This window comes from Saccoglossus kowalevskii, chromosome 16, assembly GCF_978046115.1.
Source record: "Saccoglossus kowalevskii chromosome 16, keSacKowa6.1, whole genome shotgun sequence".
Taxonomy (NCBI): Eukaryota; Metazoa; Hemichordata; class Enteropneusta; family Harrimaniidae; genus Saccoglossus; species Saccoglossus kowalevskii.
In genome coordinates this window covers 19,315,644-19,442,164 of record NC_140656.1, presented here as the reverse complement: position 1 = coordinate 19,442,164, position 126,521 = coordinate 19,315,644, and the positions used below count along the sequence as shown (strand labels likewise).

At 35.5% G+C, this 126,521-nt stretch overlaps 6 protein-coding genes across 11 annotated transcripts; 3 read left to right on the top strand and 3 right to left on the bottom strand.

The window, feature by feature from the left end:
* Window positions 1–9,765: 9,765 nt before the first annotated feature.
* On the top strand, window positions 9,766–43,023 carry LOC100376065 (uncharacterized). Of its 3 annotated transcripts, XM_085491177.1 has the most exons (18): window positions 15,485–15,601; window positions 18,116–18,165; window positions 19,571–19,662; window positions 22,357–22,427; window positions 26,449–26,627; window positions 27,500–27,565; window positions 27,925–28,116; window positions 28,654–28,747; window positions 29,287–29,415; window positions 29,802–29,848; window positions 30,418–30,564; window positions 31,178–31,238; window positions 31,960–32,099; window positions 33,139–34,898; window positions 35,051–35,251; window positions 35,859–35,996; window positions 36,238–36,829; window positions 41,393–43,023. In XM_085491177.1, the coding sequence occupies exons 1-18, from the start codon at window positions 15,554–15,556 to the stop codon at window positions 41,415–41,417; spliced, it is 4,032 nt and encodes a 1,343-aa protein (XP_085347303.1). In that variant the 5' UTR covers window positions 15,485–15,553; the 3' UTR covers window positions 41,418–43,023. The 3 variants fall into 3 exon arrangements, with proteins under 3 accessions (XP_085347304.1, XP_085347303.1, XP_085347302.1); XM_085491178.1 differs by lacking the exons at window positions 15,485–15,601; window positions 41,393–43,023 and adding an exon at window positions 9,766–10,226 and having other exon boundaries at window positions 36,238–37,687; XM_085491176.1 differs by lacking the exon at window positions 41,393–43,023 and having other exon boundaries at window positions 36,238–37,687.
* A 4,330-nt stretch (window positions 43,024–47,353) lies between these two features.
* LOC100376217 (uncharacterized) lies at window positions 47,354–69,252 on the bottom strand. Its single transcript, XM_085491175.1, has 13 exons — window positions 69,075–69,252; window positions 60,308–60,414; window positions 59,823–59,935; window positions 58,158–58,341; window positions 57,582–57,686; window positions 57,141–57,217; window positions 56,227–56,340; window positions 55,409–55,505; window positions 55,138–55,306; window positions 54,512–54,606; window positions 51,939–52,106; window positions 49,136–49,264; window positions 47,354–47,732 (listed from the first exon to the last, which is right to left on the bottom strand). Exons 1-13 carry the CDS (start codon window positions 69,154–69,156, stop codon window positions 47,649–47,651), a joined length of 1,524 nt encoding a protein of 507 aa, XP_085347301.1. The 5' UTR covers window positions 69,157–69,252; the 3' UTR covers window positions 47,354–47,648.
* A 174-nt stretch (window positions 69,253–69,426) lies between these two features.
* LOC100376369 (meiotic nuclear division protein 1 homolog) lies at window positions 69,427–85,053 on the top strand. 4 transcript variants are annotated; one of them, XM_085491173.1, is made up of 8 exons: window positions 69,427–69,530; window positions 72,447–72,501; window positions 76,938–77,003; window positions 77,711–77,768; window positions 78,646–78,761; window positions 79,399–79,506; window positions 79,872–80,031; window positions 83,364–85,053. In XM_085491173.1, exons 3-8 carry the CDS (start codon window positions 76,980–76,982, stop codon window positions 83,468–83,470), a joined length of 573 nt encoding a protein of 190 aa, XP_085347299.1. In that variant the 5' UTR covers window positions 69,427–69,530; window positions 72,447–72,501; window positions 76,938–76,979; the 3' UTR covers window positions 83,471–85,053. The 4 variants fall into 4 exon arrangements, with proteins under 4 accessions (XP_085347299.1, XP_085347297.1, XP_085347298.1 ...); XM_085491171.1 differs by lacking the exon at window positions 72,447–72,501; XM_085491172.1 differs by lacking the exons at window positions 69,427–69,530; window positions 72,447–72,501 and adding an exon at window positions 74,609–74,654.
* A 65-nt stretch (window positions 85,054–85,118) lies between these two features.
* Window positions 85,119–94,838, bottom strand: LOC100376523 (serine racemase-like). The gene is made up of 6 exons (XM_002735965.4): window positions 94,578–94,838; window positions 91,671–91,901; window positions 90,500–90,619; window positions 86,836–86,910; window positions 85,990–86,199; window positions 85,119–85,392 (listed from the first exon to the last, which is right to left on the bottom strand). The coding sequence occupies exons 1-6, from the start codon at window positions 94,752–94,754 to the stop codon at window positions 85,195–85,197; spliced, it is 1,011 nt and encodes a 336-aa protein (XP_002736011.2). The 5' UTR covers window positions 94,755–94,838; the 3' UTR covers window positions 85,119–85,194.
* A 6,426-nt stretch (window positions 94,839–101,264) lies between these two features.
* On the top strand, window positions 101,265–110,452 carry LOC100370513 (serine racemase-like). The gene is made up of 7 exons (XM_002735929.4): window positions 101,265–101,413; window positions 101,892–102,199; window positions 105,536–105,766; window positions 106,002–106,121; window positions 106,701–106,775; window positions 107,652–107,861; window positions 109,127–110,452. The coding sequence occupies exons 2-7, from the start codon at window positions 101,909–101,911 to the stop codon at window positions 109,301–109,303; spliced, it is 1,104 nt and encodes a 367-aa protein (XP_002735975.1). The 5' UTR covers window positions 101,265–101,413; window positions 101,892–101,908; the 3' UTR covers window positions 109,304–110,452.
* Window positions 110,453–112,979: 2,527 nt separating this feature from the next.
* Window positions 112,980–120,078, bottom strand: LOC100376674 (rRNA methyltransferase 3A, mitochondrial-like). The gene is made up of 4 exons (XM_002735966.3): window positions 119,705–120,078; window positions 118,031–118,272; window positions 116,469–116,630; window positions 112,980–113,642 (listed from the first exon to the last, which is right to left on the bottom strand). The coding sequence occupies exons 1-4, from the start codon at window positions 120,073–120,075 to the stop codon at window positions 113,092–113,094; spliced, it is 1,326 nt and encodes a 441-aa protein (XP_002736012.2). The 5' UTR covers window positions 120,076–120,078; the 3' UTR covers window positions 112,980–113,091.
* Between the last annotated feature and the right edge of the window lie 6,443 nt (window positions 120,079–126,521).

Here is a 126,521-nt window from a genome sequence, read left to right as displayed (position 1 = left end):
CCCGTGCAACTGTCAGTAAAATACATTATTTTTTTTACAATTGAATTAAAATCTATTATAAATTAACTATTTTATGTCTTAGCATTTTATTGCTGTACATTGATAAAAATTTTATTTTGAAAGGTGCAATAAAATTATTATTAGTAGTATTCAATATCAATGCAGAGTATATGCATTGTTCACACTTGCTGACAAGTGAAGGGGTAGATTGCTTTTTAAATATACCTGATCTGTGGACTATCACTAAACCAGCGTATTGTTCATACGTTACAGTAGCTTATATTTAGCTTGGTGTTCATATCCATTCATGCCCTATTCACCTATTATTGAGTTGCTGTTTTAACCCTGTGATCTTGTGCCACATGTCTCATCTCAGGGAGAGACCAGCCCTTGATCAACTCTCAGCTAAACATGTATTTCAACAATGGGTTGAACCTAATAAAAATTGTATCACATCTAAATATAGATAGATACATAATCAAAACGTTGCCAAACATGAAAAATTTGGTACTATATTCCTGTGAGCTAGCACATAAACAAAAATTATAACCATAGAATGCTTGTTCTACTTCCTAATAATTCAGAATAAGGGAAATGCCAATGAAAATGGCAAATAAAACATGATGTGTTTGTGTTTGGTTGACATACATACATGTATGTATGCTCTTAAAATAAATAAATGATGAATTTTCAATTAAGTTTCTATAAAAGTGATTACCGGTAAGTGTTGATTCATGCACAAAAAAAATGTTTTTGTTCAAGCAGTTTTCATGAAAAATTCAAGACAAACACCAATTGTGAAACTGTGCCCTCTATCAGTGTATACAACATACATTTGTAGCAACAGATAACGTGACAGAAAGTTGTGTTTTTCGGCCAAAAGACTGACACAAAAACAATGTGCTGGGATGACTTCAGCAAGGTATCAATATCTACTCTAAGCAGGTCAGTCAATTAACCTAAGAGTTATAAATAATTATGTTGTCAAAAATCAATATTTACAAAAATGTTTATTAATATAACGTTACTTTCCTTGAATATATGTATATATAATATATGTATTTCACTAGATTATAATTATGAAGTCAAATAAAAGACATCTGAATATCGATTATCTTAATTTCTGATTGGTCCACATTTTGCTTTCATACTCGAAATCATAAGTAATTCATATAAACACTATTGTATTAGCTCTATTAAAAACACGTGTGCTTATGTACATCATAGCTGTTTGTATATAGGAAAACACACAAAACTTTTGGATTATATGTACTTTTATTGGAGCAGTATGCGATCAATTATCCAAACAAACCTAGCTTGGCCTCGGGTGATAAAAGAGGTATTATACAAATTCCCCTATTAAGTAAAAAATTGACATACCCCTGTATATGCCAGGTTTGAGAACCTTACATAGGGACAGAGGCTGGGGACAATACTAAATACAATGTACTAAACAATACTAAAATAACTATTATAATGTATCTAATGTCAGTAATCTTATCCAAGTAGCTTACTACACTGACATATGGGTCTATTGAAAATAATAATTTTGTATTTGTATTTTCACACATTAGACAAATATTTTTAAACATAATCTACTCCCCATTGTTATAAAATATACCACATTTCTCAACATTGTTAGTGACACTTGCGATTGAACAGTGTAGCAAATATATAACAGTTGTAATGTTTATCAAATATAAGACTTGCTATACGAGCACACTACTAGTCACTATGTTTGTTTTATTGTTAATGAATAACTCAATTTTATGAAGAAAAAACAAGTTTTAATAATTGATACAGTGTATTGTGTGTAGTTCAACTTCATTAATATACATGTAAATCACATTGAACTTTACTCAAGGAGGATATATTATTGATGTAATAAATATAGTATCATAGGTAATTAATTAAATTAAGCTTCAATCTATGATACTGATCAGCATCAACTATAAACTGATACTTTCATGCTCCAAGCATAAATAACTGTATTAAATTTAAAATGATAAAATGTTCCAACTTAAAGTGAGTTGTCAGATTGAGGCGATGGTTGATAGATGAGATCATGTTTTGACTTATCCGAAATACTGCGGTGACTCATTTTCTTTAAAATCTGAAATTGAAATATGTGACCCTCTAGCTACTTGACTTCTCCCAAGAGGAATTACCGCAATCAGTACTGGGTAATCACTACTCTGTATACAGTCTCGCCTGCCTTACAGTAAGCTGCTCCATCCACATGTAATTTTTTTTTATTACAAGTAGGATTCATCAGAAATGTCAATCATAGTATATCAGGTTATTATGCATAATCCCATGATATTTTCTGTATCAGTCTGATCAGTCTGCAATGATTGATGCTACTCGACAGTAATCACACTAATAATTCTCAATATAAACACATGATCTTGTCTGTAAGAACAATTTTTACCAAAATTTTCTAAAATGTAGCTATATACAAGTACATGTACATGCAGTTATCTCACAGTTATTTACAGTGTTTCCTTGGATCGCCGTTTCCCTTTTGTCTCAAATTTAGAAATAGCTATTATAATATATATAAATGTATATTATACAATTCTGAAGACTCTAGGCTTGTAATAAAATTTGTATTGGTCAGTTACTTCGGCCTATGGGGGGGGGGGGGGGGGGTCGGCAGATTCCATTTTGCCAGCTGTAAATCTCAGTTGACCCACCCCCTATCAAATAAAAAAAAAGTGGGTGACCCTCCCCCCACAACATTATATTTTAAAACAGGCTGACCCCCCCCCCCCCCCCAAAAAAAAAAAAAAGAAATATTAACAGTTTTGGCTCTGACATGATTACAAAATGTATTATATGTGCATTGAAAATATCATGGTTTGCCATAATTTTTAGCATTTGCATTTAGGAGGGGAGGGGAAGCATAAAGCCAAAAAATTACTACAGAAAAGGTTGCATGAAGGAGGGAAATCTATGCTGCTAAAGATAGTAAATAAAAGCAAAGCTGTGGAGTACTTACTCGATAAACGCCCTAGGCGGTTTGAACTCTTTGAAAACTAGGTTGGATTTAAAATATCTTTCATATCTTATAGATCAGGAAAGCTTTACACCCAAAGCACAGTATGTGCTTATGAAAACAAAGGAAACTTTGATTTTTGCTTAAATTTGTGTTGGATTTTGATATTTTACAGAGCAAAATATGCATATTTAAAAATTAACTAAAAAATACTATTTAAAAAAAAAAACTATTTATTTATTTTTTCATCATTTATTTTAATTTATATATCAGCATTTTCACAAATTTAATTTTTTAGCTCCGCTGTCGACTTTGTCGAGCGAAGCTTATCATATGAGTGATTGTCCGTCGTCGTCCGTCTCCGTCGTCCGTGTCAATGTTTTACTTTTTTGACTTCTTCTTGAAAACTACAAGCCTGAATGCTTTGATACTTGGTGTATATGTACCTTGGGTAGACCTCTCTTAGGTTTGTTCATTTCATGTTGATATCTTCAATTTTCTAATTTTGGTGAATATTTTTGTCATTTTTGGTAAAAAGTGATTTTTTCGACTTCTTGTTAAAAACCGCAAGTGCAATTGCTTTGATATTACATATATAGGTACTACATGTGGACTTCTCTCAGATTTGTTCATTTTGTAATGATATCTTTAATTCTCTAATTTTGGAGAATATTTTTGTCATTTTTGGTAAAAAGTGATATTTTCGACTTCTTGTTAAAAACCGCAAGTCCAATTGCTTTGATATTACATATATAGGTACTACATGTGGACCTCTCTCAGATTTGTTCATTTCGTGATGATATCTTCAATTCTCTAATTTTGGTGAATATTTTTGTCATTTTTGGTAAAAAGTGATATTTTCGACTTCTTGTTAAAAACCGCAAGTTCGATTGCTTTGATACTATTCATATTGTTCATTTTCTAATGATGTCTTCAGTTTTTTAATTCAAAAGGGCATTGCTAACAGCGGAGCTATCTCAGCCGATAGGCTGCTTGTTTGATTTGCTGAACAAAAACTGTCACTCCTCTTTTTACTAATTGCTGTGTTGTCTTTCTGTCTGCTGTTATAATTGGAAAAATCCAGTAAATATCTTATACAATGGTGACTTCAGACTTTAAATAAAATAATCTGATATCAGCAGCACATGGACTTGGAATGTGTTTAAAACTTAACTGTATAATTGGGGTTCTAGCCGCATTGCATAATCTTAAACCTCAAAATATTTAGCCTATAACATTTTTTGCATCAACAAATTTATAGGCAATATAGGTAAACGTTATTATTAAGAACACATTTGTACGATTAACGTTTTTATCGTTTGTTCTGAAATAAAATTTTTAAAAATATGTGCATGAGCGCATGTGTGAATTCTGGAAAACATGGTGACCCCCGATTCATGATATCAAAAACAGGGTGACCCCCCCCTATTAACACAATCAAAAACAGGGTGACCCCCCTATTAACACAATCAAAAACAGGGTACCCCCCTACTGATCCACCGACCCCCCCCTAAGCCGAAGTAACTGACCAATCTCTAACTCTTTGAACAACAAAAGTCAACTTTTGTAATCTTTTGCAAAGTGAAATTTCCAATTTTTTTTCTTGAAAATATTGAAGAATATTCGAAGTCAATAACAATTTTGTCCATTTGGTTAAAAAAAGCAAAGAAATTATTGAAAAATACATAAAAATATGAAATATGTTATTCAAAAGTTAAAAATTTTCTATATTATGCATTGAGTCAAAGCTGTCATTTACTCAGTTCATTTCACATGAAAATGTTGGTTGATGAAATGTTCATCCACCTGGAAGTTTAATTATTAATCCCAAAATGTTCACATTGAATAATTACCAATAAAAACCATTTCTGATTTTCAGATTAAGTCAGATGCCTGGGTCAGACGTTCAAATATATCTCAAAAAGTAATATTTCCACTCAAATTTGAAATAAATCAATTGTAAAAAATTGATACAATTTGTCATGTGAGAAAAGGTTATAATAATTAAATCATATATTTTGAATGAGTGAGTGAGTATGACAGATTATTTCAGTGTCAGGTGTTCTGATAATATTTCACAGTCTATTGAAATGAAGTGTGTGTAAAAAACTATTTACATTAATGCATAGGGACATTTTTTAGTTATTGATTCAGTCAGCCACACTAGATATGATGAATTGGTTTCCCACTGCTGTCACTTGCATCCAGAAGTCTACAGTGAAGACTATAATAGATTACAGCGGCATTATATTTGTCCATATTTGAACATCAAATGTCATAGTGATACTTTCTATTGGCCTTTAATCTACCATTATAATATTTTTTTAAATAACAAGTTATAGTTGCTTTAAGGAAAGCAATTGTAATCTAAGCAACCAAATGTATCAGTTATGCATTCAGAACATGCCCAGGTCAAATGTTTTTTGTAAATCATTAAGAATTGATAAAAATAATTTCCGAAGATTAATTTGTGTTTTTCATCATCATGTTTGGAGATTTGTCACTGGACAATTTAAGATTGATGAGGTTAATACTAAATTGAAATACTTAAGCATTCACCATTGCTTACTAGTATAGTACTGGAATATTGTTACACATGTAGTAGGTAATATGAAGGTACTGAACAAAATGAGCCTCAAGAGCACAAATGTATAAGAAAAATTGGCATTTTACATACATCTAAGATGGCTACCACTGATCTATAGATCATACACATATTAGTGTAATTAGCATACATCCAAGATGGCTGCCACTGATCTATAGATCATACATGTATTAGTATAATTTGCATACATCCAAGATGGCTGCCACTGATCTATAGATCATACATGTATTAGTATAATTTGCATATATCCAAGATGGCTACCACTGATCTATAGATCATACATGTATTAGTATAATTTGCATATAACCAAGATGGCTACCACTGATCTATAGATCATACATGTAATAGTATAATTTGCAAACATCCAAGATGGCTGCCACTGATCTCTAGATCATTTAGTTGCATATATCCAAGATGGCCACCATTGATCTATAAATAATATTATTATAATTTGCATACATCTAAGATGGCCATCACTAAGTTTAACTTTTGGGTTACTGATATAGTTGTATATGGTGAACACTCAAAACAAAATTTTTAACAGTGATGCATACAGCTGAAAGTAATATGTTTCTAGGCAATAAGTGATAATATGTTTGTCCAGACAAGAAGTGATTTACATTGTCTGAGGGGCAACTGCTGATTTTGTGTTTGGGCTTGATCTCCCAAATTATAGAAAACATTCTGTGCAACTTACATGTGTGAAGATATTGAATGTTTTCTATGTATGAACATATGTAGTGCTGTGTTATCTGTGACATTTGAACAACACTTTAACGTCTTTCAATAAAAACTTGATATGAATTTTATTACTCCATAAATGCATCCTCCACATTTTGCCCAGCTGATGTTTTAGACATTTTATAAGTGTATGGAATGGTGTCAACGAACTCTTCAAAGAGTATGCTGCAATCTTAATTGTCAAGATAATAAATGGCTTTTTATAACACCGTTTTATTAAAGTTAAATTTTAATAAATGCCAAAAGCAATATATGTAATTATTGATAATTGTCATTTTCATCAAATACTCTCAGCATTTCATTAAGTAATTTTGTCAGTATGGTATGAAAGCTGATTAATGTGAAATGCCATTACTATATATACAATACTGTAAAAGGATTATTTATTCACTTTGTTTTAATTTTGCTTATTTCGCTGACTGGAAAATGCACTAAATTAAAACCCAGTGAATATGTAAAATTTAGCATAGAACACATTATCTAAATGATAAAACGGTGAATTTAAAACCCGCTGAATATGCCTGAAATGGTAAATCAGCGAAATTTAAACCCAGTGAAAATTAGTCATTTTACAGTATGTAAATACACCCTTGAATGACTAGCTACTCCTTCACACACAACACAAAACTCAGGACCAATATATTTCTAATCTAGCTACTTAGCAATATACAGTTTGAAAGGTTAGACTCATGATTGTGATCATGATTATTCTTTGCTCAAATTACCAAAGTCTACACATTAGTTAGCAGTTAATGCAAGATAAATTAGATCAATATTATGAAATACTATAATAACTCTGTTGTATTACCGTAACTGAATGTTTGATTGTAAAAAACGAAAGTAAAAATGTCAATGAAAAGTAACTTGATACAGTAGTTCGTGTATAGTCACTATCATGTGTGTATTATATGTATATGTTTTGGAAGTTAATTATTTATTTAATTAATTCAATATAACCCTCTAAAGGATGTTGTATAATTTATGGATTAGTAATTTTGAATATATTGGTGTTTGCAGACTAGAAAGCGAGACTTTGATTGATGAATTGTGAATACTGTATTTGCTCTGATGGAAGCGCATATAATAAAAAAAAATGATTGAGTACTTAATTATTTTGATCATGGACACACTTCTGTCATTTACATACATATAAAGTGCTAAATAGAGCAAATACGGTATTGTTTTTATCGCAGATCTGAAGAATAAAATGCATTTCATCATCAAATTCTTGCTCAGTTGGCAATGAGTCAGAAATTTTAATTTGATTTTTTCTCTTTATTTAATAATAATATGTTTTTTTCCTAATGTCATTTTTAAAGAGTTAAAGGTTAAAAATAGAATATCTATATTTCACGAAATTAATAAACCACTCAAAAGTTTCCAAATAATGACCTTTATCACTGACTTTATTAAATATAACTTTTCATTCTCAATAAAGATAAAAAATGCTTTATTTCAACCAGTCAGAAAATGTGACATTTCTAATTTGACTATACATGTATCAGATAAAAAGTTAATGAAAATACAATAAAAAGTTTTAACAACAATAAAATATATGAAGAAATAACTGACAACAGACATTCATATTGCCTTTTCCTTCATTTACACACCAACAGAACAGAACATGAAAGAAGTAATTTTGTATAGTCTGAGTATTTGGAGGTTGACTCCACTATGACCAGTATAGTTATGGAACCAGTAAACTGACACCAGTGTTTATTGTATGTGTACATTTTAATTGTGTACTCAGTGTACATGTATGCCCTTCAGACTTTAGTAGACATGCATTGACCTCATATTCCAGCATGCAGGGCTCAATGGAAACTTTTATAACGCAAGATCAGTTTTTTTCTATGTCAGCCTCTGTCGCGGTTTCATAATTATTATTTTCACAATTTTTTTGATCACTGATACCCCCCTCCCTTCAAATTATTCCTGATACCAAAATATTAATAATATCGTTTTTTATTTTGAAATTTGAGAAATGTCAGAAAAGGTAGATTAACATCAAAACTGGATATTGGAATAACAACTGTCCAAGCTGTGTGTGGACAATAGACTGTGCCAACAATCCTTGATGGATAGAGGTTTTAGCAGGTATATTGGTATGACCTTCAGGTCAACCATTGTTAACAACCTGCTCTATGGTGTCTCCATCAGGGACATTCTCAAAACTTCACACAGTTAAATTTGTTATTTCAGTCTGGAAATTTAACACATTATCTGTCTATCCATGGAAGCTTTTAGCGGGTCATGTGTACATCAATCAATTTTAATATTTCCATTTATTTAAGTCAGGTTGAATGTTCTGTTTAATTTTTCAATATAATACTCCTATATTATTAGTAATTTCTGCAACTGTTTGATGAGATGGGTTTCATTGGACAAACTGAGGTAAATTTATAAGGGGTATACTTGGCAAAAAAATCAGGATATGTTTTGAATTATTATAATTAGTTTAAAATTATACTCTGCACTGTCAGTTAGAGGGGACAAGTGGAAATCCTGATAAACACTGAATATATATTACTTTTTGATTTTTGTGCTTTGGGTTGTTTCTACTGTGGGTGAAATTGTTTTCACTCTCAGGCTAATACTAAATTGTTTAATCACTAAAAAAAAACGAGGAGAAAATGATGATTCCATGATGTTTGGTGATGATTTGTAATTAAGGTTAGTCAGTGGAAGCAAAATGTCTAATGTGTTCTAGAAACCATGACTGATTTTTACTTTTTAACACATCAGGGCGATGTGTATTAGTTAGAAGAACCTTGTTGAAAAATATCACAAAAACGGCCAGAAAATGATATATTTCCCTGGTCGCTACCTTAACCAAAAAGAAATTCATCATTGCTAACTGGCGAAGGAAGACCAGGATACAGTGAACTGTTTCTGACTGGTATTCACAATTTCAAAAACAAAGTGATAACGTTAAACATTGCTTAAGTTGGACAAAATTTCTACAATTAAATGTCAAACTTTGTTTACTTCTCAATTATATATATGTACACATACTTAGAAATTTAAAAAAAAAGTTGATAAGGTAATTTGTTTTAAATCTATTTTATATGTCAACTTTGTGTTTAGCTCCTTAAATTGTGAATGTTTTATAGCTTTATTTTGCTATGTTAAGGGGTTGGTGTTCCACTCTGTTGAGAAGACTCCTTAAGTGAATGAATATAAATCTTCTGCTCTGTGATAATCAACAGATCTTGTACAAAGCTCTCACACAAATCTGTTCCATGGAAGGACATAGAGACAGACGTTCTATTCTGTAGTTCATTTCATGGTCGTCTCACTAGTCTGCACCAACCATTTTGTTATGTTTGTACCAACTAAGGAATGTATCAGCTGCTTGATTTGATAATTGCTCTCCAGTTTTGCTGGCATTTCCTTATTAACAAGGTTCTCCTGCAGTATCACGGGCTGCGGTTTGTGTACATAGTTTGGGAGACACTCTACTACGATGACAGTAGTGTAGTCTGAGAAGGGTGCTTGGCAGAACAGACTCTGTTTTCAGAAGACTGACTATTAACAGCGACCGCATTGTTTGGATGGTGCTAAAGATACCGGGTACATCTTACATGCAGAGTTTTACACTAGAATGCAGTGCTGATGTAACGTGGCGTGACTATCAATTTCAGCACACATCTAGTGTTATCTACTGTAGGCCAATTCAATTCAATTCAGAGGAATTCTATGCATATACTTGTATGTGATTTAATAGTTGACCTGGATCAGCTGTGTAGAGCTCATGTGTACTAGCATGCATTGTTTTGACACTCTCTCATGATGGCACTGACTGGTGGGGGCTGTGATTTCAGTGTTGCTGTGGAATGCAGTGATCATTGCTATAACGTGACGTATCTTGATACCGCCCAGGTGAGTGTGGCTGATTTGAACTCTTTGTTTGATCACTAAAATTGAGGTGTTGTACATAGTACTTGAGAAATATAGTACATCATATATAGATACTTTATCTGCCGTGTGTTAGTATTGACATTTCAATCATTTTAAGCAATCTATGGTTAATACCAATAAATGGGTGGGGAATCAAACATAACTGTCATATTAGCAAGCTCAATGCCATTACTGTCTCTACATAATTCACCCCAAAACAGATGTGGACTTAAATATTGTCATTTTTATCCATTTCAGAACGAAAGGCAACCATTTATCAATTTTTTCTTTAATTGTTATATCTTGTTCTGCTGATTATTGTGTTAGTTGGTCTTCTCAAAGGTCAAGTGTTGAACCCTTGTGTCTGTGCTGGCATTCCAGCGGTTCCAAGTATCACACACTGTTCTAAATTATTTGTTAGGTCATTGGCCGATGGTATAAGGTTTAGTTTATCTGATCAATTGTTCTGATTTCCAGAAAGATGTTAATGTCGGCATATATACATATATTCAATCATCGCTTAGTCATCACACAGTATAATGATTGTGAGTCCCATGTGACATATGTATAAAATGCATCAAAATTTGAATGTGTTTGATTACTACATGTATGATGCTTAAAACATTATATGAATTGATACATATATGTTGATTCATTCAATTCTAAAAACATAGATTACAAATGAAATTTTCAGATTATATTTTTGATTGGTTTTGGGATCAAAACAATTTAGTAAAATTGTGCTATTTTAAATAAGGGCAGCTGCACACCATATTTGGAAATTTAACCTTTTAATAAAGGTGAAGTGTTGATAACCTTTATTTCTCCCTACCCCTATACATGTATATGCCATATATTATGTTTATAGATTAATAATATGAGGTATTGTTTACATATCATATATGTATGAAATACAAATATTAAATTTGATTATGTTGACATAAAGTAATGTATTGACTAGGAATGTGTTGCAAAGATAAACTATCACCTTGGCGTAACCATGTTGAGTCACACGTCAGAATGTGATGACAGTGACAGGTTTGTACATAATTTATAAGATTCTAGATGTTCTTAGCCTTTCTGTTATTTTTGATTACCTATGTATAGTAGAAGTACAGTGGATGTTATGTTCGCTGTGGGTCCCATGCAACATGTAAAACATGTGTAAGATATATTGTTACATAAAATTTGAACGGAGCAATGTAAGATGATCCGCTACCAGCAGTTATTACAGCTGGGTAAAGTCTTGCATCTTACATCCATATAAAATGTTCTTTATAGTTTCTGGTGTCAGTGACTTCATAGTTCCCATACATGTACATGTGTTGTGTCGAACTATGCGTGGACCTACAAACCCCATACATCATTTATCTCAGCAATGTATGAGGTTAATACAAAAATACTGTAAAATATGCACAGTACCGTGATCATATCGACTGTCAAGTGATGATAGCGCTTCTTGAATGTGACTTAAATATACAACACACAATTTCTAACTAATGAAGACATTGAACATGCTCGTAATACCTTCAAACACGCCTGTGCAGCGTTTTTACGGAGATGGAAATTTTATTCCTTTCGGTGTCAGGTGTATTATAATATATATTACAAACATAGGGAAACTGTTTATACCTTGTTTATACCCCAATGTTAGTGATACATTTATTTTACTTCCGTAACAACCAAACCAGACCACTAAGTCTGTCTTGTGCCTTTAGCATCTAAAGCCAGGAAATATAGCACATATAATTGACCCAAGTTTTGATTTGCTATATAAGAGATGTTAAATTTGCATAATTTTAGGTGTTGCAGGAATTAAGAAGTAAAACATAAACAATTGTCACCTGCATTTAACAGTTTTGAGCACATGACCGAGAGTTTAATACTTGTGGCTGTTAGGCATTCTATAATACATACCCTTAGAGATTTGGGCGTTAAACCAAAAATAAGTGAGAGTATCACAGATCGAGTAACACCTTGCATATATAGATCATACATTTTAAGGTATGTCACAATAATAAACTTCCCACAGTATCATTGGATTTGATTATGTGCAAGCTGCATACATAGAACAGCATACATACATGTAGAACCAACTTCTCATCCCACATGGCACTACTGCATGTGTGGAGGTCATTAGTAGCATAAGTCTGAGTAAAGTAAATAATGATGCAAATGTAGATTCAGTCAGAATATGTACATTGTTACTGTATTGAGGGCACTTGGATTTGGTCATTGTTATGTATGGGTGTGTACAGCAGGTACAACATAATAAATATTTACATATCAAGACACTATTCATGTCCACTGCACGTACAGTATAAGAAGGCCAAATATCGCATTTAACTTCAGTTCAGTGCACTGCATTGGCATTAGTGAGTGTCGGGTTACCAGAGGTGTTGCTGTGACATTGACAGTGTGTGTGTATTCCTTGGTGATTACTGTTATTAGTTGTTCCATTTCATTACACTTAATTGTTACTTAGCATACGCCCAGCATAACGATTCACTGTGAATGGCTGGAATTCACCTTATATTATTGTGTTGACAGGATAGCCTGGCTATTGTCATTATTCTTGTAAAATAACCTATCTTTGTGTATGTCGAATTGACCTTGTTGCTTAATTCCCTCTACCCTTGATCTTTCAAGTGTTAGCCGTGTTTTACTATTGCAATATATACTTGCAATTACATTTTATTTATTATAAGCTAGGACATACCTGTAAGTGTATGCGCTACTAATAGAGCATATTTGGTATACACGGCATGGGCAGTCTACAGTTGCAGAGTAACACTAGACGCATACCAAGCAATACAAATTTAAATGATAATATAAGTTAGTTCTATGAATACTTGTGTATTGGCTCCTCAGATGAAAAGGTGTCACTTTCATACTAATTTGAATACAATAAAACATGCATTAGAGACGTCCCAATTTGGGTTGTTGGTATATCAAAATTAATCACCACTTTAAATGCACAGAACTAGGTGCCATTGTATGGTTTCTTAAAATAAAACCACTACTGTTTATTAACTTTTTCATCAACCTATTACAAAAACAAAAACACTGACTGTATGAGCAAAATCAATCCAATGTTTCTAGACTAAGTATGGAGTGGGCTGAATGACTCGCCAAAATGATTGGAAAATACCTAGCTACACATTCTGATGGAAAGTGAATTATTTCCCTCAACTCGAAAAAAAATTGAATTAATTAATTATCATAATGCAATTATATCAATCACATTTCTAATTTTGTACAATGAATGTAAAATACTGTCTGTGTACTGAGCAGATATACACTCATCACACAAACATCTGTCCAAAGTAGAGATACTCAAAGGATTACCTGTCAGTTACTATGAAGTAAAGTCTGTGCCACTTCATGTTCTGAATACAAGATCAAGTTGTATATCCAGACAAAAGGCTAGCATATTTCCATTCATTTATTGCTGTTTAATAATTGATAAGACTTGTATTTCTGAGGGTGTAATAAATTATTATTATGATTTATAAATATAGTTTGTATAAAGATCTAACAACAGCATGACTTTTGACGTCTATTTTGAATATTGTGTGTGATCATGCTTACTATAGAAATTTACATTCTGGTAAATCTAATCTTGCATGAGTCATCCGTATGGTCGGTTTATAACATAGTATGCATATACAGTATAACTAATTCCTTATAACATTGCATTATTTCGTGTGTATACTCTAACTATGTTTTCATAGTTTGAGGGTAGTACTGTATGTACATGTACATGAGGAATCGGGGGGGGGGGGTGATTGCTGTTCATTCAGTTAATCTGACATGTGGACTTATGCACTGGTCCTGAAAAAATAAATTCATTTCATGATCTAAGGCTCGTTGCTGAAGGATCTTTTGCTTTTCCGCCATATGTGTTCTAAAGTACGCTTACATGATACAGAGGCACCATGCACAGTCTTTTAGTACCACACAACGACTTTGATAATCTTAGGTCAAAGTTCCATTTAACCGCATGTTTTTTTCTGGGTGCTTCACAGTTAAACATGATGGCATTTGGCATGCACAGTGATGGTAGCTTTCCTCAACATGAATAATGCAGAAGCAAAGAAGAATGTTGATAATTTAGTCAAAATTATGAAATTATGTTAGCATAACTTTTCTTGCCAATAGTAATGAAAACCTGAGTTTGACAAACTAGTAGATTTGAAATCAGCAGTCTGGCAATAAAATCTAGTGGTTAAAGACTTCAGACTCCCCTATTTTTTAACTCCTGCTTTTTGGCAGGATGGGGTCCAAAAAAAGTCTTGTTTCTAGTCATAATAGAATCAGTTAATGTACATGTATGTGTGAGTCACAGATTTTTTGTTAAAGATTTAGTTTGAATTTTCGAAGACATGAACAGTCGTCTGAAAATTAGTAATGTGAACATTATTTTTGCAGTAATACATGTACTTGTAGTGGCATTATATCTGAAATTGTGGTTATGTAAAAGCATGCTTCATATTGCAACAATTACCGGTATTCTAGAATAATATGTGTACTGTTACTTGTGTTCCAGAAACACAATGATGCACAAAAGATAGATGTACATGTACAAATGTTAGAATCTAAATTACCGGGTAGTAGCATGTGAAATAACACAAACTACTAATATATTTTTAGAATCTAACAGTAACGAAACGAGAGAGGCTTCATGGCGGTGATGATGTTTTAAAATGTAGGCACTGATCTGTGTAATAACATTTATTTTAGTACAAATGATGACCTTATTGTGACAAAATGAACACATTGCTCATGTTTACGTCCAGGGGACTCAGAGATAAAAACTAGAACCCATCTGTTTGAAGCATGTTTGTCCAGACATGTTATCAGCAAGGCTCACCCAACCTCTGATCTTGTGCATTACCCAAACTGTTTAACTATAAAGAATCCCTATTATCTATATTACTATTTGATGAGGGCATCGTAAAGTCATGCTCAATCACATTACAGAAGGTTGTCCGTGTATATAATATTATATGGTGATTTGAATACTTGCCTTGAAAGCAATACTCCACTGTATTTGCCAGAGGAAGGACACTTTTATGTGACTGGGTGATATGCTGTAAAAAATGAAAACACTGAATCCCAGCATCAGCTGCGTCAATGTCCTTGGTGTCATTGCTATGCGTTTTGTGTATTGGGTTGATGCCAGGGACATTAGGGAGTCTTTAATATTCACAGCACAGTTATGTTATGATTTTTGTGGCTTCCTATATGCGAGTTCATTTGTGTTGCGGTGTGTAGTGTTGTGTGGTCTAGTCAGTGTGTTCTCTAGGATGGATACATGTTATAGCAAAGGTGCTTACCAAGGTGCCTTAAAACAGGTAGGTATGCTGGTGTGCATGTCAGATCTAAGTGTTGACGTTGTTTTGTTTTTTTGAGAAAACAGTGATATTGTTGTGTGGTCACCTGTTTTAGTGGTTCCCCACAGGGCAGCTAGACTTTTCACATGACCATGGTGAATATTCATAGCAATGTGTAGTGGGTAATATCACTAAATAATATTTTACACTAAATGTGGTGATATGCATAATAAACATCATCAGTCTGTGTGCTTCGACAATACATGTGTACACAGAGAAAATCATGTGATTTCATCGATGCGATATCAGAATTTCAGGCAAGATGACATTGATTACCAATACTTGCATGCTTAAATGTCAATAACTTATAATTATGGTGACTGAAATTTTATTTTGAAAAAATATCACTATTAGAAAGGTAATATTTCAGCCATTTTCCAGACCAGACTATTCGCAACTGTAATGTGCTTTCACTGACACGCTTAGACGCCGTGCATAATTAGCATTAATTAGTATATGATTAATAAACATAGTTCCATAAAATTATAATAATATTAACATATGACATCACTCGTATAAAGTGATAACCTCATTGCAGCCAATATGATATTCCATCTGTTTTGCCTAAAATTATGTATTAAAATAAAATTCTGCAGCAAAATTTGGTAGGCAAAATGTTTTGCTAAATTTAAATGAATCATAGTGATATTTTTAAAAATAGCTTAGTTTATTGATTTTGTTATCTTTATTACCTGATTGCATGAGTAAATTACTGCCTGTCTGTATGCCTGAGGCGGGTAACTTTCAAGTCGGGTTAGTAAAAATTAAAACTTGCATTCCCGGTGGTCTGCTTCAATTAAAATTTTAAATGTGATATTTCACTAAATCTTATTATTGAATAAAGTTTAACCCTTCATGCACAATCAACAAAATAGTTCCATTTGTAGTCTGCTCTTTTCTACAGACTATGTTGACAAAAATTTCAACTTTTTTGATCAAAAACTAGAAGCAATGTCTTTTTGGTCAAAAATTAAGATTGAATTCAGTGAAAATTACAGGGAATGTGAAAAAATTTACCCAATTTTGAGCTGGAACAAAATTAATGACTACATTTGTAATACAAAGATCATGGGACAGAGAACACAACAAGTTGAAATAGAACATTTTATTTATAAATTCGACTTCTCAGATTATGGTAGTGATGACCAAGGAGACAGTGAAATATTTAAAAATAATCTTCAATGCAGGACAGTTTACTTTCTGGCATGGCTAGTGAAATTTGAAAGTTACCTGCCCTCGTGTGTCTGGTAAACAATTTTGATAAATTTCAAACACTGATTACTTACTTTTCAATTGAGTTATTGTATGTTTGACATTTACATGTAACTACGTCAATGTATATTGCTACTGAAAAACTTGTATGTAATTATTGACAATAGTAATAATGAGTTTGTCAGGGCCAATCCCCATGTGTTTCTGGTAGGATATTTCCTGTAATACCGTCAATGTATTAATTATATAATTATGTTATGTGAGTAGCTATGCCAAGACTACCTTGAACACAGGATGTTGTTTGTTGTTAGACATGTCACCTCATTCACCTTAATGAAGTAGACGTCATCGTATCCAGCATGGTATCCTGTACACGTCTGCTGTTATGTTTTTGCGTTTGAGGCTATAAAGTTATATATGTCAGATTGGTGACCTAGCTACTAGTGACTACTGGTATTATTTTGTTGTTTTGAAAAGCTTATGGGAAATAAACTTGAAAATGATCTTAAAAACTACCATTATAACCTTATTTTCTCAGTTTATTGATATATACTTGAATCACTCTAAAACAAATCGTCAGACTAGAGTCAGTTAATCTGGTCTGAGAAGGAAATATTTATAAAGAAAAGATGGCTTAACTTGCCATAATGCCATGAACATGTTGTATTCCTAAGCATACATATAAAATGGTTTATGTTAAAATTCAACAGAGATAACAATGACATTAAATGTCAGGAATAGGGCATTTTACAGGTTTTTTGTGTCACATGGCATTACGTAAAAATTATCCGCCACTTTGTTCATAGTTGGTTACTTACGACTAAATAAGTATGTATTTGATGTACCATCAAGTGTTAAATACTTGAAATATGTACTACAGTGAACTCCTGGAAATGTGTCGTTTCGTTTACAAATTTGGGTAAACATGAGTCACATTGATAGTGCACGTCATGCAAAAACTTTGAACAAGCTAGCAGTGTCTTTACGTAATTGAACAATGTATTATACATTCACACTTGAAACCTGAAAACCATCTACATGTATTGAGGTTTTTGCTAAGAATTATATAAATAAACTGCACAACAATGTTAACAATACCAACAACTATGATAATGACATACTTTTGATCCCCCTTCCCCCGCTTCAAACAACAACATAAGATTGATTGGCCATAATGAAAGACAAAAACAAATTACTGGCACCTACAACTATGCATTGATGACATCTACTAACAGAAAAACATCATTATGATTTCTTTGACAGGAAACAGATGACGATGCTCATGATGAGAGAAAGTTGAAGCATCAAAAAAGGTAATTAGATATTTTGCAATATATCCCTTCAATTAATTAAACAGAGGGTGGTGTTGAGTGACGTATATATATATCTACAGGGAGCTCTTTTATGGAAGACTATAGTGAAAAGCTGATGCTTTATCACTATCAAAGTTGAGGTAGTTACATCATTGCATTAACAGTAAAGACCTTCTAAAATGGGAATTATTTCTAAATGTTGCTTCCTATTAAAGTTGCATTGAAATGTTTCACCTTTCACAATTGAGATCATGATAGACCACATGTGTTCTCATCTCTGAGGAGTTCTTTACAATTGGGAAAGTCACCTCTTGATATTACAGTGAATTATAGCTGTTCAGTTGAGCATTTTAAAATCTGGGTATTTATTGATATACTTTGATGGCAGCCTCTGACATTAATAATTTGCATAATCCCAACAGGCAGATTAGTCTGTGCATGTAATGAAAGTGAAATGAATAAAACGAAAGATACAATTGTTACGATTGTTACAATCATTAAATACAAAACATTATTTGTTTGCTGCTTGAATACATTAGTTATGCAACAATTTTAGTTGATATCAAATTTGATATATTTTCATGACCTGAAACACTGCATCTGTTTCTTGCGAGTTTAAAAGGTGTGCATCTAACCATTTGTTTGATTTTGCCGAAATATAGAAATGTAAGAAATAAATAAATATAGCCCCTTGAGCGCCAAATTTTGTCCCTGCTTAAATTTGGGTAAATTTGTTCATATTTTCTGTAATTTTTCACTGAATTTAATCTTAATTTTGGACCAAATAAACAAAATGTGAGATTCTTTCCTGTCTTTATGCAAAAAATTTGGAATTTTTGCCCATATTTTATATGGCATAGAGCAGACTATAAATGGACAACTATTTTGTGAATGGTGCCTGAAGTTAACTTTGGTTGTTAAAAGGTTAATATAATTGTTGAAGTCATCTTTGGAGTTCCAAGTTGTGAACGGCATTGCTGCTATGATATCATTTCCATTTTAAGGCACCTAATTGAATACTTAGTATTCCTGGCATATCATGTGCTTCCCCTACAAGGCGTTCTACTATCATCACCTGCTCTGCTTATCACTGTAGCTCTGTAGGCATATGTCAGGAACTTACTGTGTCAATTATTGCCCTGGAAGCTGTATCTTTACTGATTGCGATGTTGTAAATGATCTTCCAAGTTTGGTTTCTTTCTAATATATGCTTCCACCAATTGAAGATGTACAATACATTGCATTGGATTTTAATTATATGCTATATGCATTCACTGTGTATGTGATGTATTGTAGTTCTACTATAGTCTTAATAATATTACCACAGACTTTATGCTCAAAGAATAGGAAATCTTAGTGCCTATTTCACAAGTATGGGTATTGTCAGTCTCACGTCTCATTCCAGTTTCAGTGAAAGTTACTTTGCTGTAAAAGGCGCTGCATTAATCCTTCCAAATGGAGGAGAGAATGTTGTCCGACCGATCACCAAGCACCCAGGTAATTATGCTGTCTTTGTTTTATTAATGTGTATATTCAAAAATGTTGTCACGAAATGAACAAACCTGCTGCCTGTGATGAGGTTTATAAACAAATTGGACAGTACTGACCTCTGGATCTATTTATTAATTATTCAAATATTGGCATATGTTTCGAACAACATGCCTTTGATATAAACATTCTTAGTGTTGTGTGCCGTATTGTAATTTCTAAGTGTGCAATATAATTGATACCATGCCAATAGTACACCATAACATGACCTTCAAGTTAACTGATTTATAATGATGTAAACTCTCATACCCAGGGATTGCTAGAATACCAGTTTAGTAGTGGCTCATTTCAATTTACTATGGAGCCCAGGGTCACATTTTATAACCTTATAATTGTAGTATCAAAATTATGGCCAGCCCACCAGGTTCCACAGCCGATTTCAGCCTGGACGCATAAAATGCAGTCATTCTTTCTCCCTGTGGACTGACATTTTCCTTAATTTGTTTGCGAAGATGGACCATAGACCTTGTCTTTTAAGGTCTATGGATGGACCAAAAGTGCCATAATTTTAGTGTACCAGTATTTTGTTGAATTAAACAAGTTCCACAGCCGATTTCAGCCTGGACGCATAAAATGCAGTCATTCTTTCTCCCTGTGGACTGACGTTTTCCTTAATTTGTTTGTTAAGATGGACCAAAAGTGCCATAGTTTTTGTGCACCAGTATTTTGTTGAATTATACAAGTTCCACAGCCGATTTCAACCAGGACGCATAAATGCAGACATTCTTGCTCTCTGTGGACTGAAATTTTTCTTAATTTGTTTGTTAAGATGGACCAAAAGTGCCATAGTTTTTGTGTACTAGTATCTCGTTTAATTGCATCTTGTTCACAGGTACACTCACTGAATAAAACACCTCACCAGCTTGTCATAACTGGTATATTACATCTTTATTTGTATTTCTATCACCACATATGTTAACACTGATCTTCCCAATTTATATGATGTTTTGATGTGACTTAGATCAGGATGAATAGTTGAATTCAGGGTTGAGTGTAGCCATGATGTGCATACATATTCCCCCCACGGTGGTTTACATCACATCAACAATGCATATAGTAGTGTTGAATCAAATCTTATCAGCATGGATGCACACCTACAATGCATTCAGTTTCTGATTACAACGGATGTCAGAGTTATTCATTGTCCAGTCTTCGAGTGGCTCAATCTCATGCCACTCATTTTGTTATCAATATCCTTTCAGATTCAAGGTCATTCAGGTCACTATCATGGAATTTGATTTATAATTTACAAAAAATTGTAATTCATTACAGTAAAGAATGTTGTTGAATGATTGATTGAGTTTAGGTTATACTTGTGACCTACAAGCAATATAATGTATATATACATGTATATAATATTTATATTTTAATGTCTTTCACAATGCAGTTTATTGTCCTGCAAACATACATGGTGTATACTCAAATATTCATGAATGTTGTCTGTGAAAAATCACAAAAGCATAGTACTGTATTTGTTCTATTAGTGGTGCATGCACTTATGTAAATAATAGAGGTGTTTCTATGATCAAAAGAATATTATAATAATTCAGTATGCAATAAATGCAATTTTTGGCCTATATGCATTTTTAGCTCCGCTGCCGACTTTGTCGAGCGGACCTTATCATATGAGTGATTGTCCGTCGTCGTCTGTGTCAATGTTTTACTTTTTCAACTTCTTCTTGAAAACTACAAGCCTGAATGCTTTGATACTTCCTGTATATGTACCTTGGGTAGACCTCTCTCAGATTTGTTCATTTCATGATGATATCTTCAATTCTCTAATTTTGTTGAATATTTTTGTAATTTTTGGTAAAAAGTGATATTTTCGACTTCTTGTTGAAAACCGCAAGTCCAATTGCTTTAATATATTATACATATAGGTACTACATATGGACCTCTCTCAGATTTGTTCATTTTCTAATGATATCTTCTGTTCTTTAATTGCCATGTGCATTGCTAACAGCGGAGCTATCTCAGCCGACAGGCTGCTTGTTTATTTATAGAATGATGTGCGTCAAATAGAGCAAATACAGTAATTTTCATTTCATTTGGTGGGGTGTACTACAATGATTTGGGTGTAAAATTTTTGTACATTTTTATGTGGTTACTAAAATTTCTTTTTTAGGAATCTTAGAAAAATAAATATGAAAAAAATTATGCCGGTTTATTTTGTGAAGGGTTGAAAAGGTTAATTTTTAAAGGTATAAAATAGGAAGACATATTTCATTTTTACAATGATGTCAAGTGATCAAATGGTGAAAATATTTACTAACAGAAACAGTTTATAAAGTATTTTAGTATCTTGTCAAAACACTACTGTAAACACATTAATTATTTGTTGATTATTAATTTAAATATTTTCGCTGGTGAGTAAAAGTTACCAAATTAATTTCATATGTACTTGTAAAATAACAATGGAACTCATAGTTTTTTTGCTAAGTTTGGGACCTTGAAATCCCAGTGAATTTGCTCAAAATAGTGAAATTAAAATGCCATTGAAAATAATAGGTTTAACACATATTTTTTGTGATAACACAACAGCAAATGTACTAGGTATAAGAATAGTCCACCCTCATTTCTGAATTTTGTGGCTAAGTTGTTGGAACACTTTATATACAATGAGATATATAATTTTTTTTTCAGTTGTTGGTGATATACAGAATCATTTACAGGCAATGTTTATGTTGCTACGTCCACAAGATACTATTAAACTGGTGAGTAGTGTTGTCAACTATAATATATTAAAGGGACTATCTTCAAATATTAAAAAGTGAAATCAACAAATGGTGTTAACTCAGGTGGATAGAACTGGAAATATTATTAGCGAACATTATATGTTAGATTTTAAGCCAAATTTCATTTTTGCACTAGTTAATGAGCCTATGTGCAATGCATTGTGGGAGTGATAATTCCGTTGAGTACATTAGAAAATATTATCATGCTGAACTAAATTAATCGTCAAGGTTTTGGAAAATTTGGTCGAATATTAGGATCATGCCAACGACAATTTATCACTTTTTGGAACCATGTTATTGAACAAATATTGAAACAAATATTTTAAGATAAAAAGTAAAGTAATGGCATAAATCCATGGCAATAAGGAATGTATTACTGTAGAATACTTTATTTTCACTTGTAATTTATTTTCGCTATTTTCGCTGAAGGGATGATTCCGTGAAAATAAAATCCAGCAAATATACTTTTTTTCCTATATTTCACATTAAACTCATCAAAAATCAGTGAAAATAAATTCCAAGCAAAACAACCAAAAAGCCCTTTCAGCGAAAATTAATTCCAGCGAAAATAAAGTATTCCACAGTATTAAAAATGATATAATGGGCAATCACTATTGGTGTGAACCTCATTTAACATATTTCAGATTAGACTATCTGCATGTTAAGAATTCAATTTTAGATTGAGTAGTTACAGTCTTGTATCTGGAGCTGACAGTATCCAGATATGGTTTTAAGTTCACCTTGAACTGGCACTGACCTTAAAGCATCCAGGGTTGGAATGCTGACTTGTAACTTGAGACTTCAATTGAGACTGTTGATACATTGAATTATAACACCCATTCCTATAATGCCTTGCTGTTTTAGACATTCTATATGTGTGGTTGGATTTATTTGAATCTCATTGACATGTGGTAATTAACTTTGTTATGAGTCTGTGTTTTATTGTGGTGTGTTGGCTTTAAGTGTTATATAATGGAGATGATTTCTAAATCTGCATCCCCTCAAGCAATGTATTGCATAGGTGTTCTATAGTCAGTGGCAAGAGCACATGCCATGTGACTGAAAGTAAACAAGACTTTTTAAAGTGGTATTGTTCAGCAAAATAAATTGAAGAATTTTTGAGTATCAGTAACTGAATCAAATCTAAAGTTTAGCGAGTTATACTGATCAAAATCTGAAATATTTCACTGTTATTATTTGTCTTCACTACAGTAAATTCTGTCATGCATTGCTGTTTCTGTTGGTGCATGCTAAAAGCAACTATTGAACCTAGGAAGTATGTAATGCTAAATGATCTGATAAATGATAAATTCAAAAGGGAGGAATCAAATGGTTATATAGGAAACAACTTAAGAAACTGGTGTACATTAGCTTCACATTGAATATAGATTTGTTATATGACTTGTCATAAAACTTGATGATAGCCCCAAATCCTGGAAACACGGTCAGAAATAAATAATTGATAATTTTTAGCCAGACATGTGATACAGATATCTTGCAAATACTACACCTGTTGAATTTATTATGCTATGTTTATTACTTGACATGCCAAAAACTCTGAACCAAATGTTACCAACAATACTATTTTATTTAATATGTCTCAAATAGTTACAAATTTGTGATAATAATATTGTTGATTGGTTCAATTTGGAGTGCATTTGATACAGGTATCATGTTAATTTATTTCCCAATTGACCCCAAATTGATTTTTGTTTCTACTTTATACCTTATCAGCACTATTTTGATAACGTGCATATTACAACATGTGTGCGACAAGACATGATAAAACCTCACGTCACGTCCTGTTTGATATGGGACTCATAGCAAAGCTAGTGAAATACATTGTTTGTTTACACAACATTGAAACAAACATTACGTGATGACCACATCTCTTTAATGTTTAGACATCCAACCAAATGTTGGCCCTATACACCCAGGGAATGTCATCGCGGTAAAATAAATATACTCGTATAAGCTTGATAAGCCGAGAATATTACCAGTCATAACAATGTATTAAAGTTGTAGTACAATTAAACTCTCCATAGATGACAATGTATTTTACTTATAGAGTGGCTTTTTTAGTTTTAAATCAAAGTAACTTGAACTGTATTCTTACAATTCATTCTTACAAAACAAGAGTGACTCAACCACACTGATGTTGGTAATATTGACGCAGTGGAGTACATGTGTTATATTTGTTGTACTTATTCTGCCATTTTTACCAAAAGTCCATCGGCTTTTCTGGTATCATAATAAGTAAACAGTTTGGAATACAAGTATGACGTTCTTTGTAAAAATGTTTGTTTTAAAAATAATGAAAATTAAGTTCCTGGGTGTCAATGTTTTCAATGTGAAACCTAATTCAGTGCAAGTAATTATTGACAAGGCAGTCATAGTGGCATTACTAAACAGTGTGACTTGTCAATATGTTGTTCTGGTACCTTGAATACTTAGTATGAATAAATTCAATGTACACTTATACTGTTGTGAAGTTAAAACATGTATTGTGTCATGCCTGACATGTTGTTGCTGAGGGAAGACAAGTGGTATACTTAATTGTAATACAGTGTTGTCAACATTATGTCATCAAGTCATAACACTGAATGTTGGGTGGGGGAGTACAAATTCCTATCTTTCATCCAGTCGTAATAGCCCTGACGAAATAATGAACAGATTTATGACCAGGTATTACAAAGGTCACATTATAAATATTAAGATGATATCATACTGGAGACTTAAGGTTCATAGCAAAGTGTATGAGGTGGGTGACTTGGGGGGGGGGGGGGCATGGTTACTGTATTTGCTTTCATGGATGTATGATCAAAATAAGTTGTGTTTTAATGGTCCATTATACACTAAATGTCATTTTTAGTTCAAGTGTGTTTCTATTAAATATGTGCTTTGAGAGAAGGTGTACCTGGTCTGCAACTTGAATTATAAAAAATGTGGAAACAATATTTAAAAATTTAGTGCTTCCAGAAAAACATCTTTTAATAAGAAATGAATAAAAATAATATACTGTAGAATACTTTATTTTAGCTGGAATTCATTTTCGCTGAAAAGACTTTTTGAGTGTTTTGTATGGAATTTATTTTCACTGATTTTTGATAAGTTGAATGTAAAATATAAAAAAAAAAAACAGTATATTCGCTGGATTTTATTTTCACTGAATCATTCCATCAGCAAAAATAGCAAAAATTAATTCCAAGTGAAAATACCGGTAATGTATTTTACAGTATTACGAGTTTTCATTTTTCAAATGCATGGGGTATTATTTTAAGATACTGTTAGTGAAAGTTTATTAACATTCAACTGAACAGAAGTACCTAGAAGTTAAATTGAAACACTGGGGTATAATATTGGGTATCTGAGTGAATCTCAGAAATGCAAAGGGTAGTGGTCATCACACATCTTGTTGGATATTAGAGACCCATAACGACAACGTATAAAATATATTGTTTGTTTACACGAAATTCAACCACGCATGACGACCACTGCCCCTTACTTTCCTGTGATTTGTTAGTATCAAAAACCTGATAGACTGCCTAAATATGTAGAGACTGATTATAATTAGTGCAGATACAAACCCTGAATAACAACTAAATATAGGAACTTTTGAGCTAACATAATGTGTGGTACACGTATAAAAGTAATGAGTTCAAACGTGACAGTATACGATATATAGATGTAGACATACCATGAAATATACATGTATGGTCTATTGTTAATGAAAACATAATGCAAAGGTCTATCAGTCAGACAATAAAGTGAATAAAAGGAGCAGTAACAATCGGATGTCCTGCATGACAGAAGGTCATCTACAGGTCAATAACATGTGAAGGGATGACAATTGTGGAGACAACAAGAGCAGCTGATATTGTAAATGGTATGTCAAGGCTTTGACACACTGAAAGCCACACAAATGTCACTCTGTATATTACCAGCAGTATAAAACTATATGGTTGATGATGTGTTTACAACTCTTTAATATTCATTGTAGGCTGTGAAGTTAGAAAGTATGCATCAACACCGCATACGATACATGGTTGTGGTATCCTGTATGGGACGACAAGACACTCAGGAAAGTCTGATTCTTGGCATTGATTATAAAGACTCTGCTACCATTGGATTAGTCCTACCATTATGGAGGGATACGGAGATTATGTTAGATGGAGATGGGTGAGTAGATCATAAATACTGCCACCACAGTTCAAACTTGGAATAATTTGTAGTGTTAGAACTAACTGTTACCACAAATGTATGTACTTCCTATTAACTTTGTTACCCATCTGAGAATTAAAAACTGATTGCTTTCTTAAAGTTGTACTGTGAGGTCATTCATATTTATTATTAATGTCTTAAGACTATTATGTGACATATTTGATGTTGTAAATATGTGCAAATATTTATTGATTCATTCAAATTCATTGTACTGTGCCTGGCATGGAATAGAATTGAATCATTGTGAATTCACACATGCATGTCAGAGTTAAAAACAAAACTGTTAGCAAATGAAATTCAAACAAACGATTGACAAAATTCGTACATTATGAAAGTCATTGAAAATTTAGTAATATTTCACCCATGACTCGCCTGGTTATCAGAACATCAATTAATTCACATACTGTGGAATACTTTATTTTCGCTTGGAATTAATTTTCGCTGAAGGAATGATTCAGTGAAAATAAAATCTAGTGAATATACCTTTTTTTCTATACTTTACATTCAACTCATCAAAAATCAGTGAAAATAAATTCCATACAAAAGACCCAAAACATCTATTCAGCGAAAATTAATTCCAGCTAAAATAATGTGTTTTACAGTAATTGTAATTGTAAAGACACCCCCTTCAGAAAAGCTATATGAGTTGCAAGTTTCACACGCACACTTACCTGTATCATTGCTATTGTTTATAGTAACATTATGTTTTGATGTTTGCAAACAAATTTGTCACTGTTGCTGTGTTTTTTCGTGTCAAACATATGAAGCGTGAGAAAGTTTATCTATCATATTAGGTCATTGTTATAAAGTTATCACTATTTCTTTTCCAGTGGTTTTTCCGTGACAAGAAATGACACTACTAATATATTTAAACCAGTTTCAGTACAAGCTATGTGGTAAGCTAGACTTTAATTGAATTATCACTGTGTTCTTATTGTACTTGGGACTAAAAAATGTTGACATCGTGCAACACGTATTTATTTGAATAAAAATATGTATACATTTTGAAAAAAATTGTTCAATTTTACTGAAAAAATGTCTTGAAAACAAGGCTTAGAGGGAATACTGTGGAGTTGTGGTGTACAATTGAATTGATTGAAATACCGGTATATATCAGGATGAAGCATGTGGAGTCTTGCATATTAAGAGAAACTTTTACAATTCTCATTTATTCAAATTAGATGCCTCTCTCCAGATCAACTAACCAATCAGTATTCTGCATTCAACCATATTCTGATGTCATATTCCTTATTAGGTCTGCATTGCAGTGTCTTCATAAAAACTGTGATATTGCTAGAGCTAATAATTATTTCTTTGGTGGATTGGATTTGACATGGGCAGGTTATTATGAAGCCATGATCACTTCTGAGCAGTCCTGTATTAATGAGTGGTATATCATGAAAGATTTGGAAGTGCATCGGCCTGATTCACCATCATATGAAGAAAAGTAAGCAACATTGTTATGAGTGAGATTTTAATAACAAAGATCAATAAAATGTCATAAATGTGGGTGGGTTCGAAGTTGGTGGGTTCGAAGTGGATGGGTTCGAAGTGGATGGATTTGAAGTGAAGTTTTCATGAGAAATGTTCTATCACCTATGTTTTAACATGGACGTTCCATCAATTGTGAAAATTTTTTCTAATCAAGTGGGTCTTGTTTTACTTTTTCTATAGTGTCCTATGTATTAACTACATAATCCATTTATTTAAAAAAATTTGTTTGTTATATCCCCCTTTGTATAGTGATAATTAATCCATTCACATAGTATCAGCAATTTTAAAGACTTTTATGAAACTGTATTGATCAACATTAATAGAACCATTCTATAATTTAATTTCTTATATCAACCATTTCTTATTAGCAGCTGTCTGCACAGCTGAAATCAACTTTCTCTCTGAAAATATTAGGCAAACACCAGTGAATGATTGGCAGGTTATTATAGCTATTAAATGTCGTTAATGAATTTATGTTTGTCGTATTTAGAAGAACGGAAAAAGAAGCAACAGAGAAGCTTATTAAGAAAAAGTTGCGTAATATAATGATGGAGGTCGATATTGATAATATTACCAGTAAACAGGTATTTAATTTTACTATAGCATATACTGACTAAAGAAGTCATTTCTCCACTTATTATTGTGTGGTCGACATAGCGTGTTTCAATATGTATAAACAATAAATTACATTTTGCACAAGAATGAGGTTATATTTTGTTTAATATTTAGTCTTGTAAGAATTTGACAAAAAAGATTCAAATCAGAAATTTAAAACAAAATCATTTTGGGAAGCTTTGTAAAATAGAGTGTGTTGAATCTCATAATACTACCTTACTTCGGGCAACGAGTACAGGTTCAGTCAGTCAACTGGCACCATTTATGTTTGACTGAAAAGTGACTTCCCACTTTTTACGATTACTAAATATCAATATCTATTTCAGTTTGTTATTGCAGCATGAAACAAATTTCAACTGAATTTTCAAAAGATACTGATTTTAATTTAGTATCAGTTTTTGTTATTCATAGCCAAGGGCTCATTGAGATTGGGATATCAGTTATGTTAGAACAGATGTGATAGGCTAAATAGTATTTATTCAGCATATTTGTATCATCATTATTGTAGGTGCGTTCACTATTACAAGAAGACCTTAACATGGATTTAAAAGAATACAGGTTTTTTATTGATGAAGAAATGATTATTATATTAAGACAGATGGATGCAGCCTCCTGTATATTTGACCATGTGTATTTGGTATGTAGGCATTTATTGTGTACTGGTAATAATGTCTATTCTGAAAAAAAATTTAAAATTTGAGAAAGCTGCAGGAAGTGATAAATAAAATATATAGTAAATGGTAGTAGATAATCAAGGTTCTTGGTAATTATTCGATCTAACCAATGGTTTTAGAGATACTAAAAAATTGAACTTGTGTAACACAAACATGTGAAATGGCAAAATAGTAGAACATTACAAGCATGTCACATGCTTATCATCGTGAGTAACGTAAATGTCCTGGATTCTAACATTGATTTTATGAGTATGATTCATCCTCGGAAGGATATTGAGGTTCATCTCATCACCATAATTCTTATCATTCATATTCAAGACTTGTGATATTTTGTTTGTTGTTTATTCAGGGATCAGAATGGAATGCTTCTAATTTAGAAGAGTTAACAGAAAATGGGTAAGTCAAGAATTGAGATAAATCTCACATATCTTTTGAAAAAGACCTTTGATTGTAATGTCATGTAATACATGTCATGCACTCTTAATCAAGCTTCTCTGTATAAAACTAATTATAAGTGTACCGTATTTGCTCCATTTGTTCAAAAACAAACAATGAAATCAAGGAAAAATAAATAAAAATGTGCAAAAAATAATACCGTAGTATTGAAACACAACCTGACAGTGGTTATTTACATGTCATCTTATTAATATTATTCATTCTGAATGAACATTATTGTCTGTGTATTCATAGGTGAAATGCAAAATTTACCAGTGTATCTGTCTCATTTTAAATTAAATTTAATGTGAATACAACATGCTGAACCATAAGATTTGTTACAACTTGACGTTTAATTATGTACGTCTTTTAATAAAATATAGGGAGCATTCAACCTTGAGATAGCAACTGGTGACTATTCAAAATACAGTAGATTAATAAAGTTTATTGATTAAATAAAAAATATTCAACAGCTGTATTTAAAGAAATCAGAGAATGTCTTATTATATTGTTATGTGATATGTCTATAGCATTGGTTTTATATTGAATTTGACGAAAGAAATTGACAACTTTTATCCCGGTCATTTTGAGTACAAGAATATTAGAGTGTATGATGTTGAAGAGACTCAGTTGATTCGTTACTGGGACGAGACCTATAAATTTATGTCCAAAGCAAAGTAAGTAAATCCATCAATACATATGTGCTGCTTGAAAAAACATGTTGTACAGTGTCAATGAATATCTGTGTCAGAAAATACCTATATTTACAAATTTTCTTATCGGAAGTAATTAGTAAATGATCATCTGAAATTTATGAGATAATTTCTTAACAATAATTTGTCTTTATTGTGGCACTTATTCTCTGTGCATTAAAAAGTGAGTGAAATAGGAATGAGTTACTGAACTTGTTTCCATGGAAATTGTATTTGTATACATGTACATGTCTATATGTTAACAGCGTTAATACTGATGCTACTGACTGGCAAACAAGTGATTGTTTTACTTCAGTGTGGATGTCTTGGATTCAAGTACAAATGAGAAGTCAGAGAATGTTCTGGCACTACTTCTGGCACTTTTCTGGCACTGCTTCTGCTTCTGGCACTACTTTTTTCCAGTGTCAATATACAAACATTTGCACTGGTGTTATATGTCACCTGTTGTATTGATATGTAAAAAATACAACTGTTGGTTTACTCAAAATGGCGAAATAAAACTGTAAGTTCACTGTGAAAACTCTCTGGTATCTTTGATGTGTGTGTACATAAATATCTCTTGTGTTTCTCGTTTCAGAGAACTTGGCTCGAAGGTGTTGGTTCACTGTAAAATGGGTGTGAGTAGATCGGCAGCAACAGTGAGTATATTTAATGTGGTTTAACCTCAGCAGAGGGATAGTGCAATGATAGGTGTATGGGAAATAAATCAGTCTCTCAATCAGTGACTTTTTACAATGCCCTTATCATAGGTTAGACACACATATCTAATAGAAGCACCCACAATTTGTATTTAGGGTTCATACCACTATTTGAATCTCCATAGATGACAATGTTAACATATGACGAGATTGCTATATGAAAATGATGAACAAAGTTGAAAACATGGCTCAAAAATAGCAAATCAACATGCCAGTAATCATCCACATGAAAAAAACTAACATGTTGGCCAGCTCAAACTCTTACAAATCTCAGGTAAACAAGACACACCTACTGTATTTGGATTGCACCTAGAGAAACCACTGGAAAAACATAAAGATTGGAACATCCAAATACACACAGAATAAACCCACAGGTACACAGTCGCTAAGTAGTTAACAAAAGACCACATGTTGGTCTCACCTTTGACCCAGGTGATCACGTCCTCAAACAGGGAGCACCTGAGAAAAAAAATATTTAAAAAATGTCATTGGTTCTTGCAAGGCTTTCAAATTGCAAGCCATTGGTTGATTAGTGGCATGAGACCTTAATTGTATGCTGGATATTAAATTTTTTTCCTGGAAAGTGTTTTATACAGCTATCATATATATGTGTGGAAAATGGTGAAATATTATTATTATAACTGTAATTTATTATCATCAGGTGATGTCATATGCAATGAAGGAATATGGTTGGTCATTGGATGACACATTTAAATATGTTAAAGATCGACGTAGTGTTGTTAATCCTAATGCTTCGTTCATGAGACAGTTAGTGGAATATCAAGGTATTCTGGATGCCAGGTGACTACATTGATCATATTTACTAGCATGTATTCAGTACAGATGAATTAAATGATATGATAACTTGAAAAATTAATTTATGGTCTTTTACGTATTTTCCAATAGCAAATTAAAATAGATTCTTTTACGGATGTAAATTCTATTGTTTTCAACATCAAATTTGCAGATTATTATGTAAATATCACAAATTACGATACATCTTAAGAAAAATGTGCTTTTCTATAAAAAGCAGTATTTACATTAGTTCTAATTTCACTCATTTGAAGTAAAATAAAGTTGTATTAAACAAAAAAAAAATCAGAAATGAATAACAAAACCTGGCACATGTTATTAGTCCCCGTTCGGACGAGGTCCGAAAATGGGGACTTATAATTCGGTCTCCGTCCATGCGTCCGTCCGGAGTCATATCTCAGAATCCCTTGGGCCGATTCCGTTCATTCTTTGCATGTGCCTAGTACTTTACGTGGGACATATGCACATGCAGTGGTTTAGTGATTCAATTCAAAATGGCTGACTGGTAGCCATCTTGTTTTTTGAAAATGTTGTATTTTGGACATGCTTTGTCAGTTTTCATTCAAACTTGGTACATAGATTACACATGTTAGGATACATGTCCATGACGATTTATTTCACAATTGGATCAAAGATGGCCGACTGGCAGCCATCTTGTTTTTTGAAAATATCGTATTTTGAACATGCTTTGTCAGTTTTCATTCAAATTTAGTACATAGATCATACATGTTAGAATACATGTCCCGACCGTCCATGAGTTCCTGAGTCTATCCGTCCGTGCGTCAGTCTGTCCTGAGTCATATTTCAGAATCCTGTGAACCGATGTTTATGTTTTTCACAAAATAAAACTAATGAAACTAAGTTAAAAATTAGAAAAACGAGTATGTGAATATTGTGGTTTCAGGATTTGTTTTTATCATTGTCTCAATGGGCGACCAGTTTTCAGATGTGATTGCCGCAAGACAAAAATAGACATCTACCCTATCTTAACCTTTCATTTATTATGTTGTTTTTTATTTCTTTATAGTAAACAGAGGCATAACTATTTGTGGCGGAGTAAATCCACTTCAAATCTGGCAGATGAGAAATTTGACAATGATGAGAGCGATTTTTTTCCAAGTACATCTTATCCAGATGGTTGCCTAACAACTGACGACCTACTGACCATTAAAGGCAGACCAAGGTCATGGTCACCCGATGAGTACACATCTAACCAACTACTGAGAAGTATGGACTCTGGGGAGGAGGTAGAATCTTTGTCAGTGAATGATGGGAAATCAGAAGAGTGTCAGGAACAAGATGTGTCAAAAGAAATTTCTGAGCAAAACAAAGAAGCTGTCAAACTGAATCTTTTAAAGAAATTTGAAATGCCGTTAGAAGAAGATGTACAAGTTGAAGGAATACATTTGAATCATGTTGAATCAGAGGATCAACCCGATCATTCAACTGTTGCAGGTGTTATTGATAATGGATTGTCTTGTGTTAGAGAAAACTTATTGCCCTTGGATGATGGATTTATGGAGTTAAGTGTGCCAGTGCCTGTGTTGACGATGAGTAAAGAAGATGCTGATGTACCTACAAATGATGTAACAGATGAAGCTGAAGATGAGGGAATTGCGTTACCCTCGGTAACTGATGAACCATGCTGTGCTGACGGGAATTTAGCAGTTCTGCCTCTTGCTGAAGAAGAGAAGTCTGAAACGGAAGCTGTGAAAGAAGTTATCATAATTGAGTTGGATGAGCCTGACATGAGGCAGACTGTACCTGATGTGCCTGAAGTCAGCGGTGATAAAGTTGATGTAATGAAAGAGGAGCATGTGGACAGTGAGATTGTAGGTGGTAATGTTCACGTTGATGAGCATGTGAAGGAAAGGGCAGACAGTATAGAGACCTACGTTAAGGAATGTATACAACCAGGCACAGTGCAACGTCAAAAGCAAGAATTAGAAGAGAGGTTGAGAGCTGAACTTGAAGACCATGGGATTAGATCTGCGAAAAACTCAAATGAGAGTTCCCAGAGAAGTAGTCGCCGAAGTAGTCGAGCATCTCCACTCGGAAGTACGGAGGATTTGAGGCTGAATACTCTTGTCCAAGAGAGTGGAAATATAGACACTCACGGTGAGGATGCAGTTGCCATGGAAACTGTTTGCAATGATACTGAATTCATAGCTGATGTTTCTGAACAGTCTGTGCCTGAACCTGGAACTGTGAAAAGGACAAGGGATATGTTTTATCGGCATATGGAAATGGGGACAAAAGGAGTCTCTGAGTCGATTTCACGTGATAGAGCTCTATCATGTGAAAAAAATGTACATTCTGATGAGAGTGCTAAAAGTTCCAGAACCAGCTCTGTAGGGGATGCAGAGCTGCTAAAAATAGATTTAGGAAATTCTGATCGTGGAGTAGAAGAAAAGAAAGATGACAAACCAAAAACTGAAATAAAAGATTCTAATGAGGAAGATACACCAATGGTGGAAAAAGAGGATGGTCAACTTGTTGTTATTGCTGGTGAAGAGATAGCATACGAACCTGGCAAAGTTAAGAGACAAGCTCAGGACTTTGAGCTGAGGCGTAAGGAGACTGATGAGTTGTCAAGCACTCTAGAGGAGTTAATAAAATTAGTGTCAGATGAAAAGAAGGACACATCTGAAAAAGTCAAAATTCGGATTATAGAGGCTACCTCTCCAAGAGATGAACATATTGTCACAAGTAAAAAGAGTGACTGCAAATCTGTAGATGTAGAGGAGGAGAAGAAGCAAGGACAAGAGATTGCCGTGATCTGTACAAGTAAGTACATTTGTAAGTCCACCTTGACATTTCATGACATTGTTTAGATGTTTCCTATTAAATCCTTTTCTGTCAGTCTATTATTGGCTTTTAGTATGTGTGCATAATGCAAGCTTTAATTTAATGATGGGGATGTTGTTCTTTCTCATTAGATACTAGCAGTGATGAAGAGAAAAGCTGTGATAGCAGTACTTCGTCACCAACAGTAAAAAAGAAGAGTGAATCCAACAATGTCTCACCAGCGACTGTGAAAGTTTGTTACCGAAATGAAACTATTGAACTACCAGCTGGTAGTGTCCGGCAACAAAGGGAAGCGATCGAAGGAAAAACTAAAGATACAGCTAAAAATCAAGGTGTGTTTACAAACAAAGTGATATTTTTTGCACTTGGCTCAGTCACTCATTAGTACTTATAATCAGGTAGTGCCATTTCAAACTCAATCCTACACAGATTTATGCAGAAAATTGTTCCAGTGGCTGCACACAACCTTGCATACTTGTTTTGATGTCACAGTTATGCAATGAAATGGAAACAAACAATTTTGTCCTACCTGTGCCTTAAAGGTAATCTTTTGCAGATTATTGGAAACCATCAACGACCATAACTGAAAATGCACATTTCCATAACACTTCTGTGTAATTGGCATAAATTAGCATATAATTTGTAAGCTTAGGAATGTAAAATTACAGGTTCCCAGAGTTGGTCATGTGACAAAAAGGTCATCACTGGATATTTGTAGAGCAGTACATTCCATAATGTCACAAGTATAAACCAGCTCTATGAATACCAAGGAATACCAAATGACAAACTTAGACTAAATGCTGTATATGATTGGGAGACTTTGAAAACATCTATTAATTAGGCTGAAGTGTTGAGGACAATCTTAGCTGAAAAAGAATATTCAGTACAATCAACCAGACATCCAGTTTGTCATCAGTATTCATTTTGTTTTAAAACTAGATTTAGCCGACTTACAACATGAGTGTGTGAAAGAAGGCAGACTGACTGTAGAAGAACTAAGAAAGATACGTGGATTGGGACAAGTAATGTTGGGATGTGAAGATGAAGGGACTTTTGATGTAGTTGAACCAGAATCAGGTATAGTTAGCTTTTATTCTGTGCATGAACTCCATGCAAGTACATTATACACTTTCACTACAACCATCCACAACATCAGTGCAGATAAGATTGGCATATTCTTGATAATCTCACTCTGGATAACATTTACTCACTTGATGCATTGGCATCAGTACTTTTCACTTTAATCTCTGGTTTAATACAATCTGTAATTGAAATCAACCAGCTCTACAATATCTAAAATTGTGGTTTTATTTCTCAGTGAGGACACACAGCTGCAGTGATGAAAATGTCAATCTGCTTGGAACGCCATCATGCGTTAAGACTATAGCTAAACAGTTTGAAGAGACAGAAATAAAAAGATCATCATCCATTGCTAAAATGTCTGATGAAATGTTATCTCCAGATGTGGTGTTTGTACCGGAATTCCCAGAAACAGATGACGCTGACACAATAACTATAACTGCTGAATCATCAGATGCAATGGATGTTGCCAACACAAGTACAGTGAAAGGTTTAGTTGGTAAATACAATAGACAGAGTGCATCGTTAGATACTGAAACTAAGGACTACAAGCATGATGATGTATTTGTAGATAAGACAAGCCAGTCACTTGACTTTACTACTTCTGAGGAGAAAGCATCAGTTTGTACATCTGAAACGGCATGTGGGAGCAGTAAAGCAGACACTGACAGTCAGGAAACATTTGTCATACCATGTAATAGAACTACAGGGAGGTCTGCATTTTACATACCCTTGCCGAATGAACAATCAGACGCTCCAGTTGCCAGACCAAGAGATCTTTTTTTACCTTCAGAAGGTTCTTCACAGTCTGCCGGAACACGGAAAGTCAGGTATCAACAAGGCAAATCCCATCCATTACGACAGTTAAAACAAAGAAGTACTAATCCATTTTATAACACAATGTAAACGTCAATCTTTCCACCTTGTTTGCCCCTTCCACACTAATTGATCTGGTCATGAAGTACACAGCAATATTGGTTCATTTTTCAGCTTTCACATTAGACACTGCAATATTATTGGTTTAATTTTATGTATGTTCGATTTCTGTTAACTGATCATGTCATTATTTGTTCATTTTTAATGTTGTGTTTTAGTCATTTTTACTCCTGACAATCACATTGCTGTTACCCAACACCTGATAAAACAAGTGCACTGTGTATCTCTGGCTCATTCACATATCATACAAATATTTGTAATCAATATGAATCTAAACCTAACAGGAATTATCATTCATTGCTACATGTATAACACATTCCTCATACCCTTCTCAGATATCCCTCTCTGATATCCCTCTCTGATATCCCTCTTTCTGATATCCCTCTCTGATATCCCTCTCTCTGATATCCCTCTCTCTGATATCCCTCTCTGATACCCCTCTCTGATACCCCTCTCTGATATCCCTCTCTTTGATATCCCTCCCTATTTTCCCTCTCTCTGATACTCCTCTCTGATATCCCTCTCTGATACCCCTCTCTGATATCCCTCTCTTTGATACCCCTCCCTATTTTCCCTCTCTCTTATATCCTTATCTGATATCCCTCCCTGATACCCTTCTCAAATACACCTCCCTAATATCCCTCTCTCTGATACCTCTCTCTGATGCCCCTCTCTGATTTCCCTATCTCTGATACCTCTCCCTGATACCCCGCTGTGATACCCCTCTTTGATAGACTATATAGCTAAAAGAACTAAGATTTGACATTGTTCTCTTGAGATTGTCAGTAATGGGGGTCAGTAATGTCCTTTATATAAATCAGAGAAAAACACAAGATTAGTGACAATGTAATAATACTACATGTATCATATATATATATGATATATATAGTTTAGGTATGATCCAGGATATCTGAAATTCTATGCTTCTTTCTACTCGCTATACAACCCTCTTCTAATGCCTAGCTACAATGCTATTATTATCTCATTTTGTACCCTAAATTCTATGCATCTTTCTACTCGCTATACAACACTCCTAGATACAATGCTATTATTATCTCATTTTGTACCCTAAATTCTATGCATCTTTCTACTCGCTATACAACACTCCTAGCTACAATGCTATTATTATCTCATTTTGTACCCTAAATTCTATGCTTCTTTCTACTCGCTATACAACACTCCTAGCTACAATGCTATTATTATCTCATTTTGTACCCTAAATTCTATGCTTCTTTCTACTTGCTATACAACACTCCTAGCTACAATGCTATTATTATCTCATTTTGTACCCTAAATTCTATGCTTCTTTCTACTCGCTATACAACACTCCTAGCTACAATGCTATTATTATCTCATTTTGTACCCTAAATTCTATGCATCTTTCTACTCGCTATACAACACTCCTAGCTACAATGCTATTATTATCTCATTTTGTACCCTAAATTCTATGCATCTTTCTACTCGCTATACAACACTCCTAGCTACAATGCTATTATTATCTCATTTTGTACCCTAAATTCTATGCATCTTTCTACTCGCTATACAACACTCCTAGCTACAATGCTATTATTATCTCATTTTGTACCCTAAATTCTATGCATCTTTCTACTCGCTATACAACACTCCTAGCTACAATGCTATTATTATCTCATTTTGTACCCTAAATTCTATGCATCTTTCTACTCGCTATACAACACTCCTAGCTACAATGCTATTATTATCTCATTTTGTACCCTAAATTCTATGCAGCGTTCTACTCGCTATACAACACTCCTAGCTACAATGCTATTATTATCTCATTTTGTACCCTAAATTCTATGCATCTTTCTACTCGCTATACAACACTCCTAGCTACAATGCTATTATTATCTCATTTTGTACCCTAAATTCTATGCATCTTTCTACTCGCTATACAACACTCCTAGCTACAATGCTATTATTATCTCATTTTGTACCCTAAATTCTATGCATCTTTCTACTCGCTATACAACACTCCTAGCTACAATGCTATTATTATCTCATTTTGTACCCTAAATTCTATGCATCTTTCTACTCGCTATACAACACTCCTAGCTACAATGCTATTATTATCTCATTTTGTACCCTAAATTCTATGCATCTTTCTACTCGCTATACAACACTCCTAGCTACAATGCTATTATTATCTCATTTTGTACCCTAAATTCTATGCAGCGTTCTACTCGCTATACAACACTCCTAGCTACAATGCTATTATTATCTCATTTTGTACCCTAAATTCTATGCATCTTTCTACTCGCTATACAACACTCCTAGCTACAATGCTATTATTATCTCATTTTGTACCCTAAATTCTATGCATCTTTCTACTCGCTATACAACACTCCTAGCTACAATGCTATTATTATCTCATTTTGTACCCTAAATTCTATGCAGCGTTCTACTCGCTATACAACACTCCTAGCTACAATGCTATTATTATCTCATTTTGTACCCTAAATTCTATGCAGCGTTCTACTCGCTATACAACACTCCTAGCTACAATGCTATTATTATCTCATTTTGTACCCTAAATTCTATGCATCTTTCTACTCGCTATACAACACTCCTAGCTACAATGCTATTATTATCTCATTTTGTACCCTAAATTCTATGCATCTTTCTACTCGCTATACAACACTCCTAGCTACAATGCTATTATTATCTCATTTTGTACCCTAAATTCTATGCATCTTTCTACTCGCTATACAACACTCCTAGATACAATGCTATTATTATCTCATTTTGTACCCTAAATTCTATGCATCTTTCTACTCGCTATACAACACTCCTAGCTACAATGCTATTATTATCTCATTTTGTACCCTAAATTCTATGCATCTTTCTACTCGCTATACAACACTCCTAGCTACAATGCTATTATTATCTCATTTTGTACCCTAAATTCTATGCAGCGTTCTACTCGCTATACAACACTCCTAGCTACAATGCTATTATTATCTCATTTTGTACCCTAAATTCTATGCAGCGTTCTACTCGCTATACAACACTCCTAGCTACAATGCTATTATTATCTCATTTTGTACCCTAAATTCTATGCATCTTTCTACTCGCTATACAACACTCCTAGCTACAATGCTATTATTATCTCATTTTGTACCCTAAATTCTATGCAGCGTTCTACTCGCTACATTTTTGTATACACCACCCCATTAATGTCTAGGTCTAGCCTAACTTCTACATGTATTGGTATGCAGCTTTCCACTCAATATACACCACTCTACTTACCCCTAGCTTTGATGCTAGTAATATATCAGCCAAACATCCACACATGCTGTGTGATGTCATAAGCGTTTTGAGAAATAAAATACACTGACAGTTGTTTTATTCAAACAATCAAATCTACAGCCATTAGCTGACTGTGATGGGAAATTACTAATTGTCATACATAGGCATTACTCAAATTACATGAAAAGAGTCAAATAATACCCATAGCTCTGTATTTCCAATATGTTAATTAATACTAATTATCAAAAATAAATGAAGCTACCCTGTAATGATGATCTTAAGTTATTAAATATTTTGGTTTGAATGGATGATTGATCCCAGATGGAAAATTGTAATTAATGGATCCATAGCTATGGAGATTAGAACCAAATTGAAAACTAAACATAATTTTAGGATTCTAGGGTCATACTAATGACCTTATATGCAAATGACATCCAAAATCTTGTTGAGAATGAGAGAGTTGCCTGACATTTTGTTTTCGTTATGTTTACTGTCCTCTCAACCTATGTAACTGTGATATTGTATTTGGAATAGTGGGCATGAGGAATGGCAGACTATTTGACAGGCCATAAACATGTCTTGTGTCTCTTTATCAACAAGGTCTTAGCAGCCATTTGAGTTCTATTGAGATGCAGAAAATGTTTGGTTTGGGTGATTTATTAAGTCATGGTGTCCAGACGCTCACAGGCTTTATCATTAAATTAATCATGGGTGTCCTTATCAATTTATGTATTAACATTATTCCAATCATTGTATTCATAAGTTTATATCACAGTGTTTGTAATCTTGTGTTAATTCCTAATTCATCAATTTTAAATATTTATTTTGGTTAAAATGTCTGATCTTCGTTTCTGTACAAAACTGCTTTTCTTCTCAACTATCGCTGGTGTGACATTTTAAAGCTGAACTTTCATTTCTGTTGAATGGAGTCTTAATTCTCTCATTAAAATTCCACTTCTTTTAAATTTTGAAATACAACATTATGTCTTCCCAATACTGACACCAGAGGGCTGTCAAAACATTTCAGAGTCTGGCTGGTGAGGGCAGTTTTTGATCAGGCATTTTTATTGTACACAATATTAAGGTGATAATGGGTATATAATTGGTGAAGTACATTTGTAGGATCATTATTTCACAAAAAATGGTAGACATTCTGAGGAAATACGTAATATTCTGCAATTTTTTTTCAGGTTTATAAAAAAATGTGATGAGTGAAGCTCCACAGAGTACCACCAGATATGCACATTGATGTTATTGCATGCAAGAGATTGCCTTATGTGTATTGGTTCTATTTTAAAATCAGGATCACATATGTGTTTTCTTTTATTTGACTTTCACAGTACCTAGTAACTTATCTTAAACTCAAGAACCTCACATACTCCGGTAACTAATTATTGTACTATAAATGCCTTGTATTTGCATATCATTTACTTACACAACACCTTGAATTGACAGAAATGGAGAAACTTGTCAAAACTATGTAATAACACCTGTTTAAACTGAACACCATCTTGTCCATAGACATAAGACATGGCAAAACTGACTTACTGAAAGTTAGTGTGTTTTCATGTGATGGGTGAACACATTAACTCTTTGCGTTTGTGAGCTGTGACCCCTAAAAAAACACCATTCAAGCGAGCATAACTTTATGAAAACTTGACTGAATTGTTCAATATTATATTACCAGTCACTCATTTATTTATTCTGAAAACAAATTGAACAACAGATTCAAGACAAATTCATCATGGAGTATAAAAGAAATTGTATAAGATAACTATAACATAGTGGGCCTGCAAGAATGGTAGGTGAGGCAGACAACCCTATGAATGTCCTCCATTTCACATGATAATATAATTAGCAATTTCCAGTCTGTTCTTTCAGTAGTCTGAAGATCTCTATAAATTGTACAATTTCCAGCTCCCTCTGGTGTTCAGCATAAACAGCTCTCACTACGTTTTGAGTTCATACCTCTGTAGTAAAACCACTTATAAGTAATATTTATCTGCAGTTAACAAAAAGAGTGCAAATATAGACCTCAACTACCTCCATGTATTAAATCAAGGTTGTTTAAGCAGAGTTAATGTTCTCTCAATGAGGAAATAAACAGCCCTGACTTCTGTATATAGCATGACATTTAACCTGAGACTGATATATGGAGCACATGGATATCATATGCTTTAACATATAGACCTTTATAGGTGTACAATTACATCTACAATGCTGTTTTGACTATTTATCATTTGGCAGCAGAGCCATACTAGATCTGGCAGCTCCCACTGTGAAGTCCAGCTTAATTTATCTAGCAATTGCTGGTACAACCGAGAGGGTTATATCTAAGTACATGTTTTGTGTGATTTGGCTTATTAGCTGTTAGATTTCTCTGTAAATGATGTGTCAGCTGACTGAAGCATATGGTGCTGCATCAGGAAGGGGGAGGGGGGAGCACTTGAGTGTTCTATGACTGGGGATTTAATGTTGAGTGTGTCATGTACTGATAATGTAAATATATATGTATATTTAATGTGTTGTAAATGTTGTGTCCCTTGCAGTGTTGAATGTGTCTTTAAAACAACACTACTGCCTCTTTTGTAATATTTCTCTCTTTTGGGTCTTGTAAATATTCTTTCAAAAAATATTAATCATTGGCATTTTAGTATCATATATTTCTATTCATTGGCATAATGGGAATGGTTTGTATTTCTTGTTGGCTTCCATTTTATCGGGGCAGAGTTTGTATTTACCACAGCAGTACTGGTATTGAATGAGAATATGTGGTGTTAATGTCTGTTATATTTGAATAAAGTATTCTATATGAAAAGTATTTTGTTTTTGCTCTAGTTGACTTCTGTGGACTTGAATGTATATGCTATAGTCATTACCCTACTAACGTGGTATTGAGGGAATGCTGGTGAGCAGAACCAATACATAGTGTAAATAAATGCCACAATATGACAATGAGTTTTCTCACAACTCTCATAGCCTGATATGGATGCTACAAAAGGTTACAAACATAATACAACACAGTAGACATGATTGAGGTCATATATGAGGTTGTATTGCATGGAGGGGACCACTGACATGTATTGCATGGAGGGGACCACTGACATGTTGTATTGAATGGAGGGGACCAATGACATGTCATAGCGTTGAGGAACCCAATGACATGTCATATTGCATGGAGGGACCACTGACATGTATTGAATGGAGGCGACCAATGACATGTCATTGCGTTGAGGAACCCAATGACATGTCATATTGCACGGAGGGTCCACTGACATGTCATATTGCATTGAGGGGTCCACTGACATGTCATATTGCATGGAGGGAACAACTGACATGTTGTATTGAATGGAAGGAACCAATGACATGTCATTGCGTTGAGGAACCCAATGACATGTCATATTGCATGGAGGGTCCACTGACATGTCATATTGCATTAAGGTGTCCACTGACATGTCGTATTGCATGGAGGGGCCCACTGACATGTCATATTGCATGGAGGGGTTCACTGACACGTCATAATGTATGGAGGGGTTCACTGACACGTCATAATGTATGGAGGGGTTCACTGACATGTCATAATGTATGGAGGGGTTCACTGACATGTCATATTGCATGGAGGGGCCCACTGACATGTCATATTGCATGGAGGGGTTCACTGACACGTCATAATGTATGGAGGGGTCCACTGAAACGTCATAATGCATGGAGGGGACCACTGACACGTCATAATGTATGGAGGGGACCACTGACATGTATTGAATGGAGGGGACCAATGACATGTTGTATTGAATGGAGAGGACCAATGACATGTCATTGCGTTGAGAAACCAAATGACATGTCATATTGCACAGATTGTCCGCTGACATGTCATATTGCATTGAGGGGTCCACTGACATGTCATATTGCATGGAGGGAACAACTGACATGTTGTATTGAATGGAGGGAACCAATGACATGTCATTGCGTTGAGGAACCCAATGACATGTCATATTGCATGGAGGGTCCACTGACATGTCATATTGCATTAAGGTGTCCACTGACATGTCATATTGCATGGAGGGTCCCACTGACATGTCATATTACATTGAGGTGTCCACTGACATGTCATATTGCATGGAGGGGCCCACTGACACGTCATAATGTATGGAGGGGTCCACTGAAACGTCATAATGCATGGAGGGGTTCACTGACACGTCATAATGTATGGAGGGGTTCACTGACACGTCATAATGTATTGAGGGGTTCACTGATACGTCATAATGCATGGAGGGGTTCACTGACACGTCATAATGTATGGAGGGGTTCACTGACACGTCATAATGTATGGAGGGGTTCACTGACACGTCATAATGTATGGAGGGGCCCACTGAAACGTCATAATGTATGGAGGGGTTCACTGACACGTCATAATGTATGGAGGGGTTCACTGACACGTCATAATGCATGGAGGGGTTCACTGACACGTCATAATGTATGGAGGGGTTCACTGACACGTCATAATGCATGGAGGGGTTCACTGACACGTCATAATGCATGGAGGGGTTCACTGACACGTCATAATGCATGGAAGGGTTCACTGACACGTCATAATGCATGGAGGGGTTCACTGACACGTCATAATGCATGGAGGGGTTTACTGACACGTCATAATGTATGGAGGGGTTCACTGACACATAATGTATGGAGGGGTTCACTGAAACGTCATAATGTATGGAGGGGTTCACTGAAACGTCATAATGTATGGAGGGGTTCACTGAAACGTCATAATGTATGGAGGGGTTCACTGAAACGTCATAATGTATGGAGGGGTTTCACTGACACGTCATAATGCATGGAGGGGTTCACTGAAACGTCATAATGTATGGAGGGGTTCACTGAAACGTCATAATGTATGGAGGGGTTCACTGAAACGTCATAATGTATGGAGGGGTTTCACTGACACGTCATAATGCATGGAGGGGTTCACTGACACGTCATAATGCATGGAGGGGTTCACTGAAACGTCATAATGTATGGAGGGGTTCACTGACATTGTGGTTGCCTCAACTAGTTTTATATAAAAAAAACTTAATGGCAAGTACAAGTAAAATCAACTTCAGGGTTTTTTTTGAGAAAAGTTTATTAATAAAAAAAAACAATTCTACAAAAAAAGTTTGAGGAAGAGAAATACATTTAAAAATCTTTTTTTTTTTTTCGAACCCTAAAATGCATTACTAGTGTACATCAAATAATATTCTTGTCTGATAACTTTTAACAATGCAACTACCATCATTGTAGTAAATAGTCTGAAAGTCAAGGGCTTTGCCAAATTATGTCTGGTTAATATTTAATGGAAACATTGAATGTGTCAATACTGATAGAAAACAATGGCAACGAGAGGGCAATGGATGCTTTACACAAACTTTTCTGACCCGATAGAATTCATCCACTAACAAATTAATCTCCCTTCTTGTATTGATGGCCAATAGGCAGAAGTCTTTCAATTCACTTTGTGATGGGCCAATTGACATGAAGCTTTTAAACTCCATTCATATTTGATGTAACAAATGTCATGAGTTGTTCAACACGGCAATTACAATTCTGTTCAAGTATGGAAAAACAATTACATGATATTTTCACAGTATTCAAAATGCTTCAAGTTATTACAAAAATATAAAAAAAAAATCTATAAAAAATACACAACTGTTGAATGTCTCCTTTCAGATACAACTATCACCTTTGAGATATTTATCACAATGCAATTTAATGATTCATGATTTTAGAGAAAAAATTTTAAAAAAACATTATCAACTCAAAGATTTTTGATCAAAATTCATTACTGTAAAATACTTTATTTTAGCTGGAATTAAATTTTTGCTGAAAAGAAATTTGTGGTGCTTTGTATGGAATTTATTTTCATTGATTTTTGAATGTAAAATATAGGAAAAAAGGTATATTCAATTGATTTTTAAAATTAATTCGAAGCGAAAATAAAGTATTCTACAGTATCCATTAAAGTTGTTTCGAATATTTGTTGAGCCATAACAGAATTTTGCAACTAAAATCAGTAACTTAAAATCTTACACATATGTAATGTTGATTGAAATTCTGTGTCTGCTGCATGTTAATGAAAATCTAGAAAGTTAATTTGAATACAGTGGCAATATGAATAAGAAAGCAGTTCTATAAATTATAAAAGGGGAAGTAGCCTAATGGAAAACGATGAGTGTGGTGTGCATTATAGATCAATTTTCAAATGAGAATCACTTCAAATTTTACTTATTTTTGATAAAGTTATTTTCAGAAAATAGTGATGACACAAAGAAGCATGACTTTTGTGAAGGGTGTAAGTATTTCACATATGACATGTATTCCAATAAAATATAGAGATACCATTCCGCCAGTAAATTTAATGTGATTTTTTTCCCATCATGCATTATGATATGCTCATGAATACAGTTCCCTGAAGTGAGTATGTGAAACAAGATAAAATTGACAACTGACACATTCTCCTGGACAAAATGCTAACATTAAGAATTTGCATACGAGTGTTAAATGAATATTTGATCTTGGTAATTCATTCTTTTCTTTCAACACAATTAATGCTAACAAGTTTCAGAAGAGTGAGAACACAGAATACTTAAAATCATTCTTTCAACATTAATTGGGTTCTATAATTTGTATCCAACAAATTGGTTTTACAATGACTTATAATTGGTCCCTTTGCCTTTTCCTTAATACATGAATATTGTTGATGAACTAAATACTACCATGATGCTCTATTACACTTACCACAATTACCGAGAAGTACAACACATAATTACACAGATTGGAGATTTGCCTTCACATTACATATATACACTCACATATTTGAATATGCTGAAAGCTGGTTTACATGATCAAATGAAACTGTTCAAATAAATTGCATTGATAAATCTGATGTCCGATTTGATTTTTTAAAAATTTGATATACATGTACTTCAAATCTGGGATTTAGAGTAATTTGATTTTGTAAACATTCATTTTCCCATCTGATAAATTAGATGCAGTTTTGTTCAGATAAATTTGATTGTGTAAACCGGCATTAAGACAAGCGAAAATACTTCCACTTAACGAGTAATCTAAACACTAAAATTATATTTTTTTTTAAGAACACATACCACTACTAATTTCTTTTTTTACCAGTTTTGTACTTTTTTTCAGAATCAGGTTTGTGTTTTTACTCACTAGCCTGAGGAGTCCACCAAAATCTACTTCTGTCAATTTTTCTTTCTTTCAAAATTTATTATAAAGACAAGTAGGCAATTCTGAAATTCATAAAACATTACAACCTGTATAAAGGTGGTTTTGTCATCAAAGCTTGTTAAGTAACATATTAGTTACCAGGCAGTGAGATCGTAACACAAACCCTAAAACAGCGTTTGGGTTTACTTTTGTAAACAACGCTGTGTTAGATTTCTTTATTCAATCTTGTTCCATACTTTGCTGTTTCTGTGCTTCAATTCTCCACAGTGGTAATTCTTCATTTTCCTCCAGGTTTTCAGTAGTCTGGTAAAACAAACATTCATGTCAGGTATTTTAATTGGTACAATGCTTGAACATATTCTGACGGCAACCGAGTTTCAAATATGCGATGGATTTATTTAAAGGGCAGCAGTCATCGCGCAGCGTCCTGTTCGATATGGGACTCATAGCGACGTATACAACGCGTGTAAAATACATTGTTTATTTACATGGAAATTCGGACACGCTCTGCGCGATGACCACCGCGATTTAAATTGTGAAAATAATTGTCTATTTTGATGAGCATCATAGAATTGAGGTGAGGCATCACCTCTATAAACTTTTAGTCTGTATATTAGTAAAAAGCATCACCAATATAATTACAGGCAAAAAATACAACACACAATACAAGATTCAAACTTGAGATCATGACAAGTGCATTGCCACAGTCAGCAAATGTACTCCCCACTATATTGTACTAAAAGAATACTTTGAATTTTGTATCTGCTCTATTATTAAGTGCACATAAACTAAGAATTGCATTAATAGTATGATAAAACATTTATATATGACTTATTATTATACATCTGTCACCGTAACGCCATAAGTTACAGCGTGTCGTAATTTTGCGGTATTTTACAGGGTATTTTCATCCTACCATAATAAGAAATGCAGATTCCAAATATGGGATGATTACGCGCGTAAGCGTCCTCTAATAATAAAAACAAACATGGCTGCCTCCAGGGTTTCCATACAAAGTAGTTTGCTGATTCTGTTTTAAACTTTTTAGATTTCGGCATTCCCATATGTATCCTTGGTAGGAAAAGATGTATAATAATAAGGTTATTACGAAGATACCTCAAAGTATGCACTCAGACAGTACGATGTCGCATCAACCTCCACTGCATGTCAGTCGATACTGCCGCTGTACTGTCTTCGTGCATACTTTGAGGTATCTTCGTAATAACCTTATATTATTATACATTGTACATCTAGCTTTGTAAAAAGCTGTATCAGCACACGTTTTAAGACATACATGTATCAAGCACTTATTGAATATTTAAATTCCGCCAACATAGACAAGTTTAAGGTCGATACGATTACTAATAGAGTATATGTATAAAAACAAATTAACCGATTTTTTTATACTATGTAGCAAAATTCTTCCCATACAATTGATTGAATAATAATAATATCTAACTTGTATAATGTATTTTGTTGTAAAGTTTTTCTTTGCAATGTTAAAGCTAAGTGACCAGTGTAAAAGGACTCAGAAGAGCACTGATCAGATTTTTCAGAACTACCATACATGGAATGGTGCTTACACTCAGATTTAACATAATGTAATACAACATGTGTGACTTTTGTTGCAATAATGTGAAGATTAATTGTTGATAATTTTAGGAGAAAATACAATAAGAGATTGATATAGGTAATTAATTACTGACCTTTTCTTTGTCTTCATAGAAATATGTATCTAGTAACTGATGTGCTTGCTCTTTTATTGTGTCATTGCTGTGATACTCCAATGCTTCCAGAAAACCCACACCTGAGCCTTCCCCAAATGCTGTACGGCCCTACATGAAGCAATACGAAGCAATGTAAATATTGTAGTCATTAGTCTTTTAAGCTTTGTATAATCCTGGGGGCTACTTTACATACTATTGGATGCTATTTTGCATATTTAGTCTAATTTATGTATTGTGGCCAGGCTGCATATTATCAGGGATTGAATTAATGTTCGATAATGTGGAGTCCCTGGGACCCACCCCTTATAAAATGTGTGGGTCCCTTAAAAATATGTTGGGTCCCTGTCGCTACTGCACTTTATTTTTCTAAAATAGTTTTTTGCATGAACTATTACACAATAAACATAAACTGGAATTAATCACATTTATATTGTACTTTATTTACATGTTCATTCCAGCCTTTACATGTCAGCAATCTGCATTATTTACATGGTTTTCTTCTATTTTTACTGTTATTAAAATACAATGCTGCTTTTACAAATTTTAAATCATTAACGGGTTTACCCTCAAGTTCTTCATAAGTCTCGATAAATGAGCTGGTGTCAGACTTAACTTAGACTTAACAAGAAAAGGCATGGCCACATGCCGGGGAGGAGATCTTGCAAATAACTTATCGGTCCATGGCTTCTAGAAAAGTGATTTTTTTTTCTCCCGTAATCACTTGTGTTATATAATTAAATAGTTCATTGTTTCGATTAATATTGTCACCAGAAAACAATACACCCAAAATTTGTACATACTAGTACTAGTACCAGATTCTGCAGTTTGGGTTTTTAAAAAAAATAAAATGGGACCAAGAAATCGACAATTTTTCGGCAGATTTTATTTAATATTTGTTATTTAAATATTTTGGCGGCATTTTTCGGACATTACAATATTTCCTGACGCCTAAAATAATTTTTATTCAAGAGTATGTTTTTTGTGACTAGCGTGAGTGCGTAATCTTCGTTTCGGTTCGAGTTGTTGTCACTGTAAGCGATGTAAAATTAGTCTTCAAATGCTCAGTTTATCTTTTGAAAACAACTATTTTTTGATTTACCGTTTTCCCATAAAAATCCAAGCCAAATGATCTTACTACAACATCGGCAAATCTCTTCTGCGTTGCATTCAATAACAAATGTATGGAGGGGTTCACTGACCTATTCGGTCAACCATGCAAATGCAAAACAAGAAACATGGCAGATACTCGACAGCATCAAGCGTTAATTTGCGACCAGAATTATTTGCTTACGCCAAAACGAAGTTAAATTTTATTTGCATTTCATAACAATTCAACAAATTTGTTTTTTGTACGTTATTATAATCACTACAGAGTACTAGTAATAATCAACAATTGTGAAACGCAGCATGACTGGATTGCGCAACCATTATCATTTGTTGCTCGGCAGTTGTGATCGTTTTTACTTCGTTTATATAATTTCGTTACCAATAAAATTAGGAAAAAAAAGTGTATTTGACGTACCAGGTTCGTTAAAGTGATTTTTTTGGAGAAAAATAACCCTGGGTGACATTGTAAGTTTTAGGTGATTAAATTAGCAGGTCACAGTGCATTCTACTTGTCTCAGTATTGACTGTCTCGCCGTACTTCAGATGGGACTTCACACTTTCCATTGTGAAATGTAGATGCTAATAGGTGTTTTTGAAGACAATGGCACAGTGTTTTACGTGAATTTACAAGATCTATGAACTTTGTATGCGGGACAATGGCATCGCAAACGTACACAATGCCTTTAGACCTATCATAATACGACCGAGTCGCATGCTCACCGGATGCGTCCCAGGGACTCACCAGTTAAAAATTTCATGCGTCCCACAGAAAAACTATGCTTCCCGGACGCGGAATTCCGCGTTAACGCGATCCCTGATATTATTGATGAGAGTCTGCATATTATTTGGACTAATTTAAACACTGATGCTAGTTTGTACATCATTTGCACTAATTTGCATACTACTTGATGACAATTCGCATATGATTGGGGCTAATTAGCATATTGCAGAGTGTCAAATTCACATACAATTATGGCTAATTTCAAAATCAATAGTTACCTGGAGGCTGATTTACATATGAATATATCACAAGTTGATTACAGCAGATATAATTAGCCGATTGATGATTCAACGTGGGAGGTACCAGCGTAAAACACTTCATAATTGCACTATCCAATATTACTGTTCTCATACTTTTAATTAAGTTAAATCACTATCAACACTTCTGACTGAAAACCTGCTAAAATCTGACAAGACTAATGTACTGTGAATACTTTATTTTCGCTATTTTTGCTGAAGAGATGCTTCAGTGAAAATAAAATCCAGTAAATATACTTTTTTTTCCTATATTTCACATGCAACTCATCAAAAATCAGTGAAAATAAATTATGTACAAAACACCCAAAAGGCCTTTTCAGTGAAAATTAATTCCAGCTAAAATATTTTTAGTATTTTACAGTATTAGGTGTGAGTATTCTATGTACATGTATGTACAAATAATCTAGTAACATAAATCAGATTACACCATTGAATATTAATTATATACATAATAATCAAATTAATTATTCACAGTATCCTAATTATAAAATTGTTTCTCAACTCAACATTTTCCAGACTAGTTTTTGAGGGAAGTAATAGTAATGATAACAATTCCAAGTATATACATGTATTCATTGAGAAGTACAGAGTGGTTACCACATACAAATGTTTCAAACAAAATTCAGGTGTTACTCACATTTTTTGTCATTCGGAGCATCATCTCTGAGAACCACAGAGCTTCCATAACAAGATCTGGATCATGTGACTTCAACATGGTGGTAATATACGGGAATGCCCCATAGTTCAGCAGTTCTTCACAGTATTTCTCACCATGGTGAGCAAGATTACACAAACACAGCGCTGCCTGTAAACACATAATCATAATATTTGACTGCATTAATTTTTAAAATATTTTCTCACCAAAAAAAAAATAATATATTTTTTTTTTGCAAATTAAGAATTAATTTTTTTTCTTCACCAAAGTACATTTTTGATTGGTACCACTATTGGTACAATAGTTTCATTTTGATAATTACAATTGCAGTAAATGATGTCACCAAGCATTATGTAATGTGATTAATTACTGTAAAATCTGTATTAAAAGCCGCGGCTTCTAATAAAATGGTACAATGCAACAGAGGGGATGCGGCTTCTATTAGAGCATCTACACATATGAGAAATGGTGAATTTTTAGGTCTCAATTGTTCAAAAAGAATGGGTGCGGCTAACATTAGGGATGCAGCTTCTAATACAGATTTTACGGTACTCATGATGAGGTTTGATTCAAGTTAAGGTTGAAGTGAAGTGAAGGGAAAGAAATTACATGACCAATTGTATTTGTCAACAGTTGTTTGTAGGAATGAAACATGTTTCATTTTTCACATTTAGTTGGTCGACTCTTTATAACTATTAAAACGTTTTAAAGCAATGCGTCGTCATAAAAAAAGAACATTTCTTTTTTGAAAAAATAACTGTTAGCAGACTACGCATGTTCACCTTGAGTCAACAGATATTATAACGATCATAGATGTATATAAATGTTAAAGGGGAATCGCTCAATCCCATGGATTGCACAACGTGCTTATGGGTAATTAACTCTGCCTCTGGCCACTAAGTAAATGAATGCTTATTATGCTCGCTTAACCTCATGATTTTTACATGTCGCGGTACGTTTTGACTGAAAACAACAACACTTATACATCAAAAGCCCAACCAGATGACTGTAATCGCTAGCGTACATATTCATGCCCCATTCAAAAGGTATTTGGAATCACAGCTTGATCTCTAAACATCGTAAATCGCACAATTCCCGGAGCTCCCGCCACGATGTGAGCGGCTTGGTTCGGATTAGCATACTAATTGTGGTGGCCATCTTGCCCCTACTTACATGTATAGTATCGGTTCCCCTTTTAGGTGTTACGATAATAATTTGGCAAAGGCTTTGTTGAGAGAGTTATTTTCCTTGAATTCACTACAAATCACAGAAAAGCTACTGCACAGTTATGCTGTTAGGGTTGAAAATTGTTTTATTGCCTGCAGACATAGGTTTGATCTGTTTTCGCACTGACACGCCCTCCACAGCATTCTATTACTGTTGCACCAAAACTTATTACAACAATTTTGATTCATGTTATCGTTTATTGAGAAGTTTACAATATATGTACAATGTAATATAAGGGAAACTGCTGTTATTTTGTGAGAGATAAAGATAATATAATAGTAATATTTTCAGTGTATCACAGTGATATGAACAGCAATGTGAACACTAGTGAACAGTGACATGAAAAACATTGAACAGTGATATGAACAGCAATGTGAACACTGTTGAACAGTGACATGAAAAACATTGAACAGTGATATGAACAGCAATGTGAACACTAGTGAACAGTGACATGAAAAACATTGAACAGTGATATGAACAGCAATGTGAACACTGGTGAACAGTGACATGAAAACATTGAACAGTGATATGAACAGCAATGTGAACAGTGACATGAAAAACATTGAACAGTGATATGAACAGCAATGTGAACACTAGTGAACAGTGACATGAAAACATTGAACAGTGATATGAACAGCAATGTGAACAGTGACATGAAAAACATTGAACAGTGATATGAACAGCAATGTGAACACTAGTGAACAGTGTTGTGAAGAGTGGTGAACAGTTACATGAACAGCATTGTGAACACTAGTGAACAGTGACATGAAAAACATTGAACAGTTACACGAACAGAATTGTGAACACTAGTGAACGGTGACAAACAGTGACATGAAAAACACTGAACACTTGTGAACAGTGATAAAAACGGCAATGCGAACACTGGTGAACAGTGACATGAAGAGTGGTTAACAGTGAAAGAAACAGCATTGTGAACAGTAATGAACAGTGACGTGACGTGATAGGTGATGAACAGTGACTTAAAGAGCAATGTAAATACTGGTGAACAGTGATGTGATACATGTAGGTGGTGAAGTGATGTGAACAACATTGTGAACACTAGTGAACAGTGACGTGATTGGTGGTGAACAGTGATTTGAACAACATTGTGAACATTAGTGAACAGTGATGTGAAAAGTGGTGAAGAGTGATGTTAACTACAATTTTCATAAATGCCCTTAAATTATAAAAAAATGAACTGATAATAATTATGTACATGTATATGTAATAAATTAGCAGAAGGATCCATCTCCATATTGTATTTGAGAAATAGGCTTCAAATGTCTAGGTATATTGATGCAGCTTGCATCATTGCTATATGTGCTTACCTCATTTTTGATATCAAATGTTGACTGTAAAAGTTGAATTAAATCTGGTAGTATACCATTAGTCAAAACACACTCACATATGCTCTCAACACCACCTACAACCAAAGCAACATGTAATTAAGTTAATATAAAAAATATTACAGAAACTGTATATCGGCCAATACCCACCCCAGTATCCTAGCCTATTAGCCATTACCAACCCCAGTATCCTAGCCTATTAGCCAATACCAACCCCAGTATCCTAGCCTATTAGCCATTACCCACGCCAGTATCCTAGCCTATTAGCCAATACACACCCCAGTATCCTAGCCTATTAGCCAATACACACCCCAGTATCCTAGCCTATTAGCCAATACCCACCCCAGTATCCTAGCCTATTAGCCAATACCAACCCCAGTATCCTAGCCTATTAGCCATTACCCACGCCAGTATCCTAGCCTATTAGCCAATACCCAATAATTGTACATCATTCCATATAAATTGGCCAATAAGCACACACTAACACAAGATATTGGCCAATATCCACCACCTAACCCAGAATATTGGTTCGTATGCATACATTTATCCAGGATATCGACCAAAAAAACCAATAAACCCATCATATTCTCCAGTACTCAACAACTAACCTGTCATATTGGTTAGCACCCATAATGTTTCTTTTTTAATATGTCTGTGGTCTGAGTTCAAATACAGATGTAATGCTGGCATTAATGTTCCATTTTCTGTTGCCATAGCACTGTATTCATCGGGACCACTGCATATGTTACCAAGACAACGAAGCAATGGAGTTACAGCCTGTGAACAAAATAAAATTTCCTTTTGTCTTAGTAAAAACTTTTATTTCTATTTTGAAATTTAAATTGCAAATTTGAATAATAAAAGATGGGTAGTACTGACCTGTGCATGATGTGGCTTCTGTTTTGATAATTGTACCAGTAAATCAACTAGTTTAGGAATAATACCTTCAGAAACTAATGCAGGTTCATGTTCCTTTCTACAAAATATTGACAGTAAACAAATAAGTTATTATAATTGTAAATGCAACCAGAGTAATTCTGATGGTAGCATTGCAAGTATCTTGTTTGTGTCATGCAGTGCTTTTCCCAGATTTTCAGTTGTCACATGTTAGTTTTAACATTAGAGCGTGGTACCACTGTTTTTATCCTGAGGAGAACACAACCTCCTGATTTCACGATACTTAAAGTATTTGGCTGGTTGTATTCACTCCTTGCATATTAAACTATCACAGAGATTACACTGTGAAATAGTGACAATATATGCGATTCAATATGACTGTGTCAAGTGGATTTAAACAATGCATCCTATTAGCATGGCTAAAAAGCGTAAGCATGGGGATGACAAGCATATGACAGCCAAGCCACTATGCTTTCTCCTACATGAGGAGAACACAGGGTTCAATAGAAGCCAATGCAATGTCAATGCATCAGCGAATAACTGCTTCTGCTTAAACACTGCAATAACACCAGTATTTTCCAGTATTTTTCCCGGGCCTCTGCATAGCATCACAGTCCTGTGACCCTTGGACACCTCTCCCATGATGTTTGCTATCTGCCTGTAAAATTTAATCTGTAAAGCTTATGGCTTTGTTTCCCAGCTATATGCATTTTTGAATGATGATTGTCGAGAATTAAAACTGTGCATTTCTTTGCTCTATGATTAAAAAAATTTTAAGTACAAAGTATGCAGTACGTCACCTTGCAGCGAGGTATGTCAAAACCCAAGCAACTTCAGATAAGACTGCCATATTCTCTTTTGTAATGACTAAATGCTTCAGTAATAATGGCACAATGCCTGCCTCCATCAGGATGCTGAAAATAATAACACAGAGTGTCGTAATGTACGTACATGAATTTTACATAATGTATATTGTGCAAGACAGAGAATTTATATCAAGGATATAGGTAACACTGATGCGATATTTCCAATTCTAAGGACACCATTAACATAGCACAATACATTTTGTTTCAATTGAGTAGTATGGCTTCACATCCTGAATTTTTTTCATGACAAAACACTGCTGTAGCTTCGTTTTATATTGCCATTTATAACATTTTATTCATACATAAGGGTGAATAGGGACTCACTATATGAACCACAAATTAATGAGATTCATTCTAGGATTCGGACAGTTCATTAAAGATAAGACGATTTTATATATTTTTTTTTAAGACTAATTATTTGTGATTTACGAACATTCTTATCAACAAATTCGCAATTATTATGAAAGGAATTAGTAAAGAATCGGTCTATTTATTGTTACAAAAACCACTCATCTTAGTTGACTTCTATGATGCATAATAAAATGATGTCCAGTCAAAATTGGTGACAACTTGTTTCCTCACAAGCAATTGTGAGGATATTTTTCAGATCTCATTAAAATAATTCTTTCAGATTCTAATTTTTAGACTTTTTGAAAGGCTTCAAACATGGCAATGTTAGGTTTAAGACTCACACAGCCAACCCCTTGCTAAGTGAATTTCTTTTACAGTACAACATTGCTGTTGTATTTCAGCAAGAACACTATGAATTATACTACACCCAGTCTAACCCTATTATAATGGTTTATAGCTTTGTAGTACAGCCTTGCCTTTGTTTATCACATCCTTACCTAGTGTTAGCTCCTTGTCCCCTCGCCAAGTTAGACAAAGCAAAAGCAGCTGATTGTACTACATTTGGAGCTGTAGACTGAAAACAAAAACAAATTCTCCAGATTTAAGTGATGTACCATGGAACCTCGAAGAGTAGGATTGTTGCTATGTTGGTGTCACAAAGAATTACTGTATGATACTTCACGACTGTTAATGATATGCATGATCAGTCTGTGTGTGCTCGAATCGTATATAGAGAAAACCAATCATGCAACGGCACTGATTTTATGTGATATGAAAATTTCATACTGCATAACAATTATAACACCATATTATTACACCACCCATGCCCTCCACTGATGCATACCAGTATCTTTCATGTGCTTTAAATGCATTATTTTATTTCTAGGTGAGACTTATGACACAAAACAATTTGTAATATCCCATAATAATCTACTAACCTTCAGTAAATTGACCAATGGTTGTAAGATACCTTGTGATAACAATGTGTCTCTGCATTCTCCTTCATCTCCAGCCATGTTACCCAGTGCCCAGGCACACTGATCCTAATATGGAATAAACTCATCATTAGTGCAAATAAAATACTGTAAGGAAGTTCAATTCAAATTAAAGTTTTTGTTTCACCCACAGCACATTACATAAAAAGGAAAAAAAACATTTCATTTAAAATACAGTAAAATAATATGCTAATTTAATCCAACTTTGCAACAATAATATACACCATGTCAATGACAATATATCATATCACCAACCAAATTTGTTAAACGTTATGCAAAAACCACATTAAGCCGACATGAACAGAATTTTTTGGACAGCTGCTTATTTTTGTTTTCTTTTTAAGTATTGTATTATTAACATGAACTCTCATTCACGAAAGTATGAACAATTTGACATATAAATTCATCTCAAACATCCCTATTTAATACGGTAGCTTGTTTTTAATTTTAATATTTTTGCTGATAATTAACAGCTACTAACGGAATTCTCACAAAAATGACAAACAATATTTGTCTCACCTGTAACTTGGGATTTTGTCCACTCAGATAAGTAATAAGGTAGGGAGCAGCCATCTTGGAAACAAGCTTAGTATGTTCATGTTCACCAGCAGAGATATTAGCTACACACCATACAGCTTCCAATTGTAACTCAGGTTCATTTCCACTCAAGATACCAATCAATTTGTTTAAAGAATTGTCAACACTACAAAAGAATGAATTATTTTAATATACCGGATTCTGCCGTAAATTCGCCCATTCAAAAAATCAACTTTAAAAACTGCCGAAAAATTGTGGTTTAACGGCCCAGGACGACTTTACGTCAGAACCCAGTATAATCTGGTATTGAAGGTATTATTTGACTATATACCGTTAAAGTCCTATTATAAACCGCGGTTTATATTACAATGTATCAATTTAAAAATTGGGATCAAAAGCTCAAGTTCGGGGTGCGGTTTCTATTACGTACATATTGCAATCACTAAATGGGCGTGGTCATTTTTTGCCCACAACACATGCACAGAACAAACAATACACCGTACAATCTCTTGAATAGGCGTCGGGGAAGAGTGAAAGGCCTTATTTTGGTTCTAAAATAGGCGTTACGAAATGTTGAAAAATTACAGTCAATCAAAATAAAAATCCACATGATACAAAAAATACTCAGTATTTTTAATGTAATATGCATTTATTTTTTTAATTTTCTTGGTAACGAAAAGTATATTCTAACAGAAGTTTCAAATAAGAACACGAATGCACTGCTTAGTAGCAAATGATCACATGTAGCTCGATCCGGCCATGCTGCTGGTCACAAGTGAATAACTTACTTGTTTTCGAAGTGTTGATATTGGTGATTATTATTTAGTAGTGATTACAATAACGCACGAAAAATAAATTCGTTGAATTGTTATAAAATGCAAGTAAAATTCAACTTAGTTTCCCCGTAAGCGAATGATTTCAGTCACATGTAAACAGCCGATACGATATCCGCCATGCTTTTGAATGCTCACGTGACGTATTATTGACCGGATAGGTCAAGTCGCTAATTAACCAATCAAAATGTGGATGGTGCCCACGTGTCTAAATTACATAGCTCATTTAAATATGTTAATGACAGTTCAGCGACCTCATGGTGAACGCAACAAGAAAGAGATTTACCGATAATGTAGTGCGATCTTTTGCCTTTGATTTCCATGGGAAAACGGCATGATTTTTTTTTTAAATCAAGAAATTATTTGTTTTCGAAAGATAAATTATTCTTCAATGCTCAGTTTAACACTTTTACGGTGATAAAAGCTCATTGTCTAAAACTTACGAAACACAGACGTATTCAGAAAGAGTATTGACAGAGGTCGCCGCCAGAACAAAAGCAGTTTCATTGCCTGTCTGACATCTTATCACCGCTGAACAATAAATAGGTGTGAATATTTTTAGGCATGTTGTCGAAACAAATGAATAGGATTAGGAACAATGCCGTTTTGGAACAGCTGGTTGAAACAATGAAGTCAGTCACTGTCTTGTTGAATTGGGGGTGCGGTTAGTAATAGGTACTTTTCAAGTTTTCAATTTATGTTATGAACTCTTCAACCCCGAAGCCGGAATTGGGGGTGCGGTTACTATTACGTATGCGGTTTATATTAGGACTTTAACGGTACATTGTATTATTATTATTTTGACAGAACTTACCCAAGGAATGCTTCCACCATATCACTCCCCTGTGCAAACATTTTCCTCAATGTTTTCAGTTGTTGTTCTCTTTCTGGGTTTGGCTTCTGTATTTCCTTAGCAAGAAGCTCCACCTGTTTTATATGACGGAATCGCATTATTAATAGCATTGATAAGATTAGATGCACATGAACAAAATAACACTGTGTATTAATCCCATTTTTTTCGCACTTAAATTTTGATAAATTTGTTCACATCCACTAAAATTTTCACTGAATTCAATCTTAATTTTAGATTGAACAGATAAAATGTGACATCGCTTCTAGCTTTTGATAACAAAATTTGAAATTTTCACAATATTTCATTAAATGGAACTATTTTGTGGATGGTGCCTGAAGTTGAATTTAGTGCTCAAAAGGTTGAAGTAAAATGTGGGAGATAGATAAGAATGATGATGTTATAGACATTATAATATTCTGGTTGAGTTGAATATTTGTTGTACATACTTGTTCAGCAATAAATTCATCATCATCTATATCACCACCAACATTGATACTGCTATGTCTAACACGTTTAGAATTCAAGATCTTCTCCCGTCTGTGTTTTCTCAGTTCTGAATAATGCAAAAAAAAATTTGTTAATAAGCACATCATGCAACCCATTATGTCTTGCCTTTGTGCCAAATTTAAACAAAATCTGTATAAGTGTACCTGAGAAACAGGAAGATCACTCGTTAAAAAAAAAATGGCTGACAAGCTGTAATTAGTCAGCCATTTTTCAATTTGATCATTTTGATAAGAATTGGTGCTCATCAGTAACCCGCCATGAGAGATGTAAACACGAAGTTCACATGAAATCAGCACAGGCATGCCTTACAAACATTTGACGAAATGTTTAAATTTCATGTTTTTTGTTTTGAAAATATTCACTGCTACCGGTACAAAATTTATGATATTCATTACCCCACAACATTTGTTTTTCAGTAAATTAAAAGGGTGTATTAGGGTTTGCACTAGTGTCTCGGCAAGACGAGTCCCACTTACAAAATTTTAAGAAATTAGAATTTGACCCTGGATAACTTTATTAGAGATTGGACCCCAGCTTGCCAGAAAAACTGGGTCCCTCTTCAATAATTGGAATCTGGGAAGCAAAATATGGGGTTAACCCGAATCCTGGTGTATGCTTGTTTCAAACTTAGGCGAGGGTTCTCCGAACCCGCCTATTCACATAGTTCATACCCACCATAGACTCCGGTCAGTCAAAATGACTATTTTGAACTGTAGGCATTAATCAGCGGTTCTGCCGGTGACGGAGAGATAGAATCCAGGTCAGGGGAAGCCCCATGACCTCAAGATTCTTTTACCCCTTACGTCACGAACTCACGTGACCGAGGCCACCTGGCAGCGCCACAGGTAGCCGTCCTTCACTCTTAATTTCTCTCCGCCTCGAGTGGAGATGAAATCTAGCGAGCTCTGCTGGATCGCCTGCTTTTTTTCCTGTCCGGATTTATAGCTTGGGTTGTTGCCGCTGCTCGGCATCCGACATGGTAGCTGGTAGGATAAGTTTTCCTTGTCTTTTTTTACCCTCGTGTCGTTTTCCCCTTTGCGTGTAGTATTTTTCACAGCAAAGAAATCAAAATCCGGCGCCACTACGTAATCACATGTTGATTTCATGGCGGCACCTTTTACAACTGTAATTCGTCTCCCTCATGCATGTCGTCTTTTATTTTTAATGTATTTAGCAATATATCGATGTAATGACAGCTCCAAGGCTCGCTGCCTTTTTCTTCCGGTCTCCTCGTCTTTCGAGTCGACCGTACAGTGGTTTATTCAGAATCTACCAGCATAGAACCCGCATCCGAGATGCTTTGTCGTGGCTACGTGTGGTTCCGGGTTTTTTTTGCGTGAAAGCGTGTTTTTTTCACTGGAGTTCTGAGGCCTGAGATTTTCTTTCAGAGCCATCAAAATCGCTGACACTGACCGCGTCACAGCAAGGTCGAGCGTCCAGTAAACAAATCGGTTAAAGTGAGTTGCGTGTTTTGCATGAGTGGAAAGTCCTCACGCTCGGCTACCGGTACTTCATGTACCGGGACGTCGAGTAAGAGGCCCGACGGCGGAGGTACCGATATTTTCACGGTCTCCCCCGCTGATCGGAGGGCATCCTCACAGTCTGTTTTTTCAGGCGGTGTTTTTTACCCGATTTTACCGGCTGCAGCGAGGCTGTGCCCCTGGAGGCTTTCCTCCTATGGGGCCCGTTGCGGGTCTCTTCGTGGACCCTTCCTCGCATGGCGCCGAGTTTGCCTCCGAGTTGAGGGCTTTGGTCGAAGGACTGTTGGGGCAATTGCGTCCCTGGCAGGCCGGGTAGATCAGACGCAGTCGGAGCGAGCTGTCTCCACTGTGTCCCCTCGGTGGGCAAGCAGGAAGAGACACGAAAGCATGTTTGCATTCAAACACGTCTCTTCCGGGGAACCCCCGTTCCCAGTCACGGCTCTCCCACTATTTTGGGGGGTGGCCGAGGCTCAGGCTTATTGCACCGGTCCTTCTCTGGATCCGCGGGCACTGAATGCCAACGGGGTGCTGGCAGCCAAGTCTCCGATCTCGGGGCAGGGCTTTCAGGGCAGGGCACGCGTTGACCCCCCCCCCACTTTCAGCCAGCTAGGGTTCGTCACGCGGTAACGGTACAACGGTAACGAATTTATCCTTGTGTCCGGTCCCCGCTGTGGGTTTTGACTACTTTCTTACCGACCCATGGGTGTCCCCAGAGGGAACCGACCCTGTCATGAGACGCACAGTCGAACACGCTCCCTCTCACATATTTTAAGTTAAAGGAGACGCAGTTCGCTCGCGTTGGATACAGCCGGTACTCCGGGCGGTCCCTCAGAGTCTTCCATCTGTATGACTCGGTGAGCCACGCTTTTGGGGTGAGGCGGAGTATCATCGATCCCAGTGATACGATGTATATACCCCCACCCTTGATCCTAAAGTGACCACCTAAGGTGGCTTCAACACTTATGGGATCACAGGCGTCGGGATCCAAAGCAACCCCGTCGGCACATCTCTCCCCTGTCCGTCTGAGTGCGGAGTGGGGCGCAGAGCACGCAAACGGTGTTGATGGGCGGCGTTGGTCAGCCGCGGAGGATGTAATGCTTAAGGCCCCCGGGTGGGGATAACGTTAGGCAACACTTCCCACTGGACCAAACGCTACCCGGTCGGTGTGTCTCGGGATCAGACTCCATAGCGTGGGATGAGACCAAAACGCCCCAACCGGATTCCAAGGCTCCTTCCCCAGACCCCAGTACCACGAATTTGGCAAACCGGGCAAAGGGGGATAGCCGCGTTCCATGGGTGTCTTTGCCAATTGAGGACGACCCATCTAGCCCTGAGGGCAGAGTTGCTTGAGCGCATTATTATGCGTGCCCAGCACTCTGGAGACCTTGGAGGCAGAACGCACCAGCCTCCTAGACCAGGCGACATTTTTACTGGTGGGTCACCGCACATCTACGTGCGACACCCCCTAGTGTTGCCTGGCTCGCTTGGCCAGGGCCACTACTGTGCTACGAGACGCGGCCTTAGACGCACGTGTTTTCGCTGACAAGCTGAGCTGGGGTACGTCCCCCACCTCAGTGACGCAGACTGGACACCCTCCACCCTCTTTGTTCAGGGAATGGTGGGTACAGTCTCGAAGCTTCGGAGTGCAATGAATCAGAGGGTTCAGATCGAATCCGCTAGCCAGTTGGTCCTGCCATGGGCAAGCGGAGGGCACCCCAAGCACAGAAAACAAAACGCCCTAGGGCGTTGTCCGCTAGCCAGAGTCAGCCAGGAGGCAAGCGCTTATACCCTTCCATGGGAGGGACAGGCACGTGTTCGGTGAGTGGCCAGATCACGACTTAGTGACTACTTCAGGCCTTGCCGAACACATGGCCACACATCCCTGTCGTACACAGATTGCGCCGGTGTAGTCCGGTTTGGAGACGGCGGGTGACCGATACCTGAACCTTTCCAGGTGGTGACATCCGTTTACGGCATACCGCTGAAATCTCCATTTCCCCCCGTCAGTGTCTCCCCTGTTAGGCACTGCCAGGGGACTCCCGCAAGGCGGAAGCAATCAGACAGGAAGTAGCAGTTTGCCGGGGAAAGACGCCATACACAGGGTACATCAGCCGGAACTAAGTCCAGGCTTCTACCCAGATGTGTTCGTAGTACCAAATCTACAAGTGGCAGGCGTCCAGTTTTGAACCTAGACAGACTGAATCAGTACGTGCCCCTCGATCGGTTCCACATGGAGACACCATTCAGGGTTCTTCTCTCCATCCACCGTTTTGACTGGCTAGCCCCGCTAGACTTAAGCGGGGCCTACCTGCATGTACCGATGCACCTAGCGAGTTGCCATCTCCTTCGAATCGCCCAGCTGGGCCAAGTATTTGAACTTCGGTGCCCCCCCCCCACGTTCGAGTTAGGCACAGCACCCTACGTGTTCACCAGAGGGATGAAACAGGTAGTGCTGCTGCTTCACCAGATGTCGGTACACCTCAACCCGTACCCAGACTACTGGTTACCAACAACCCGGGCAAGGGGTAATAGCCAAACGCACCAGGCTAACACAGGATTTACTTCACCAGTTGGGCTCGTTAGTAAATCGACAAGTCCCACCTCGAGCCAACGCGCAGTTGGTGTCTCTGGGCATGGAGTTTTGACACAAAGGTAAGCTTGGCTTAGCTATTTCAAGCATATTGCTTAGCGCTAAGCAGCCTAGCCGAATGCCTAGTCAGCGTTCCCTCGGTGTCCCTCCGTGAACTAATGCGGATCATCGGAATGATGACCTCGGTTCGAAGGGTCGTTCCCCAGGCCGCACTACGCAGCCGCCCGGTATAACGCTTGTTATAACGCCGAGCTCTCCTATGGGAACTAGATAGGCGGGTTTCGATGTTGGACCAAGTGAAGGAAGCCCTGCCCTGGTGGTCGTCACTGACCAACCTCGGGCAGTGGGGCCCCCTTGGACCCGCTCGCCGCAGGTATGACTCTGGTAACAGATGCCTCCCCCCAGGGTTGGGGAGTGCATCTATTGGACGAACAAACCCAAGGATATGGCTCCCGCATAGTTTCGGGACCACCATATCAACCGGCTCGAACTGTGAGCAGTGTACTTAGCACTACCATGCTTTCTACCCGTAGTTCGAGACCACAGAGTCCTGCTTCGCACAGACAACGCAGCGGTGGTCTCCTTCAAGAAGGAGGGGGGGACGCATTCCCCATCGTTGTCAGTCCTAGCGAAGCAAAATCCTCCTTTGGTGCCTGGAATACAATGTGGAGCTAACCGCACACCACCTTCCAGGGGTGAGGAACAGTCTGGCGACGCCCTTTCAGGCCGACTCCGTCTCCAGAACACGGAGTGGCTGATACCCCAGTGGGTAGCCTCCAGGCTGTTTCGGCTGTGGGCGGTCCAAGGTTAGACCGTTTGCCGCACCCCGGAACACCAAGCTCCCGACGTACGTAACACTCCTGCTGACTCCAGGAGCCTGGGCCAGGGTCGCTTTGCTACCCCGCGGACCCACTTAGTTGTGTACGCTTTTCCTCCCTTCCCGCTAGTCCACCGGGCACCGGAGAAGACTTCGACAGGTGCACACCTGCATATTATCATTGGTCGCACCCAATTGGCCAAACAGGGCCTAGTTTCCACTTCTGTCGGAAACGATAGTCGAAACACCAGCAGTGCTTCCGGACTTACCGGACATGCCGTCCCAACTAGACGGCGCACTACCACGAGCCCAGCGGGTATCACTTACCCGCATAGAGGCTCTCATTAGACCCGCACATACGAAAGCTTTATCTGAGCGGGCTGCCAACGTCCTGGCCAGGGCGAACAGGGATTCCACCAATGCAGCCTACATTTCTAAGCTGCGAGCATACACTGGTTAGTGTAGCGGAAGGAAGATTGATCGATACCATCCCTCTATTGGCCAGGTAGCAGGCTCCTTCGTCCACCTGTTTGACGAAGTGGGTTTGTCCTACGCAGCGATCGTTGGCTACAGGTCGGCCTTGTGCCCCACCATTCAAATGTACGGGAACAAGACTAACCGATTGTCCTACTATTAGGAGACTATTTACTGCTTTCCAGACGCTGAGACCCCATGCAAGGGAACTGCCCAACTGGGACTTGTCGGCTGTGTTGTCCGCTCTAAGCAGACCACCTTTTGAGCCTCTGATCAAGCACCACTCAAATTTTTGACGTGGAAAATAGTCTTCCTACTGGTCCTCGCCTCAGGTAGGCGTCGGCCAGAGCTGGGGGACATTGTCCTTCTCGGATGATGTACAGCCGTTATGGACAATCAAGTTGTGCTAAAGACACGAATCGGGTTTCTCGCCTAGAACCAAATCCCAGGACACGATCCTCAACCGATCGTCATCCCCCGGCTGGCAAATATTGTCAGTCCGGAAGACCAGGAGGAATTGCTTCTCTGCCCGGTCCGAGCGCTGAGTTGCTACGAGAACCATACCAGGTTTTCTAGACGGGGAACCAAACACATGTTTTTGTGTTACGGCCCTGACAAGCGGGATAAGCCGGTTTCCCCGACTTCCATCCCCAGGTGGATTACTGCGACTGTACTGGAGGTCTATAATACACTATCCTCCTCAACACAGACCTTGCAGAGACACCAAGTACAAGAACATGAGGTCCGTGCGATTGCTAACTCACTAGCGCTAGCGTCAGGTGCCCCCCTCAAACACATTCTGAGGGCAGGCTTCTGGAGAACGCAGAACGTCTTCATCAACTACTACCTAGGAGACACCCAATCTATTAAGCAGGGTCTCTTCAGGTTAGGCCCAGTCGTAGCGGGTCAGGCCTTGTTTGCTGACCCAGCCCGAACGACTGCAGGGGCCTCTGCGCATAGGCGATAAGTCAGTCTCTGCATTTTTGCGGGCAGATTGTCTGTTCCACTAGCACTTCCTGGAAGCTCCCAGGTTTCGCTTCTGTCGACCTACGCCCTCATGCGAACTGTTTCGGTCCTACTTCAAGCTTATCACCCCCGAGTTCGGCTTGGGTCTAGCTTACTCGGGCACACCGAACCCTGTCACCACAGCAGCATTGGCTTCTTGCTTCGGGGACAGCACAGGCAAGGTAAGACACCACCCTTCTCGGGTCTTAACTTAGGTTTTTGGGTGTGTTTTCATCCCGGACTGGGGAAAAGTCTTTCATCATTCTCCTTTTTTCTGTTTGCTCGGAAAAACCCGCCACCTATCGGTGTCTGACTCTGCCTACAGTTCAAAATAGTCATTTTGACTGACCGGAGACTATGGTGGGTAATTGAACGTAGTGAATTTAGGCGAGGGTTCTCCGAACCCGCCTATTCACATAGTTCATACCCACCATAGACTCCGGGTCCCCCCCAACCTCCCCACTCTTTCCGTCGCGTTGATCTAAGTCCTCGAGGCGGAGAGAAAGGAACCAGAGTGAAGGACGGCTACCAGAGTCTATGGTGGGTAATTGAACGTAGTGAATACTTTTATATGACATTCTCTATACTGTTGTTAATTACTGATAAACATGATCCATAAAATTGAATTTTCCCATTTTTAAAATCAGTCATCTTTATCTCTGTTCACTTTTTTCAATAACTTGTTAGTTTCACTATTAGAACTGTTATTTTTCATATTAGTAATTAGGCGTATAGCAAAATTATTATATATATATTTAAATAAAATGTTATTCAGGATACTAGTAACTAGAAATCAACTTGTGCGTGAATGTTTCACCCCATTCATTCCAAACTTGTTAATTTCACTATTAGAACTGTTATATTTCAGATTAGTAATTAGGCATATAGCAAAATTATCATATATAGTATATTTAAATAAAATACTTGAAGGATACTTGAAATCATATGAATTCCAAATGAATAGCTCAATCTACTGTTTAGAGCTTACCGGTAGTTTTATTTTTTTCTGTTTTACTGATAGCTAAATGCATTTTAGTAAAATCCTAGTAAATATTTAAATGATAGAATGTTTTGTTTTTTCACAGGGAGCCCAGGAACTATAATCAACTGTAACACGCAGACTCTATGAGCGGGGGGTGGGGGGGGGGGTATCGGCTGGTATCTAGTATAAGAAATAGACAAGGGATGAAGGCTCGAGTCAGCTCACTTTTTTTAAACTCAAAAAAACAGACGAAAAGAATGAAAAATAAAATATAAAAAAAATACCAGGTTGAAGAATATTAGTTGGTTGCTTCTTCAAATTTCGCCAAAGCCCTACCTACATTTTATCGATATCTGCAGAATAAATCAAGAAAACTACACAAATTTACTCCATTTAGGAACAGTTGGAGGCGTGGCCTGTTCAGCATTTGTCAACACCCCAATCACAAGACTGGTTACGAACCACATCGAGGTCACTACTCAGTTAGCCTTGCTCAACTCCCCCCGGTGGGGGAGGGGGGGGGGTTCACAAACCAGGAATCATGTCAATGTCAAATCTGCTAAATTAAGCTCAATTAATATTTAACCTTTTGATGTATATATAGAAATTGTGAATCCAGTGATCTGATTGGTGGAAAAGGCCCAGCCATATTAGTCAATGGCAAGTACAAATGATTGTCATTGTAATAAGCCAGGGTCAATGTCCTGTGTTACAGCACTGCACAACAACACTTGTCACTATACAATAACCTTCACGGCTATAACGTAAATACAGAATACAGTCATGCATTTTCATGTTAGTTTAATTATATCCATGGTTGAAGTAATAATAAATTTGGGAATAACGTTGCAAATAGAGAAAAGGCATATAGGCAATATTGCATAAATGGACTATTGCAAATTTTAATTTAGCGTCAAAATGGAATGGTCAAGTGTTTTTTATTTGTTCTATGCACCAAGTCACCACATAAAACGTTATTATCACAATCGTTTTACAACATAAGTAAACTGCTTGAATAAAAAAAAGATTTATACTTAATTAAGAAACTACAATCGATGAATGTAACCCAATTACATCTAAGCCCATGAAAAGAACACAATTATATTATAGCGTTTGTTTAAATCTTTTTATCTCGGAAACAGAAATAACACGTCTGACTATGAGGGGAATATATAATAGGTGAGACTGCCCTTAAATTATAACAACAGTTATATAATAACTAAAAACTGCTGTCAATCGGCAATTATTTTTCCAAAATGTCATGTAAATTGAGGGTTTCTCCAGTCAATGACGCCAAGCGAGCCAGGGGCGTGCGTGATCAGTTACACGAATCTCGTAAATAGTCGTTTAAGCTTACCAGTCTCTTTCTGTCGTCTTTTCTTCCGTGATTTTCCCATTTCCCCGGCTGGGCCTTGTTTATATTGCTCTCTTCTACTCATGTTCGTTGAAATTGTGGGTTTTTCAAGCCAAGTAATGTCAAACCACGTTGTTTTGACCAGAGTTAATTAATATGCAAACAACAGTGACCCTTGACATGTCATACTGTTTCTAGTTTGCTTATTCAAGAATCTGAAGTCACGTTATTGGTTATATAAACAAAATCACTGATTATAGGTATGTATAATATTGAATTGTTATTATAAATGAATGAAATATGTAATGTAACAAATATTAAAACTATTGATGAAACGAACCTCGTGCTATGAACACCGTCTTTTTTACCTAGGCATCATGGGATAAACAAAGCGCCATTTTTGAAGTGCTATATTCTTTCCTTTTATCACGTCGTCTGATGACATTATAAGGAAATATGGTGGGTATGAAACAATGCGTAGAGTACTACTTTATATTCACATGTGACGTACGACACATTAAAGCCTGAAAAAATCGAGTGTGACACAATAATTTCGGTCGTTAAAAAGTTTGTATACCGGTACATCAACTTCCTGAGGCGACATATGTAGGTAGTGCAAGGTATTTAACCCCATTTCTGCTGAAAAGTGGGAAGATTACTACATGTATAACAAGAATGATAAAAACGATATTTTCCAGATGAATATAATGTCTGACACATTAATTGTTGAAAATACCAAACAATTAAATAATCTGATCAACAATAAAATTTCAGAAAAGGAAATTAAAAGTGCTATTGAAAATCCGAGGAGTAAAAAAGCATCGAGATATGATGGCTTCTCTTTCTGTTTCTTTTAATCAAATGGGAGATTAACTGAGGCTAAAGACAACACTACAGATGAAGCTATCAAAGCCATGTATGTGATAAAAAAGTCATTGCCAAAGAAAACAGATTGCCAAACATATTCATCGTTTTATTATACATGTAGAATAGAATAGAATATTGCTTTAATACAACATTAAAGAAAATTTGACAATTCTCTTTTGGTTTCTACACGTGTAGAAGGTAATAAAGTTAAAAACAAAACAAAAAATGTGACAAACAAACTACTGTGTTAATATTATTTGCTCTCTTATTGTATACGCTGTTTTGATATATCTAATTAACCCCAGTAATTGTTTAGTATGGGCATTCGTAATAGATATAAATTTGTCCTTGTTTTTGATACCATTGATGTTATCAAACAAGGAATATAATTCCTGTCTTTCAGATTCATAAAGTACACATTCTGTGATAAAGTGCAATTCATCTTCTATGACTTGGCACTTGATGCATTTTCTGTCCTCAATATTTGTTTTTGGTTGTGTATGTCTACCTGTTTTTATATGTAATTTGTGGCTGCTCAGTCTCAATTTGCTTAGAATTCTGATTGCCTGTCTATCATTAAGCTGATCTATGTAGACTTCTTGTTTTATATCATTTTTGAAAAGCTGATATGTTCTGAGTTTTGAATCGGCCCTTTGCATGTCCTTCCAGATATCAAGACAGTCCTTGCAGAGATTTTTTGAAAGTTTAGCTTTGTGACATCTTGATTAATACTGTATTCCTTTTTACCTTGCCCGTACCATCAAAGATGGAAGGGAAAGGTATATTAAGGGAAAATTTTTGTCCGGCGTTGTCGTCGTCGTTAATAATTGTTATTGTGTGCATGATAACTTTACTAATTCTATTCCAAACTTCATCAAACTTGGTCACCTTGTTCATCAGTATAAAGTCTTCCCTGAGTTTGAACAACAGATGTCCTGTATGAAAATATCATGCAAAAATTGAGAAAAACTGATAAAATATTTTGACTGTTTCTACTTGACTGATCACTGGTGATACACATCAAAGGTCACTGATCTCAGTGGAAATATGCATTGTTGTATGTGTTCAATGAAGCAAATGATTTATCTTGTAATAATATCCTTGGTAATGTATCCCTTACTGGGTTTCAAAACCAACTCATGGAGAGATTGCACAGTCTGATACACATTTGCAAACCTACCAATAAATCTTTACAGAAAACAAGATGTCAGAAAATCAATATAAGCACTCCTATGAACTGGGTGCCAAACTTTGATCAAGATCTGAAGCTAATAGAAAATCTGTTTAACACAAAGTTATCAAATCAAAAACAATACATAAAAAATACATAAAAAGCAAAACATTTCATCCACATTTTAAAAAGAAAATTGTTCTAAAATATATGTATTCTGTATTTGACAAACAGTTCATTCGACAAATGAAAACTCACAGGAATATGTTTCAGCTATTAGAACAGAATGATAGAGTTTTTATAATACTAGTTTAAAAACGCACTTCAAAGATTGCAGTGTTTGAAGATGTAGATTCTCAGGAGGCAACATTACTGTTGACTTCTCCCTCCACTGGACACCAACTAACTATTTAAGTTGATTTGCATACAAAGCAGAGCTTGCAACATGATAGCTATTCATAAAGGGTGTTTTTTTTTTACTTTTCATATAATACAGTAGTCACACAATGAGGCAGTTCATATTTGTCTCAGTGAATCATTAATTTTTGACAGACACCTGTACAAAATACTTGGACTAAAGCCAGCTAAAATTTTCTGTTATCTTGCATGTTTTATGAATCTATTCACATCTAAATGCAGCACTTTTTTTTCAATGAGACATTTGTTTTTATACTAAAATATCTGAATTACTTTGAAGAAAGCTGGAAATTATGTCCCTTAAAATAATTAAACAAATAAGGCACCAATGTTTTTGTAAGATATTTACATCTTTTAAGGACATTCGGTAGACTGATTCCCCACTGTTGGTTCAACCCCAAAACTTGTTTGTATTCATAATTAATTATGACAATGCATATTTATATTGAAACAAACTATGATAAAGGGAATTATATTATATAACAAAGGGCAAGGTCACCAGAGTTCAACTATGTTTAATTTTTGTTAGTCTTGACAGCCAATGATCATCCTGGGTGTGATTCTGCATTTCAATCAATCCATTGTATGCAATATCGTCTTCCTTCAATGAAATCAAGTGTTTGAAATATGTAAATGACTTATAGTGTAAATAATAGACAAGTGGCAGTCTACCAGAATCCATTCTAACTGTTATGTTGCTTGTGTTGTTGCTAACATTTAAAACATGTCTATAAAATTTGAGGTGAAATTTTTCAGTACATGTTGTATCCCATTTTTTATTTGTGCACAAGCCCCACAATTTTCCTGCATATGTCAAAATTGGAATTTGTGTGGTTTCAAAAAGTTTGGTTTTAATTGAAGTGTTGTTATCAGCATTCAAGATTGATGTTTGTGCTTTTTTGCTCTTCTGGCTTTCTCAGCAAGTCTGGTCATTGTGGAATCCATTGAGCCATTGGTGTTAAAGTTGACACCAAGGTAAATGTAGTTTGTGACTTTTTCAATGGGTTCTGCTCCACAAATTACCGGGGTATGTTAAGTTTTTCAGTATTGTATCCATTCTTTGTAAATATCATTGATTTTTTTTTTCACGTTTATTTGCAGTCCCCATTTGTTTGCATAGCTATACAGGCCCTCCATGGAGGTTTGTAGACCTTCTGGACTTTCTGACATTTATTAAACCAATTCTTCTTAATGGATCTGAAATTTGGGGGATGGAAACTATAAGTAATAATAAATGGGGAAAAAAACAAACCAGAGAATATTCATCTTAAATTTTATTAAAATATTGCCAGGTATTAACACAGCAAATAATGCATATGATATACTGGTAGAGGAATTCTCCTCGATAGTTAATGTTAAAATAAACATGATAAAATGAAGAAAAATGCTTCCTCAACATAAAATTAAAAAAATCCTCCTATTGAAAAAAAAAATTGCTCTCAGAAAAGGAAAAAATCTCTGCCGCAGTAGTGTTAAAACTGGAGTATGCAATTGACTAATTTCCTCTAGCTCTCTCCCAATATTTTAAATTGGTAATTTCTAGCCTACACTGAATGTTGTTGTGTGAAAACATACTGGTGATTTCATCAATTACATAATTTATATTTATTTATTGACACTACACGGAATAATATGGTGCAGTGTACAGTACATGAAATATCAAGTTTTTATACTGTATTTATCCGAGTAAGCGCCCAGGGTCCTGAACATGAAAAATTACCAAAAAAATAGGCATGGGCGTATGCCCGGACATCCTCTGCAAAAAAAAAAAAAAAATTCGCAACATGCAACGAAAATAAATGAACAATATGCAACATTAAAAGTATAACAAAAATAATTTATTGCTTATAATGTGACAAATAAACCAGAAATAATAAAAATCGACAGTAAGGAATCATTTGAATTAGAATTTCCTCGCTGACAAGCACATCCAATATGCGTGAACTCAAAATGAATTAAAATGTCAGGGGTTAAACTGCGTAAACTATTTTTAGTTTTGACAAATACCGGATCAACAGCCATACAAGATCAATATTTACGCAGTAAAATTACGAAAGTTCATAATTGTTTGAAAAAAACAAAATCTCAGATCTCTATTTGTACATTCATTGCTATCTTCGTAAAAGTCAAAACCCTCGAAGTCCAAGTCGGCGTCACTGTCGTGATCGAACAAAATCCCTACAGCTTTGTCTTGAAGTTAGTCGATGTCGCCACACAATTTGGACTTAGCATATTTAATCCACGGATTTTGCTGTCTGTCATTTGGCACTTTTAATTCACGTCTAATCAGAATAAAGAGACAAGAAAAATGGGGTTGCGGCAAACGACTCGCACGATGCTTTTGTTTACCGTCTGGCAATCATCTTTGATCTTTAAGCATCTGCTTTACCGATTGGCTCAGGCTTGAAATAGGAAGACAGAAGAATAATTGTCAGTGTTTTCTCCAGCTTTGTATTTATGAGGGGGATTGTCGCCCTTTCAGATCAAAATAGAGGGGGATTTTCTCTAACAAGGAGGGAATTTCTAATGAGCATAAATTTTCTTATTAAATCGCAGTATTTTTTCATTATGTTCTCCATTGTTAGCAATTGTTATGTTCTGCATTTGTGTTCTGAAATGGATGTAATTTCGCAAATATAATAATTACCTTACCTTACAATCAGAGGAATCCTGTATATACAATGTATTCTGCCGTAAATTCGCCCTTGGCCGTTAAACGGCAGTTTGGTTTTTAAAATAAAATGAGACCAACAAATCATGTTTTTTCTGCAGTTTTTTAAGGTATTTAAAAAAAAAATATTTTGGCACCATTTTTCGGACATTTACCTATTCAAGAGTATGATTTTTATCGTGACTATCGTAAATGGGTAAGTTTCGTTTCGACAAGCTGTTATGTCTGCAAACAATGTTAAATTATTCTTAAATACTCAGTTTATCTTTTGAAAAAAAAATACGACAATATGAGCAAATGTCTTCTGTGTTGCGTTCAATAACATTAACATATTTGAATGAGCTATGGTAATTTGAGCATGTTGGCATTATCCACCATTTGATTGGTTAATTAGAGATTTGACCTACCAGTATCAGGTCAAAACATGGCGGATATTCCCCAGCATTGAGTGTTTAAGGTCTTGTACCACTAATCAACCAATGGCTGATCAATTTAAATGCCTTTTTTTAATATTTTTTTTCTCAGGTGTTCCCTGTTTGAAGGCATGATCACCTGGGTCAAAAGTGAGACTAGCATGTGGTCTTTTGTTTACAACTTAGTGACTGTGTACCTGTGGGTTTATTCTGTGTGTATTTGGATGTTTTTCCAGTGATTTCTCTAGGTGCAATCCAAATACAGTAGGTGTGTCATGTTTACCTGAGATTTGCAAGAGTTTGAGCTGGCCAACATATTAGTTTTTTTCATGTTGTTGATTAGTGCCATGTTGATTTCCTATTTTTGAGCCATGTTTTCAACTTTGTTCATCATTTTCGTATAGCAATCTCATCATATGTTAACATTGTCTATGGAGTTTCAATTAGTGATATGAGACCTTAATATGCGACCGGAATCATTTGCTTACGATGAAACTAAGTTGAAATTTATTTGCATTTCATAACAATTCAATGAATTTATTTTTTGTACGTTAATATAATCAACAATTGGTTGCGCAAAATAATCAATTAAATCGCGCAACAAGCTGGAACAACAATTCATTGTTGCCTCGGCAAGTTGCTTAATGTGTTGCCCTGCCACACACGCACTCCAAAAACTCAATGCGGGCTATTCCAACTTACGTACGCATACCCGAAGAAGGTAATGTTTTTAAATACAAGGACGCACAATTTTAAACGAAATATGCAGACGGATGATTGTTATTTGTATCAGCAAGCTAGTTGGCGCGTCACAGTCCATTACACGCATGGGCCATCATTAAAAGAATTCAATGGGCAGTGAAGAAAGGGGCGATTTTCGCCCTTGGAGTATTTTTATAATTATTAAGGGCGCACAAAGTGTTAGTAGGCGGGGAATCGCATGTCCTGAAGTAAACACTGAATTGTCAAGACAGAAATGCAATAGCTGTGATGAAAGATGGTAAAAAAGGTGCCAGTCTTCAGCATGACATCCTGGTGTGACATTGCAAAATTGCTGGCCCAAGTTATCGATTCGCAAGCTGCTACCGAATATTTTATAAAGCCAAAACAACGTGATTTCAATGACTCTCGGGTACGGCCCTCGTAAGATTTTCTTGAATCGTTTCTAAGGAAGTCTACTGTTGATACAACGAACAAAAATAGGTTTTTTATTATTGTAAGTGTAGAAAAAGACCCCCTGGGCGTATGCCCTCAATCTCTTTATTCAAATTATTGTATCTAAATTGGTGGGTGGGAATTTGCCGGGGCATGGGCACTTAACCGGAATACGGTAATAAAATAACTAAATTTTGAAAAATTAATATTAAAATTTAAGTCTAACTTTACATTTGTTCTACTTATTTTTCCAAAGAATCTCTCTTTATATATCATGTTCTCTTTGCACCAGATAGGTGGGTAGGTAGGTTCTGTGATCGATTCCCAGAGCGGTTTATTTACTCTGCAGTATAAGGCTGAGAATAGTCTGCCCTTCCAAATGCACAGCATTAGCTTTGGGAGAGACAACAAAGAGAGCATCTATTAAAGTAAAAAATGTCGGGAGAGACAACTGTGACTTCAATGTCTGAAAATGTTGTCATTAGATTATTACTTTGAATAAAATACTGGATAGTTATTTGCTTTTTAGTAGTAAAAAATTATTATTAAAAAGCTTACCAATACATGTACCTAAATTGTTGAACTCTTGATGTTTGAAGTCAAAACATTTTTAAATTAAAGCTGTTAAAAAAAGTGTTGAAATTACCTGCTGTAAACATTGTTTCATAACACAGAACGAAATAGTATGGGATACAGAAATGTAGCCATGTTGGTTTTAATGGAAATGATGGTGAAAATAAACAGATATTTTAAAAGAAAATTGCAGCAATGAAGCAAATCTGCCTACCAGCTCCTTACATTGTTAAACTCTCTGACTGGGTTGAGAATTAACGAATTAAACCCCTGTGTGACGGAAAATAAAGGGAGATAAAATGCTGTTCGTCTACCATCAAACACAACATGTCTAAAAAAAAAAATCATTTGGGCATCAAGGTAATTGTCAAGTCCTGCATTTGGTTTAACATTTTGCCATTGAAGACAAATATTAGAACACACATTAAATTGTTAGGCAGTTCATTTTGTTCACAGCACAGAACTGGTACTTGCACCTGAACCGAATGGAGCATATAAATTTCATTTATCATGTATTAAAATACAACAGAAGGGGCTTAACATTCTCAATGGCTTGTTATTACCGGTAATGTATTTACACTCAATATTTTGTCTTTCAGTCAAAACGCAGAGGTTTGAGTTTGGATGAGAAAAGAAGCAGAATGATGGAGATCTTCTTTGAAAAGGTCTGTCACACTTATGTTTCCGAACATCTAAGATGACAGCATATTGGCTTTCATGTACTAGTATTCCTTGTATACTAATAGTCTAAGACAAAAACCCACATGATCACCTGGAGTTTCAGTTTTATCCATACATGTAGCATGTAACATCCCTTTTAGCCTTGAATGTTTCTTGGGGTTCCCTTGAAAGAGAACCTCCAAGTATTCGTTTTCACCAATTATTCCATTAAAAAACAAGATATTTTAGCCAAGCAATTTATACCATTAATATAGTATGAAAAGTATGTTTCTGAATGTACAAATATTTACCCCTAGTACCTGACACCCCTGAGTTAATAATTAGAAGAACATTGCATTACCCCCAAACCTGTTATTTTTATATCATGTAAACACTTCATCAGAGGTACAATTTTCTAGAGCAATATTTCTCAATATGGACAAGTAACTTGTTTGACGATCAGATACAAGAAGTCATCATGATCAAGCATCATCTTCTGGATCCAAACTTCTGACATGCTTATGTTCAAATTATATTATAAGTACATGAACTATATTTCTTAAATTTGATAACTAACGTGCACTGGGCCATGCATGGCTTGTTTCTCCTTGATATAGTGGATAGTTTCCAGAGGCTGTTAATGTTATCACAGCTTATAGTTTTAGAATGTGATGCTTAATTACAACTAACACATTTGTTTCTGTCTTGGCAGAAAGACTTTTTTCAGTTGAAAGAATTGGAGAAAATTGGTCCCAAAGAGAAGGGAATTAGTAAGTATATGTTACCTGTAAAAATTAATTTCTAACCACTCGCGTTTTGATGAGATACTCATTCTGAGCTTGAATTGAATTGAACTCAACTCAACTCAACTCAACTCAATTGTGTATAGTAATTTGCACTGGATAAACATTTTTAACACATTACCAACAAAAAATTGACAACTCTGAGAATAGTGTTGTAACACAGGCCAGTGCAATATTCTAATACAGTAATGTGCAATACTACCTGCAGTAGGGAATAAAGGATGACACGCTGCTCTATTATTGTGTGATAATTAGCCTAGGGTGGACAGGATTTGCACAATAATTTGCAAGATGTAGTCAAGGTCATTATTGTAGTAAACATCCCTCTCGAAGTCCTTTATCGATCACATAATAATTGGAAGTACAGTCCTGTATTAGACTTATAATTTGGTCTCCGTTCGGCTGTGTGACTGGCATCCATCTTGCTTTTTGTCCACGCTACTATTATATCTCAAAGGCTTATAGACCATTTTCATTCATATTTGGAACATGCATCATACATATAGGAATACATGTTCATGTCAGTCTGTATCATAATCAGATCAAAGATAGCATCCATTTTGTTTTATTGAAAATGTGGTAATTTGAGAAGTAATTATTTGATTTTGTGGTTTGCTCACATTGAACAAATGGATTTGTTATTTGAACGATATCCTTACAAACATAAACAAGCATTGGTTTACGCAGATTTACGTGTAATCTTTTTCCTGCAGTCATGCATTGCCTACATGCACTACCCAGTTATCGCATGTGGTACCAATAATAACAGGCCATGTAAAGTATTATAATTTATTTATCTACCTTGAAAGTAGAAATATTGAATGTTTTGTTTTGTTTATTTCAGCATCAATGTCAGTGAAAGATGTAGTACAAAGTTTAGTTGATGATGGAATGGTTGATACAGATAAAATTGGTACATCTATTTATTTTTGGGCATTTCCCAGTAAAGCCAGTCAGAATGCAAGTATTTTTATAAACTAACATCATACTGTTATTGTCATGTACATATATCTGTTATTCCTTATCAATATACATTGTAAATACATATGCAGTGATTCAGATGTTCACAGGAATTCAGCAATTTGCTGCTATTTTCCCTAAATGTCCTAATTATGTTTAATCATTTCAGACGAATGGCCTAAGTGTTTTCTGTAAATTTACTGTTTTACACCCAAAGATGGAAAATAATTATGAAGCTCTCGTAACACTAGTTGTCATTTTGGACAAAATGTCCTAAGCTCATTTTGAGACAACTGAACCTCTGCATTATATGGTTCACTAATGTTTACCATATGGAGGTACTGTATTAGCATAATCTAAACATTAGATACAACTCACAGAGTAACATTGTGGATGGGTGTGATGCTGTTGAAACAATGCTTATATAGTTAAAACATTACAAAATAAAAATAAAATGAAAAAGAATTTTGTTATAGTAGGACTGAGGACAGAAAACATGAATTATTTGGATTCTCTCTGCAACAGAGGTGCTTGTGTCAATGACAGATAACCAATCTGTTTCAAATCTACATGTATCTAAAATTTCAATCCAATCCAAAGTATACCTTTTTTAATAAATTATAATTTTGTTTAGTAGTGTAAGCGTAAAATAGAAGAGCTGAGTGAAAGATTAGAAGAAAGCGAAAAGAAACGAAATATATTAACAGAAAGAATAGAAGAAGCACAGAAAGGACGAGAAGACAGTGTATGTAGAGATGTACCGTACATGTATTAACACTAACTATGCCATGTTATTCTACTTATCAATTTTTTTAATACATTTACCCTGAAATTCAGTTATACATGTAAGCATCTTTTGAGAAATCAAAGGAATAAATTATAAAAGTTGAGATATTTGAAAAGGAACTGCAACAAAGACAAAGCTACATTAATTGTACCACGGCTGGTGACCACACTCAACTGCTTTGTCAGACATAATGGATGAATGGGTCTGTCATTTGTAAACTTTGCAATTTTTATAGATATGTGACCATTTTATTAATTCTCATGTCAGCCTTAGCAATTTACTTGTCGATTGGCAGGATTTTAAATATTATATTGTCTAAATAGGTGGAACGAACACAATGTTTGAAGGAGCTGCAAGAAAAAGAAAAACAGAAAAGTCACTTTTTATCTGAATTGGAAATGTATAAAGAATGTGATCCGGAAGTGTTAAAAGAAATACAGAATGAGACTGGTGTGGCCAAGGAAGCTGTCAATAGATGGACAGGTATGTCAACACTTCTGATGTATTTAATGAGATGAAGAATGAGACTGACTTGGCTGAGGAATCTTGCAGTTGATGGTCAAATATGTCATCATTGTTGCAATGTTGTAATGAGACATGCATGTCTAACACTTCCCTCTCTGGGGCTTCTTTGTCAATAAAAGTCAATGCTTGGGGCAGGGTTTGTGTTGCTGATTAGTTAGTATACAAGGTACAGTAACACATCGCAGGGTGAAGATACACAAGAAAACACAAAAGCAAAGTCTTGACTCAACAATCAGTATCTAATATATGCTTTGCTCACTCAATTAAAAGTTAAAAACAATCAATACCTATGATTAAATAGCTGTACTTACAATAAGTATTTCTACCTGGCTGAATGGCTATAACTTATTAAATACACAAGCATCCGACAAATTTAATCACCATAACAACCTTGTTCATACAAATAATTCATTTAGACATCTACAACAACCGGATATATACTCACAAACTATATATTTAACTCAGCATGCCCTAAATATATTATAAGCAGGCTCAATCCAACTGAAACTAAATAATAAATCACATCAGCCTTATTAACCCAAAAGTCCTGTGGATAATACACCACTAACCTCAATAATCTACCATGTAAGTGTACTAGATTAATTTACATAAAAAAAATTCTAATGGTAACAATATACAGTATTATTTGAACAGTGCCTAATTATTACCACATACACTTTATTACCGGTAACTTGTCAGGGTGTCAAATACAGTGTCTACGCGCAACTGAAAGAATCCAGACTTACTAGTATGTTTAAAAAATATAATTCTTATACAGCTGACCCTACAGTAAATACACTAGTACTTCACAGCAAAATGCAAAAGTTGAGGGTAGAGTTTATGCCATGTTTGCCATAAAATGGAGGACATTGTCACTGCAAAACACAAATTACTGGGGTAAAAATAGACTCATACCATTCACTAATATTTGCAGAATTTATAGTAACCACATGAGAGCTTTACCACTATCGTCAGTTCTCGTTAATTAATACACACTGCAATAATAAAATTATATCACAAAACAGTGCAATGTTTATAACAATGTCATGCGATTTCAAGAATTGTTCACAACGTTCTGTACAGTTCTGAAAAATTATTGACCACGAGGCAAGTATAATTAGCAATGACTCAACAATATCTTCAGATATCCAACCTCATTCACACATACTTAGAGCTACATATGAAATCTAACCAATATGGTGAATTAAGCCTAAATAGATGATAAATTTATACATATGAAATAAATGAATAGTATGTAATTCCCTATTAATATGAATTGCATGCTAAAATTGTATGTGAATGTCAACTAAATTACTAAATAATATCTACATTTTGAGCACACAAAATGATTGGGTTACGTATGGCTAAGGTAGGTGTCAATTGGTAAACGGGTATGTTATCACATCTAAAGTATTCAATGAGATGAGACTGGTTAGTTAGTAATAACGGTTTTTGAATTATGTTATCATTGTACAATTGTAATTCATTCATATCAATCATATTTGCTGCAGCAGTTAGGCAATAGATGGTTGTTATCATATACCGTATTTATCCGGGTATAAGCCCAGGGTCCTGAACATGGAAAATTGCCAAAAAAAAGGGGTGGGCGTTTGCCAGGAGATCCCCGGCAAAAAAACCCGGAAAAAAACGCGAATGTTGACAAAACGCAGATCGAACTGCGGCAGGGAATAGAACGGCAAATGAAAACATGCAACGGAGATAAATGAACAATATGCAACACTAGAAGTAAAACAAAAATAATGTATTGCTTATAATGTGACAGATAAACCAGAAATAATAAAAATCGACAGTGAGAAATCATTTGAATAATAGGATTTTCCCGCCGACAAATGTGCCCAATACGCGTGAACTCAAAATGAATTAAAATGTCAGGGGTTAAACTGCGTAAAATGATTTCCGGTCTCGACAAATTATGAATCAACCGTCATACAAGATCAATAATAATTTACTAATTTACACAGTAAAAATTATAAAAATTCATAGCCGTTTGAAAAAAACTTCTCAGATCTTTATTCGTACGTTCATTGCCATCTTCGTCAAACTCAAAACTCTCAAATGTCCAAGTCGGCGTCACTGCAGCCGTCAAAATCCCTACAACTTATTCCTGAAGTTCGTCGATATCGTCCCACACAATTTGGACTTAGCACTTTTAATCCACGGATTTCGCAGTCTGTCAGCTTCGCACTTTTCATTCATGTCTTATCATAATAAAGAGACAAGAAAAATGGGGTCGCTCTGATGGCACACGATGCTTTTGTTTACAGTCTAGCACTCATCTTTGACCTTTATGCATCTGCTTTACTGATTGGCTAAGAATGACATCACTACTAGTATTTCATCATAAAGGTCAAATTGTGACATTGCTTTCTTATCAGACTCGACGCTTATTAATCACGGTGAAAGTTATCATTCAGCAAGTTCCGGCGGTTGGAATGTCTCATTATATGAACATCGCGGTAGACTTGAAATAGAAAGTTTTTTTTTTTTATCCAACGACAGAAGAATAGTTTTCATGACAGAAATGCAATAGCGGTGATAAAAGATGGTAAAAAAGTTGGCAGTCTTCGGCGTGACATTGCAAAATTGCTGGCCCCAGTTATGGATTCGCAAGCTGCTACAAAATATTTATAAAGCCAAAATAACGTGATTTCAACCATTCTCCCAGGTACGGGTTGCTACAATATTGCAACATTGGTTTCATTGTCGACGACGCTAAAGCCGAACGAGTGCGACACTTGCTTAGCGGCTCTCCTTATACGATTTGCTTGAATCGTTTCCAAGGAAGCACAAAGCAAACGGCATATTTCAAAAAGAAAATTACCGTTCCTGCTTTAATATTTATTTTTATAGACTTGCTGACTGTTATGATTCTGAAAAAAATCAGCGGTGAACGCGCTGCCCTGAAGGCAGAAAGCTGTAACAGCTATTTTGCGTTTACCCCTTGTTTTACGCAATTAACAATTTTTATAAGTATCACGACAGAGTTCAACGAATAGAAAAGTTTTTTTTTGTATTTTTTTTTTGTGTAGAAAAAGACCCCCTGGGCGTGTGCCCGGATATTACCTCAACTTCTTTATTGTGTCAAAAGTGGGGGGTGGGCGTTTGTCCAGGCATGGGCTCTTACCCGGATAAGTACGGTAACAATTTTCTAGCCAGTCTACTAGAAAAACAATAGTGCTTGCTTTTGCAACTGTGGCAGTCACTGTTTCACTTGCAGATAATGCTCTTGCAATACCCATCAGTGCTGTGAATATTTCATTTTTTTTCAGATAATGTTTTCAACATCAAGTCATGGTGTAAAAAGAAATTTGGATTTGAAGAGAACGTAATTGACAAACAGTTTGGTATTCCAGAAGAATTTGACTACCTGGACTAAAATGATCTTTATTGTGAAATTAATCTGCATTTATGATTGATGGTGTGTAAATTTAACAATATACTGATTACAGTTGCATTGTTTCTGGGGATCAGCTACATTGTACATGAACATGTAAATGTGTTGAGTTTAATAGCTTATTACATTATATATGGATGACATTCTGATTGGAAGTAGTTTGACTATTGAGTTGTGATTTTATAAAATGTAATGTTATTAGTTTATACTTCATTGTGAGATATTAGTTAAGTTTCAATAATGTTTCATCAAAGTTTTAGGAATTTGCTGAATCTTTGTGAAAAGATTTTTCATTATTATTATACTATGGTCATATGTAAATTTTTATTCTATTTTAAAGTTTATTCACAAGACTCTAAAAAAAGTGAAAGATGACCTTCACTTACATGTTTGAAGAATAAAATGGATTGAGAATCTTGGACCAATTTGTAAATGTATGCCAGTTAAAATAGTTTGCATAGGTGATAGAACAGTTTCTTGCATGGAACTATCCTGCACATCATTCAAATCCATCATTCATCAGATAGCATGTGGATAAAATTAACTTTTTTCTTACGAGTACACATGGTGATTTGAACTTTTGTTGCAGATATTACATGAAATAAATAAATGGCAATATCAACAACAGTTCATTTTTATTCCAACAATGAACTTTTGATTATTCGCACTCCGAACAAATAAAAATGTATTAATTGATCAATTTAAAATTTTAATGATTTGACTTCAGAACTTATAAACAGATACAATTTTGATACAAATTGTGCAGGGTAATTACCTAATTTGCATAAATAATAATTTCCTTGCCTCCTATGATTCTTTTCTTACTGATCCCAAATTATTATGGTGTACTATGTTTGCTTTTATACATGTACACAGCACTTGGAAAAGCTTTATTACTGGCTACATTGTATATGCAGTCATTAAAGATGCATATCATCAAAGAACCATTTTACCATATATAGCTCAGCATTGCCCTCTCACAAGTATTGCAATGTAACGTTATATGCTTGTCTGGTTGACCAAACCAAAAAAAGACTGCATCATTTTCCCGTTCGTGGTGTCATGGGGTCCAGGAATAATAACATAAACCTCTGGTAATCCTAATACAGACGTGTTCTTTCAAGTCACAACAGTGCAGAGGTGGTTATATGGGTATCAGCTGACAAAACATTAATCAACTGGTAATGTTGAGCACCATGTTTCATGATGGTCTTGTCGTGATTGGATTATATTGATTTTACACGGATTAGTAACAGTTTCAGTCACCAAAGGACCTCAATCATATAAAGTCAATTTAACCAACATCATTAACATTCAAACCACTGAATGCATCATCGTGCAGCACGTCTGTAAATTGTCAATGTAAAATGTGATACAAAGACATGAATGAATGAATAAATATATGAAATTAAAATATAGCTGGAACTCCAATTGATTTTGCTCTGTCAAGCAGTGACTGTGGGCTTTCTAATGTATTGAGCAAGATTTTGTTTAAATGTATAATTAGAGGTGGTGGCATGACCCGTTATGCATGCTCGTCTGGAATAAAATGTCCTCACAACGAGTATCTCTGTATGCTGTCTCTGTCCTTTATTTTAGGTCCGACCCAGGAGAATCTGTATACTCGGGATTTATCAATTATTAAAACAAGTATATTTCATTCCTAGGTAATAGCCAACACATACATGAACTCTGAAGTGTGTAAATTAAATTTCACATTTCACTGTTGACATTAGAGCAGACATTTTAGAGAAATCTACATTGCCACCAGATAGAATTACACCAACATTCCTGATGCTTGCTGGAAGTGCTTTGAATTTATCTGAGAGTACAGCAGCCACAGCAGCACCAGATGACGGCTCTATGCAAAGCTTAGCTCGTTCCCACATCAACTTTGTTGCAATCTGAAAGGTGAAGTAATACGGTTGGTATGTTTATTGAATCCATAGCATGTGAATAACATTATCATAACAGGTAAATGTATGTACTGAAATTTAAATTCATTTGAGCAAACAGTCAATACAAATTCAATACGATTTTACCCTCACCAGTGTGGATAATTGATATTAGAGGACAGTAATAACTTCCCTGGAACGAGGTTGTGCTTGCATGATCAAATAGGAAGCTTCAGTATCTTAAAAAAGCGACATTTTTATCCCAACAACACCTAGGATTCGACCCAAGAACTTCCAGATCAACACGCTGTTTGTATGTATGGTCACTGAATGGGCTAAGCAACTGATTTGTGATGCAATGCAATGCGCAGTGTACTAGAACATAAACTCCAAACAGGTTGTTTACACCTTGTGGTCGTCTTTAACTAACAGTAAAATAAACCCGCTCCAAAATGTACAAATTACTGGTCCTTATGAGTTATGGGTATTAAAAGGGATGTGTCTGTAAAAGAACATGCAAATACCATTTAATCAAATGGCTCAACTTCTTGAATTAATTATAATACATTATAATAATAAGGTTTAATAAATGTTTATATAACATACTTTAATTTCTTCTTCTTTAACGGTGATAACATCCTCCAAATGGTCTTTGATAATAGGAAATGTTAAAGCCCCAACTGTAGCTCTCAATCCATCAGCGATTGTGTCTGGTGGTCCCGGTAACGGAATTATGTGACCTGCAGCCAATGATTTGGCACAGTCATCAGCATTGATGGGTTCAGCTGCATAGATTTTAATATCTGGTTTGATGTGCTGTAAAAACACAATTGAATTGAAATTAAATTAAATATGTAGCAATTAAACTGAAATCAGAAAATTATTCATTCAGTGGCTCAGCTTTACAAATTTTTACTTTGTCAAAAATACTATCTTAAAATTTGTTTTGTATTAATCAATCATGATGCAATGATGATGTCAATCAATGAGACGGATTATGTGTTGAATATGTGTTATGGCAATTATTATGTGTTCTGGCAATTTGTGATGTGGATGAAAGTGCTTAAATATGGCTCACTATGGTGTTACTGGTATGGTTTACCTCTATGGACAGTAGCATACACCAATGTTCTATGTTAAAGCAAAATGATAGTATGGTTACTGGAATAGAAGCAGCCCATTATGACCTCTGTACTATTTATTATATTCATTGGCAATTCACGATAAAAAAAGCAAAGCCAGCTATATCGAACAACACAACTCACCGCTCTCAGGTGAGTTTTATTTGACCTCTAGAAAAGAGCCAATGTAAAACAAAACCTAAAAAATACCTTGGCAACAATACAGATACCAACAATCGAATAACACCACTCACCACTTTCCTAGGCTTTAAGGGGAGTTTTAATTGACCTCTACAACAGGGCCAATGAAAACAAAACCTTAAAAAAATACCTTGGCAGCAATACAGATACCAGCAACCATACCACCACCAGATACAGGGGCTACAATAGCATCAAGATTAGGTACCTAAAATAGAAAATTATAATACTGTAGAAATGTATATGCATTTAGTGTGTAAACTGATTTTGTTATTCAACTTATTAATACATGTATAATATGAAATGAAAATGCAGTCACATAAGCTTTTATTTATTTAATACAATTTAATTTTATTAGCATTCAACATGACTCATTTCAATTATATGATTTAATATGATATTGGCAAAATCTTGAAAAAAAATCATTCTCTAGTGCCCGAGATCTCGTTCCGAATTGGTAGATATTCTTGATCGAGTACATTACAACTAAAACAGCTACGAGTCGGCCATCTTTGATAAGACTATGAAATGAATCTATGCACAATATGTATAATATGCATATAATTTTTGAATGAAATCCGCCCAGTCAAATAGTTCTGACACTGAATTTTAGAAAACTAAATTAAGTGTTGTTTTTTTTTGCCCTTTCTGATCTATTTTTTTTGGATACAATTGACTACTGAATTAAATGTACCAATTAATGTTTCAACTGTGATATATTGAAGATAATATTTGGTAATCGTAGTCCTAAATAACTATTAAAAATAGCTAGACGTTTCGAGCAATGGCTCTTTATCGATAGCATAGAAGCAAGTGTGATAACGTACAGGTAGAACATAGGAACGTAAGAACGCGCATGAACTATAAGTTAGAATCACAAAAAATTCCACAATAGAACAAATAACGCGCCCTAGGTAGTGAGCTCAACAAATGAGTTGAACTGTTTGTTAATACCATGGGGTTCTTTAGTTCCAAGGCGGAATATAGTTTCCTCCTCGACACGCCTGAGCTGATTTTCGTTGCCATTGACAACACATACACCAGAAATAGACATATCTGTAATATTATGTCCACTAGAATTAAAATGAAGTGAAACCGGATAATAACGATTTTTCTGTCTAGTTTGCCGTAGATGCTCAGCAAACCGATCACCCAGTCGACGAACTGTAGAACCAATATAAAGTTTGCCGCATCTAATACATGAAATGCAATATACAACATTCATAGTGATACAACTGAACGGATATTTGACCTCAACATCTCCCTTGGGACCAAATATACGATTAGTGTCTGTAATAAAAGGACAAGTATTACACCTAGGACGATTACACGGGACAGAACCATATTTCTCAGGGTCTCCCCTTTCACCCGTATGCACCAATAACCTCCTTAAATTAGTGTCACGGCGCCAGGCAGTAGTAGGCATTAGTGGAAACGTAGAACTTGTCTCCTCACTGGTCTGTAAAATGTGAAAATGTTTGTACATAATGTTTTTAATCCTGACATTTAAAGGATGGTACGTAAGTGCCAAAATTACACGATCCTGATTGTCACGGGAAACCGTAGAACCAATACAATCAGTTCTTGACATTGACACAACCTTGGCCAATGCTTTCCCAGTGACATTACGAGGATAACCCCGTTTTCTGAAATAATCACATAAAATACTCGCCTGGTTACGGAAATCAGTATCATCGCTGCAAATACGACGTACCCGGAGTAACTGCGAGTAAGGTATGGAGTCCTTCATTCTAGTAGGATGTGAAGATTCATACTGTAAATAACAATGTGAATCAGTAGGTTTTGTGTAGATAGATGTAGAAATGCGATCACCATCTACCTTAGTAGAAATATCGAGAAATGGTAGTGTTATGTTCAGTTATGTTATGTTATGTAGTGTTATGGTAGTGGTATGTTCAGGATACAAATGATGCACTTAGGAAACTAGAGTTATTTCGTTTCACACCGGATATACCCAGATTTTTGTTTTCTATGGATGTAAAATCCCTTTATACATCTATCCCGCACACTGATGGACTGTTGGCTTTACAGCATTTTCTGAATAAAAGGACAGTTAAGGATCCTCCTACGTTTGTGTTGGTGCGCTTAGCGGAATTAGTTTTGAACGGGAATTGCTTTTCTTTTAATGGTAAACATTATATACAGAAACGAGGTGTGGCTATGGGCAGTTGTTTTGGTCCTAGCTATGCATGTTTATTCATGTCATATCAAGAGGAGTTAATTTTTTCGTCCTTTCAAGGCACTAAACCTGAATTTTATGTCAGGTACATTGATGATGGATTTGGTGCCATGTCTGGCAGTCGGGATGAGTTATTACAGTTCATTGACTTTGTGAAGAACTTTAATCCCGCCATACAATACACACATGAGATATCAGAAATAACACTACCATTTCTCGATATTTCTACTAAGGTAGATGGTGATCGCATTTCTACATCTATCTACACAAAACCTACTGATTCACATTGTTATTTACAGTATGAATCTTCACATCCTACTAGAATGAAGGACTCCATACCTTACTCGCAGTTACTCCGGGTACGTCGTATTTGCAGCGATGATACTGATTTCCGTAACCAGGCGAGTATTTTATGTGATTATTTCAGAAAACGGGGTTATCCTCGTAATGTCACTGGGAAAGCATTGGCCAAGGTTGTGTCAATGTCAAGAACTGATTGTATTGGTTCTACGGTTTCCCGTGACAATCAGGATCGTGTAATTTTGGCACTTACGTACCATCCTTTAAATGTCAGGATTAAAAACATTATGTACAAACATTTTCACATTTTACAGACCAGTGAGGAGACAAGTTCTACGTTTCCACTAATGCCTACTACTGCCTGGCGCCGTGACACTAATTTAAGGAGGTTATTGGTGCATACGGGTGAAAGGGGAGACCCTGAGAAATATGGTTCTGTCCCGTGTAATCGTCCTAGGTGTAATACTTGTCCTTTTATTACAGACACTAATCGTATATTTGGTCCCAAGGGAGATGTTGAGGTCAAATATCCGTTCAGTTGTATCACTATGAATGTTGTATATTGCATTTCATGTATTAGATGCGGGAAACTTTATATTGGTTCTACAGTTCGTCGACTGGGTGATCGGTTTGCTGAGCATCTACGGCAAACTAGACAGAAAAATCGTTATTATCCGGTTTCACTTCATTTTAATTCTAGTGGACATAATATTACAGATATGTCTATTTCTGGTGTATGTGTTGTCAATGGCAACGAAAATCAGCTCAGGCGTGTCGAGGAGGAAACTATATTCCGCCTTGGAACTAAAGAACCCCATGGTATTAACAAACAGTTCAACTCATTTGTTGAGCTCACTACCTAGGGCGCGTTATTTGTTCTATTGTGGAATTTTTTGTGATTCTAACTTATAGTTCATGCGCGTTCTTACGTTCCTATGTTCTACCTGTACGTTATCACACTTGCTTCTATGCTATCGATAAAGAGCCATTGCTCGAAACGTCTAGCTATTTTTAATAGTTATTTAGGACTACGATTACCAAATATTATCTTCAATATATCATACTTATCGGTCCGAGCAGCGTTTATTTATTTATAAACTACTATTACAATGTTTCAACTGTAGTTTGTTTGTTATAAAATGCCTACAATTGGGCAACATAACCCAAAAGATGTTCTCCTTTTGGTTATTAGATACTCCCATTTACTTAAGTAATTAATTCATTTTAATTGTTTTTTACCCATTGACTGAATTCCCTCTAAATGATGCTTACTTCTTTCACTAACTTGTATACTTACCTCATTTAATAACTCTACTGCCATTGTTGCTTGACCAGCAATTACATCTGGATGTTGTGATGCAGAAATAAATGATGCGCCAGTTTCTTCAACTATTTTTTGGGCTACAGCTTCTCGTGCCTATAGAAACGTATAAAGACACATGAAAAGTCAAAATGTGTGTCCCCAGTAACAAGTATACTGTCGAGATGGGTGATATGTAGACATCATGTTGACTGTCAGTATAGATATTTCACGTAGTAGCATATGCATATATGAAATAATTATAGCATATGGTTAGTTATACATGTATCTTAATATAATGATTATTTGCTGCCTCTGCAAAGTCGATCATCGTTTATATATGAGTCGCACTATTGCTCGGCATAACACAACCTAAATAATTGTTGATTTTACTAAACGATTCGAGACCTTGGCTATGTTCGTCGTGCCACACATTGCATGTTGAACGCCAAGTAAAAACACAAAGGGGTCGACTGGTCTTGATTCAAGACAAGTGAGTTAACAAGCTGAGTTGTATTTCGCATAAAAAAGTCCTATTTAGTATTATCACTGGGCCATCAGCTGACTTATATGTTCAGTAACTTTGTTATATGTCGAGCGAGCGATTCTCAAACATAAGCTGTGACTTCCTGTGTGTTGTATTCATTGCAGTAACATATTTGCTCTACAAGTCCGACTGGAAACTTGAGTTTCAGCCCGCTTCAGGTAGGAGCCACACGTGGCTTGGTGATTTCAGTATCCACGCATGGTGAATTGGTTCTAGAATCTGATAGCATTATGTGCTAATTATTTTTATTTTTGCATCACTCTACTTCGTTTTATGTCATTGCATGTGATCCAGTGCCCCACGAGGGTGTGTATTGCCATAAAATGGCAGAGGGTTCACAAATACAACATCTTTGTGAATGCACTACATTTACCTGATGAAACAAGAAAGTATATACGTGATCCAACAAACAGATATCATCAATAATTGCCGAATAATAACGTGATTCAATACTGATCTATGATTATTATCATAATAAATCTATGTTTTTCTTTCCACCTGCAAATGAAGACACGTCGCCCATTCGCTGTCAAAAACATTTCGACACAATCTTTCATTTCAATCACGTTGAATAATGAAGATTTACTCGACGTCTGACCCTATACAACTTAGAATATTCACCTTCTCACTAGGTTCACATAAAATAACTGTACCACCATACCCTTCAACTGCGCGCACTTTAACATCTGGGGTGTTATTTTGCATAACAATATATGCTTTTATACCCGCCTCCTTAGCTGTTAGTGATACTGCCTGTCCATGATTACCACTGCTGTGTGTCACCACTTCCACTTTCGACTTATCAGGACAGTCATCAATAAGATGCCTTATAGCATTGTAAGCACCACGGTACTACAACAAATAAAACATAGAATTACCGTCAAAGTATACTCATTTTTATGAATTAATTATATTGATGCGTGTGTGAAAAGTTTTGATGTTGAATTACTGTTATCATCGCAAGTTCTACATTGAATCATTATCGCCTTATCACAATATAAACTGTCTATACTGACAAAAACTAATGTGAACTAGCGCTCCGCTTTCAGAATTGTCATTGTCAACTAGATCGGCAGTCATATTTAAACTCGAATTGGGCATTTTGGACCCTTTCTGGGGGGGGGGGGGGTCTAGGCATTCTGATTTGTTGGTAGTAGTATTATTGCCGTATGTTGTATGTGCTACATATTTCACGAATGAAAACGTTTTTTCCCCGAAAAATTACTCAACACACTTGAAAATCTTATTCAAACCCTCTGAACGCTAGAATTTGTTTTTAGCGTCTATATATAATGCTCAACGAAGTTTGCAAAGCATTTTTATTATTTTTAGTACTCTTTTTATTTGATTATTTTGAAATTTGTTATGTTACTAGACTCCTTTAGACAAAACTAATGTTTTGGATCAGCCTTATGGTTTGGCAACCATCAAGCATTGTATTGTTTTAAATAGAGTAATCATTTTTTTAACAGTAACGGTTTCTATTGAACCCAATGAAACACGCCTGTGTAGGTGATCGTTGTTATCAACTCATAACGGTGGTCTGTTTTGTATATTTACAATTTTGGGAATATAGCGATATGGTCGGCCAATGCTATAACTATTACAAACTCTGCTTTAGCTAACTAGTGCATTTCTTACATAGACTTGGAATCCTTGTCATTCAAATACCATGCAAACATTAATAATAATAACTTTTAAATAATAACTTTATTTAATTAAGCGCAACAATTCCAACATATGAAGATCAAAGGCGCTGATACAATAAACAATCAGTCAAATATTAAAAGCACATTTAAATAAGTGCGTTTTCAGTCTGGATTTAAAAATGTCTACTGAAGGACTAGAACGAACAGACAGAGGTAATTCATTAAAAAGTTTAGGACCTAAATTTTCAAAAGCACGGTCTTTGTATAACACCTTGGACTTTTTACTACACACCTGACGAGTTTTAATAAGAAACTTTGATTCAGATCTTAAACTACGACTAGGTACATAAAATTCGATTAATTCACATAGATAATTTGGGGCAAAACCATACAAAGATTTATACACTAGTAAAAGTAATTTGAAATTGATTCTTTGTACAACTGGTAACCAATGAAGTTTAATAAAAATGTCTGTAATGTGGTCATATTTTCGAGCACGAGTGACAAGGCGGGCTGCTGCATTTTGTACACGAATAAGAGGTTTTATCTTAGTTACAGGGAGACCAGACAATAATGAATTACAGCTGTCTAAGCGAGAAGATATGAATGCATGTACCAACTTTTCAGTATCAGATGTGACATTGGATTTACCGTTTCATCTTCAACTTGAAAAAAGTCGTTATGTCCATAACATCACTCGACATTTTTCTACTTTTTCTCACAACTATCAAACTCGCCAAAAAAATTAGCAATTTTGTATAACTGATCTTGTTTCAAACGAATATATAGTTATGTGAGTATCCTAATGCTTCCCTCATGTCAAATGGACATTGCGTATACTTAGTTCTCTATTAAAAGAAGTATTTTTTGAAAATCAAAGACAGAGAATGAGGAATAGGTAGCTTTTTAACCAGTCGACCATTACACCATGAATTATATACATTTCGTGATCACATCTAATTAAGTCACTATTTTGTTCGTGCTAAAATATTGTATAATGAACACAATATTTTTTCCTAATTTGTGAAATATTTGTTGGGTGGACACAATGTGCAGTGCATACTAGTAATATTAGAAATACCTTTTACCTCTTTCCCGTACTGACCTCCGCCTGTCGCGGATACGTACAGATACATAGTTTACCTTTATTAGTGGCATTTTAAATGTATTTCTTTATTAATTATACTTGCCTTATGTCTTTTTACCTATCATTGAATACGAGGTAAATTTTCGAAAGAAATTTATTGTGAATTGTCTCATGAACCTCAAATATATGGATTTTTGTCTATATTTCGCCAATGCCAGTGTAATCGACACGGATTAATTTATATCCACAATCAGTACACGCATTTTTCTAGACAATTTATGGATATAGTATCCATGCGTTATTCTTGCCTGAGCCACAGTGTGACTACATCCAGGCTTCTTTTACATTTTTGTAGCCAAATAGAAACCTAGTTAGTAATTTGAAGGAATAATTATTACATTATATTGTTGTATATTAATAACATAATTGTATAAATAACAAGAACATGTATGTCTATATATATAACATGGATTTATTTTGAATACAAAATCTGACCTGGGAATGTTGTATTTGACAATAACCATACGCAATTGAGTGTCGTTCTCAGATAGTTTATTATTACATTAACCACATACACTCTCTGTTGATGTTTAGAAAGTGTATATTTTTTTCTTTCAACACAAAGATCAAGGATTGTGGTTGAGTTGCTAGAATGATACAGTCTTTATTTGAATCTCTACAAACACTTTTGCTCAAATTTAGCTTTTATTTTGGGCGATTTTATAACAATAATGATGTATCAAAATGTATTGAATCCTGACGAAGAGTTAACGGAATCCCCATGTTACGTACCTTGAATGCCCCAATCTTTTGGAACAGCTCACATTTGAAGTAAAGATGTCGTCCCCCGGAAAACCTATCCATGGTCCGACACGTCATTACAGGCGTTACATGGGCCGCTGGTTTTATTCGTTCGACAGCTTTTTGCACATCTTCGTAGCTAATGCAGTATTTATTTTCTTTGGACATAGTGGCAACAGAAATACGTCGAATTTGGCAACCTCTGGATCGTGTGAGTTGTGTGTATACGTGATCACATAAATCGCCCAATGGCCCCGATAATATGCAAATTGTGGATTTCATATCACTCTGTTCGCCCACCTATATAAATTTCATGGTATAATATAGGAAAGACGCTGTAAAAACTACTAGAATAGAGTTTAAAAAATAATTGTGTTGCATAAGTTTCCTTTGCTTCAATATACATTTTTGACCAAATTAGGAAGTATATTGCATTATTTGAAATAATGTTTTGCACTATGGTTAACGAGTTATAAACCATAGTAAATTACAACTGAAGAAAAATATTACAAAAAAACAACACTGTTGATGAGTAAATTTCATGTGTGAATTTCACTGAATTACACAAACTAACTTAAAATGTCAAAATTATATTGCTACATTCTTTTTGCCGATTCTAACGTCGTTTTAGGGATCACGAAATCATTTACAAAAGCTGTAAAGGAATTGCTTCTGTACAAACAATATAATTCAGCCAATTCTATATGAAATAAAACGGGTGGGTAGTTTTCAAAAGAATAATGACAAATTCATATTCTGAATGAGTATGGACAATAGGGAATGATATTATCACGAAATAAGCGCATCCGATAGCTGATTATTACGCAAAGTAATACAGTATCAAGTATAAATTTAAAGCAATTGGGCGATTGATTGAAAAGAAGTTAAACAAGTATGTAATTGTTTAAAGACGGTGGACGAACGAATGGACAGACAATCTCTTATAAGACAATGCATGATGAAATAAATTGGAATCGCAGCTAACTAACCAATATGCTTACCTGTATTAAGTTAAAAGTATAATAACAATGTGATCTACGTGAAAACACAAGTGGAGTTTGGTTCAACAGTCTCTGCTAGAAAATTTAGAGTGATATAAATTATGATGCTAACGGAAAGAAGGACGAAGTACACCTCTTGTCCAGAATTAGACAATAGCGATATAGTGACACGATTAACTCGCATGAGAGAACATTTATTTTTTACCATGAACGAAAATAACAATTATACATTTTTATAACTTTGTTATTAATATCTGAACATTTTTATGCTTTGTTATTTTATTTCCTGTTATGGCTTTCAATGTTTTTAATATTCATTATTTTATTTTATTTTATTTGATATGCACATTTAAATATCATTTACAAAAACATTGTTGTGTCTGTAAATTATTAATTACTACAGCTAGAAAATAGAGAAAAATGCTATGCAAAGAAAATATTAAATATTGTTACAGTATTGATTGTATATCTATGGGGATAAACAATGATGCAGAGAATCGTCGCCAACCTACCTGTTGAATTATGTGTGATTTAACATATATTCCCTGTGAAGATTATCAAAATATGTTTTGCTATGTATGATTGTAGTCGCTGATGCCTTTTTGCCATCGTATTTTTTGCCGTATTGTTCATGTTTGAGAATATTGTACCTTCTGAATCTTTGCAGATTCGGGCTAATGTAAAGTGGTGCACCTGACTTTCAATGTATTATGTGGTTCGACCAAACCACTTTATCAATTCATCTTAAATTTATAGTTTATGTCTGAAGTTTATATCATCTAATTGTCACATTACCGTAAATTCTCAAAAATCTACCACGAATAGTCTAATCGGGAAATTATAAAAAAGCGGAAATAATATTTTTTTAACATTTATTTTTAATATATTTTTTTTTAATAATACAAGTTTTTGTTGTAGCATCATTGAGACATGTACTCCCAATATTACTTATAAAACATACATATTTTTCAACCAATATTGCCAAAACATTAGGGGGTTTTGTAATGCTGTTTGCATTATTTAATTTTCACTTGTCAATTGCTTTCTGTTATATTAATGAAGCTGGTTTGTTGATTTTAAGATAACAGAAGCTCTCGTTTATCAGTCGTCAACGAGGAAATGACAAATCTACTGATTTGTACAGAATAATTGGCTGCTATTATTAGTACAGTGATAACTTTTTCTTCACTTGACACACTATTTTACAATTTAAAATTATTGTAGCTTGTTGGTCACATGTACTTTCAATGGCCTTCACCATCCCGTTCTGTTGTATCCATCTCTTTCTTGATAAAACATTCCAGTGTTGCCAATAACGACGATATTTGATATATTTATTGTATTTTTATTAGTGTAAATTCAATAGACGTGTGTAATCTGAGCCCGTTTATATATAGACTGTGACGTTCAAACTAGAATTTAAAAATATCCATGTATGTGTGGTATTGTGTTTAAATAGTTACATTAGTTGGACAGCTGAATAGCAATAGTGAGATAATCAAAAGTTTTGAAATAAGTTGGTATCGTACATTTGCAGTTATTGTCCCGTTTGCTTGAGCGAGGTTGATCCTGAAATTGCTCAGTTTAGAAAAGTGAAGGGTGAACTGTCGATTGCAAAAGAAGTAATACTGAGAGGGTAACGTCCCACACGCATTACAGCAACGTACAATCAAATTACCATATAGTGGACATCAAGGAGTAGTGAAGACAAAGAGATTACTTAGAAAACCATTATGGTTCCCTGTGATAGACCGTATGGTAGATGAACTGATAGCTAAACGTGTTCCATGTCAAGCAGCAAATCATATAATGAGCCGTTAAAAATAACCACACTACCTAGTGGTCTGTGGAAGAATGTTTAAATGGATAAAAGTCCACCATTTAATGGACATGATTTCAGCAAGTTTGCTAATCACTTGAGACTTCATCCCCAGAAAGTGACACCACTGTGCCCAAGAGCAAATGGTGAATCAGAGAGAGCAATGAGAACTGTTGAAAAGACAGTGCGTGCCTTACTTGAAGGCAATAATTGGCATAAGGAAATATTCGATTTTTTACATCAATAACGTGCTACATCACACTCCATAACTGATAAATCTCCAGCAGACTAGCTGAATGAAAACTAAGAACCATAATTCCAGAAATACAACACCAGCAATACAAACCTACAATCCAAAGATGCAATAAAGAAACAGATTATGAAAGAGTACGCTGATCAAAGAAATCATGCAAAATCGTCAGACATTCAAATAGGAGATCGTGTACTAATCAAACAAAGAAAACAAAATAAGAAGTCTGGACCATTTAAGCGAGAGCCATATTAAGTCGAGCAACAGAAGGGGACAATGATAACTGCTCGTCGAGGAAATCATAAAGTCACACGCAATAGCTCTTATTTCAGGAAACTGAAATTCAGCGAGGGAGTTATTCCAGGTGAATAGGAATTAGAAGAGATGGAAGAAAAAGAATTTAATTCTTCAGATGTTGAAAATGTGCCATCACACCGGACATACAACCACAATCAATACGAAATCAACCAGATTAAGGCGTGAACCGGAATACCTCAAAGACTTCATAACATAAACAATAACAATGAGATCATTGACCGGGTTGATACCTTCCTTCTCTCATCGTTACTACTGCAATGAATATTTGTGAGATACCTATGTTTATGAACTGATATTATAACCTGTGCAAAGCAAGTTAAAAGCTATCATATAGATTATACCAGAATTATACAAACTTTGCAATATGTTTTATTTATTAACATTCATGGATTGAATATCTAAAGAGGAGATGGATGTAATGTCCAGTATATACATTTGTATCCATGTAATTGTTATTTGTGTAGTGCTCTCTTACAGGCAATATGTAAGGAAGAGTTTACAATATGGCTGCCATGTTCATGAATAAATGAAGCTAAAGTTTGTGTTCCTAGCATTGTACAGATTTCTGTTTCACGGTCTTACGGTAAAAAGTACATGTAAACAGTACACAGTGAATGGGTTACAATAACCATGCACAGTGGAGAAATGAAACAAACGAACGAAGCATATGCAAATGAAAAGTATGCAAATGAATAAATAACAATTTTGAGCTGCTTACAAAATACAACCATTACTCGATATTTTAGTGTTGAATGACCGTTTTGTATTTTGTTATGTGGGTATCTCCCTCATGTCATACGATTTGGTAGAAACACTGCATATAATCGCTTCTCATGTAGAAGAAGTATATTCTGAATTGTCATGGACACCCTGGAATGTATACCTTTCGTGATCACACCAAATTAAGTCACAATAGGACACAATACTTGTTTTCGTCTAGTAATATTAGAAATACATTTTACTTATTGCCAAAAAAACAGAAATAATATATTTCAATTCCATCCGGGGTCTTTGTTGTAACATCATTGAGACAGGTACTCCTAATATCACTAATGAAAACATACCCCGTCACGCCATATTTTATTTAGGATGGCATATGATGCATACAAATCTTTTTCTTCTGAACCACTACGTTTATCTGAAATGCGGAAGGTATGTAGAAAGCCATTTGGATTTGCTAGTCATTTTATACTTAGTTATGTTGTTCAGACTCCATCTTGGATTTTTGAAAAAAAAGTACTCTATATCTAATACTTTCGTGGGTATCAGAAATCTAAAATATGTAGAAATTTTGACGATCCTCAGACATTTATCAACATATTGCATTTTTCGAAAAAAAACCTAAAATCATTTTTGTTCTCGGAACCACTTGCTTATTTTTTTCGGAAGTTTGGTTGTGGGTTATCATGTGGAGAAACCTATTGCAATTGGTCAAATTGTTAGGCCGCCATGAATTGAATACATTCACCATCAATTATCAGACATCTTGGATTTGTGCAAAAAATTATAAAGAAACCAATATTGCCAAAACATTAAGAGACTTTGTAATGCTGTTTGCAATTTTAATTATAAATAAGTTTTTTGGGGGGTTTTCAAATAACTTCTGTTAAATTAATATAGCTGGTTTGTTGATTTTAAGATAAAAGATGCTCTCGCCTATCAGTCGTCAACGAGGAAATGACAAATCTACTGATTTGTACAGAATAATTGGCTGCTATTATTAGTACTTCGATAACTTTTTCTTCACTTGACACGCTATCATTAAATCATTAATAATACGAGTAAATACCTAACATTTTCTTTTGAAAATTTCATGATTTTTGTCGAAACTGTCGCCATTCACGAGAATGAGACATTTTAGTTTTCTCTCATAAGAAATTCGGCCGTTCATTGCTATTTTCAGAAAGCCATTTTTTTTCTTTTTCAACTTGCTAATTTGATATGCTGTTTCATTCGCTTTTGGTGAAGATATCATGATTTATATTTCAGTCAGTTTGACAGTGGTTGTCATGACATATACTGATAAAGGTTAATGACAAGACCAGATGGCGAGCTGGTCGAAATCAACCAAAAACATCTTATGACTCTGCAGTTTTTAAGATACAAGACAGTAGCTGTAATTCTAAACCAATGTTGTTTGCGAGTTTAAAAAAAGGTAGTATCTTGGTGGAATGTTAGTGCGAGATTATTACCCCATCAATATTAGTTAGTGTTGACAATGTATAGAAATGTTTTCTCTAGACAGCTTGACGAGTAATTAATTGATTATGATGTGTAGAACTTTCATGTGATTGGTTGTTTGTTGGAAGGAAAGGCCTTGGAGTCTCTTATACTGATTGTAATTGGTTAAGGGGTGACAAGAAATAAAGATGGATTTAATGCTGTCTCGGGTGAAAACCAGGGACTTGGCAGAGAATCGTTTTGGGAACATGAACGAAGCTTGTGTGTGTCTTTTGTTAGCCTAGCGTGGAAACGACCGAACCCCGGTTACCTAAGTGAAAGGTTTTTAACCATCAAAAATACCTATCACAAAGATAACGACTTTTAATTCCAATGATAATGACCAATGGGGTGTATGAATAATATAAAATAAGCAATATGTTTTTCTATTTTTCTAACATAAATAAAGGACGAACGTGTTCGGTGTGAAACTCTGGTGAAAGGCTGGTAGTAAAAATATGCCTAAAACTGCATATGCTAGTTGTCCACATGTCAACTGCGTAGACCCACTCCTTCGTTTGCGCAATAGCTATATAACCAAATCCTGTACGGATCAATTACAGAAAAAAATCCGTCTGCCTAATTCCCAGGGAAAAAATATTACACATAGAAGAAATTAAAAAAAATACAGTGAATTAATCATTGAAAAAATAGAAAAATTTAAGTGAAGGGACAAAATGCAGTTGTTCTGCCTTCGCACCAATGTTTCTAATGGTCCACCCCTCACAGTTCGCAACATGTGGACAAGAAGGTAACCCATGTCTAACGCTATGTAATTGTTAAAGGGTGGTGGTCGTCGCGCCGCGTCCTGTTCGATGTGGGACTCATGGCGACGTACAAACGCGTGTAAAATACACTGTTTGTTTATATGAAATTCGAACACGCGCTGTGCAAAGACCACCGCCCTTTAAATGTAATGACGTCACCAATATCGTTGTTTATTTATCTGTATATTTTATATAAAATAACAAGTAATTGACAGTTTGATCTTGTAATTATGTAATGACCACACGGTTTTACATTACATCGCAGTAACGTAATTCTAACCTCCTCAGCGTAAAACAAATGACCTTTAAACCTACCAAGTTCATTCATGTTGAAAACACATACAACCTTTGACACAAACGTCTGCGGCGTCTCTGTAAACAACACTCCAATCACATGAATGACTCCACTAGTCTACTATGAGTTGTAAAGTGTACACCTGAACGTTCACAAGGTAAGGGAGTAATTTCAGGGAGCCGTTCAGTGATACGGCGCGATGCTTGGATTACAACAGTTCTCATTTGACCTTGCGAGCAATTCACACTCGGTACCCCTGTGACTCAGCGTCACATACTTTCTGCCGTCACACGTACAAGCCTATTATTCTTATAGTAGATAACAATGACATATGTATAAATCATATTAGCTACTATTGTTAAGGCTTTGCAAAAAAAAAAAAAAAAAACGTCCATGCCAGGCACACGGTTATACTGCGTGGTATGTATAATTTATATTCTTTGTTGGCAAAGGTGGAATCGTATCTGTCTGTGTTTTGGTGGTATTTATCACAAAATTTATTCATTTGTTATATATTTATTTGTTACATTTTTTGTTTCATTCACAATTAAATATAAACGAATATGTGTAACACGGACGCGTCTCGTACTATCATAATGGTATATTATAGAAGCCATTTATTTTACGATTGGTAGGCGATCCTGAAGGTCAAATGTCACACGTAATTTGCATATCATCGAGGCCATTACTGGGGTTACGTGGTGACGTCTGCACGAAACTTGTACGGTCCAGATTTTGCCAAATTCGACGTATTTTCGTTGCCACTATGTCTGGGGAAAAGAAATACTGCATTAGCTACGAAGATGTGCAAAAAGCTGTCGAACGAATAAAGCCGGCGGCTCATGTAACGCCGGTAATGACGAGCCAAACCATGGATAGGTTTTCCGGGGGACGACATCTTTACTTCAAATGTGAGCTGTTCCAAAAGATTGGGGCATTCAAGGTATGTAGTCATGTAGCGACCCAGGCAAGAATAACCCATCGGTACTATATCCCTACGATTAGATTTTAACAATTCTGGTATTTTAAATAAATTGTAATTCACGTCGATACACCGCACAATCACATGCGGCCTTCAAATTCCTTAGTTATATTAGTGCTGTTGTAGTTGTCGGACTTTTGTCTTCTGCTTCAGACTCGTACGTGGCTACTCCAACAGCACTAATAATAATAGTACCTACGTTTTGCACCGCGCTGTTCATATGCGCTATCATGTCTGGAATTATTGAGGTTGGTTGAACTTCAGCAATGACAAGGTCAAAGGGTCAAAAATATGGAGTAAGGTTTCCTATAAAATAATTCTATAATTATGCAACCTACCTGATGCAGATGTACAGACTTGTCGAATATCATTTTTGTACAGCGTGTTTTATATATTTGACTTGATTTGTCAGTCTAATTTCTGCATAATTATCGTAAATAAATGAGGTGCCGTATATAATTATACACTGGGTTTCATGAAGGTATGAATTTGTTTTTTGAAAATTTATAAATATTTACAAAACATTCATCTTGGAAAATCTTTACGTTTCATTTAAATCCAAAGAAGATTCTTCCTTTGGCTGTAGAAACCATTTTTTAACGCCCACCACCCATGAGTCTTTGCAGATTTTTTTCAATCAATGTACCATGAATGAAAAAATAGAACCCCATCAGATCCAAGTACAAGTGTTATCATAATTGTGTTTATCGGTTTCGTAATGCTATGAGAAACCTGTTATTCAAGCAATGCAATAATTGTTCAAACTATGTCTGGCCCTGTGTGACCATATAAACATTCTTCTATATATTCATTCTTTTTGTATATACAGAGTGGTGCACACTTTGAACTAGTTTCAGCCAGTTACTGGAACATCACTTTGCCAGAGATTACATAGCTAATATTTATTGATCCTGACAGTAAAAAATTTTGCAGTTGTGTTGTGGGGCTTGCCTTTATAAAACATTGATCACATCAGCTACAGCTAGCTGTCAAACATCAAAAGATATTGGTAAGACTTTCTTAGGACCCCTTCACCCATAACTCCAATCATAACACTGCCTCACCAGTACCCCTGTTTTCATTGTATATACCCCTCTTCAGTTCACTTGTAGTTATTTGGAGAGGCATATTGAATCACATTGGGGGCTGGAGTATAAGGGTAAGGAACTCTGTTGTGAGTGTGACCAAATGTTAAATATTCGCACATCTTGTTGTTGTGACATCAGGCACAGAAATATCAATCTGCAGTGTGAACGATTGAATAACTGGTAGAAATAAGATTATTAACCAAGATAAAAGAAACAGTAGTAGATCAAAGCAATTATTTTTAATGAATCCTATAAGGTATATGATAAAACCTGTGTGGACTGGATACGGCTTTTGCAGCCCTTTAAAAGTTTTATTGCCTATAAACATAAATAAATATGATTATTGCTTACACAATATGCGATTTTCAAATGAGTAAAGACACTAGCAAAAACAGCCAGAGACTACAACTATCGGTAACCAACAAAAACACACTGTGCTGTGTTGACTCAAGAACACACGAAACATCAAAGAAACCAGAGAGAGAGCTTTCAAGTTTAACTTCTTATTTATTCCGCCATTTTCAGTTACACCAACATCATTACTTTTTACATATCAATACACTCAGGTGATCAGGTGAAATATAACAATATTACAAAAGTATGTATTCTGACCCATGCAATAAAGTAGTTCCAAAAACTTCACACACTCATTTGCATTAGAATTTATAGAAATTTATGTTTATTGTACAACCTCACAAAAGACAATCAGTCTGTTTCCATGTGAGAATGAGCGGTTGAATTTTAACACCACAGCGCGCAAGTTTCGTAATGACTGAACCTGAAACTTGTCTACTGTAGAATACTTTATTTTCGCTTGGAATTTATTTTCGCTATTTTCGTTGAAAGAATGATTACGTGAAAATAAAATCCAGCGAATATACTTTTTCCCCCTATATTTTACATTCAACTCGTCAAAAATCAGTGAAAATAAATTCCATACAAAACACCCAAAATGCCTTTTCAGCGAAAATTAATTCCAGCTAAAATAAAGTATTTCACAGTATTAGCCAGACTCTTCTTCAATTCTATTAATATTTTAAATCTCTTTAAAACAGATTTATGCTTAATTCACACCAATTAAAAAGCAGTAATATAGGGAATCCAGGGAAATACTAATGATTTAAGACCAATACAAAACAGAAAAAGGCCAGACTTTAAAGGGCAAGATGTCTTTGGCAAGGATTTTGAATTCCTGGCATAGTGGTAGGCATGTAAAAATGTAAACTACACATTCTCCCTGTAACATGGGTGAAGAGATTTCTAGCATATACATGCAGGCTGAAAGGGTACACCCATAGGACACTGTATCCCTAGGCTATGTGAAATCACAGTAATACCGGTACTGACATTTTTTTTATTTGAGAACATGAATTATTGCACATTAAATCTGTTGAACTTGTGATCACATTCAGCATAACATTTGATGTGTTAATGAATAGTTATCATAACATAGTGCAGTCAAATTTTTGCAAGAAACTACTAGTATCATAATCTGAAGTTGAAACCATTGCAGGGCAGGGCTTCCCCATCTAGTGCTTCTGCTTTTAATTGTTTGTTTTAGTATGTAGGAAAGGATAATGAACTTGAATACCAGGTTGATCTGCACAATATTAAAATCAAATAACAGAGTGCTACAATGACACTGTTTTAATAATAATATCTGATCTTAAAAAGACTATAGATACCACTCTTTTAAAAAAATGTTTGTTTTTGTCTCCACGTTCCATGCAAAATATTTGAACACCTCTGCTGTTTCGATCTCAGTTTAACCTCTGTTGTTGAGTGAACTTGTAATACCATGGGCTGTTTTATCCTCTCACCTTTTGGTTTAGATAATACTAGCTCGTAACATGTATACGAACAAGTGATATTAGGAGATAATCTTGTATTGAATATTCTGTAAGTCGAGTTTCTCCTTCAGAAACTGATGTAATAATACCAGTGCATTCACCTGTCACTGGTAGAATAGTGGTTGTAGTTATGGACTTATGATTTCATATCCTACCTTGGGTTAAATACTAAAAGAGGTCAACCACTACTTTAGGTTAGTGTGCCACAGACTCAGCGGTCGAAAGGCTAAATCCACTAACAAATGCAGATTTGGGGGAGCCTTGATGACAGTCTGCCGGCACAAAATGTGTTGTTGAAAAAAAATATAAACATTTAAATATAGTTTAATGAGTTATATTTATGTTTTTTTTTTTTGTAGTTCCGTGGTGCTTACAATGCCATAAGCCACCTTATTGATGACTGTCCTGATAAGTCAAAAGTTAAAGTGGTGACACACAGCAGTGGTAATCATGGACAGGCATTGGCACTTGCTGCTAAAATGGCTGGTGTACAAGCCTATATTGTGATGCAGAATATCTCTCCAGCTATTAAAGTCCGTGCAGTTAAAGAGTATGGTGCCACAGTTGTTGAATGTGAACCTGGTGAAAAGGTAAGTTTATTGTTTAGTAATCTAGGGTAGCATAATCTATGTTGCTCATAGTACTAAATCAATGTATTAAATGTATACACATAAATTCTGAAAAAAAAAATCTGCAGGGTATTTACATTTATTGTATTGAGAATAATACAACTGTATTTATACCTATACCCAATTTGCAGCAGCCTGGAATTGTTCTGTATATGCAATTATATAATGGTCTATAAATTGTCTTGCTTTACTGTAGGCAAGAGAAGATGCAACAAATAAAGTGATGGCAGAAACTGGTGCTATATTCATTTCATCATCTCAACATCCAGATGTAATTGCTGGTCAAGGAACAATGGCAGTAGAGTTGTTGAATGAGGTAAGTAAAGAACTTAGTGAATGTGGTAAGCAACAATAAGAGGGAAGTCAGTGAATAAGGTAAAACAATTGAAAGGGGAGTAAGCGAATGAGGTAAGAAACTATATAAGGGAAGTCAGTGAATAAGGTTAAAACAATTGAAAGGTAGTAAGCGAATGAGGTAAGAAACTATATAAGGGAAGTCAGTGAATAAGGTTAAAACAATTGAAAGGTAGTAAGCGAATGAGGTAAGAAACTATATAAGGGAAGTCAGTGAATAAGGTTAAAACAATGGAAAGGTAGTAAGCGAATGAGGTAAGAAACTATATAAGGGAAGTCAGTGAATAAGGTTAAAACAATTGAAAAGGTAATGACTATAGAAGGAAAGTTAGTTTTTGAAATATTTAGTGACTTTTCCTTTTTGCAATAGTAAGACATAATGGTGACTGTAGCATGCTTGTCAGGTGTATACAGTAAAATCACACTGTCATCATTTCACTATATATGTAACAGTATTATGATACCAAAAATTTATAAACACACTATAGACTATAGACAAGTGTCAATACATTTTTACAATATATCTTGAATTCTGTTTCAGGTACCTAATCTTGATGCTATTGTAGCCCCTGTATCCGGTGGTGGTATGGTTGCTGGTATCTGCATTGCTGCCAAGGTAAATATTGGTTTCCTTAACCATTTATTTTGACAATTAATGCAGTCCTCAATAACTGTTCCGCATGTAGAGAATGTCCCCTTTTGTTAAAGTGAAATGAATTGATGGAGTAATCTTTATGCATGAAAAAAATGCTCACAGAATTAATTACATTCAATTGGCTCTTCACACTGACTACATGTATAACATTCTGAGAAATAGATGTTAATCTATAACCCAATGTAGTATTATGTATTCAAATTTTGTATTATATCAGCACTTGCAAACTGCACATAAAACACATCAGGAGAGACAACAATTGTCGCCTGGCAAACAATTGTATTCAAATACAACTTAATCAATGAGCCACATTTTTCTAGCTGTATTATTGAGCAATGTAATACCAAACAAAAGATGCTCCATAGCAGTTGACTTTGTGGTTGCAGCAATGTTTCTAAACAATGGTGTCAGTTGATCTAAGACTATATTCGTTTAATTTCCTATTTTTTTTTACATCAGTATGTCATGCCTGGTGACTTGTAGTTATGTTGTTCAAACCATACAACTTATGAAATGTATAAGTTGCTATTTTTTTGTTTAGACTATTCCTGCATGTTTTATATTTGGGGTGTGTAAACAGAAATCAAGTAACATGTTTTTTGGTGACTTAATTATATGTACAAAAGCATTTCTTTGTATTTATACTGTAGTTAATTTTATATGTAGTTGATTGGGAACTACATTAGAAAGACATGGTTATTACCTACGTAGCACATATGATACAGATAAACCAACCAGAGAATACACAAACAGAATCCACACTTGCACAATTCAGATGACAGTATACCTCAAATCACTATTAGATCTACTTAAAAATCATTATACTTGTCTTTACAGCACATCAAACCAGATATTAAAATCTATGCAGCTGAACCCATCAATGCTGATGACTGTGCCAAATCGTTTGCTGCAGGTCACCGAATTCCGTTACCGGGACCACCGGACACAATTGCTGATGGATTGAAAACATCAGTAGGAGTTAATTCTTTTCCTATCATCAAAGATAATATTGAGGATGTAATCACTGTTACTGAAGAAGAAATCAAGGTATATGACTATTAGTATTTGTCCCTGTTCGGACGCAGTCCGATAACAGGGACCTATGGATTGACCTTTGTGTGTGCGTCAGTGTGTGTGTCCGGTCCTGTATCTTAGACATGCCTGGATTGATTACATTCAAACTTCACACATACATCATATTATACATAAGCACATCAATTTGTTTCACAATCTAATTCAAGATGGCCGAAAGGTGGCCATTTTTGTGCTGAAAAATCTAAATTGAGCATTTCTGGCATCTCAGAACCGGATCTTGGATGTTTACAGGTGGATTCTGTCAAAACTTGGTACATACATTTATGCACATCATTTTGTTTTTCAGATGGGATTCAAAATGACCAATATGAGACCATTTTGTTTTAATGAATGCAGTTCTAGTGCCATATCTCTGACATGCTTTGGCTAATTATGTTCAAATTTTATATATTCATTATACATCATGTCATAGATGATATACGGCTCTATTGATTTGACGATCAGATTCAAAATGGCCTAATGGTGGCCTTTTGTTTTAATTAATGCAGTTCTGACTTGCTTTAACGGATTATGTTCAAATTTTATATATTCATTATACATCATGTCAGAGATATACAGATACATCAGTTTGACTATGAGATTGTGATGGCTGACCAGTGGCCATTTTGTTTTAATTAATGATATTATAGAGCAATATACATTGTATCTCTCAATATGGACAAGTACTCTATTGACACTCAGATACAAGATGCCTGAATGTTAAAAAATCATAATCAAGCATCAGCTTCTGGATCCATATCTCTGACACTATATTACTATAAACAAAACTGTATATTCTAAATTTGATAATTAATGTGGCTGTGCATGGCTTGTTACTTTAAAAAGGGGGTGTGTGTGGAAAAAGACTGGCAGGTCAACACAAGTTGTTACCATCAAATAGTGAACAATAAACTGAATGCACATTTTAACTTAGATGCTCTGTGTTATTTATAAGAACTGAAAGGTAATCGTTTTGCGTCAGCGACAGCAATTTTCACCAAATGCGAGTACCGGTACCTCTGAATGTACACTCGAAATGCAGATATTAAAATGTTTACTCGTATCATTGTTTAGTTTAGCCAGTCAGCTGTTAACCCCTAATTCAGTTGAGCTAGCTCCAAACAAATGTTTTACAGTAATTATATATTAATCTGAAACGGAATCGTGTTCATAAAGACTACTTTAGGGGGCCATCGATCAGCAGAATTTCTCATTTGCAATCGTAATTTCTTTTTCAGATTGCTACAAAGTTAATGTGGGAGAGAACCAAGCTATGCATAGAGCCGTCATCTGGTACAGCTGTGGCTGCTGTACTCTCAGATAAATTCAAAGCACTTCCAGCAAGCATCAAGAATGTTGGTGTAATTCTATCTGGTGGAAATCTGGATCTCTCCAAATTGTCTGATTGGTTTTAACTGTAGAGTGCGGATATTCACCAAAAATGTCAAATTTTCTATTGGAATGTTTTGATGTAAAGTAAAGTAGTTACACTAATGTGTATACAAATATTGTGTGTGTAAAAAATGCCAATGAATGTAGTGCTCTTTGATGCTTTGACTAGAGAATACACCATTCAATAAATTGATTAACACCACCCAGGGCCCAAGGTGAATGTGTTCTGGCAATGTGAAAATAATTAATTGAAATTATGCACGGGACCATAGTGTGGTATTGTTTTTATTTGCACTTTCAGAAACATCATGCCAACATGGCTATCATTTCAACAAACAACAGTAGATGCATTGTAGGCAACTGTTAATACTTGACTAACCCATACAAGTGGAGGGAAATAGTCTTTTAATTTAACTCAGGAACTTGAGGAATTTTTTTTTTTTTATGTACCTGTCACAATCCAGTCTTGCAAACAATGTATACATGTATTACTTGTTTTAAAGAAACTCTTAATTTAACAACGTCAATGTAAAAGTAAAACTTGTAATATAATTTTTTAAACAAATTTATAGCCCTGTTAAAAATGTAAAGCATGACCTATAGGCCAAACTGTTAATCCACTGCAAGATGCATCGTTGAAACTGTGATAGGATAATTACAGGCTGTGAGGGGATTTCCCGTCATATAAAGTCCAACCCAAATCTTTAATTAATTTTTTTGGGGTGTAGGGTGGCTTGCACAAAAGCCTTTTCAAGATCCTGCAGTGAATAGGGAAAAACACCTATTCCCTCAAATGCTTTTAGTGAGACCTGCTAATACAGTTACACTTGCAATTTTTATCTATTTTACCCATTTTCAGATGGATTATAGTTGTAGAACTTTCGATACATTGTATACTATTCATAGATGCAGTCAAAGTTCAACACTTTTGTTCCCATAGCATGAAAAAACAAGTTTACTCTGAAATAGGACACAAGTAACACTGAAATAAGCCATTCTGATTGACAAAAAGCAAGTAGATTTTAACAGCATGGTCACCTGACTGTGCTAGTAATCTCTGTAAATAAGAGGAATGTTTATTGAAGCAGACAGAAAATAATGAAAATATTCTATAGCATTACATTTTGTAAATTGTATGTCTACCAATAAAATGAAATACGGTATGAAGCTTGTTCACGGTTGTGTTCTCCTGTTTAGACTACTGTGCGATTGCAGTGATTATCATTTTTGATATGTTGTATATGTACTGTGGCTGACACTTCCAAGTCATTCAGGTTTTACTAATGCATGCAGTTGGTGCCAATAATTAGTTTGCAACCAGCAACAAAATGCAGGCTACATTTTGTTATGCACCGGACTTATTTCTTGTGTTTGGGTTGATCAATTGAAGGCAATATGGTTTATGTATGAACCATATTCAATATAGTGATCTTAGAATTTTCGTAACATAATTTTTTTTTAAATCTCAAAGGTCTGCGCCAATCAATGTTTAACAACTATCTTCAGCCCATATACGTACAAAATGGTGTTTTTCATTTATCTGCCAGTTAACCACAGGCCAGCAAACACTGAAACAAAAGTACCGGTAATTAGCTCATTAGATAATCAGGGATAATAGTTTGGGCCTTGCAGCAATAGGCCCTACTTGGGAACCCTGAAAGATCACGCATCCTAGTATTTTTGTTGGCATGACAACATCATGCACATCAATCAAGGCAATTTAATTTAAAATACCAGACTTTAGTGATCATTGGGAAGAAAAAGACAGTAGTTGTGAGCCCCGATTTTGGCTTCTGAATAAAAAACAAACTCTGTCAACGGTTATGTAATCAAGAGGTATTATGAAGCAAAAATCATCAGATTTTCAATTATGACTTTACCACAATCAACTAATGTTGTGTACAAGAATTCAGACAGCATCCAAAATCAGCAACATAATCAACACAGTGCCTGTTTTACTAGTTTTTGTTCCAGAACTAGGTCATTTTCATCAGTACATGTGTATTTTCAGTATGATGAGCTGTGTGAATGAACTAAGCAGGTGGTTTATGGCTGAAATCAACATGTACATATAGTTTACTATATGTGAATCGGGTCCAATTTCTATGTCATTGGCCTAGGGTCCTTCTATACAAAAGGAGTTGTGTAACACACCTACACTGTGACAACACACAATTTGCGAAAAAAGAAAACCTCCCAGCCGTAATTTATCAGTGCACAATATTAAAATTACAACTCTCTTGGTCTATTACGAACAAGCTACACTTGCATCAATATAGAAACGGGAATATTTGTTTGTCACACAAACAAGCGACCGAAAGAGCTCCGCTGTAACATCTACCCACCCTATGTTTTCAACTCAGTTAACAATTATTATATATGCTAAATATTTCCACAAACAGAATTCAGCATAGATGTTACCAATATTATAAGGTACGGTAATATCACAGTCTGCATTATTTGCCTCCCTTTAGTTGATGGATAATACTAGCCCATTACATTGCTCATATCAACTCTTCTACCAATGAGTGATATCAGGTGATGAGCCATTTATCACAGGACCAACACCAAAAGTAACAGACTGAGAAATCTGCCTTAATTTGGCCCATCCAAAAAGTCGCCCTGGGCGATTTCATGGCTGGTGGGCCCTTATTTGGGCTTCAAAATTGTTAGTGTCAGGAAAGATTGAAATGTGCAAAGAATATTGTTAAAATATTAAAAAAACACCTTAAAAAACTGCCGAAAAATCGCCCTGGGAAATGTACTACAATAGCTCTAAAAAAAAACGGATATTGTAGGATCACGTATTTGATTTCCTGTTTATCCTATGTATCTATGTATAGTGGAGAGATCTTGGCACGTGCCGAAACTTGTGTGTGAACAGTCAGGATTGAGTCGGCACAAACCAAAAAGAACTTGATCTCGGCCCCGATAGATTCTTGGGACCGAAACTCAGCACATGCCGAGATTTGCTGCCTGAACGCTCGACACGAGCTGAAATCACGCCCTCGGTGGTAAAAACAAGAAAACATAAGCTGATTCATAGTAGTATGTAGGAAATTTAGATATACTAGTATATGGTCACATGCAGCAGTAATGAATGGAATGAATGCAAACCATCGTCAGCAACGCATATTTATGTGCTGCTGCAATCGCTATTTTCTTGCAATACTAAATTGATGTGAAAAAAATAATTGTGTTTCGAATCTCCTTTGCCGTTCATGTGCACGATGGATGGTAATAAGCACTATAACAATTATTATTATCATCATATACGTATCGTTTTCTATGTTTGGGCCAACAGATTGACGAATGAGGGCGTGATTTCGGCACGAGCCTTAAGTCAGTCCTAAGTAGGTCCCGAATAACGTGAACGCAACTGCTGTAATCCCTCTGCAAACGCAACGGATTAAAAATTTCGGCATGTGCAGAGATCCCGTAACGTGAACGTAGTATGCACTTCACAGCTTCTAAAGGCTGTTCTAGCTCATTTGCATAAAATATCTAATGAGGTACGACTAGTATGTGCCACTGGGCATCTGGAGGATAGATTGATAGTGCATGAATGCCAATTATGAGTTTGTTACCCTATTGTGATTAAGAAATATATTTACGATTTGCCAGATGCATTGGTAACATAATTGTTAATTTTGAAGTTGAATCAAAACATGGCTGCTTCAATAATCCATGACAAATTACTACTGGACATGTGGAACAAATTTATGTGTGCAGAGAAGATGAGGTTTCACATATACACAACTTTATATCACACAAGCAATCTTTTAAAGTCACAAAGTTTTGTGTACATAACTTAAGTATTCTTATTATTTTCTTTACAATTCAAATATTGACGCTTTGCCTCAAAAGTGACAACACTCGTTGCCATGGCAGCATTCAAGCTGTCCATTCCAAATGCCATTGGAATATGAACTTTGTATCCATAAGTTTCATCTGCCAAATCAACTGCTTGTTTACTCAATCCGTGCGTCTCGCCTCCAATGACAATAGCTGATTTCACAGTCCAGTCAATGTTATAAAAATCTTTAGTCGGTACACAGTTTAATTTCTTGTCTACGTCCATGTCATTCATCAAATCCTCATTTGGTAACTTACTGAGCAAATTCATAGTCCTGACATCGTTTAAATCAAGAGTTCTGGGATCAACTACAGACTCAGTCTCACAATCATCTTCTTCTACCCTTTCAAAGGCATCAGCGGTTCTACAATCAGCAACATGTACAACCACGTCATCATCTAGATAATTCTTGACACTGTCCCATGGAAGATTGTTGTGAATCTGTGTTCTGAAATGTGCGCCAGCTCCTGCACGTAGTACTTTGAGGTCCCATATATCCACACATCCTACAAAGAGACATATGGTTTGTGTAAAGTAATAACGTCAGAATGTTTTAATATTTTGTATAAAAAAAAAATGTATTTAACATATATTGCATTCAACTTGTATTAAGGTATCTTAATGTTGTAACAGTGATGTGGATACACATGACATTATCAGAGGTCACATTCCAGGATATGTTTGGTAGTGTGAAATGCCATGTCTGTTGACATTATTATGTTAGTCAAACCAGCTTCTAAAAGTTACATTTATTCCTTTAGTACAAGCATTTCCCACATGGAATATTTTTGCATGTAAAATAAATTTTTTAAAGACATGTAATTGTTTGAAAACTACATTATTGAGACATTAATTTCTTATACTTTGAATATTTTTACTTCACAGATTTCACACAAAAGGGGTGGTCATATGATAATCTTATCATACACCTTGCATTGCCTGGCTTTGTAACACTATAGGAACTGCAGCCTCACATCAGAGCAATAAATTCCTGTATCACACCCCACCCAGCACGCCCGGTTTTCATCAATCAAAACAAACTAGTCATTCTAAATTACTTTGTGTGTTTAAGGTCATGCCGTGGTGAAATAGTAAGGCACATGATAAAACCTTTGTGGACTGGATATTGTTTTTGTGGCCCTCAGTTGTACGGCTAACACACCCTTACAAGCTTGGACGCTTCCGCCTCACAACCTCCGGCCGCAAAAGCTGTATCTAGTCCATAAAGGTTAATATCAACCAGCACATGGCAGAAGTCAAAGTGATCCAGTACTGCCTGAATATATATTTTGCGGCATTGCTCATGATAACCTTATTGTTATACACATTTTCTTTTGAGTGATGATTTAATGAGAGCCAAAAAACAAACAAAAATGTATAGCACTGTGCAGATGTTTATGATCAGAATTCTATATCTATCAGATTTGTTCATTTTGTGATGATATCTTCAATTCTCTAATTTTGATGATTATTTTTGTCTTTTTTAATAAAAAGTTATATGTTCGACTTCTTTTTGAAAACCGCAAGTCTGATTGCTTTGATAGTATACATGTAGGTAATACAGGTAGACCTCTCTCAGATTTGTTTATTTCATGATGATATCTAATTTTGATGATTATTTTTTGTCATTTTTGGTAAAAAGTGATATTTTCGATTTCTTGTTGAAAACCGCAAGTCCAATTGCCTAGATAATATACATATAGATACTACAGGTGGATCTCTCTCATATTTGTCCATTTTGTGATGATATCTTTATTTGAAATGTGCATTGCTAACAGCGAAGATGCGCTTGTAATAGAGCAAATACAGTATCACAGTAAGCATGGTTTGAATGATAAAAATAAACTGTAGACGTACTGCAAATTCTAGAATACTAAATTTTTTTAAATTATTTTAGCTGGAATTAATTTTTGCTGAAAAGACATTTTGGGTGTTTTGTATGGAATTTATTTTCACTGATTTTTGACAAGTTGAATGTAAAATATAGAAAAAAGGTATATTCGCTGGATATTATTTTCACTGAATCATTCCTTCAGCGAAAATAGCAAAAATAAATTCCAAGCGAAAATAAAGTATTTTACAGTATACTATACTACTGTATTACCCCGGGCACGCGCCCCTCCCTGGGCAAGCGCCCACCCCCCTGTTTTCACAAAAGTTACATGTTGGGGACATCCTCGGTTAAACGCCCAGGGTGATTTTTAGCCAAGAACGGGGTCAACAATAAAGTTTTATTTGTCAAAAACGAACGCGTTTGATTTATTTAAATAGTGTGTTTGTTACGGTAGTTCTTTTTTTTGGAGTGTGTGGTGGCCCAGAAAAGGGCTGTTTTGTTTGTGTTTTTACATAAAAACTCATTGAAAATTAACGATGTAAGATGAACCACGCAGCATGTGGCGCACACGTTCTGCTTTCTCTTCATTCACAATGAATCCAATATTGCAATAATCCATACCTTGGTGAGTGGTTTGAAGCACATAGCTTTGGTTTCAAAACATAGCATTTCGCTGCCTGTGAATCCATAACAGGAGCTAGTACTTTTGAGACATCACGTCGTAAACTTTCTTTCCATCCTTCATCACAGCTATGGCATTACAGTCATGTGGATTATTTTTCTGTCGTTGAAGAAAAAACATTTTGCCGACCTCAAGTCCATTACGATAACCACAATGAGGCATGCCGACGATAGATCATCGTTATTTTTGTAATTTTGTCATGTGTGTGAGTGCGTGAATAAATCATGTTAATGAGGTCGACCCGAGTTCATTTTCAGTCTGTTTTTTATGTATCGCCATTTGGATATGTTTATGTATTCACAATAGTTTGTAATCATTTCACATCAGTAATAAAAGGTTTATTTGTTTCATAAACCTGTCTGCTATTCTTCAGTAATTACGATGCGATGTATCAATACGTGCGTGAACAAAATTATGCTAATGAGGTCATCGCCATCTTGGATTACAAGCGGTAGTTTTTCCTGGCCGTTTCGACTTGCACTGATCACGGTTACTAAATTTACTGACATAAAACAAGTTTTATTCTTGAAATTATACCCCGTGTCTTAGTGTTCCTACAGTTCTTGACCGAGTGCTCACGTTTATTGAAACCTCGCATAAATCAAGAAATCAATACGTGTACAAAGTGTACGAAAGCATTCCTTTATTTGACCTTATACGATTCTTATTTGGGGTGGTCCTCGGGTAAGCGCCCACCCCCAATTTTTTTCGATTTTGTATGTTCAGGCCCCTGGGCGCGTGACCGGGGTAATACGGTAATGACTAGTGTATTACATGTACCACAGCTAACTATGCATACTATATGTGTATCCATACCTTTTGTAACAAGTATTTGTTGAGAACCGGCTGCCACGGCAGAGCGTAGCAATGCACCCAAATTACCAGGCTCTCTTATATTATCACAGATGACAGTTAGCGGTATACTCTGCTCTTCAGACATCATTGGTAGATCTTCAAATCTTGGCTGGGAAAACACAGCTGTTGAATAAATCACAATGCCTCATTATATGTCATATTGTAAACAAATGTACATTTGTTTCACATCCATGTAGCGTCTGCATAAAGTGATATGCACATGCGTATTCCAGGTACAAATGTATATGGTGTTTGTGTTATGCTCTATTGGGAGTTTGAACATTATAACAAATGCAATGAAAAAAGACCATATCACCCTGGATTAAACATCTAACATATATTTACATTATATTATGACAATAACAATCTCCTCACAGTTCCATATTTAATTCATAATTAATGGTACAAATAGTCACTATATGTGTGCTGAAATTCATTTTGTTCACAAAAACATTGTTTATTTACTCATTTTCCACAAATTCATTCTAATATCAGAAATATTGTAATTTTGTTTGACACTCAAGATAAGTATTGGGTTTGTATAGAACAAAATTGAAGAAGCTTTTTGAAAAAAAAAATGTTTTCAATCAACTCACCAACAGAGGGTGCCATGCAGTGGCTAAATGAGTGGAAAAAAATTGGCTAGCAATTTTTGAGGTTTTTTAGGCCTAAACTGTTCTTTGAGCTTGTGTGCAAAATTCATTGCTGACATAGCCCAGAGTCTGGCCGTTGGTTTATATTCTAACTAACGCCCAATGAAACGCGCCTGAAAATTCAAATTGGATTATTCAAATCAGCAGAATGTGGTCGTGGCAGCAGCCGCCGTCGCTCAGTAACGAGATAAGACAGGGCGATCTATCAAATTTTGACAGGGGCCTGTGGTTGGCTATTATTTTTAACCACACTCACTCATTATTATTCATAAGTCTGATTAGTGTAACAACTAGGGGAAAGCGTGAATTTCACGCATGATAACGTGAGAGACATCAACATTACACAGGGAAAATCATGATCGCTGCTATGCAAGTTTTTCAAGCTGTACATACAAGACGATTACCTTACGATACCTGCCATTTTGTTTGACCTGGCAGTGTGTGATAATTCCTGGATTTGACCTTGTACCTATGCGATTATGTAAATTATATTTACGTTCAGACTCCTCCCTCCCTTTTCTGTCTCTTATCGAAATTGAAACCAGGATCACGTGGGGATGCTTTGACGTAATGTTGTTTGTATCAGTTGTTCAATTAGCTTCATGCCACCCGTATTCACCATTTGCATATTCGGACCAATTTCTGTGCTAGATCCAGCTCGTTTCACTGGGTGATGATTACGGGCAGCTATGCAAATTATCACAGCAGAGTCTCTGGGCTACTGCTGACAGTGCTGACTGACATCATGCTAATGTTGTAACTGACAGTTATTTGGCTGAATAAATTTGGAATTAGTGATACCAGTCACAAAATTAACACTGTTATCCACAATAATTTTAATAGTGGTCTTGTGCCAGATAAGATACATACCCATAATCCCCTGCGGTGTTACTACATCTGACCATAGTTTGACCTCCTTGTATGGAATCCTAAGAAGCTCAGCATCTGTTTCGTACCAAGGTATTCCTTCCAGACTTTCAACTCGGCTGAAGTATATGGTATGGCATTCAGCACCAGCCAGAATGGCATCGATTATAAGTCTTCTGCCTTCTAGCAGGACTTTTTTGGTTTGTTCTCTGTATTTCCGGGATCTCATCAGTGTCAGGATTCTCCTGCAATGTAAAACATGATTTAATGCTGAATGACAGCATTGAAATTACTTTTTTATAAGAGGCTGATAAACCACTTTGCAAGAAACAAGTTTTCGTGAGTCAGTGAAGATCAGGAAGTTTTATAGCAGTGAAAATTTCACTGCTGTCTTCCAAGAAACTTGACTATCACGAAGACTTCTAGCCGTGTAAATTAAACGGTTTACAGTGCCCCTGGTGCACAGATTACCAATTGCCTCCAGCCACCCCTAATTTCAAATGGGTTACCCAAATTAAAACTAGAAGTAAGAGCCTCGTGCACTCCACCAAAACATGCATGCTGGTTCTTGCAGTCATATAATGTATTAGGATCTGATCACTCTCAGGCAACTAAGAGCGATATAATTTGTGCACAAATATCATCATTTTGGTCCTCAAAATATTGTGTCAACTGCTAAACTGTGGGTAATTCCAGCTTTTATCCACACACCCCTACAGATGGTTTAAACCGGAGGGGTCATATTTCGACAAAAAGTATGGATGGTTTAATTCCAAGAAGTGTCATATTTTTGATATATTTAATTTTTTTCACATACCCATCCGTATACGTCAAATCAGTAATGTTTTTTTTTTTTTGGGGGGGGGGGTGTTAGTTAACAAAAATCCGACACCTGAATGGTGGATTTGAATCCATAGGGTGTCATAACCTAATATTATCCATCCGTGGGGGGGGGGGGGGGTTACAAAAACTGGAATGACCCTGTGCTGTCATAAACCAATCATTCTAGGACAGCATTTTAGAGAACTCAGAATCAAAAGCACGCTCCAAAACGAGGTTATAATATTTAACACCCCCAACCAAATTTTAACAAACAAGCAATGATGTTCAGTTCTTTCCACAGTCACTTGTGACATATAACAAGTCTTCTATTAACAATCGGAGGTCCGTACCTCCTCCACAACACATACACGACACTACACCAGCTTACAGTCATCATAGGGACAAATTATTCCTGACTGCACAAAATAAAGTTCCAAATTTTAATAAAGAAAATAGTCAGAATAAATTCATTTTGATTATGGGAAACCATACTCTAGCACCAGCCTTTGCTGTCTTCTTAAAAAACAGATATGGAACAAAACAGCAACAACTATCAGTGTATTAGGTAACATTTAGTGTTCATTCTATATTCTGTATTCACCATTGGCTGCAAATTGTCTTTATTGTTTATTCATATTTGTTTTTGATTTGTTTTAAATTTTTAGAAAAGTTTTTTTTTTTCCTTTTCATGTAATAGTTTTTTAATTTCTTTCTGTAAGACCCTTTTTATCCTTTCCTAAGGATTTTATGCGTCTAATAAAATAAAATATCAAAAAAGAGAAAAAACAAACAAACCCATATATGTTAATAAAAGACTTGTTACAGGTAACAAGTGATGTGATCCTTTCGATTTACCTAACCCGCTTGTCAGCAGCGTTAACTTTTTCAAATCTTAGTCTTGGTTGAGCATCGACATGATCAGCTACGTTTTCCAATTTATTGACGTGGAGATCCTGTCCAGGTGGTGGCGACTTTAATTCCGGCTTGAACTCATTCGCTCTATCGAACTGACGAAAGAATCCAACATTGACAGTCTCGCCAGATCCGCTATCCACAGTTTCCGAAGGGACGGCCGGAATCACTTTTATGGGCTTTCTTACAAGTCCTCTTCTTGAGTAGTTCCTTGTTTGGTTGATATTCGTCGCGTTCCAAAGCGGAAGAAAACATCTGTATTTGTGGAAATTTGATGAAAAGTTTGAAAGCCAGGGAAACACTCTGCTGCACATGGGGGCAGCCATTTTGTGTAAACTGGACGTAGATGGCGCACTTTAAAACATTTCCTGTACTGTACATTTCCTCATTCTTTAGTGGTCTGGGGCATTTCTGATACTAAATGACTCGTAATGCCCTCGTCCTGCAAAAATCTTCCGTGCGCTGAAACTTCAGGGTGAGATCGTTGCAGTGTGTAAACAGGGAACATCATCAATAAGCAGTGCTTCGTGATGTCTCCTTTTTCTTGTAACCATATTTATTTTATGTGCATAATGTACAAACTGCAGATTGATACAAGGAAATGAAATTAATTGTCATTGTCATTTATTTTTAGTTTAAGAGTACTTATAATACTTCTTCTATAATTATTACATTCTGGGGGCTTTCTTTGCATTTTTTTGAAATCGTCGAGGTCAAAATAATGATAGTCATTGATTTATTTCAATTTGAGAATAACCCAACTTTTCAGAGGAAACACTGATCATTAAACTGTCCTTATAACAGTAATAATAATCGTTTTGTGTTCATATCAAGATTTAAGATGAAATGTAACACAAATATGAGATAAGAATAAAAAGAGCTAGCAAATTACATTCAAAAATATTAAAAAGGCAAACTTAAAACATAGCAAAGAAAATTGTTTACAATATTTAATAAAACATCAGTTTACTTTACTTTTCAAGTGCGCAACTTATTTTTGTGATTTTTCAAATTCTGCTTTATTTTTTTTTCTGTTGTTACTCTAACTATATTTTCACATTTCGCACATTTTCTCATGCCACAAATGATTTACATGTATACCCCCCCGGGGGTGGGGCACTATGTAGAAATTACCTACTGATAACGTGTCATTAAAAAGGACGTTCTCGAAGTTCTGTTAACTGTTAAAGCGGGGCAGTGGCCATAGCGTGTCATTGTTTACAAACAATCGTCTACCCATGAGCCTTTGCGTTCTTGGCACATGTTGTCGTCGCTTGGGACTCAATTCCCGCGCGTGCGCAGGTGATGACTCTCCAGCTTTAATTGAGCATCGAGTTACAATATGGGCATGGTTTCACACGGTTTCACAGAAGTGGGCGTGGTTTCTGAAATATGAGCGTGGTCGTTGTAACTCGATGTTCGTAACTCGATGTCTTTCTTAGTCATCACTTGGCGCTGTTTGTTTTTAATTTTGTGCTCTTCCATGTTTTATTGATTTATTTAGGCCAGACTTTTATTATCCCTTGTTTCGCGAACCCGCCGAAAATGAAATAGAAATAAAATTTAATTGCAGCGTAATTTCTCGCACCCGCCGACTTGTAAGTGCAAAAAATTGCTAAAAAAAACTTATTTTTATCTTAATTTTTTTCCGCCCGGCGCATAACAAACCCAAGTTGCATTTTCGTGGGAGTATCATGATCAAACCACCGAAGTCTCGCGCAGATGAGAAACATGGAATAAGATTTTATTTTATTTCTTCTGTCTGATCAATGATCTCACTTACAATTCTTTGGGAATCACACAAATCTGATGGAAACAAAAAAATGATTTAATTTTTTTCCGCCCTCCTCAAAAAAATTGCCTTATAAAAATTCGAGAAACAAGGAATAACACAATTCTGGCCTTACTGTATATTGCTAATTTTATTTGTTATTATTATTATCACCAGTTTTTTTAACTGTAGTTTTTTGTTTTAAAACCATTGTCGTGCTTTAGATTTGTCGAACAATTTGTAGGTTTTAAATATATGGGCGCAAACCCATCGTCTCCCGAGACGGAAGGATGCCTACTAGTACGTCCATGGTTAGTGTAACCATTCTTCTGAGGAATTTTAAGTGTTTCAATAAACAGCTGTGATTGGCGGAAGACTACTATAATGGTAGCCGACAATAGTAGTCGACAATACGAGCATCACTATTCAGGGTATGTACACAATTAACCCAGAACGACGTGTGTGTGTGTAATTGCATTTGTTATAGTTTATGACATAATCACAAGTGAAGACCCACTTAGATTTGGCATAAACAAGCGTGTTTATGCGAATCTACTGTGTTAAATCCTGTTTCTATTGTCGGCTAGTTATACCCGGCACACTATTGCTGGCTACTAATACGGGTAGTGGAAGGTCAAGCTGGTTCCAAAAGGGAAGAATTAACGACAGAGGTCAAAGACGATTCAATCAAAGTACACTTTTTAGCTGCATACTTCTATGTGGATACATCCAGGTGAGGAACATTATACGCATATTAATGTAAATGGGAGGTTCCCTGCTGTACTAGTCTGTGGCGAGGTTAGAATTGGGTGACCAAAGCTCAAATCGATGAAGCCATCGACTTGTGTAGACCCTGCGATGGGTCGACCAATAGCCACTCGATTAAATAAATATCAATTAGGTTTACGTCGCTTGGCGGATGTGATAAAGGCATCTCTTTGTTCACCGGACTTCTAAAATAGCAGTGTGCATCGCGACTGTCTCCGTAGGGATGGGCAACCGTTGATGCTTCTAGTCGGTATTGTAGCTTGTAGTGTTATCAAATAACTCCGATCACTTCCAGGATAATGGTGAATATCCAGATTTATTATCGGTAACTATTACAAATGTTACAACGTCGTCTGCGTATCTCTACGAAGCACCCCGAGTTCACCCGAAGCACCCCGAGGCTATAAATAGCTAACACAACATCCCCCCCTTACAAGTCAAACTCACCATAAAGTACAGTTTCAGTACAATGCGAACAACTTCAAAAATACAACACATTAATGCCAATAAGACTGGCAAAAAAAAAAAAAACAACTCAAAACTATCTGAAGAAATACAGTAATTGCAAGTCAAAAGGATTCAAATCTAATCTCTTGGGAGGTTTAATGACTCTGCCTGATCTGGTTCTATATTCAGTAAAGTTTGATTCTTGCAGAGTAGATGATTCAGGCTGGGGTCTGTGTACCACATTTTGCTTTTCAGTTCCCATGCTCAATGGTGCCCCCTGAACTGTGGTTTCAGATTTTCCATTCACCTCAATTTGTGGTGGGAGGTCATCCTCATGACCACATGGAGCTAAATACTTCTCATTTCTGTGAATCACCCTGTAGGGCATAGCTACTTCATAAGACCTAGGTTCACGCAATTTATGCACAACCTCACCATGGGACTGCATGTCCTTAACCAGAACTTTTGCTCCTGGTTTAAGTTCAGGCATATCCTTGACACGATGTGACCTATCATAGTTCAATTTAGCTTTCGCATGATAATCCCTCTCAAACTTGTTAAGATTTTCTATATCATGCAGTTTGGGTTTTAACTGTGATGGTAGAATTGTGACTGTCGTCTGAATACGACGAGCAAATAGCAATTCAGCTGGACTATATCCATTGGCTAATGGGGTTGCCCGGTATGCCATTAATGCCAAGTATGGATCCGCTGATTTTTTTATGAGCTGCTTAACAGTCCTGACAGCCCGTTCAATCTCTCCATTTGACTGGCTATATATTGGACTACTGGTCACAATCATGAACCCATATTTCTCAGCAAAGTTTTTACATTCCCGACTTGAGAACTGGGGTCCATTATCTGATCTCAATTCATCGGGTATCCTGTGGTGGGCAAACATAGATTGTAAATGAACTATTATGTCACTACTTTTTGATGTGTCCTCTAATTTAGCAACTTCTAAAAATCTTGAGTAATAATCCACAACCAGGAGATATGTGGTGTTCTTTAAGAAATACAAATCTGCAGCCACTTTCTGCCATGGCCGTTCAGGGAAGTCTGAGGGAATCATGGGTTCTATCACGTCTGGGCTGTGATGTATGCAAGTTTTGCATTTATATACTAAATCGGCAATTTGGCCACTAAGACCTGGCCACCATACAGAACACTTGGCCCGCTCTCTACATTTAACAATCCCCTGGTGACCTTCATGTAACATATCTAAAACATCTAATCTTTTTGAGCTAGGGATAATAATCCTAGACCCTCTCATCAAGATTCTATCAACATAACTAATTTCTGCTCGGAATGGATAGTATGCTTTTAGAGTGCCTGATAGCAATTGTTTATCTGGCCACCCATATTTACAGAACTCGATCAATTTACAACATACTGCATCACCATGCTGTTCTTGTGATATGGTTGATAAATAAGAGGATGTGACTGGAAGTTGACTTACAACATTAGAAGCATATGATTTAACTTCTCTACGTAATTGTTTACATTCTTTATCTGGTTTAATGGTACAGGGAGCTCTGGATAAGACATCTGGTACAATGAGATCTTTGCCTGGTACATGAAATATATCAAAATGGTATCTCATCAATCTAATTCGAAATCGCTGTATTCTAGGTGGGAGCTCATTCAAATCTTTTTGTCCAAAAAGGGGCACAAGAGGTTTGTGGTCGGTTTCAATTTTGAATTTGAGACCAATCAGAAAATTTGCGAATGTATCGCATGCCCAATTGACCCCAAGCGCCTCCCTTTCTATAGGGGCATAATTTTGTTCAGTTTTTGAAACTGATCTTGATGCACAGAAAACTAATTTCCACTCCCCGTTAATTTGCTTTTGAAACAAACAAGCACCTAAACCAATTTTGGAATCATCACTGGCAACTTTTGTTTCCAATTTAGGATCATACAGAGCAAGGCATGGGCTATTTGCACACACTACTTTAATTTCATTAAATGCCCTTTCATGGTTTGCATCCCAAGACCATAAGGTGTCCTTTTGTAATAGCTCTCTAATTGGATGGGTGAGATCTGACAACTTTGGGGAGAATTTGCTAAATTGGTTCACCATGCCCAGGAATCTGCGTACATCGTGAATATTTTCTGGAGATGGCATATCAGTTAATGCTTTGAATTTTTCAGAGTCTAGTTCGATGCCATTTTCTGATACAATATGTCCAACAAAATGAACCATACGACGACTAATTTCACACTTAGTTTTGTTTAGAGTCATGCCCGCTTCCTCTAATCGTGCCAGCACCTCCTCAAGCCTAGAATCATGTACAGCTTGGTTTGGCCCGTGAATCAAAATATCATCAATAAAGACCTCCACTCCCTCAAGGTCATCTAAAATTTGAGACATTCGCTTTTGCGCATGCTCAGGAGCTGAAGTAATCCCAAATGGCATTCTACGATATGCATATCTGCCAAATGGTGTGATAAATGTGGTGAGAAGCTGTGATGGCTGGGTTAATGGTATTTGGTGGAACCAACAATTAGCATCCAGTTTACTGAAAACTTTAGCACCAGGGAGCCTACTCAGTACTTCATTAACACTGGGGATCATATACTTCTCAGTTTTCACATACTTATTTAATTTTGTGTAATCTACACAAATTCTAACATCTACTATATTTCCATTCTTATCTTTCTTGGGTACTGGTACCATAGGGGCACAACATTCAGTGGGTTCACTGACTTTGAAAATTACATCATCCTGTTCTAACTTTTTAGCTCCGCTGTCGACTTTGTCGAGCGGAGCTTATCATATGAGTGATTGTCCGACGTCGTCCGGCGTCGTCCGTGTCAATTTTTTACTTTTTCCAATTCTTCTTGAAAACTACAAGCCTGAATGCTTTGATACTTCGTGTATATGTACCTTGGGTAGACCTCTCTCAGATTTGTTCATTTCATAATGATATCTTCAATTCTCTAATTTTGGTGAATATTTTTGTCATTTTTGGTAAAAAGTGATATTTTCGACTTCTTGTTAAAAACCGCAAGTCCAATTGCTTTGATATTATATATATTGGTACTACATGTGGACCTCTCTCAGGTTTGTGCATTTCGTGATGATATCTTTAATTCTCTAATTTTGGTGAATATTTTTGTCATTTTTGGTAAAAAGTGATATTTTCGACTTCTTGTTAAAAACCAAAAGTTCAATTGACTTTATATTACATATATAGGTACTACATGTGTACCTCTCTCAGATTTGTTCATTTTGTGATGATGTCTTCAATTCTCTAATTTTGGTGAATATTTTTGTAATTTTTGGTAAAAAGTGATATTTTCGACTTCTTGTTAAAAACCAAAAGTTCAATTGACTTTATATTACATATATAGGTACTACATGTGTACCTCTCTCAGATTTGTTCATTTTGTGATGATGTCTTCAATTCTCTAATTTTGGTGAATATTTTTGTAATTTTTGGTAAAAAGTGATATTTTCGACTTCTTGTTAAAAACCGCAAGTCCAATTGCTTTGATATTATATATATTGGTACTACATGTGGACCTCTCTCAGGTTTGTTCATTTCGTGATGATATCTTTAATTCTCTAATTTTGGTGAATATTTTTGTCATTTTTGGTAAAAAGTGATATTTTCGACTTCCTGTTAAAAACCAAAAGTTCAATTGACTTTATATTACATATATAGGTACTACATGTGTACCTCTCTCAGATTTGTTCATTTTGTGATGATGTCTTCAATTCTCTAATTTTGGTGAATATTTTTGTAATTTTTGGTAAAAAGTGATATT

Bases quoted from the DNA above. Each gene is read 5' to 3' on its own strand.
- LOC100376065 (XM_085491178.1), top strand. From the start codon at position 10,134: ATGATGGCACTGACTGGTGGGGGCTGTGATTTCAGTGTTGCTGTGGAA. The intron at 10,227-18,115 runs GTGAGTGTGGCT...TTTCTTTGACAG, and splicing joins CGTATCTTGATACCGCCCAG to GAAACAGATGACGATGCTCA. The intron at 28,748-29,286 runs GTATTTAATTTT...TCATTATTGTAG, and splicing joins ATAATATTACCAGTAAACAG to GTGCGTTCACTATTACAAGA.
- LOC100376217 (XM_085491175.1), bottom strand. From the start codon at position 69,156: ATGAGTAGAAGAGAGCAATATAAACAAGGCCCAGCCGGGGAAATGGGA. The intron at 57,687-58,157 runs GTGAGACAAATA...ATTCCATATTAG, and splicing joins GACAAAATCCCAAGTTACAG to GATCAGTGTGCCTGGGCACT. The intron at 54,607-55,137 runs GTTAGTTGTTGA...CTTTGGTTGTAG, and splicing joins GGTGCTAACCAATATGACAG to GTGGTGTTGAGAGCATATGT.
- LOC100376369 (XM_085491171.1), top strand. The intron at 79,507-79,871 runs GTATGTAGAGAT...TTGTCTAAATAG, and splicing joins AGAAAGGACGAGAAGACAGT to GTGGAACGAACACAATGTTT. The intron at 80,032-83,363 runs GTATGTCAACAC...ATTTTTTTTCAG, and splicing joins AGCTGTCAATAGATGGACAG to ATAATGTTTTCAACATCAAG.
- LOC100376523 (XM_002735965.4), bottom strand. From the start codon at position 94,754: ATGTCCAAAGAAAATAAATACTGCATTAGCTACGAAGATGTGCAAAAA. The intron at 90,620-91,670 runs GTGAATATTCTA...ACGTTTCTATAG, and splicing joins TATGTGAACCTAGTGAGAAG to GCACGAGAAGCTGTAGCCCA. The intron at 86,911-90,499 runs GTAAGTATACAA...TTTCTATTTTAG, and splicing joins CAGTAGAGTTATTAAATGAG to GTACCTAATCTTGATGCTAT.
- LOC100370513 (XM_002735929.4), top strand. From the start codon at position 101,909: ATGTCACACGTAATTTGCATATCATCGAGGCCATTACTGGGGTTACGT. The intron at 102,200-105,535 runs GTATGTAGTCAT...TTTTTTTTGTAG, and splicing joins AAAAGATTGGGGCATTCAAG to TTCCGTGGTGCTTACAATGC. The intron at 106,776-107,651 runs GTAAATATTGGT...TTGTCTTTACAG, and splicing joins GTATCTGCATTGCTGCCAAG to CACATCAAACCAGATATTAA.
- LOC100376674 (XM_002735966.3), bottom strand. From the start codon at position 120,075: ATGTGCAGCAGAGTGTTTCCCTGGCTTTCAAACTTTTCATCAAATTTC. The intron at 116,631-118,030 runs GTATGTATCTTA...TTTATTCAACAG, and splicing joins AACACCGCAGGGGATTATGG to CTGTGTTTTCCCAGCCAAGA. The intron at 113,643-116,468 runs GTATGGATACAC...GTCTCTTTGTAG, and splicing joins ACAAATACTTGTTACAAAAG to GATGTGTGGATATATGGGAC.